General features: G+C 47.1%; 3 protein-coding genes and 4 long non-coding RNA genes across 13 annotated transcripts; all 7 read right to left on the bottom strand.

Moving 5' to 3' along the window:
- Positions 1–34,954: 34,954 nt before the first annotated feature.
- LOC121057979 lies at positions 34,955–42,589 on the bottom strand. The gene is made up of 4 exons (XR_005814046.1): positions 42,340–42,589; positions 38,485–38,754; positions 37,456–37,559; positions 34,955–35,759 (listed from the first exon to the last, which is right to left on the bottom strand). It is a non-coding gene; the product is annotated as an uncharacterized LOC121057979 (long non-coding RNA).
- Positions 42,590–51,441: 8,852 nt separating this feature from the next.
- Positions 51,442–71,165, bottom strand: LOC121057937. 2 transcript variants are annotated; one of them, XR_005814025.1, is made up of 4 exons: positions 71,134–71,165; positions 57,462–57,529; positions 56,859–57,107; positions 51,442–56,023 (listed from the first exon to the last, which is right to left on the bottom strand). It is a non-coding gene; the product is annotated as an uncharacterized LOC121057937 (long non-coding RNA). The 2 variants fall into 2 exon arrangements; XR_005814026.1 differs by having other exon boundaries at positions 56,907–57,107.
- Positions 71,166–77,545: 6,380 nt separating this feature from the next.
- LOC121057876 lies at positions 77,546–78,764 on the bottom strand. The gene is made up of 3 exons (XR_005814003.1): positions 78,438–78,764; positions 78,119–78,188; positions 77,546–77,755 (listed from the first exon to the last, which is right to left on the bottom strand). It is a non-coding gene; the product is annotated as an uncharacterized LOC121057876 (long non-coding RNA).
- Positions 78,765–82,204: 3,440 nt separating this feature from the next.
- LOC121057871 lies at positions 82,205–84,595 on the bottom strand. Its single transcript, XR_005814000.1, has 3 exons — positions 84,011–84,595; positions 83,551–83,658; positions 82,205–83,098 (listed from the first exon to the last, which is right to left on the bottom strand). It is a non-coding gene; the product is annotated as an uncharacterized LOC121057871 (long non-coding RNA).
- A 401-nt stretch (positions 84,596–84,996) lies between these two features.
- On the bottom strand, positions 84,997–93,627 carry MRM1 (mitochondrial rRNA methyltransferase 1). The gene is made up of 5 exons (XM_040532577.1): positions 92,651–93,627; positions 92,079–92,172; positions 90,108–90,228; positions 85,843–85,962; positions 84,997–85,717 (listed from the first exon to the last, which is right to left on the bottom strand). Exons 1-5 carry the CDS (start codon positions 93,448–93,450, stop codon positions 85,674–85,676), a joined length of 1,179 nt encoding a protein of 392 aa, XP_040388511.1. The 5' UTR covers positions 93,451–93,627; the 3' UTR covers positions 84,997–85,673.
- A 1,208-nt stretch (positions 93,628–94,835) lies between these two features.
- On the bottom strand, positions 94,836–120,866 carry DHRS11 (dehydrogenase/reductase 11). Its single transcript, XM_040532542.1, has 7 exons — positions 120,694–120,866; positions 107,730–107,939; positions 101,299–101,393; positions 100,639–100,768; positions 99,866–99,958; positions 98,960–99,025; positions 94,836–97,934 (listed from the first exon to the last, which is right to left on the bottom strand). Exons 1-7 carry the CDS (start codon positions 120,823–120,825, stop codon positions 97,893–97,895), a joined length of 768 nt encoding a protein of 255 aa, XP_040388476.1. The 5' UTR covers positions 120,826–120,866; the 3' UTR covers positions 94,836–97,892.
- A 2,427-nt stretch (positions 120,867–123,293) lies between these two features.
- GGNBP2 (gametogenetin binding protein 2) lies at positions 123,294–142,042 on the bottom strand. 6 transcript variants are annotated; one of them, XM_040532238.1, is made up of 15 exons: positions 142,023–142,042; positions 141,129–141,249; positions 137,238–137,318; positions 134,987–135,240; positions 133,913–134,011; positions 131,044–131,172; positions 130,835–130,948; positions 128,540–128,749; positions 127,412–127,586; positions 126,585–126,779; positions 125,826–125,976; positions 125,530–125,655; positions 125,296–125,447; positions 124,652–124,897; positions 123,294–123,941 (listed from the first exon to the last, which is right to left on the bottom strand). In XM_040532238.1, exons 2-15 carry the CDS (start codon positions 141,219–141,221, stop codon positions 123,738–123,740), a joined length of 2,229 nt encoding a protein of 742 aa, XP_040388172.1. In that variant the 5' UTR covers positions 141,222–141,249; positions 142,023–142,042; the 3' UTR covers positions 123,294–123,737. The 6 variants fall into 6 exon arrangements, with proteins under 6 accessions (XP_040388172.1, XP_040388171.1, XP_040388168.1 ...); XM_040532237.1 differs by lacking the exon at positions 142,023–142,042 and adding an exon at positions 141,780–141,924; XM_040532234.1 differs by lacking the exon at positions 142,023–142,042 and adding an exon at positions 141,340–141,358.
- Between the last annotated feature and the right edge of the window lie 1,129 nt (positions 142,043–143,171).

The raw sequence follows: 143,171 nt of genomic DNA, 5'->3' as shown, positions 1-143,171 counted from the left end.
CAATAAGCGGTCAAGCAGTGTCCCCCACAGGCAAAGCGAGAGTGGGCTGTTTGTACGCGATGCTCAGCAGCCACGAGGCTCTCTCCTTTCTCGGACCTGAAAGGGAATTCTCTTCACCTTCACAACATCACAACAACTGAATTTAGCTTAAGAAAACACACCACATTAAGTGAGAGACCTAATGGTAGTATACTTGTCCATTTTTTAAATTAAATGATGTTCATTAAAGGAACATCACCTCCCCATAATTAATTTTGCTTTGAGAAGGAAAGGCAAAAAGCTACAGACAATTAATGTACCATGCAAGCTCTGGTGGATGCTCCGTATATTCTCTCGCTACGACCACCCCTCCTCCATAACAGCAGCACTGCTCATCTCCCTTCCCCTTCCAAAGGCAAGGGCTGAGTTTTTGGCAGGGAGGCTGCACAATAACACAGCAGACCCCAGCTGCTTCCCCCAGCTTTCTCAGGCTGGGAGCATTTCAGTAGGGTTACACATTCATGTCCTGATATCTGCATATTCTCCACTCCCCAAAGTCAGAGCCAAGATGACGTAGCACTGCTGAAGACATTCCAAAAATGAAATCAACGGGGCAGTGATCGGCCTTCATGAAGTCACATCCTTCCTGCCCCGGAATGAATAAAAATATCTGGGTTGCAATGCAGTTGTGTCCAGGCAGGCTGGCAGGGAAGAGGGTGCACTCGGTTCTGTTTTGCTGCTGTGTGCATTTTTCAGAAGATTTAGGTCTGACAGAAGGAGCAAGAGCACGTGGCTGATGAGCCAAAAATAAGAAGGTAATCACAAATAAAATGAGATTATTCCTCAACTGTGAATCAGTAGCTAGCACTTCCTACAGGCCAGCACGCACAAGACAGTGACACATGTAAGGTCATAGAGTGATAAAATCAATAATTCCCCAAGCAGGGAAGAAGAGCCTAGTGGTTTCAGCAAATGACACAAATTAGCCCTCTCTCCACAGCTGTATGCAGCTCTTTTGGAAGTCCTCAGGAATGAAACCCTCCTCACCCCAGGAAGGTAACAGGATCCACCCCCGTGCCTCTGCCCCTCCCTGTATAAGAACAGGGAGAGGGATGCTGCTCAGAGGTGTTTACTTATTTTTATCAAATAGCAAACTGATTGCAGCTGCTGGATAAAAACAGTCATTTTGTGAACTGCACAGAAGAATTCTGCCGACAACTTCAAATCAGCCCAATTTGATTAAACTAACAAATTCATCTGGAGACACCTACAGATTTGCCACTGCTTTACCAACCCAAACTTTTACCTGCTTGCCCTCTAAGCACATAGGTGTTAGCTAACAAGCATAGCTAGACTTGAGCGATTAAATGAAATCACATTTAAAAACCACCTTTAGCTAAATTGGCCTCACACTGTACAGAAATCAGGCCCAAGGCTGCGAAGCTTTGAGCCCTTGTCACAAAAACTCACTTCTAGAGCCCTGCACAGCACCGAACCACAGGCACAGAGGGTTCCCGCATGTGAGAAGCAGGAAGGCATCCTCCCCCTGCAGGGCTGAAGCTCACACACGCATCACCCACACTCAGATGGAGGTCAGAGCAGGCTGACACCTTTCACGTTTTTCCACATCACACCATATTGCCAGCACAACCACCCCACAGCTTAACCTGGGGCTGGTGGGCAGGGTGACAGCTCCGTTCTGCCTCTTCTGCATGAAGTCTTCCCTTCTCTCTGCATAGGAAATAGGAGTTCACAGTGCTTAAATAGCTGGCCTGGTGTGTGAATCCTTCCTATCACTGCCAACACAAATCCTCCTTCATTAACAGCTGGAACACCACTAAAACTCACTCCTGGCTAACTCCTCCTTCAGGTTTCTGCTCTTGGAAGGCTCATGGGGGTCTCCAGGTTTTTGGTCTTACTGAAAACATTACCTTCGATTAGGTGTAAGGAATTGCACAGCAGATTTAACTCAGAAGCAAAGAGCAAGGCCCAGGGAACTCAGACAACTGCAAGAACACCCACTGGTCCTGAGCCCACCCAAACATTCCTGGAAAAGCCAGGAGGAGCACGAGGTCCCTGGACATTCGCAGAGCTGCCACAGTGGAAGCTCTGCAGCAGACAAACCTGTGGCTGGATCCCTCATCACTCATCTTGAGATGACAAATGCTAGAGAGGCCGTTTCACTTCTCTTAATGCTTCTGCACAACTCAGACCACTTTCTAAGTCTAAGCAAGACCTCAGTAGAGCCTAGAGAGCTTTTCTCCTTCTGGCAGTGACAGGCCCAGCTCTTCCCTCCACGGAAGGATGCTGAGGAGCTAATCCCTCTCCTTTACGCACATCAAAACAGGCCTTTCGAATAGCTGCATTTCTGAAAGACTGTTTGCATAGTGTATGAAGACTAACTTGGTCTCATGAATATTTGATTTAATATACATTTATTTCCCCTAAAGGAAGATACATTTTATTTAATACTGATTGCAGTTCTTATTACCTTCCTAAACCCAGCACACCACTCAGCATTCCAATTACGCCAGCACGCTGTAGTTATGGCTGAGAAAGCACTTTCATTACAAGCTTCTGTTTTTAGACACTTGTAAAACTCCCACCATTACACACTTCCCCCTACCTCTCCTACAAAACAGCCCTTCTAGCTGAAGATGCTCGAGCTGCTTCTGAGCCCAGAGTAAGATGTAAACCTGGGCATATCAGAACCTCCTTTCGTACAGATTTAAATGCACGACTGAGCACAGATAGCTGACAACAGCAAAAGTATCCTATTAAAAAATTAGGAAATCAAAAGGAAAAATAAAACCTCTCTGCTAAGTTCACACTGTGATAACTGCTTTAAGTAATTTTAAATCTGTATCAACTTTAAGTCAGCCATGCAACATGGTGTGGTGCAAGTAACCCTAAATACAGGGATACAAAATCCCTAAACCCATTATGGCTGCTGACACTTGTTGGAAACACTGGACATTAATCTGAGGGATGAACTTTAAAGACTTGTTTTTACTGAGTACAGAGAGGTGGGTTTTTATTGCTTGGTTTCCTAAGTATTTAAGCAAACCTGCATTAGTACAAAAATTACCGTAAAACAAAGCTGACAATTTGGTCTCCCACTCAATTCCCCGGTTTCTTCTGACTTTGCAAATTCACTAGTTCCTTACACAAAGCAAGATCTGCATTTAACAAAAACACTAAAGCATACCTTTAAGAGAACAGTCCTTTCCCAGTTCATACACTGAAGCAGAAGAGCAGAAGCTCACAGCCCTCCTTAGGTCATACTGCACATTGGTTTTTCTTGGAGCAGATGGAAGGTGGGTGAAGAATGCTGTTCTGCTTACTCAGTCTATGTAGATGATCTGGGGATTTATCTATTTTGTTTTATTTCAGCATTATCCAATACCATTTTATGACTGCATTGCTCTGGCAGGAGGTCTTCCCAATACCTGAAGGGAAGCTGCACTTAAGCCATCACTGCCAAGCGATCCCAGCTGGTCTGAGGCCACCCACACACCCTTTTCCTGAGCCAGGGATCCGGCCTGTAACCTCAGTGCAAAGTCATACAGAAGAAACAGAAATCCAACAGCTCATATATTTTTCCCCACAAAGCTTTGTGTTGAAGAAATCCCTCCTCTCTCAGGAGATCAATTGCGTTTATGGAGCAGAGTTACTGCTAAAGAAGAGGCAACACTTCTCGAGTGACATTTTGCTTAGCATCTTTATGTCCCTGGGTGGGGTGCTGAGCACTCAGACCTGCGCAGCGGCCTCCCAGCATCACCTCGCTGATTTAGGGCAGCCGCAGACTTGCGAAAAATACTTCCCACCTGTTATCTTCATGACTGCAGTCAATCTTGGCAGCCAACATTTGGAAGAGTTGGTTGGCTGGTTTTACAGCTTAAATGGTGCTAAAAAGAAATAGCAGAGGTCATTCTACTTCCTTTCACCTAAAGTGTTACAAAGCGCTTTGTACTGTATCCTCCAGTTTAGGCTCAGAGTCCCTTCATCAGCTGCTGAAATGCAGCTATGTCTACAGTGAAAAAAGCCACCCAAACACCTTGAAATACTCAGTGCTACTCATCTGAGTAAAATGCCCACATGCATTTAGACAGGAGAAAAGCAATTAATGCTATTAAACCCTGACCAGTAGTGAATAAACCCCAACCAACTATCCCAGCAAAGTGTGCTGGGGAATTTTCCGAGGTCCGTGAGTGGTGAGGGACCACATCCAGTGGTGCTCTGCTGCACTGCAGGCAGGACAGGGATGAATAGGAAGTCTGATTACCTGTACCAAAGCTCAGAAAAGCCAGGCAGACCCGAGGCAGCAGAACAGCACATATTTACCTAACCAAAACCCGCAGCACTGCACCCGTCCCAGCATGGAGTCTGGTTACAAGCTGCAGGCAGATAAACCTCTCTCATCCCTAAGCCGGTGTTTTGGACACCTCCTCTCAAAGGAATTGAAGCGTGCAGGCCAAGATTTTGCTCAATAGACAAGCACAAGCCCTTTGCACTTGCACAGCGCCTTTCATCCCGGTGCTTCATAGAGCTTCAACAAACATAGATCAAACCTCCTCCACCCCTCTCCTGGAGGGCCACAAATCTCTCCATTTTACAGGCCGGAGGACCAAAGCACAGAGGGATTTAAGGCTAAATCCCACGAGCTTCGAGCAACTGAGCTCTTTTCCCCCCACCCAGGCTTGGGGTGCAAAGCCCCCCCTGCCCCCGGGGGGAGGATCAGGCCCCCAGCCCCATGCCCAGGGTGAGGGCTCCCTCTCCTGTTCCAAGAGGCTGAGACCTCGTTCTTGCACCAAAGCCTCCCGTGGGTTGCACCCCACAAGGTGTGCACGCAGCTCCACGGGGCGATGCGGACTGGTAAGCACCGAAGGCCATATGAAAAGCGAAGGGTAACCGCCGAGCAGCGCGGATGATCAGGTGCTGGATTAGGAAACTCTCTGCAGCCACTCAGTTCCCAGCCTGGGGGACCCCTGAGATTCATCAGACAATGTGTAAGGAAGGAGATCCTCAAAATAACCATTTGCAAAGGTCAGGAAGGTCATGGTGAAGCATCAGCAGGTGCCAGATCATTTGGATTCCAGAATCAGAACCTGTGGCACTGCTTTGGCTTGGCAAGCCATTCAGAGGATAAGGCTAGTGTTTCCTTGCAGTCTTTTTCCTACCACAGCTGCTCCTTTGCAGCACGCACGAAAAATCTTTGATTCCTCGAGATTTGTCTTAAACATTTGTCTGGCAGGGGGAGGAGGGCAGCATGGGGCAAGACAAGCTTGCTTCCTCGAACAAGCCCTGCTGTTAACATGAAGCCCCGGTCCCCGCTCCAGCCCCAACCACAGGTGCTCCCTGCCTCTGGGCTCTGCCTATCACATCATTATTAATCTTTCCAGCCCGTGTATATTCATTAGATAAACACTGAAACTGATGTTGTTTATTGTCTGCTCTGTACACATCACAACCCTGGGAAGACAAGATGAATTTGACAGCTAATGTAAAAATTACAGCAGGCAATATATCTTAGATTTGGGTGGAACACCAAGATGAGAGTTAATCAATAAAATCCTAACTTAGGTATTGTATGAAATGGCACTTCATTCATTATTAGGAGTTGGTGTAAAGCATGATTTACTGGTTTGATATATTGGCCCTTCACCTCAGGGACCTATTTTCAAATCCAGTCCAATCCAAAGTGACTAAAGATCCCTCTAGCCTGCAGGCTTTGAAAGGATACTGTTGCCAGAAATTTATGTGAGCTTGCTTATAATCCAGAGTTGGTAGGCCAAGGAATGTCACATGGATGCTGGAAGGGTTAACCCTAAAATCAGCACGTTCACTGAACATCAGCCACTTCCCTTAAAAACCATAAATTAAAAGTAAACAAATGCTGGCGTTTTTCTCTCCTCGTGGATTTTTCCCAATCCCTTGGCAGCACATGCTGTATCACAACTCAGACTTTCCCTCTCCATTTCCTTTTTCTTCTTGCGTTCTTCAAGTTCCAGGTGGAGTCACACATGGGGTTTTGTAGACCTCAACATGAAAAGCAGCTTCTAGCACCTGAAGGAAGATGCGAGCATTACAAAACCCAATGGGATACGACATCTCAGGCACTGCCCAAAGCAGCTGCCCCAGAGGGTCAGCGCTTCCCAAAGGAGTCAGATTTACACCAAACGGTGCCTGCCCAGCATTAAATTCCAGTGCCAGGGATAAGCTCTGACATGGCACTGTGTTCTCCCAAACACCAGAGATCTCACTAAAACCATAAAAGTCATGAGGATCAGTTCTTCATTTATAAAATTTGAATCAGCTACATTTTAAGTTACCAGTTAAAATACTTCTAACATAAAGTTGTTTTTTCTTTCCCCTTATTAAATAGAAATAAAGCTCAATATTTGCAGTGTTGCATTTTGGGGGGAAGTGAGAAAAGGGGGAACAAACCACATAGCTGGAACAACTGGCCCTCCTCAAGGTATTAGGTATTAAGCTCCACTGGATTCTCCCAGTGTTTTCAAAGCCATACAGACAAGTACCAATTGCTACAGCAGCTCCTGCGTCATTCGTATTTGACATCTTCTCCATGTAAAGAAGACTTGGCTCCTACAACACATAAGTTTTATATTTCTCCCCCAAAACAGAACTATCAGAGCAGCTTTGCTGTGGAGCTTCTCTGCTCCCTGCCACTGTAAGACAGACAGTGAGATACCCCAGTTAGAGAGATCCCAAGCATCCTTGAAGTGTTCATGTCGGTTTTTTCCCTGTGAAATCCCTACAGTTTTTGCATCAAGGTGCTGCGCCACTATGCACAGCAATCTGTGTATAATATTTCAAGAAAAATACTTTAATAATTCATAGAGAAAACACACGACAACGCAGCCTATCCTTCCTGCTCAAAAGGCACAGAAACCAGTGGTTTGCTCCCCTGCTGTCTTTTTACAATCAATTGCTCCATGAGACCTTGTACAAAAGACCTGGCTCAGGTGTCCTATGAATCTGGTAGCCATCACAGCCCAGTAAACCCGAATGCGAAGTGGAATGATTTAGATGCTAATGACTGACAGAGTGATATCTGCCTGTGCAATTGGCAGCCATGCAGGAATAGCAACGAGCATACTCAGGTCTTGGCTGTGCAGCAAGAAGAGAAAGATCCCTTATCACGTTTTATAAGTTTGCATTTATAGGACAAATAAAACGGAGCATTTTTAAAACCAGGAAGCATTTCAGAGAACAGATTCCCTCCCCCATATAAAAATCACAGCTAGAATTCAACTTTAAATACTTTTCTAGCTAGGAAAAAAAAATCAATTGAACTGATTACCTTGTTGAGTACCAGTGAAGATTTTAGTTGTCTATGTAATTGCACTTTTTCCTTGCTGGCTTTTAAACATAAAAGGAAAGTGACTTTACTGCTGTAGTAAAACCATGGGCTCCAGTCAAAATCAACAACGCAGCGTATTAACCCCCTCCATGCTGTTTCAATTCCACAAGAACCTTTCCAAGTTTTCCTGTTCAAAAGCTCAGGGGCAAATTCATCTCACGTGCTTTAAAGACAACACTTTCTATTCTTTTCCGAAAACCAACAGCTCATTCTGCCAAGCTCCTAAGATGACACAGTAAAGGGCCCAGTTACTGTTCATTGTCATCATGCTGCTGTCAAATGGTCATTCTTTGTGATTCAGCATTCCTTTGTGTACTGATGAGCTCTTCTTTGCTGCTTCTTATTTCCAGCAGCACGGCATCAAGAGCTACTGGGACCTGCATTTGGAATACACCTCTGTACATTGAGTTTGAAAGGTGGATGTTGCCTACTGCATGGGCTGAAAGCTCTCAGACCCTACTGGCCTGCCACAGGGCATCCTACAGGCTGGCAGAGAAGGCAGCTCTTCCATCAGCCGGAGCTCTGCACAGCCCTATCAGATTAGGTCCATAGGAAAGACTGAGACTTATTCACCCCCTTCTCCCCCTCTTAATTAGCTGAAATTCCCAGGCTGGGACAGACTATGTCAGTAGCAAGACCTGCCCTTGGCAGGCTCCAAAGGCTGCTGGCACCAGCACCCCCAGCACTCCCCCCTGCTCCAACAACACCATTCTGGTCAAGCTGGCCCACTGTGGACTCCCTCAGCCCCAGCTCACTGTATCAGCGTGCCTTCAATGCCAAAAGGCTTTTCACACTGTCATCCACTCGTGAATAGGATTCTGCACGTCTCTCCTGAGATCTATATACACTGCTCGCCACTCATAACAGACGTTGTTGCAAGACAATCAGTGGAACAAAAACTGATTTCTGTAGACCAAACAGAACTCAATGCTTCACCCCCCTCCTTGTTTAAAACCAGCACAAACTGCAATTTATGGAAGTCACCCTTGCAGGGTGTCTGCAAGTCCCATGGGTTCACCAGGTGGGGAGCAAGCCATCAGGAGGCAGGGAGTGGGGCTAGAGACAGCTTCCCAAATAACCATCCAGGAGCTAGACAGGCTTTCCTCCGACAGACAAATAGACTAAAATAGCAAGGAGCTCACCATTCAATAACACTCCTGGTCAGAATTGACTTGGTTTCTACTGTCCTGGATTCTCTAGACAGCAATTTATGTATTTCCCCTGCCACCTTAAATCACCACCGCTATTGCAACTCTTTCATTGTATCCCTGTTAGAAGGCACAGATGGGATTTATGTGCAAAGACATGCTGAGGATGGCACGAGGGGAACAGCCTCAGCCCCCACCAGGGGAGGCAGGGGCCCACAGTCCACCTCACTTGTTAGATATTGCACCTTAAGACACTTCCATTGCTTTATGAACACCTAAACCCAGTTCGTGCCCCTCTCCGGACACTGCAGGAGGCAGCAGGGTAGAAAGGGCTGAAGCTGCCCTTTGTTCTCTCTGGGGCTCCATATCTCCATTTCACTGCAACAGTGACAGATCACACGGCTCTGAGGATCTCAGAGCTTGCTCTGGGACTGACATGGCAGACTTGCTAAACTGTTTACTCTCACCCCATAGCACAGGGCAGACGTGAAACCCAATCCACAAAACACTGGCTGGGCAGGAGATCAAAGGTGCACCTACAAAACAACCTAAGCATGTTTGTCTGGGCACTAAGCAGCAGCCATCGGCTGTCCTTGCTTCTCCATTGGGCTGGTTCAAAACACCTTAAATATTAAGGAGATGCACCCTTTCCCACAGCTATGGATCATTTCTCCTGTTCACCTTCCAGATCACCCCACCTGGCAGACCCACCAGCCAGCACTCAGAGGCTTGTAGCACACTGATGGGATTCACTGCCCAGATGTTCACGCACGAGCTCTGGCACCGTGCTTTCACAGGGCAGAGAGTGGATTCACTGAAAAAGTCTTCCTTTGGTAGAACAGAATACACAAGGAACAGACAAGAGCAAGTTGGGCTTTTTGTCCGAGCTCGCCCCACTGCCTGGTGCTTTGTTGGCTCTCAGACAGGAATTGGTAACAGCATTATTTGTGAAATCAGGCTTTGGGCCCATAGCCAAACAGTCCAGTTGGCATTAGAGAGAAACCAAAAAGCACTGACGACCTCCTGCAAACTGGCCCAACATCAATACACAGTGAACAAAAAACAAGAACAAAGAAAACCAATACTGACAAGCCTTTATCAATTAGTTTATCGTTGCACAAAACTCCTTTAAACCAATGCTCATTAAAAAATACAGAATGAAAACACTTGGAAAACAACTGCCCTCAAGGATACATATACACATACACATCAAATAAATAACCCTAAACCAAAGCAACTGAGATTCCAAAAACTATTTTCCAAGAAAATTAACCTTGGAAAAAAACACTTCTATTTTGCATGCCAAAATTACATCTGATGTGCAATGCTATACACATGAACACACACAGACAGTAATTTAATATCACATTCAGGAGGACTGAGAGTTTCTCTATATTTGGAATAAGCTCTGTGTCCTGGCTATAGCAAGTCAAATAATGAATTTATCAGAGGAAGAGCAAGACCGAACAGTATGTATGTGCACACATCATCAAGCATCTTCAACACGTGGGTTTAAACAAAAAACAATTCTCAGCTTAGTAAAAAGAACAAACAAACCAAATAAATTTAAACTAAAATATTGGATTGAAACCTATTCCAACAACTGCTTACAAAATCATCCAACGTGCATTTAAAATGTGCTATTCACTTTGCATTAGCAGCAATCTGTTCTGACCCAGGCTTTGCAGGTAGGTCCCTCTCAAAAGCAGAAAATAGCCAAGCATGTTTTCTAAGCAATATCTAGCAACTTCCACATGTTTTATGCCACGCAAGACCCTTTCACATTCCGTCTTCAGCAGAATCCTGCATGCAAGCCTTGTGCTGTCCTTACACTGTATGTTTTTGCCCTCGTTCCGACTGAGGATTTAGCTCCTTGTTGTCAGAGGATGAATGTTTTTATTCTGTTTGCTCCCGGGCCAGTATCAAAAGCTCCCAGTATATGGGTTAACCAGATGATCCCTTAATACACAAAGGACCCCCAAACAGCTTAACCTTAACCCATCCGTAAAGATTCCACCCAGCCTGCTAATGCTGTCCTGAATCGTGTTCTCTATTATTACATCTGAAATCCGTTAAAATTTCACACAATTTCCTGCACAGCAGTGTATATAATAGTGCTGGGAGCCAATATGTTTCTATAATTGGGCCTGTAGTGGGGCAGAGTCCAAAGCAATTAATCCAGCCTCCTTCCTTGTTTGCGCCCATATAAAGCTGACAGGGTAGAGAGTAATTGGAAGTGAGCAGCCTCTATCCCCTACTTTAAATTAATATTTTCCTGTTCTGATTTAATTTCACCCGGTAACAGTGACACAAAGACACGCCATGTCAAGCACTAAGTAATCTGCAGCAGCTGCCTTAGGAGGAAACTTTTATTCATCAGTAATATACTGACCTGTATATCACTCCACATCCAGCACACAATATTCCTGTCAAACAGACAGCTGCATTTAACTCCGTATAATCAGCAGATATGGGAGAAAACTGCATATATGGCATATATATAAGACTATATGCGTGCACAGAAAAAAACAAATATTTAATTATGAAAAATTCAGCTTTGCAAAAGGGGAAAAAATTAAATGGCAAATAAAAAACATGCTAATCAGCAGAGCCAAGAATCCATGCAAATGAAAAGCCAGAAGTAATGGCCAAAACACTCAGGCCATTAAATCAAATCACTGAGAAAATAATGGCTAAACTCTCTCTTACTTGTAACACTCAATTTATGTAGTCAATATGGCTCTGAATGAATGAGTGAAGGTACTAAGAGCACAAATCTAAATTCAATATACATATCTTAGAAAAATCCCCAGCGCACGCATTCACACGCTGACAAGCCATATAAAGCAGGCATTGCTATTGCGTGCAGCACGGAGGCAAAAAAGGCTTCATTTAGGATAATTCCTCATTTATATCAGACAAAATATCCAAATATGCATAGATTATTGTAACAAGCCCATGGCTGCCAAGGAATTTATGGGTGTCTGTGGCGAGCTGGAAACAGAAATTAACAGGGATAGACTCAGGACCCTTCTCCCCCCATGGCCATGAGCTGCTTCTCCTGGAGCTCACCTGTGACCACCCCCAGCTGTGATCTGTGCAAGGGCTGAGACAGGGGGGCACATCCCCCAGGGCAGCAGAAAATGCCAGAGCTGTCTGCACTTCAGCACATGGCATGCCCACATATAACAAAGAATACGCAATGTTTTTATTCCTCGATGGACAGACTGCTCGGACACATGCAGAAGCAGGACCTCCCACCTGCAGCACCATTACTCCATGGAAGCGAGGTTTTTAGTTTCCAAGTAAATAGGGGGTGCCAGGTGTCACCCTCACATTTCTTTCTAGTCTCATTGAGTGAAGTTTGCAGAGGAATTTGAAGGCTACCATCTTTCAAACAGCCCAAACTGGAGATCACAGCTTACAAAGCAGCGCACAGCCTGGAGCAGACACATCCAGGTTTCAGCGATGCAGGAGGAGCAGCGTGAGGTTTACTTACACAGAAGTACAGTCTCAGGAGAATACCAAGACATAGCAGCTTAGCCCTCTGTGGATCAGCAGCTTATTTCCAGTTGCTTAAATTTTCTCCTTCTCTCTTGTTCTTGATTTTGCTGGATTTTCTTCCTACTCACTAGTATTACATTTTCATTTACAGGCAATATTCTTAGGCCAGAGATGATCACCAGCACTGGGGGCTAGAAATAGAGCTGACAGGTGCCTACCTCTAAGAAGTCCCCTGCATTACAGCACAGCTAAGCTGCCAGATGATCCCACAGCAGCAGCCATACCCCCGAGAGCCCGCCTGTCTCCCCTCTGGGAGCCGAGGCCATTGGCACATCACCACCAGCTATCGAGGTATAATCACTTGCTTACAGAAATAGATCCTGCTCTTGCATGCAAAGGGACTTTCAGAGAGCCCCAAAGCCCTGTGATCAGCTGCCTCCCCCAAAAAAAACATCGCACCACTACAGCCCTGGCACAGGATTACCTCCACAGCTGCAGCACAGCTCCCACAAAAACTCCCAGGGCAGGGAACTTACCCCTAGAACCCCAAAAGCCATTGAATTCACAAAGCCCTGCAAGGTATAGTAGTATTTGGCCCTCAGCTGAGGACACCTGAAGCTCTTTGTGCTGGTGGCCATGTCACCAGTGGTAAGGTGTTAATTCTGCAGGAGCAAGAAGGTTTGGTCCTGCATCTGGTTAGTTCTGCTGCAGCCTGTTTGTTACTGCTTCCATCACCTGCCAGTTCCATTTACACCAGCTGAAATTTCTAAATCTGAACTTTTTTGCACCAACATGAAAAAGTCTTTTCCGATTAATGCTTTAAACACAACAGCACAGCCCATAGTTCCGCAAAATAGGAAAATCACGCACAATAGAGACCATCAAGAGGCAAGCTGGTCACTTATAGGAAAGCAAACCAAACAGTAACAGTGCTGAGCTGACCCAAAATACACCCCCCTCACCCACCAAAAGCCCTGAAAGATAACCCAGAGGGGAGCAGCCCTCAGCACAACCCCCACACAGGCTGGGCACCTCTGCACATGGTGGCACCGAAGAAGTCCCACCAGGATGCTGCAGGAGCATCCTCCAGCAGGGAGCCGGGCTGGGGACACTGGGGCACGGTGCAGCAGCACTGCAAGGTGGCTCCTGAAAGCCTCCCGGCCTAGCACAGCAAGCTGAAGCACAAGGATCCTCTTTGTTTCCATAAAAACATGCACTGTCAATGCCAGCAATCCCTCTGACCTCACACACACCTGCTCTTGTTCAGCAGCTTGTCTCAAGACTACCCCAAAACAATCCTAGTCTTTTTAGGCTTGGTGGTGGCTTTTTTCCTCCCCTTAATTTTATTAAATCATGCCATCAAAACCAGTAAATAGATCACACCAATTCTACTCCTTAGTTCCATTGATTTTAAGGCTGGATCACATTCAATGGTTTATTTACAGAAACTTTTTTTTAAAAATGCAAGTTATCTGTTCTTGCCCCAAGCTGCTGGGCAGCTTTATAACCAGCTGTTATCCCTCGCTCCCGAGGTGGCTGCAGTTACTGACAGAACAAATGATCCCTTTGTGCACTTTTGCATAAATGTTTGTCAAGTGTCCCGGGCTTCTCTCACAATGCCAGCTATTAGGGAACAGAAGTAAAATTCCCAAGAGCAGAAGTGTGTGTGGGGAGTTATCCACTTAGGCTAAAATCCTCATCAATATATTTTTCTCTCCTGAGAGTCCCCATGCAAACAGGGGAATAAAGTCAGCAATAACCACGCGAGGGGTGGTTGCAGGGGAACAGGCGGGCGCAGAGAGCACTTGAGCAATGCTGCAGTGGCACCAACCTTCCCCGCCTGGCAAAAATGCTGGAGCCAGCATTAAAAAAAAATTCAAAAGCTTTTGAGCATCAGCCTTGCAGCCAAGCACACCCAGCACACTTCGATTTTGATGTACAGTTTGAAACAAATCAATAGCAGTATAATAATACTCAGCACGCTGTGTAATTTTTATATCATTAGTTTTCATTTTCCGCTCCCCATGCATCAAAAAACTTACAACGGGCTCGTAAAGTTTATTTAGTATTCCATGAATTCCTAATCAGTTTCATTTCATAATGATTCAGAGCGGCCGTTGCCAGGGCCCCGGTGTCAAAAAATCGATAAAACCAACACACTTTTCCTGATGGCGGCTGCAAAAGGATCTATTGTAGGGGAATTATGATTTATGTCTGGGCTGCACCACGAGCAGCAGCAAGCGACAGCCTGGCTCAAGAGCTGAGATGTTCGCCAATAATGATTTATATGCATGCCTCTCCCTCCCCCAGCTCCCCTCGCCCCCTCCCGCGCACCACCACAGGCCCCATATGCTGCATCGCAGCAGCTCGGGCTCTCGTGTGCCTGGCTGCATCTGGGTGCTGCAGGCAGGGATCTGAGCACAGGGCAATCCTCAGGAGCTGCTGCTGGCCCCACGGCCTCGTCCGCAGGAGGAGGGAGCATGGCGATGCCCCATAACCCCCCCGCTCCCCTTGTCCCCAGGCTCTCGTGACAATCTATTCCGCGGCGGCTCCAGATGAGCACGGGGCCGGTTCGATTTTCAGCCAGGCACAGGAGGTGCCTATTTGTCTTGGGGCACCCATCCTGTCACGCCTGCCTGGGGTGGGGAGCACAGCACAAGTGGTCCAGGAGAGCCCATGCACAGCTGAGCATATGCAGACATGTGCCAGAAGGTAAAGCAGAGTCTGCACGGGGACATGAGCACAGACCACATCCAGGTAACCCTAAAGTTAGGGACCTTTAAGGGAAAAGGTTTCTGAAATGAAGCAACACAGTCTGAGGGATGCCGTTATCCGCTCGTATTGCTCAATGTCCTTAAGACACAGGTATTCTGGGCTCAGAACAGTTATAACAAGTACTTTGGAAGTTGTGCCTATACCATAAGGAAGCAGGGACAGCACAGGGTTCTGCTTCATTTAATATGTTAATCAGCTTGCTGCCTCCCAACCAGGGACAGGGAAGGCTGGAGCAGAGGGTTTGAGAACAGAATGAGCAGGCACAGCTTGCTGTTGAAGTCCTGCTCACATGCTTCACCCAAACACCACCTAAAACTATTTCTACAGGCTCCACAACTGGCATGTTTTCCCTTTTAACTCAGCAAAAGGACCAGGACACGCAATACTATTATCGTCAGCACCAGTTTGTAGCAGTGCCTGTATCAGTGATAAAAATGGTGTTTTGGACACTGCAGTTACAGCCTGACAGCCAAACCCTGCCTGGTGCACCTGCACAAGAGTCAAGGCTCAATCGGAGCTCTGGTGTTAATTTCACATACTGGGGAAAGTAAGTTTTATAAGCCACACGCTCAGTGCTGTGCTCCCTCTGAAGACTAAAAGCAGAATGAGGTGTTTTAAAGTGAGCGCGTGAATATTAGAAATTGTGCGTTCTGGTTTTACAAGCATGAATTTAAATACAGGATGACAAAAGATTTTTGTGAAAATGGACCTGAAAAAAATCTCTTAAAATAACTAAGATTCACACTTAACTTGTTCATCACCTACCTCTGGACCTTTGAGTCTAACATCACTTGGTCTATCTATAAATACAGACAGTTGGAAAGTTGGAAATTAAGCATTCAGCACAGGCTCTTCAGCAAGTCTCTAGTAAACAAAGGGGAAGTTTAAGTTGGAATTATGCCACTTGGTTAATAACAAGCAGTTATGATGAGATGATTCAATAGCTTGGGTGAAATGAAGGTCCCAGCGATACTATTTCATCCATTTATTTACATACATCGTGTTCACACACACACGCTTACACTGTTTGCTGATTATTTCAGAGAAGCAAAGGTTGAGATCCCAGCTTCTCTTGGTCTCCCCCCTGCAGTACAAACAGGGGCTTTGTAAATTAAGAGCACATCACTAGGAAAGCACTCAGACACCCAGGGGTGCAGGTGTGTTTATCTGGGGAGGAACACTACAAAAGCATCAAGGGAGCACAGCATCCTCTAAAAGGAACATGCTGGAAACCATTCTCCAGTTTTAGTACTCTCCATACTCTTTGGCAGAACAGTTGACAGACATTTGCTACCAGCATGAAGCTGAATCTAACATCAATAATTAGCCAACAGCTTTTTAAATTTATTTTTCCGAAGCAAGACAAATTTGTGTTTTTAAATTAAGTGGATGATTCATGGTGCTTTAGGGAAACCTCAGTGACACAGGAGGTTTTGTACAGCCAGTCAAGCCAAGAGCGAGTTCCACTGCTTTCTCTCCCACTGAACTCTGATTACACAAGTCCAAAGGGAGGAGGAGAACTAGTGCAGAGTTTAGAGGTGAGGAGCGGCAAGATGTGGCCTGCACTCAGAAGAAAAGGTAATTAAGACGAGAAAGATGCATGAAGGGGTGAAAGCAGTGAGGACGAGGCTCCTGCATTTCACCAGAAGAGCTGCTTCGCAGCTACACGCTCCTATTTCGCTCACAGTTCATTCATGCCTGCATTCAGGATGCTGAGCAGCAGCACGCCCACAAAAGGCACAAGTTCTCAACAAGACAACTTTCCCTGAGCGAAGGTGGAGCTGGACCAGCCGACAGCACATACCTGTATGTAAATGACTCCTGCAGAAGGTACAGGCCTACTTTTATCACCTCTGAATTTAGCCCAGGAATTACTGGATGGAGTCATTAAGACCTGTGATCTTATTTGCAAGACATTTTTTAGAAAGACAAAAAGACCTGCATGGACAACATAATTACATTTTGGTTAGCATAATTTAGCAATTCCAGTACATTCACATTAAAAAGAAAATGGGGTTTTCTTCCCTTCAAAAAAGTAGATGCTGCTTAGAAACGTACTTTTATTACATGGGGTGGGAAACCAGCTAAAATATTGAGATTTAAGGGAAAAAAATAATCATGGGTTTATGTTCCCAGGCTCCTGTGAATATTTTCAGCTTATTTCACCATATCATCACGCAGTGGGCTCTGTTCATGCTGCCAGAATGGATGTTCCATCATTTCTATAGTGGGCCTGTGTGACATTCATTAAGTGCAGCTACAAAGGGAGAGGGTTAAACAGCGCGGCCTCTTTTCTCTGATTTGGTCATACATCAGCAGGCGCTCCAGGTTAAATGCCCAGAATACCGCAGCAGATGGATAGGGAGAAGGAGAGCGGCAGATACTTCACCCCACACTACTTAACCCAGGGAAATGAGTCTCAGAGTCGGTGTCATGGTAAAATATGGAAGCTCACTTAGATAATGTGCAGTTGAGATTTTTTTCCCGAGCCTTTACAACTGGCTGCACTTTAAGATACCACATACCCCTTCCTGCAAACTGCCAGCTCACTCTAGCAGGAGTACCTGTTTGTGTGTAATTTATCTTCATTGACTATCAAATAAGAATTTTAACCCATACTACGGCGATATGAGCATTTCTTCTTTGACTCTAACTTCACCCTAAGAGAAGCCGTGCCCTGGGGAGTTCATTTTTCCTTACCCAAAAGTCCCCATTCACACACAGAGGAGCAGGGTAAGGGTGAAGACACACTGCTAAAACAGCAAAACGCTTGGTACTGCCAGCTTTAGTTTGTCCTCTACAAGTAAAAGTAGTAATCCAGCTAATCAACACATGGAGACACTTGTGTTTGGTACACAAGCACACATGCACACGATCATAAGGCTATGCCAATAATTTACATTCTGACATGGAGAAATAACTATCGAATTGCAACCAGCGCCTTCCTTTTTCTCTTAATCATAAAGGAAAATCCAGAGCCCTGCAGCATCTATTGTGTTTTTTAATATCTCAGAAATAATTGCTAATCAAAGCCTCATGCGGTGGGGCCAGTAGGAAGTGGATACATGTCCTCAACACAAAATTTTCATGTGAGCTGAAGGAGTGGGAAGAGGCAGGGACACCTAATTTCCACCTCGCAATCCAACTCCATCTGATGAAAAAGATTGCCCAGCAGTCAAAAATCAAAGTCACACTGTCCTGGTGAGAGCCAGAACGGTGACAGGTCCTAGCATGCCGGGAGAGCAGGCATGCAAGCAAGTGAAAATTTGGTCTCCACTAGGTGTGGAAAGTCAATGTTATTTGTTTTTAAAGTTATTTTAGCAAACATGTAGTTTTTGTTCTTATCAAAACTGATTCGGTACACGGGGGTTCTACTATCTTATTAACCTTACCAAGTCTTTTCCATTATATTTTTAAAAAATTACTACTGTTCATTAGTGCCAGCTCTGTCACAAGAAATTCAGTCCCTTTTTCCTCAATCTGTGGTGGTTACAAGTTTGTGATTTCTTCCATTCTGGCAAATGAAAGAAATTTACACTGAACAAAAACAGTTTTGTGGCAATTCCTTATCACTAAAATCTTTAGCATCTAAAAGAATTTTTAAAGCCAAGTAACAAAACACAATTAACAGCTTGCCTTGCTAATTAGGTAACTCCTTGCTAATGAGATAGCAATAAGCTGAGCAGCAGTCACATAATAGGAAAACAAGGTCTTCCCAGGCAGTTCACTACTTCTGCCAACACAACCAGTAACACCTCTCCTTTCCAACCAGCTCTTTTCCCCCTCTCGAAGGCACAGCCCAGGAGCGCTGAATGCAACATTAACAGGAAGGCCGCGGTGTTCCCTGCCCTCCATCCTGCTTCGTGGCATCCCAGGAACACTGCACAGTGCAACTTCTTCACCCCAGGCAGCCCCCAACTCAACGTAAAGCACGTAGGTTGATCCGGACCTCACTCACATCCCTAACATCATGGGCACAGGGCTGCCAGAATTTCAACATTCCCCACACCCAGTCTCCCTATCAACACTGTTTGCCCTCATACAGCCCAGCCTGCTGTAGCATTTGAGCAAGCAGTTCCTGTGTCAAGCACCAACTACAGCTGCTCTGCTACAGGAGCAGTTGGAAAACAGGAACAATTCTCACCAGTGCTTGAAGAAAGCATCTTACCCTGAGAAGATATGATTTTAGGTCAACATTCAGTCTCAAACACATGTAAATAAATGTGTTGAATAAACATTTGATGGTGAGAGTTGGTCATTTCTTGATGAAACAGACTCAGGAAATTCATATTAACTTAAGCCTGCTCTTAAAAACAAAAATAAACAAATAAAAAAGACACATGCAGGTTTAAGCAGTAAACATGCAAGGGAAAAACAGCCAAAGAAAACCATTCAAAGCACAGGGACAAGCGCAGTTCCTTGCTGCCACTGACAACTGCAATTCTAGTAAGGGTTGGAGTATTTAATTCCCATAGATGTTTTTCTGCCAGGGATGGAAGTCTTATATTGCTATTTAAGCTGAAGATAATTTCATAACTTAAATTATCTTGAAAAAGCATGCTTTAATATAGAAACATCAGTACAAGTTTGTGCAAGTTGCCCCTAACAGCGAAATTAAAGCAAGGGCTGGAGCCAGACCACTTGAGCCTTCTGCTGCCAATACCATGCTTGTGTCAAGGTAACTTATTTCCATGGAGGACCCAATACAGAATCAATAAAATCAGCCTTTGGTGGTGTTGAACTTTGCATTGTGTAACAACAATAGTTCAAATTGAATTTTAATTCTTTTAATTATAATGACGCTCAGAGGCCACATCACAAGAGGATTTTGTTCATCAAGGAAAAGGAAGCCACAACAGCAGCTGGCAAAAGATGTCAACATTAGATATTTGCACAAGTGTATAGAGATATTCCGGGCTTTATCCTTGACAGAGTAGCCAAAACCCAACTGTCTCTCAGAAAGGCAAGGTTGCGCTTTCTTTTTCGAGGGTTCTTTACAAATAATAGCTGTTCTCTCTAAAGAAAAAAAAGAAACCCTTAAATTCCATTTATACCATCCTTAAAAGAAAAGGGAGGGAAGGAAAGGTTAGAGGATTAAACTTTGCAGATGCTTTGCACAGCCTAGCTAAAGATCTGGAAAGACCATCTCAACCTTTGATCCCTTTGGGGAAGGAAGCAGTTATTTGAGCAGGCTTTTTTCGGAACCCATGCTGTGGACATCTGTGCCAGCAGACCCTAATCAAGGCAGACCCATAGCGCTGGACCAATTTGTGTTCCAGGATTCAGACAAAAATATGAAATTCCTGATGGGATAACTAGCTACCTGTAGGGGCACGGATGAGTTTCCTGGACGGATTGTGAATATGAGTGACAGTTTAATCCAGGTTTTTTTTCCGTGCCTGTTTTTTAGTTGTTTTCTTTTCCTGTAAATCTAGGAGTCTCTTAAAGAGCAAGAATTTCAAAAGCATTACCCAGAATTTTGCTAGCTTCAGTAGGAAAACTACTAATTGGTTCTTCCAAACCTGGTCTCCACCTCCCCACACTCCCAATTTAAAGAAATGAAAGTCAAAAGAAATTATATGAAAGTTTCACAGGATTTGACAACCAAGAAAGACTGATGCAGTGAAGCCTATGGTTTAGTTTGCACATAATTCAAACAAAAAGCCTCCACGTACTCACTCCTTTCCTTCCATTTTCTGAAGCCTCTGAGGCCTTCCAAGATCTGGCAACTGAAGCAATGCTGGGATATCATTAATTGGCTCTGTGCTATAGAGCTCTACCACGATTCCAAGTCCTCAAAATCCCGGATTACAAGATACAGCGAGACACTGAAACTTTTACAGTGGCACAAATTATGAGCACAAAGTAAATGGGCAAAGCAACTAATCCATACACCAACCAGCTGTTTCAATAACACTAACACAGGGCTCTGGCACAAGGATAAATTTTGCCCTGAATTAACAAGAGCAATAGTAACTGGAGTCTTTGAGAGGCACTGTCAATATTTGCTCCACTTGTCATTGACAGAACACACAAATCCTACAGCCCGAGTTTGGTGCATTTCAAACACTCACCAAGAGGCACTGAAGCAGGCTCTGCTCAGGGTGCTAATGCGATTAGCACTGCAGGACACCTGCCCAGGCAGTAACCCCCAGGGGTGGGACAATCTGCACCAGTAGGAGGGACAGGAGAAAAAGAAGGGAAGGGGAAGAAAACCCCACTGCCATCACAAAGCATCCTGACTGAAGTGACACCAGGCAGTAGAAGCAGCTATCTGGTATTAGAAGTAAATGCTTCATAAGCACAGGATTCTCCTGAGAGCACCCCTCTGATGAGGAACACTCAGCATTTTGCCAGTTAGTGTTACAAGAACCTTCACAAGTTAGCCAAAACCCTTGTAGATGATATTTTTCCTTCCCCCACCCAAGTCATGAGCCATTGGCACTGACAGGGAGTTCAAGATCTGTGCTTTTAAAAACCAGTCTTCACACACTGATATTATCTGTGAGCTGTGTCTGTCAGACAGGGCATGCCACTGGACTTTGGAAGTCATGTCCTGGCTATTTGCTTTCCTGGCTGGACACGGGGCATAGACAGCAACATTTCCTTGGCACAGTACTGAATTTCTCCCCGCTCCCTCTTCAGGGGAAATAACTGTTGAATTTTTTTTTTTTAAGCAGAATATAATACCTGAGGTGTGACTTGAGGTGGCCAAGTTCATGAGCAGGTGGCAGCCTACTTCCCTTGCAGAGAAATTACTTCTGATTTACTACATTCCATTTGCTATCCTCAATCATTGAGCCACACACCTGTCATTTATTTAGGGGGGGGGAAAGAAGCAGGCAACTTGCTACCCATCACCAAGACAAGATTTTAAAGGAGAACAAGCACAAGATTTGACAAGCAGCAGCTTAATCATCTCTTATTCTCCAGCCTGGTGGTGGCCTTTCTGCACACATCAGGGAGACACCATGAAAGGAATCTCAAATAGGCACATGCTTTCTTGCTCCACTGCCACTTATTTTCTCTCCCACCTACAAATTCACCTCTGCATAGTTTCATTACTTCCAAGCAACCTGCCAGGCTCCAGAGCCAGCAGGTTCCTTTGGTCTCCAAAGCCAGAATTTAATATAGCCTGGGGCTTTTCTTCAAAACATACACAGCCTCAGGACAGCTGTTAGCAGAGCCCCAGTGGGGACCAAGCTCCAGCTGTGCTATGCACTCAGATACAGCAGGAGTTTATCCCAGACAGCTGGAGATGCAGGAGCAGGTCTGTGATACAAACAACAGAGGCTCACACAGACATCCTGAGCTGGCCTGGGTACCAGCGATGGCACAGAGCTGGTTTCCAGCCACAAGTATTTCTACCTCCTGCTGCCCTGTGCTGTTCCTTCACATGTCCCCTCACTGACACCTAGAACAGAGCTGAACAACTGCATGCTCCTGCACCATCACTGCATTTAACACAGTGCTGCTGCAGAAAGCTGTCCCAGTCCACAGAAACACTGCTTGAACCCCAGATGAGGAGTTCTATTTTATTAGAGCAGTCCAGGCCCACCTAATTCAGACAGCAATGAGCTTGCTGCCTGCTTTCCTACATTACTTTTTTTCCTGAATCCTTCTGCCCTACTCTACATCAAGGAGGAAAAAAAAAGATCATTTCTTTCCTCCAGAGTTAATTCCCATACACTGCAATGAGAGAAATGTAATGTTCTGAGCAATAAAAGCCAGAAAGTGGAATTATTTTCTGCACCATTCAGATGGAAATGAAGCCTAGCCTCAATTCTGTCACCCACCTGGAGCCATGATATGATCCTATAGATCTTTGGATCAATACTGCATCATAGCTACAAAACTAGAAGGGGAAAGACGAGGCACAAAAATTAAGGAGTGTAAATTTTAACTAAATTAGTTCTGTAAAGGCTCCCCCCTCACTGCCACTTCTTCGAAGAGGGTACAGCAGTCAGCTGGAGGATAGGAGTGCAGACGGCAGTTCGCTTCCTTTAAAAATAGCCAGTGTTTATTCTGACAGCCATTACACCTCCCCTCGAACACACAAGATTATGTTGCATGTTTTCTGTTTGATTACGTGTGGAGGGAACAAGAGAGAGTGATACACCCTGTATTATTTCTTAACGATTCAGTAAATCGCAGCATCTCCCCAGGAGGAGCTGTTTGCGCAGCCTCCCCACTCGCTACTCACCCAGGCATTCTGTTGCAGGCTACCAGATGAGCTTCTGCCCACACAGCAGAGAAATGAAGAAGGCTGGGTTTTGTGTTTGTTTGCTATAATTTAGGACTGCCTTACATCACAACACGTAGCTGAACATGACATGGGCAGAGGAGCACAGCTGAGAAACTACCCGAGCAACAAGCAGGCACACAATTGTGTCCCATATACTTGTTCTGAGCTCTAAGGGGCTTCCCACCTGGAAAGTTCACCTTGCTATGCTTCTCCAGGGAACTTACCCAGAGAAGACCACAGCCCCTAACCTAGAGGGGGCTCAAGGCCAGAGGCTGCTTCCAGACCTCAGACCCTTACAAACCACCCAGCAGCTGCTTTCCACCACACAGAAGTACAATGCACCAAACGCAGCATACCACAAGCCTGCTATGCGTACCAGGGACACTACAAAGCTACAACAACACCCCCACCCACCACCCAGAGAAGCAAGCGGTAACACCTTACCTTCACCAGCCGAGCCACACGCGCAGGCTTCACGGCAGGGCCTCACGGCCAAAGCAGCAGCTCCGCATGCTACCCAAGGCAGGCACAAAGCAGGCAATACCCCCACAAGCCTGGTGCAGACTGCCCCTCACCCTGCCAGAGGGGAAATACTCCCCCCAGCTCCTCATTTATCCCCCAGCCCCTCGCTAACCACCTGCAAATGTGGGCTCTGGTGATGGCAAAACGCAGGCAGCTGGGCTGCTGGGGAGGGCCCACCTCCCTACCCTGCCCCTAGTGCTCGATTAAGGATCATCCTCGGGCTTTGGGCCGATGCCTTCATGGGAAACTTGTCTGGTCACCCAGATGTTGTCCCCTAGCTCTAACGTGAGACCAGCATGGTCTATAGTGCTGGAGTCCAGCCTGTATTTGTTACCTTTCGAGTCACTGATGTTCTTCGAGCAGGAGAGCAGTTCTTCAGTGTAGGGTTATCTCTTTTTTCCTTGTTTCCATTCGTTTGTTTAATAAGAAGTTTTACAAGATCTTATCCTCTCATTATGCCCTCTGCTCCTTATGTCCAGTGAATTCTGCTTCCTTATGTCTCAAAAAAAAAAAAAAGTCCTTAAACTTCCTCCTACCTCCCAGGAAAAGCTGACAGATGAAGATCCCTAATGTCCAAACTGCAGTCCAGGAGAGCCCACAAGACTTTTTTTAGCTCTCATTATTTCTTGAGTTATTTCATGACTGTGAATGCCCGCAGTTCATACAGTGCAACCCCGAGCCCAAACCCTGAGCTGTTGTACCCAGGGCAGCTGCCACATGTTCCAGCTCTAATCAGCCCTGATCCCACAGTGAGCGCCATGCAGGCAGACTGCTGGCTTAAACAGGGCACAGAAGTTCATTCTCCTGGATTTCATTGCAGGTTCCTAATCAAGGGCAATATTTATAACCCTAGGTTTATTTCTGTGGTCTCCCCAAACACTTTAGCTAATAGAGATGAACCGTCCACTACCAGCTTATCTTTTCTCTTTATGCCAATATTTAATGCCTTCTTTCATCCACTTCAGTAATGAATCATCTGTTTTTGTATGATTAGGGTTATGAACAGCTCAGTACTTGTACAGTGGAACATTAGGGCAGGGATATAGATGCCCATAGGACAGAGATAAGGATTCATGAAAGAGGAGACTGGGCTGATTCGAGAGAACGTGTTTAAAAATGCATTAGTGAAGAGTAACAGAATGAAAATACTAGATGAATATTTTAAGTGGCCAAATATTAAAAGTGTATGTATATATATGTATACAGAGACATTCATGAAATGAAAGATGCTGGTCTTAATGTCCAACCAATCTTCAATTTGCATCTTTGATGGGATTTATCTGAACTTGGGGCATGATTCTGCAAGGTGCTGAGCCTGCTGGCTCAGGTCTGGAACAGATTTTAAGCACTAGTTTCACAATGGGTTTATTTATAAGAGGGAAGTACATGATAAAGTACAGGATACACTTTCAGAGACTCCGGGGAGGCTTATCGTTGCCAGTGCCCAACAGCCAGGACTTGGCAGTATGAATCCAAGGTCTTCAGTGACTCAGGCTTAGACAAAGCCTCCTAAGTTCCCATGCCTGTAAGATACACACAACGTTATTTGCAAAACAACGAAAAACTGCACAGAAAAAAAAAAAAAAAACAACAACAAAAGACAGAAACAAATAAGACTCCTTAAAAAATAAGTCACATTCTGCTGAAATAACCCTGAAACAATCAAATTAATTTTGATTGATATTATTTTTTATATTCCTGCACTTGCAAACATGCACATACATAGAGGTGGATAAAGCTTTCTCGAAAATGACAACAAAGGAAAGTTCAAAAAGTCTATAGAACAGGTATTACATCTCATTAAGTCTTGCACATTTTTTCATAAGTGTTTGTAAAGCTTTTGAGAGGATTCAGTATCAGTACCAAAAAGGACACAGTACTCTCCCATTATTAAAATGACCCAAAAGTAGCAGGAGGTTAAGTACTGCAAGAACCCAGCCCTAAGTGTACATCAGTCAAAATAAAAAATTAAAAAAATAAAAAATTGAACAACTATATGTGTTTGGATTCCTGTGTCCTGAGGTCTTCATTTCTTTGCAGGATAGCATTTGAGCATGTGCTAAGATCCCTGAAGTCCTAACTGAACGGGCACATGACAGAGCGATGCGCTGGATCAGCTGCATTTCTGCATGTTTTTTCAATGACTGACTTCCTGTCAGAATGAGATTTTTAATGATGGGAAGAATTTATAATATTATCAAAATAACGGATGTGTCAGATAACTTGCAGTGTTGGACCTTTTTAAAAATCTTAGATGTAAAATAATACAGGTTGATTCATGGATGGCACTCGTGTCACTGCTGACAGCAGGAAACAAAATACATGGGGGCTCCCACCCAAGCTGCACACTGACTCAGCGCTACAATCAATCACAGTTTTGCTAAATATCCCCACCAAAGAAACCTCAACCACCTCCCATCAGCAGATCTATTGCTGGCTGCAGTGCCTCCTCCAACATGAGACAAGAGCAGCATGCTCATTACCAAAAGCATATACGGCTTTTGCAGGCTCAAAACATCTCACAAACACTTTTAATTAATTTTTCCAGCATGCGGGATGAGTAAACACACTATTGTTGATGCTGTCAGCTGTTTGATACATGTCCCAGACCTCTTTCAATTTCACTCAGAAATACTTTGACCTCTGTCAAAAATTCATTGACAATAAGGTCTCTCAAAGTAAATGTTTGCAGCAGCAACAAAAGAGGAGGTAATAGTATGCCTGCTATGCATACAGGAGGGATAATACTGGTTTAGATTTCTATGGTAATTTCTTCAGATACAGTATCAAGCTTTGGGGACTTTTTAACTGCTGAATTACTGTAATATTTCACATAAATCCTGAAATCTAGGTTCCAGACATAAAAACTCATTAGATGTATTTTGTACCTAGCAAAAAGCTAACTCTTTATTTATTTATTTACCAGTACCGTGCTAGAAGGAGAGGGTGGCCAGAAGTCTGTGAAATTATTGTTTGCTTCTAAATGTAGTTACCATAGCTGAGGACTTTATACTTGGCTAACGTCTGTGATCCTTATTAACATAAATATTGTAACAGGCAGGATGGAAGTCATACACAAGATAAGATCTTGTCTGTTCCTGGCGATATGATCTCAACACTAGTCAATTAAAACTGCTGGAGTATTTCATAATCATTGTCATATCAAATTACCGCACTGATGCATACTTTAGGTAGGAAAAGTTATTACATTACCGCATGGGCAAAAGAAGGGCTAAAAGAATACCACAGCGGTAGTAGTTTATGGAGACATAAAAATTACTGTGGACAGTGTTATAGTTATTCTGAGGACCACTATAATTGTATAATAATTCTGTTTACACTTGTCCATCATATTTTTCCTACTTGAAGTTATATACGAAATGATTCTACAGGACTGTTCAAGGGACTACGATATAAACCTGGTAGACTGTCTTTCCTTCCTCTTACCAATGGCACTTTACAACGCACTCTTCTTTGCAGAGGCTGACTTTGGGTAGTCAATATAACATATTCCTATAAGACTGTCAGTAGGATTGGTAGGGTAATTTGCAGAGGTTTTGTGGATCTGCAAATTGAGAATCAGCCCTTGGAGAATTAAGGTTTCAAATTTAATTTTACGCTAATTCTAGGCATTTTTTGAAAAACGACAAGCTTGGTTTTACTACCTCATATACAACGTTATTTACTTCTCCTTGGGCTCTTTTTATTGTTTTGGGAGGATACCAAGCTAATGTAGCACTGCCCTAACTGCTTAGCTGCATCGAGCGAGGCCATTTGCATGCGGCGTGTCTGACAACCAAGTGCTGCATCACTGCAGAGTTCACGTGCAAGGAAACCAGCATTTGGTGCTCAGAAGTGGCGAGGCCTGATTCTGCTCTTCTGTGCTGGTGGACATCAGCAGCAGTTCACAGAACACGCTATGAGAAAAGGGCGTGCGGGCACACAGCAAATGAGTCTCCAAAAAGATCAGCGATTCCTGTCAATCAATTCCCTTTATAACTCCTGGATTGTTCTCTGATGTCACTAATATTAATAGTTCATATTTTGATTGGCAGTATCTCCTAGAAAACCTAACTAATATCAAGGCCCCACTGTGCCAACACTAAGCTAGAGAAAGTTCTTGCCCCCAAAATCTCCAGTCTGAAACCTCAATAATGTCAAATGCAGACACCATACACAATACATATATTCTTATTTGCCGAAATAAATGGCAGATTGTTTTCTTAAGAGGCAAACAAAAATAAAGAAATAAATAAAAGGAGAGCACTTGTAGAAATGAGTAAGGTTTCACCTAGTGATAAAGGTAGTTATGCTCCAGTAATGAGGAGAAAGGGAACTTGCTATCAAGAATTAATGAGATCACAAAGAACAGGCAGGGGAAGTGAACGTTTTTAAAATGTCCCTGCTGAACACCAGGAATAATAGAGTGAGAAAAAATGGAGTAGATCCCTGTGGTAAAAACTATTAGAGGCGGCGAATTATAAAACTATTAACCAGAATGTAACTCCCAATTAAAAGATGATTTAACACTGGAATCTGATGGATGAATTTTGATTAAATGGAGAACTATTAGGAGCCCTGGGAAATGGACTTCTCCTGCCAGTTCTAAAAGTTAAAAGGCAGTTTGATATAAAAATTTATAAATTAAGGTTAATTACTTTAAATAACATGGCTGGAAGCAATAAAAAGAAATTTATAATATTCTCTGGAGTTTTAGGAAAATAATATAGATATCCGCACCTCTCAATGGAAAATCGAATTAGCGTCCCCAAGTACAGGTCGACAAAGACAAAGGCAAAATAAACTGGCTGACAAAGGGGCTGCGTGGGAAGCTGAACGACTCAGCCTTTGATCTGCCAGCAAACTCCTTGTCCAGTGCCACAGTGACGCTGCTCAGGGGGTTGTGCAAAGGCTGCTTCCCTTCAGCCTTCGAAACCCACGCTGCAAACCTACAGACGGATACCGAAGATGTCCAAAGAGGCAGGCTGACTCTCCTGCCCTTCAAGAAAGGTTTGGCTCTACAAGCAGGTAGGCAAAAATTGAGGCGACCAAATCTACATTATGATAGCAATGGGAGGGGAGACAGTAGCCCAAAGCAAGGTCAAACAGTCCCTCTCTCAAGGGCTCGTGGTTATTACTTACAAACCTTTAAATACCGTAAGAAAGCATTCAGCCTAAGCGGGGAACGGGCTTGTCCAGAGAGATGTTGTGGGTTATTCAGAAACGTGGAGGTGGAGAGGGAGCACTGCAGCTCCCAGAGACCACAGGTGCCTGGTCCAGTCCAAGAGCTCTCAGATGCACAACAGGGGAGCTCAGGGAGATGGGTTACATTAAATTACACCAGCTCTCATGTAATGCACTTTAATGGGAAGAAAGAAGAGTGTTTGGGGAGCACGGCACTCGTTCAGCCTGAATTTCTTTCATCCTTTCAAGTGGATCCCATGGAGGAGGCGGGGAGCACGGGAGAAAAGCGTGTGCTCGTGTCACTCCGCACCAGCTGGCGGGGCCGGATCAATCCCTGAGGACAGGCAGCAGACGAGCAGGCTGCTCCTGTGACACCCTCCTGGGGCATCCATTGCCCAGAGTGGCATGGAGGAGGCAGAAAGCCTGGTGGGTTTCTGCAGATCCCAAAGGACTCCCAGGAAGCTGGAATCACCTGAGGAGGTGTCCTCCAATAACAGAAACGTCTCCTTGCCCCACTGTGACCCAGCTGGTCACACCAGCTCTCCCCACTCAGCCCCACCAGGATGCCGAGGAAGGCTCCCAAAACCTTTCCTTCACACACACCCCAGTCACGCAGGCTCCCACAGGAGGCATGGAGCGTGCTGCAGGCTGGCTCCATCCCGTTTCACCGCCTGCCCAGCCCAAGCGAGGGGCAAATCCCTGCAGGCTGACCTCGAGAGTCCGAGCCAGGCCCCAGGCACTTTCTGTCCCTCCCCTCTGTGAACACCCAGCCCTGGGGAAGGCCATGGGGGAAGCAACCCTGCATCCCCCGTCTGCTGCTCATCCAACAGGAGGTGCACCTGTGGCCTGCTTGCTGCTCGGAGGCTCCTTCCCGCGCCCTCTTAACGCCTGTGCAGTTGTGTGCCCACCAAATCCTGCCCAGCTTCTCCCGCTGCCCCGCGTACCCATGCATGTCTATGTCTGTCCATGGACACATGCACAGATTCAGCTTCCTCCTGCCACCTTCCTCCCTCGGTGTCCCCAGGGGTTCACCGCTGCCACCCACTCCACCTAAGCCCAGGGTACCCCCACCAGCACGCAGCAGAACCCCCCTGCCCCCTGCGATACCACTGTTCCACACCGTGATCAGAAAACCTCTCTGATAAGCGATCTCTTTTCTCGTCTGCGGTCCCTTTGAGTGTTGACCCTTGAAATTCCCAGCTCCTCCCTACCCTTCCCCACGCACCCTGCTCCAGAGCCACCCCGGGCCCCTCTGTCCTTTGTCTTCCAGGTTTCCCTGCCCTGGCAGGGGACGAGCCGTGCTGCTCCTTTAAGGCTCGGTGCCTCTAAGTGATTACTCTTGGCTATCACTTTTTCTATATCAGACATGTCATGGTGAAGAATCTTCAACCTTGACTCTTACAGCTGCCCTAATTATAGGACATATTTTTGGTGCTGTGTCTTTATTCCTTTCCGTGCTGGCACTCTGACCCCGGTGCTTCCTCCGTCGCGCTTGTGTTAACAAGGTTGTCCATTCCACAGTTTCCTCACTCTGATTTGTAACTCGAAATTACCATATCTGGCTTTCACTCACTGACAACCGTCACTTTAAATAGGCCTTTTAAAGTTAATACGATGTCCATTCTAAAGTGGAGTATTACTTTTCAGTGATGTTAAATGAGCAATTTAAGGAGCTATAGGCTTTTCTTATAAGAAAAATTAAATTTTATCTGCTGCTTAATTTATGAATAAGGCCAACCCTAAACAAATCTGTCATAGGCTGCTGCCATCCTTAAAATAAAGTAATAATACAAAAATAACTCTAGTTAATGGTGGTAAAATACAGCAGAAATACACAAATTATTCATAAAAAGAAGTCTAACACTTTTTAGAGCCTCAGGTACATGCTGCAGTGGGAACATACTCCTTCTCAGGTCTCATCAAGTGGACCTACGGGATCAGTGGCCAAGAATATATATATCAGTGACCAGGAAACGTCCATATTTTGCACCAGGAGCTTCGTTGTCACATCGCTGCCAAGTGGGAAACAGCCTTTGAAGCCACTCATTCGGTCACCCAGGCGAGGCAGGAATGCTGGACATCCCAGTCAGGCAGCACGCACACAACCTGCCCCTGCCTGGGCAGCAGGGTGAAGGAGGGGCTGGACGGAGATTGCTCATCTGAAGATGCCAGCAGCCTCCGAACTGGCTGCCCTGAAGCTCCGTCCTCTCCATCTCTTGCTCACTCATTCATTCAGAAAGAAATTTGGACCTCACCTGCCAAGGACGTGAGAACAGAGGATACCTCACAGACTAGAGTTTAGCTGATAAATGCTATCAGTGGCTCCTCGCTAAATGAAACGGTTTTGTACTTGTTAGTTCACACAAATTCAGGAAAGGATATCTAGACAAACATACTTTTGCTGATATGGAGTTCAGCTACTGCTGGAAAAGGGCTATGTCCCACTCCGTCAGCCCCACAGATGATCGGTGAGGAGCCTGCCCAGCTCTCCTCCAAAGCCAGCAGCTTCACAGCCTGCTGAGAAGGAACAGGGCAATGATTCTCCGATGAAATCAGGGGAGCAGGAGCTCAGAGATCTGGCCTGGGTCCATGGTTCAGCACTCACTCCCTGCTGTGCCATGCTTTCTGACCAGGGTTTTCAGAGCAATGCATGGCTGCCTGAGCTCCTCTGTAAGCCTCAGCTTCCACCCATCTGCCTTCCACCATTTCCTAATCAAGATCATTTATCTCCCCACTTCTTACTGGGTCACGAGACTACACTCCCTCCTGTTTGGCAAAGGATTTGAGAACAAACCTCCCTTGCTGCAGAAAGTCCACCCACCTCCAGCCAGTTCAAGAAGCTCCAACCTGCCTGAGATTCCCGTGTTCATGTGGGATCAACATGCTGGGCCTAATGCTTTTCCCCTGGCTTCCGAAAGGTCAGAACAGCAGTGTATTGAATCTCTAAACATACTGATCACACAGCTCTGCTAGCTCACTAGAATCCATTAATATCCAAGATACTGGAAGGGAAAGGGAAAAAAACCTTCCTCCATGAACTTAAATCAATTAGCTGGGACTAAAAAATGTAGATTCTTGTGGAGGAATAAAAAATGGAAAACACCAGGCCTCATTATCCTGTCCCTGAAGTGCCAGAGGGTAAAATTATCTTTCATGATGATGTTCTTCATTGATTAGTCAAACATGTAGGAAATCATATTAAAGATTTGACACCTGATGTGGGATCAGAAGAGCTTTGTGCTACAACAGCACATGCAAATGTTGTGGTGAAGCTGTATGTGCTTTGGCCGAAGGAAAAGCATACATGAAAGGATGACAATGGTTTGGAAATATGGTGGGAAAATGAAAACTTGCAAAATTCCCCATGGAGGAATCTTGTAGGTTTTAATACAAGGTTCAAGGGAAAAAAAAATCAGTTTCCACAGAAGGTACTTGAAGAAGCTGTTTAATAATTTCTGGATGATTTCCTCTTTGCTTTTTTTGTTAATTATCCTGTAGAGGCCTGTAACCAGAAGCTGATTAGATGCATTCAGGTTCAAAATAGGCAGAGTAAATTCTAGACAGCCATATGCAGAAATCAAGCACTCTCAAAGAGACAATCTGTTGAGATTTATAGTTCTGTAGTAACTTCCCTATGGATTATAATAATAATAATAATAATAATAATAATAATAATAATAATAATAATAATAATGGGCTGAAATGAGAGAATCAGATCTACAGATGGATTGAACTGACATAACTTCAGAGAAGCCACGGTGACTTACATCACCTGAGACCAGGCGCTTGTCACCCAAACAGCCGAGCAGAAAAGGCTGATCACCTTGCTCTGGACCAAGCGTGAAATCCTGGCCTTGCTGAAATCCAGAGAGAAATCTTCATGGTCCCTACATCTGCAAACACTTCCACGCTAAGCACCTGCCTCCTCCAGCGCTGCAGAAGGATTGTGAATGACTGCAGCTTGTCTCTACCTTCAGCACCATGGTCAAAGAGAGCTTTGTCTTCAGCACCAGCCTGGCACCAGGTTAGAGGCACACCGGCGTCCGTACTGACAGAAGCCATTTCGCTGAACTCCACAGCTATTAGAGGCCCAAATCAGGAAGGGCAATGAAACAACTTTAGCTATTTAAGTAGTGCCACTGCCATGGTGTGTGATCCTGACCGAATCACGGCCAGAGACATGGTATTGCTACAGAATCTGATGTTTAGTATTGTAGTCCTGCATACAAAACAGCCTGCAAGGGTGGCTTTTTTCTTGACTCTGTATTGGTGGTGAGGATCATAATGTGTGCCTATATGATCGAAATGCTGACTGCCTCCAAAAACAGATAAACTATTAGATGAAAACAATGTATAAAATCATTGTAGGCCTATGCTCTTATCGGGCAACCATAATAAGCAGCCCAGGGATCTTCCAGCACTTTAGGGCTAATTTCTACGTCAGCGTTAAGTAAATTCCATGGCATGAATAACCTAAATTATGTGGTAGATTAGACTGCAGAATGCATAGCAAACATTACTTAAAGTGTTTTTAAAACTGCTGTACAACGTGCACTATAGCGATAAAATAGAGCAACACCTAATTAATATGCACAAAAAAACCCTATAGATAAATAATTTTAACCCCGTCCTTACCACTGATTCTTACGTGTGAACACATATCGGAATGAGCCAAGCAGAAAAGTATCTTGGTTTTAAAATGAGGCTGCCAAAAGTCAAGCCCCTAACTGAAGAAACCCACCCATAAACAGGGCGATAGACTGAGGCTTCCCCATTCAAAACAGTTTTTCATTACTCCAATGTTGTCATCACTGCCCCTATTCATCCAGCTCTCGTAGTATCAAGCTCCTCACCTCAAGTTCCCTCTCCCTATTTATTTCCATTGCATTATGCATGTGAACATTTTTCTCCCTTCTGGACTATAGGAACAAAAATTTTTACTCTTGGGCAAGACGCAGCAGATGATATGTCCCATTGCTCCATCTAATACTGTTGCCTACTTCTTCCCACCACCTACCCCGTGCTGTTCCTCAACAGAAGGAAGTGTGCTGTCCAAAGACGTGTGCTGCCTTCTGCGAGGTTCTCACCCAGGCACTCTCAGTTCATCTTGCTGCCTTTCAAAAATGACTCTCCCTTTCTCCCATGGCTTTACGTCCACCTCACTCTTGCTACTCAGACCCAATGCCCATCACAGGCCCTGGACAGTTTTCTGTGCAGACATGGGGCAAGCAGCAGAGCAGTTTTCAAGATGCTTTACAGCCCCATGCTGCTGTATTCAGACTGGAACATTTGAACTCCAAACTGAGCAACTGAACTCACATCAAAATTGCTGCTGACAGTGTAACTAAATAAAAGACCTACTTTTCTAATCCCCGAGGCCAATACAAGAACAGTGGTGAAGGAATGGATATTCTTCATCCATCTGGCTGCAGTGATCACCATTAAATTTGAACATAAAGCTCAAAGCACCCATGGAGTGTCACCAAAATTCCTGGAGTGAGCTGTCAGATGGTAATAAATCACTTGCAAATGACTTTATGGGTGGAATCATAAACTGATTTTGAAGCAAAAGTTTTATGGAAAGTCACTGAATTTGGGGGTGAATAAAAGTTTTGATTTCTTCCCTTCCTCTCTTTTCCCCCCTCAGTCCAGGCCACCCCATGCCATCACACCAACAAATTAATCAAGTTTGAGTGCCCAACTTAAAACTTCTGGGGGAATGTCTATCTGTTTTGTTTGGATTTGCAGATGAACAGCATGTTCTGCTGAAGATCATGACTTCCTGATGATGCTTGTGTCAACCCCAAGCCAGGGGTGACCTAATAGCAAGAGAAAAGCAGGCTAAATGTGCAGAAGATGATTTTATGGGCACAAAGTTAAAGAGAACCCCTGACAAGAAGCCAATACAGCTCATGCACTTCCCCAGACTATTTAGACAAATGGCCCACACAATATAGTCCCACTGGCAGCTCCATGAGTAGTGGGGTAGCAGGAGGCAAGTACAGTATCCATATATTCACAGGTACCTCTAATGTACACAAAAATATATAATAAGTATCAGCAGTCTTCATTAGAGTGCAACCAAGAATTATGGAGATCCTAACCTTGCAAGCCGAATAAATTATTGCCAGAGGATTATTATGTATTCTAACAATATCTAATGTACCTCTTTGTCTCTCATAAATTACAGGGCATCGTGTGACTCCTAGAATATACTTCATCTCATGCATAGCCACTATGTAGTCATTTTTTTTTTTTCTTCCAAATACACACAATAGAGACTCTAATCAGCATGATCTTGCATAGAGATTTTAATAGCCGAGAAAAGCGTACTTGTAGTCACACGTTCTTGGGCCTGGTGTAACTATTTCAATTACCAAAGCAAATGACCACAATTTAAATGTGCTGATAAAGGGGAAGCTCATTTGCACTGTGTATATAAGAATATCATTATTAGCTACATACACCTCCATTCACAGTTGCATAGGAATTTTACCAGTGCGCAAAGTATCTCTACCTAGTGCATGCTATGGTAGTGTGGCTGTGATTATTTGAATTTCTGCCTTTTGTGAAAAAAATTGGCACCTGCTTCTACATTGACTTGTCCATTGCGGACTTAACAATGACTCCCAACAGAGAGTCATCAAACTCAGTTCACTCCAGCAACCAGAAAAAAAAAAATCCCTTGTATTTTGGTACCTTCCACTTACAGATGAGTAGAGATGGCACCTAAAAAAATTTCGGCTCTGGTACTCTGTGTGCATTAGCACCAGAAAAACTAGTGGATTTACATCAAGAAATAGCTGGCCTTCAGATGATCTTGAAATTAACAGAACATGGTGCATTTGTTCTTCTTTGCAGAGTGCTTTGTCCACATCCAGGCAACACAGGAATTGTCTATTACTTTCCAACAGACTTACCCACATATCGGATACCTGCTTCAAGGTTTTTAAAAGGCTGGATACACCAACAGGCACCACACAGTTAGAAAGTTCTGTACCCCAGCACCAACTCTTTTCTGTTGCGAAAGACATGAAAAATACATTTAGTACTGCGCTGTATTAAACTGCAAAGAAAGCTATAATTACTTTTTAAAATCCCATTCCGTTTACAAGGCCACAAGGACGATTGTTTTGCATTATTCTCTCAAATGTTTCCTGTTTCAGGCTCCTTTTACCACTTAGACTGGCACATACACGCACACTAACACCCTCTTTTAATATGAAGAGTCCAAGGATATTGTGCTTGAGACTTCACGGACTGTATTTTAAATATATATTAACAAGATGACGGATACCTGGAGTAGACCAGTCAGGGAAAGCAAACGAAGACAAGAAATATTCTCAGGGTGTTATTGATTAACTGTTTTTCAGAACAGAGGGAATCATTTTTAACTGGTTTAAACTATGATGGACTCAAGTGGAAAATGCAAGCAGAGTTAGCAAGGAGCATAATTGACTGGGCATGGAACTAAGTAACCTCTCAGCACGCTGGAAGTGGTGGAGCGAGGGGGGTGACAGCCAGGGCTGCTCCGGACCCAGAGCCCTTTCTTCCCAAAGTGAACTCTGCCAGCAGCCAAAGACGACAACGACAAGTAAAGGGAGGGGGGAAGAAAAAGGAAAAAAAAAAAAAAATGGGTCCAGCCACTCAGTTACATGATCTAAATTCTAATCAAACATCATTTAAAGCATGTTTTATTTCAGCCTCTGGAGAGATAGTCCCTCCTGACTCCTCACCATGGCAACCGGTGTCTCATTTCAGAAGTGTCATGCCACATTATCATCTTGCCGGCTCACACACTCCTGCCTGACAAGTTCTCTCTGCCCCTTGTGACAACCGTTCCAGGCTTATGCTGTTTATTTTTGGTGTCAGGCTGGCCCTGGCAGATTGAAAGGCAACCTCAACCCCTTGAACAACAAGCACCACACCCCACTTGGTGATAAGAGATGATTTGAGAAGATATTTGCTTACATGTGTATAAGCAATTTGCTGTATGATGAAGCCCCAGTGTGTCTGTGTGAATGCACGCATATGTATATGTGTGCAAAGGGGAAGGAATTGCAGAAGCGTAACGTTTCATGAGAAAGCAAACAATTCATTTCAGATCCCAGGTAGTAGGTTTCAATCATCCGATCCTGTTATACACACAAACAATATGAAATATAGGCCAAAAAGGCATCATAGGAGCTCTCTCCTAAGAGAAATGAAAGCAAAGCTAGACATTGTCTCTGCAAAATACCCTCATGGCGTCCCTGCAGAGTGCTGCAAGATACAGCAGCAAAAGCACTCCGTGGAAGGAATGGAAACAAAACATAATAATTTGATAAGGAAACATGCTAGAGAGATGCTTTGGGTCAGATTCATCTCTGCTATTGTAGTACCAATTTGGAACAACAACGTTGTTGTCAACGAATTACTTGGGATTGTCTGCAATCAGAATTACAGAAGCTCCACTCATATTCAAGTAACAGATTGGGTTCATCACAGAGACAACTTCCTTTTAACTATGTTTTTTTCAGCCCCTACATAAGTATGACTAAGTCTACAGCTAAGGTCCCTTAGTGTAAGTGCAATAGTAATTATAAAAAAGTATGTATTACATTTGCTTTTAATAGTAAACATAAGAATATAGCAATTTTTTTTTGTATTTATTTGGCTGGCAGTGGCAGTAGAGCAGTGCTTCATTCCATTCAGAGTTAGGAACATTTTCCTACCTCCCCATCCAAGCAGGCAGAGAACAAGTTGTTCCTGGATGAATTGTTCTGTTGTTACCTATCATTAGGCCAGGAGGTAAGCTGCAAGGAGTCAGATACAATGTCTAGGTAGCAAAAGCACAAAGAAGAAATGAAGGAATAGGTGTCGGCAGTGCAGAGATCAACACAGATTTCATATTTACTATCCAGACTAGTATCTGTAGCCTGTGACAGAAGGTGGTTGAGGATCCACCCTGGAAAAAGCGCATTAAACAGAGAGAACATTCCTCTTAGTTAAAACATCAGGAGTCATCAAAAGTGATTTTTTTTCAAACAAGTTGCAGCTATGCTGAGACGTATGGAATCCTAGTCTCACGTTAATCAATAACTGATTTTCCAATTATCATTTTCATGGACAATAATCAATTTGAATGTTGCTAACCAAATTAATAGAATCTAATTTTCACAATAGCCACACAAACCCAACAGAATGTAATGTGTCACTCAACGCTGTCACAGCACCACAAACACCAGTATCATAAAATGTGTACATCATTTTCACCAGAGAGCCAAAAGAGTAGTAACACTGAAATATCGGCCAGTAGCTTGGGAACATTTTACTTAAAGCAAGAAAAGCAGTGTTAAATGCAATATATATGATAAAGGGCTTATATATGTCAGGTCATCTGCAGATATTGGAGTTCCCAACCATGCGTTTAATGGGGAAAACAGAGTACCATCCTCTGATAAGCAGCCAAAAAGGACTGATTTCTACTAACTTCATTGTGATATTGTCACACAAGCGATCAGGAAGCTGGTTACTGACAGCATGCCTCAAATACAATTGCTGCAGTGATCTCTCTTTTCTGCTTAACACAGGTCATCAAACCTCTGTACCAATTTCTCTGTGGCTATGTCTATCCCAACATAGGTGGGCTCCTCCAGCAACGATCACCAGGCTGTGAGTAATATCTACAAAGTTATTGATGGAAAGACTGATTCTAAAGTCATAAAACGGAAGAGTATAAAACCCCAAAGTTCGGACAATACCTGTTCAAGACAGCCATCACACCAACAGGCAGCGATGGTCCCTAAGAGACACAGCAGCTGGAGACTGGTCCTGGTAACAATGGCCATGGGGGGATATCACAGGCAGGTCCATGACTGCTTTTGGCAGTGCTGAGTGTTGTGGGCAATGCTGGTCTCAGCCATGCCTCTCAAAGTGTTCTCACCTTTTCAGAGCTGTGTGGTGAGAAAGGAGCCCAGGACGGAAGAAATGAACGTGGCTGGAAGAGGGACAGTCTGAAGTCTGGCACAGCACTGCAAAACAAAACAAGGTACAACAGCATTTGAAAGATGGCTGTGAGATTTGTAAAACTGAGACAGTTCAAAGCAGAGCTTCTCCATTACACACGTGGCACTAGGGATAAAAACAGGTAACACGGGCAACTTGTGGACAATCTCTTGCCTCTAGCAAAGGCTATAAAATTCATCCAGTAGGTGACTCAAAGACTGAATGTCAGTTAGAGCTGGGCATACAAATTCTCCTGAAAAAGTGAGGCATGCCAACATCAAATAGCTGCATGCCTACTGTTGTGCAATTAATTTAGTTCACAGGCATGTCTCCATGCACTGCTTTAGCCCTGGGAAACAGATATGCATGCGCTTTACCATGGAGTTCACACAGGTTGCAATGTAAACAAAATTTGACCCATTATCTTTTATGTTATCTCATAGAAAGATTCATAAACTGGGCAAAAACACACAATTAACTGAGATGCAATCTTTGATCAAATAGGGAGCTAATTGGAAAAAACAGCTTTCATTAAAAACAAACAAACAAAGCAATATGTTCATTTAATTTTAATCCATTTTCTAGTAACTGTACCATAGAAAGACAGAGGCTTACAATAGAAGGGCATTTGTAAACAAAATATGATAATCCCAAGACACACTAATGGCATTTTACAGAGTTGGTAAGAAGAGAGCATGTACATTTTTAAAACTATAAAATGGGGAGAATTAACATTGATTATGGAGCGGCAATGAAACTCCAGAGTTGCAAGTCCCATAAAAAGCTATAAACATGGCAAATGCTACTGGAAGTCTTTCCAGAAAAGAGAAAAGGAAAACAAGGGAATATTTCACAACGCAGAAACAGCATCCAGGGTAAGAAGGTAAGGAGTGATGCCTATATGGCTGCAAATATATATATATATATATATATATATATATATATATATGTACACGTTGCTACTACCACATAACCCAGCCTGGGAGACTTGCATTCCCAAATGCCCAAGTATCTACACACCCCTTCACAGGTGTAAAAAAATCCAACTGGCACACAATGACTGCAGTGATGAAATGCTGAAAGAGAACTCGCATTGCCTATACAGTCCATCTACTCATCTCTGACACTACTTTTTTGTACCACCTGTTATACTCCATTAAAGCAAACCACCGATGTTCTTCAGCAAACAAATATAGTCCTAGGAAAGGACTCAAAGTCTGGCAGGAATTCAGCTTTGGCATGCAAATCCCATATTTTCATCTTACATTTGCAGTTGCTCGTGCATATCTACATATCCATCTGTATACCTATCTTCATAAAAACCTAACTGCAACAAAATAAACGATAATAATTCTCCTATTTCTCTCTTTCCACTATTCTCCACCAGAAAGCTGGTAATAAAACAACAAGCTCTCTAAAGTAGACATTACCAACCCAGGCCATGCAAACAAACACTTCACCATTTTATAATCTCACATGTCGAATGAACATCATCGTTCCCTTTGGTGCCTTAAAATATCAGGTCCATAAAATTACTAAAAGGCAGAGCAGCAATGCTGCCTACCACTAGCGCTGCCTAGAACAGACAAGGAAGCTAACAGTGCCTTCCTTTTTCCTCTGAAAATCCTCTTCCCTCCACAGGTCCAGGCAATGTTCTCTCTGTAGTCTCCCTAACTGAATGGCTGCCTTTTGACTTTTCACATTTGGTATGTCAGTTCTCTTTTCCCCCCCCCCAAAGTCAAAGACGACCGCACAATGTATCCGTGACTCTAGTCCCCTCCTAGCTACCCACGAAGATACAACCACATCTACCTACGAGAAATGTTGTTTGCAAGTAAAGTCTGAAGCCTCCAAGCTTCATCTCTATCACCCTCACTTGTTTGTGGCGTTGAATTTGCAAAGCAGTGTTTATTGTGTGAAGTGCTTGCAGAGGTAACAGGCAAGCGAGGCCCACCTTCTGTGTGAGCTTCCCTGGCAGAAAATCTGTCTCAAAACTGGGGTCAGCATCACCCTAGCACGGAAGCAGAGTGCTTAGAGCAGAAATTGGTGGCAAGATGCAACCTCAAGCCCTGAGCCATTTAGTGTGGATGCAGCTGTGTCTCCCTGCCTTTCTGCAAAAACAGGATGCCAGCATTTCCCTAACTCTCAGCAGCACAGAGAGGCTAAACAAGAGATAGCGTGGGCCACTGAATATGGGAATTAAAGTGAGAGTAATCCCTTATATAGTCTGGTCTGTCCATTGCTGTAGTTGTTTTTAAATAATAGCATACACAGCAACTGGCTTTTCCAGGAAACGTATAAGACTTTCAAGCTTTATTCTTTCAGAGCAGTGCTAAAAAAAAAAAAAAAATTTTTTTTTTAAAAAGGACCATCACTGATTAAAAATAGAAAATGAAAATGTGAGCATAGCCGCTATGGGCTCTCCTTGGTGCAGAATGCCAGATTTATGACAAGTGTATAATTTTGCAGACTAATAAGATCAAGTTGGTGGCAAAAGAGGAAGGGGGGAACGGAAATAAAGTCTGAGCTTTGGGGAGAGAACGAAGGAGCCTGGTGAAAATGCTGATATTTACTTACTGTAAATGTTGAGCCTATAAAACGTTCCCTCACACAGCAGCCTAAAGTGCCAGGCAGACAACAACAATAGCATGCTTGAATGAAGTTATATATTGTTTTGTGAAAGCGGCAGCTCACAGCAGAACTGAGATTAATAACAACCGCAGCTTTTGTGGTGTAAGTTACAAGAGCACACCAACACTTTCTGATAGCATTCAGCCTGGCAAAGCGATAGCTACAGCGCTAGGGCTGCTATTTACATGAATGTATCATCTCTGGTTTTGTTTGTGGGTTGTCTTTTTTTTCTTTTTTTTCAAACCAAAGTGAAGAGGGAATGAATTTCAGGGGTGCTGCCTGATCAACAACAAACGCTCCAGTTCCTCTGAGACAAAGGAATTCAACTCGCAGATAAAATCTCTTGCAAACCTCTGTGTTGATAGCAGGTATTTGCAACGAAGCCGGGGCTCCTGTGTAGATGAATTTCTTGCAAGACTTTTGTCTCACAAAGCCACCAGGGATTGCCGGGCTCCCAGCGCAGAACCTCTAGCCATATTTACTTGGGGGTGTGAGTTTTTATAGACATTTGTGCAGCTTTGTGGAACGTGTGAGGGGTCAACACCTCCCTGTCGGGGTGTCCTGGGTCTGGGGCCGTTTCGAGGCCGTTTGCCGAGGCGAGGACCCTCACCCCGGTGTCGGACGCCTCCTTCCCCCCGGCCACCAGGGCGGCAGGGCCGCGCTGCCCCCCGCCGTCGGGCTCCTTCGTTAATTGTTGTTTGTGTGTTTATTTAATGAGGTGTGGAGCAGCCTCTAGTGGCGGACGGCAGGCAGCGGCTCAACCACAAGCGGGCCGGCTGGGCTGAGGCGCTGCCGGGGGTTTCTTGGCGGTGAGCAGGAGCTGAGGGGCCGAGGCCGCCCCGGCAGCCTGCGGCTTGCTTCAGCCGCGACGCCCGCGCGGGTCTCTGCCCTTGTGCTCCCTCACCGCCTCACGGGGCCCCAGTTCCCGACACAAACAGAGCGAAACCCCCCCAAAACGCTCACTCTGCCCGAGGCCTTACCTGAGGAGGCTTCGGCCCGGGTTAGGCTCTCCCAGTGTAGGTGCTGCCCTGGCTGTGAGGGAAGCAGCCCTCCCGCTGGCTTCCAAGGGGACATGTTTCTTCTTCTTTTCCTTGTTTCCATCCATCTGAGGCACAAATTAATCAGTCCTGGAGATAGGGGTGAGGGTGTCTACCGAACAACACAGCTGGAGGCAGCTGTCTCCTCACCAGCATGGCCTGAGGAGGTCGAGGTGCACCCTCTCACGGGCAGTAGAAGCCTTACTGTGGAACTGTACTGGGAGGGGAAAAAATATCAAAAACCAAAAAACTTCCTTTTGGTTCCCTTTCCCCTTTATTTATGCCCCTAAACTCTGCCCAGAAGCCCTCTGAGCTCAGAGGATGGGCCACACATCCCCCTGGGCCAGCACCCCTCCGGCAGCCACTCGCCCAAGTGTCAATTTCCTCCTGCTTTTAACCACTGACAAGTCTGATTCACCATGTCTGGCGGTAACCACCTAGATTGCACTCACCTACTACAGGGATGCTCGGAGCTTTAATTAGTTAGAATGTGTGAATCAAACATCATTAATTGAATCTTGTTGCAGAAACACCGAATATTGCCTGGCCAGTGCTGGGGCTGGACTCACACTCACTGGTTCCCCAGTCAGGCTAGGGGCCCTCAAATCCTTGCAGCATTTGTTCCCTTCCTCATGTGTCTGAACTGTGCTTCCTTCAGTTAAATTCACCTCCATAATCACTTTATCTTGTGTCCTGCAGATCCTCCAACATCGCACCATCTCCCAGCTCACACCCAGCACCACAGAAACCAATGCATCCTCACAAGTACCCAGGAGCTCAGAGCTCAACCAGGCACTTGCATGTCCCACATTTGCACTTTTACTCCAGATTACACGTCTGTACTGTGTTACATCCAACCTTTCCTGCCACTGCAGAAGTTATATCTTTTGGCTCTTCCGGGCTTATGATTTGCACGAATTCCTCAGAAAGCCTCTGTCGGTTTTCTTCTCCTTTTATTGGCACGACTTCCAATTTTTGAATCTTTGATGGTTTTCCTTAATTGAACTCATAACTTCTCCTAAGTATTTCTCTACTGCAACCCCAGATTAAGACACACATTGGCCTCCCAGCCATGAAAGGTACCTTCCTCTGTACACCTTTAGTTCCTGGAAAGCTTCCTTAGACCTCTGGACTTGCCATTTGCAGGAATCTCTCCATTACTGGTCTTCAGAGAGGTTCCCATTTCCTGCAACAGTTTTCCTGCTTTTTGCTGACTCTGCTGAAAATCTTGAAAGGGGGTTGACATGGACCACATGCTTTCAGGGTCTTTCAGTGCTCTAATTTGTCCATCACCTCTGCTCAGTTTCCTTCAATATTTCTTCTTTATGCAAAAGGAAATTTATCTTTCATGCTGGCATCTGCCCTGCCATCTGCCTTTGTGAACATGAAGGCAAAACTGTCAGTGATTTTTATTTTTTTTTACACAATGTCTATCAATAAATAACCCTCAGCAGCTTTTAGAGTCTTTCCATTGCTGATCTATTATTCCTTTGGCCCATGCAACATTCCTTGTTATTTATTATAACCTTTTTCACAGTCTTCCCTTTATTTCCCATCACTGATTGTCTTGTCACTTCTGCTCATTGCTTCATTCTGCTCTTGCAGTTTCAGGACCAAATGTTGGCACATCCTTTTACCTCCGCACAGGCAGGGCTGCAGGAGCTCTCAGGAAGACAACCAGCCTCTTAAAATGGGAGAATTTTAAGGGTGGCAAAACTCAGACAAATTATATTCTACAAGTATATGGCACATAAGAGGGAAGGCAGCAAAAACCTTGTGCTGATTGTGAATGTCACTGGCCATTCCATAATAAATGTATGTTTTACACTATAATATCATATAATATGTTACCTCTTGAATACCTACCCCTGTATATTTTCCATTTCTTTCTGTTTTATTCTGATTTTCTTGGAACTTTCTGCTTGTTTTTCCCAACCAAGAAAAAATTCTCTATTCCCTTTCCTGAAACTCAGTTTATTTTTTGTGACAGTGGTCACAGACCGTGATTACTGATTCTAGTCAGCATAAAGTACCAATCAGAATGAAACCACAACCATGAGTTTTAGTTTATATACAATGCACACTGTGAGGGCTCTGAAAATTTCTGCAGCTTCATAACTAATGTTCTAGTCTATCTCAGCAGAGCTCCACGAGGAAAAGATTTGGCTCTATGAATTTGCAGTTAGGTACCTAAGAGAATAAATCAGTTCTTTTACCAAGGAACAAAGATTGTCCTGAACTATGTAAACAAGATCCCTCTTTTAAGGGCAATTTCAGTTTTTTTCTAGCCCAAACTTCCAGTGAGATCATCTTCGTTACACATATACACGCCCCTATTTTTTTTCTTCCTTTTTAGAGATGACTAAGGGTCATCTCTAGTTTTTAATAGTTGTGACCACCTTAGCTCCTACAAAAGCAAGTGCTAAAAAGCCACAGCCCTAGGGTCAAAGTAGAAATGGTCTTTATTTATAGGGAGCACATTTAACTGTCATGCAGTTCCTGCCCATTTTTTGTCGCCATTATTAATCAGGTACTCTAGTCACCCCTACCTCTATATATGCTCAGCTTTTGAGGGATTAGCAGCACCACCCTGAACACTTCATGGGACAAGGGAACCAATAAAAAGGCATTCATGAAAATGACCATTTCAAGGGAGATAAAATATCATTATGTGAAATGGATTTGCTGGCACTCCTCACCAAATTTAGCACCTATTAAATTATAGAAACCATTATTCCTCTTATACAGAAAAGTCTGAAACTTTCTCTAAGAGATATATTTTATTATTTTAAGTGGGGCTTAAATGTATTTTTTCCTTGTGATAAATTTCCACGTATGATTTTTCTTAGAGATAAAACAGGTTCTTGTTCTACTAATTTTATTGATCAAAGAGGATAATACTTCCCTTTTCCTACAGTGTAGGAATAGTTCCCTCCTGGAATGAAGTGTTTTGGAATTTTAACAAGCTGTGTTTTCACATCACAAGCCTTTAGTCAGGAAACATTGTCAATACTTAACCATAGTAAATGCTACAGCTTACTTTATTAATAGGGAAGCGTACGTGAAGAAAACCAAGTGCTTTAACGTTAAAAAATAGTGCTACACCTCCCAAACATGATACATCTAAATCCTCTCCCTGTGCTTTACTACTGCATTTTCTAAACTGCCTTCTCAGTGGGTTTGTCCACTGTGCCACTAAGGCATTCAGTGCAGGATGGCCTGTCTGGAGTAGTAGGAAAGGGGCTTTTTTTCCCTTCATCGGGCAAGTGCTCTGGGAAGACTGGAGGTTGCGGAAGCAGAAGTGTTCCGCCGGTCTCTAATCAAACTTCCCCTGGCCGGGTGCGAGAGGCCAAACTAATTAAACAGAACATCAACCCCCGAGGGAGTCAAGTGTTGGAAGAAAGTTGCCTGGAGAAAGAGGAGTGGGTTGGGAAAGCAGGTGCCTCGCAAGGGATGGAAGCGTGACCTTGCAGGACAAAACTGAAATGCGCTCGCAGGAATACCTTTTGCAGACACCTAAAGGGAACCTGTGCCAAAGACCTGCGGCAGATGTTGTTATAAACTTACACAGATGAGGAGCAGAAACACGAGAAAGACTGGTCCTGTTTGATCACCAAGCATTGAAAAAGCAAAAGAGTGGACGCACCTCTGCAAACAATTTCTTTCCTCTTCCTTTTTAACATTAAGAAACTTTGAAACACCTGCGGTGGGAAACAAAAGGTTAATTAAAAAGAACCCCCATCTTTGCACTAAACTGATTGCTGGGACTCCTGCCAGCCTGGGAAGGTTAAAGAGCTCAAGCATGCGTGGGCTGCGGGGGGAATGGCTAAAATTTACAGCTAGCTCCCTGGAAAGTCACAGTTCAGCTGTTCTCCCCGAGCAGGTGCTCATGGGAGCGGGCCTGTCCCTTTCAAAGCGTGAAGATTGATGAAGCCTTCGCTCTCACCAACTGTAAATATACAACCAGCCTTGTCAGAGCAGGTTTGTAACATCACTTGCTGACAGCGAGAAATTTTTTTTAACCTCCTAAACACACACACACACACGCCTACCCCACACAGGCTCTCACACACGCACATAAAAGTACTAAAAAAATAGGCTTTTTCCCAGGAAACAGAGAAAAGCCAATAAATAAAATGATGGGAAAGGCATTTATGTTTTCCCTGCCCGGAGAGGCAGTAGACAGAGGACGTACATGGGGTGATTTCATCCTGTCCTAGCAAACAAGCAACATCTTCCTTGGGCTGTGCAGTTTATGGCCAAGCCCCGCATGGCAGCTCAGGCGCTTCTGCAAAAGCGGCAGCACAGGAGCCTGGCGAGCTTAAATCAACGGGGCTGTGTGCTGCCAGGCACCCCTCTGTGGAGATGCAGAACAAGCGATTGTAAGAGAAGATACTGCTAAAATAACCATTTTACACTGCCCTAGTGCCTGCTTTCTGAGGACTTCATAACATGTTATAGATAGAAATTACGCATTCTTTGCAGCTGCACAGTGGGATCTTTATAAAGATGGACACAAGTGTCTTTAGGTTGGGATTTTCAAAGTCTTGGAGCATCCCTCACCAAGGGAACATAAGGTGCCCGCAGGGGCAGGCAGATCTTCTGGGGAACCAGGGACATGAGGAGAGGGCCAAGTGGCACAGCAAAGCACAGGGACCCGTACCTGGGGGCTCAGCCACGGGACCTCCCTTTCTGCTTTTATTTTCATGTACGGTATAAATCCAAGCACTCCTCTCCCGTAATCAATGGGTTACTTCCTTGAAGACACCAGAGCAGAGATGAATCCTCAGAGGGTGTTTGCACCTTCGTGGTGAGCTCAGGATGTGGATTTTGTGCCTGGTTAGCTGGGCAAATGCCCGACCAGCACCCCCAGCCAGGTGCCTCCAAGCACTGCCCTTGGCACTGCCTACGAGGACTGAGAAAAGGCACAGTGTACGATGGAGCAATCCATGGCAGAGCCAGAGCAGCAGGGGAGAGGTGGCTGCTTCTCTGCCGAAGAAAGTATTTTGACTAATAACACTGAAGAGTCACAGGCAAATCTAGAAGGAAAAAATAGCATTTGCAAGGCTTACCCAAAGCCCATGGAAACCAGACAGACTCTGAATGGGCTCCTGGCTTCAGCGACTGAACTCCTTGGATGATTGGAAGCAGAATTAATATTCTTGTATGAGTTTATTGTGCTGCCCCAGAATTCATTTTTAGCATTGCAGTCATCTTAACTAAAATAATTCTGCAGCATCCTTTTCTCTTTTCTTTCCCAAGGAAATTCATTCCATGTTATCGTTTCTCTAAGGCAAAATTTCAGGATAATAGAAAATGTTTAGCCTAATTTTTTAAAATTGTTAAGTTTGATATCCCCTTTGCAGCATGGAGGGATTAAATTGGTTATTTTAGGAAATATCAGCCCATTCTGACTACCCAAAAATTTTACCTTGGAAATTCATCAGCTTTTGATTGGTGACTTCTTTGTTTGTCTGGTGGGGGTTTTGTTTTTGCTCCACTGCATCTGTCTCACTACTTTCTTCTGCTTATTATTAATAGAATAGCACAAGACTCCCCTTCCCTTGGACTCAGTGATATACCCCCTGTGCTCTTAGACAAAAACAGGCCTTGGATAATATCCTCAAAATTTCAAAAAGCCCTCTGGTTATTTCTTTCTACAAGGCAAAGAAGTTTCTACATCTAACATAAAGCTCCAACAGACCTCGCTTGCACATAGACTCGTCCAAGATAAATTTTGTTTGCATTTCCTTCAAGATACTAAAAGAATGAACACACCTACAAAAAAAATCAAAACTCACTCAGTGTTTGCAAACTGTCACATTCTTCCCTTTGCTTGTATTACATCCTGTCTCTCAAATTCTTTGACTGACGTGGCTGTTTGAATTGCTAACACTCCGTGATGAAGACTGTCACTGCCATTTCTACTGTGTTTACCCAGTGCCTCTCACAGAGGGGTTCCCTGCCTGGCACAGTCCCTCACACTATGCTATATGCTAATAAATAATAAGGAAAAAAAGGTACTTCCTTCTTTTCAGCGGCAGAAATCTAACAGTCCTGATGAATAAGCCAGGGACTGGGAATGTTTCCAGAAGCTGTAAGGAAAAAAGAAGTAATTTATTGCAGGTGCTAAAAATACATCATACACCTGTGAATACAGGTGACCATCACTGCTCAAGTGACTGGTGCTGTCCTTGGAGGGAAAAGACCACGAAGGTCCCTTTCTACTGCAGTGAACGGCAAACAGCAAAGTCCTCCCTGAGCTTCAGGAGGGACAGGTGCTGGCACATGCTTGAATTTTACTCCACAGCAGAGCTGGAAAGCAGAGGTGGCATGAAACACAATTACATTTTCTCAATAAAATTCTTTTTGGGCTGGGGCTCTCCCTCCGGGGGGCAGGCAGGGCTTTGGGGGGGGGGGGGGGGGGGGGGCACACACCCCCTTCCATGAACATATAAAATGAACCCAGCTCCGTCAGCATCACAGTTCCCCAAGTTTCCAGAGCGCTCAGTCAAGCCACATTCATGGGTTATTCACAGATCCTCACATGTTCCTCTCAGGAACCTAAATGGATCAAGATTTTTTTTTAAGGCTAATAGGGCAGCTCCACTTTCCATCAGCGGAGGATTAGGCCAAACAACTTGTTTTCATTTGCTTGTTTATTTTTCCCAAGAGGGTGATCAAAACATCTTCTCCCATGCCCTCCTTCTACTCCCAATTCATATTTTGTATGGCAAAGAGGAGGAACTCGAAACCATGCCTGCTCAGCCCCTGTTCTCCCAGACCTCCCATCCCACCCAGTGAAGCACACAGCATTACAAACTCCGGCAGCTGGGAGCATCTGATTATTTTTATGGAAATTTGCTCCAAGTTCAGAAGTGGATCAATGGCAATTTCTCAAGCTGGCTCCATTTTGAGAACCAAAATTGACTTCTGGAGAAGCTGCTTGATTTCCCAGCTCTCCCCCACCAGAAAACAGATTATTTCATAGGATGGGGGTGATATAATTCAACTCCAAATAGGTTCTGGGCCTATTAGACCCAAATATAAAACTCACCGAGGCTCCAAGGAAAACAGAATTGCTCTGTGCTTTACTCTTCCTTGTCAGCCCTTTACTCCCATCTCTGTCTGGTGTAAATCTATTTGCTTATAGTCAATGCGCCACACTGATGTAAATGGCAGCTCACGACATAACACAGGAGAGACTTATTTTCTGCAATTTAGTTTGCCTGTTCCTTTTCTGAGCTCCCCAGTTTGCCCTATTTCCATTACCCAGCCGTGCCACCTCTTTGCTTTCTATATTGCCTCGCTGTCTGCCTATCTCTCTCCTTGTTCTCCTTTCTTTTTTTTTTGCACTCAAAAATACTGTACTTCTACTTTGAAGGTCTTTCACTTGTCAGTCCCCCTCTTTCCCTGCCCTGGCCCTGCACCAGCACCACATCAGCCCCAACATCTCTGCACCAAGTGCCCTCCTGGCTGGGGAGCTCCAGACCCTTCTTCCCCGGGGGGGCTGAGCTGAACCAGCCCCCCCGGGAGGCACACAGCCCAGGGTACGCACTGCTAAAACTTTTCTCACTCTTTTCCCCCACCCACAGCTCCCTGCTCGTTTGGCACTGGCTTATTCTGGAGGAACCCGACTCACCTTTCTCTGCTTAGTCCCACACCCCCTACCCTTTAGGAGGAGTTTTAATTGACCATTCTGCTCATAAAGGTAGCGCGTTGTTAAAACTGCATTTTTACAGGCTGTGAAGTGTGTCAGCGGAGGGCATTCTGCACTGGGCAGGCGCAGGAGGATAAATGAGGCTCAGCTGCCAGCCAGCATCTCCCCAGCCCTTGCCCACGCCTGCAGCCGCCGCTGCGTGCTGCCCCCGAGGAATTTGGCAGCAGCGCCGTGCTACCGGAGTGAAGGGCAGGGGATGGATGGAAGAAGAACGAACCCAGTGACCAGAGCAGTCTGATGTGGTAAAACTGACACCGTGTGGTCTGCCTGCAACGGGGCAAGCAGTACCCCGATGGCATGGGATGGTGGCCAGGCACCAGGCATGCACGGCAAGGTCATCCTGCCCAGGCTGGGGGAAGCAGCGCAACCTTTTCCATCTGTTTCGAAGGGGAAATTCTGACTTTCTCTTCTTCCCTGCCTTTCCTCTCAGCTTGGCCTCTCTTGGGAGCGGGATCTGCCTGCAGAACACGTTGTGCTGCAGGAGAGCCGGCAGGAGCTTTGTTTGTTCTTGCCACGGCTCTGTTTAACAGACGCTTACGTGAACCACGGTTCTTTCATGCTCCATCACACAGCTCCGGGGCTGAGGCCCCTTCCTAGGGCCAGGTGATGTAACAAGCACTGCCCTTCTAGGGCTTCACTTACCACTTTAAAGGATCTTGGGGGCACCGGAGGTGCCAAAGATTCACGCTGTTAATGCAAATGCCTGGCTTCAGGTTAGCACAGTGCAGCGCTTTCTGCAGGGCCTCCATAAAGAGGCTTTTAATTTAGCTCTAATAGGGAAGTTATTGTATGTTAAATAAATACTAATTGATTATTTAATATATATGCATTGAGGGTTAACTGCTATGTAATGAGCTCCTCTCCATTAGTGGGGCTGCTAAACGTCAATTAATATGGGTTTTATAATCAATTGATATTTAACACGCCCTAACTTCCCTGTTTAGACTTAATGGGTCAGCATTTCTGAAGTGGCCAATGCCAATAGTTTCTTTTAAAAATGAAAAAATATTTGTTGGAAGATTTACAACGGGATGGAAAGTTGTGAATCTATTAAAAGCTCAGCAAATCCACTCCACAGAACTGGACACCGCGGGGCGAGTGGGTCTGAAGCCCAGCCCTGCACATAGCCGAGACCTCTGGGACAGGGAGAGGGAGCCAGCTGCCCTTAACATCTGGGGAACTTGGACTTTTTTCTCTAGCGAGCTTCCCAGAAAGATGCTCTATACCATTATATTCTCTTCTTACTCAGAACATTAGGCAGTAGATGGCATACATCTGGGTTTGGCCCCCTTATGATCCTGCATCAGCTGGTTTTAATGTCCCGTTGCACTGAGGTGCACGCTGGAGATGCAATAGGCAGTGCTCTATTCGGAATTGACTGCCAGATAAATATGAGGGACATGATTTTCAAGGATGACCAGGGGACTTAGACACACAGCTTCTATTTATTTTAATAAGCATCGTGTCCCTAAATCTCCCAACTGCCTTTTTAAACACCTAATGGCTTAGGCTTTATTCCCTTTGCCTCTCCTCCCCAAACACACACAAATAAATCACATGCAAGCTGTTTCCTGGTGTACGTCAGGGAGAAAACAAGGAAGTTTCTAATGAAAGGAATGATCATAATGCATTTACGACCATTATCTAACACTATTTCTTGCCTAATTTCCTTACTGGCAGCTTTCAGACAGTTTTCATGATGTGGCAGAGTTTAGCTCAGCATGCCAAAAATTCAGACTGGAAGAGATTGTACATGGAACTGCAGGGTCTTTTCCCATCTGAGAGGATCCTCTTTGGGTTTGCCCTCTCATCTGCCCATGAGAGGTACATGGCTGATCCTGAAGCTAAACACTGCCTCTGAGCGCTGCCGTATTGCGATCAGCAGGGCTGGGTGCAGGATGATAGGTTCCCACCTCAGTATTCTCACTCCGGTATGCAACAGCACTCATTAAAGGCAACTCCATCACTTTGCCATTGTGGAAAGCAGCTCGTCTTGCCCATGCTGAAAACGGGTCAGTTCATACAGATCTAACAGATACTAACATCACAGCCCAAACCCTAGTCTAGACGAGGTCCCCATCTCCCGCAATTACGTAGGATTTGTAAAACCTGTGGATGTTATAAGTAATAAAAGGCACTACCCAGAGCAGGTGAAAGCAGGGAAGTACCTTCTCTTACTGCGTTTGTACAGCACTAAGACAATGGAGCTCAAAGCATCATGGCAGCTCACAGGCAGTGTTATGATGCAGATAATAAAGATGAAGGAAGAACAAAGAGGAATATGTGGCCAGCTCGTGATTTGAAGTCTACAGGCTGATTTATGTCATCCGAGGATCTGGCCCAGTTAGATCTAATTTTAACATCCTTGACAAATTCCCTTTAACAGCAAACTGTCAAAAGGGAACCTTTTCTCCTCCCCTCATCCTTCCATCTCCATGAGCTGTTCCCTGTGACAACACTGTTCTCAAGCAGTAATTGGCAGTATCATTCCATTATCACTTATTCTTAAGGCCTGAGGATTTCATTCCTTGCAATTTTCCTGTTGTACAAATTCATGTCTATTAGTTTAACACATGTGCACGTGCATGCATTCATCCCCTCTGTGTGTGTGTGCATATGTGTGTGTGTGTCTGGGGAGGAAAATGGTACTTAAACCTGAAAGGGCCATTGTCTTATAAGCCATCCTAAGGAAGGAAAAGAGCTAATTACTGGTGACATGTAGTTATGACTTGCAGTAGGAGGTGCCTTTGGCGTCTACAGCAAACAGTCTAAATTCTCCTTATAAGCATTTTAAATGGATGATGATCCTAATGAACTTAATAGCATCGCTATCCAAGGACAGCATCAACTCATTGCTATCCTATATTTTGCAGAAATAGCTTCTCTTTAAACACTGTGCCCCTGCTTTGAACAGTAATGGTTTTTAAAAGTGTCTTAGCACACAAAGGCAAAATCTTTTTTGAAACAGGGTGGAATTGGTTGGTGATTATCACTGAAAAGCTGGCAGCCACCAGCTAACCTTCTAACAATGAAATATGGGAATTTACCTTCATGCTTCAATGCTTGCTATTCAGCTGTCTACCAGGGTCTAAATCAATGATTCTACACCCTCCACTCAAGGTTTCTCTTTCAAATGCTGCAGATATGACCTTAAGTTCATCATCTAAACAATGCAGTTCACGTTTAATTTCATTAATCTAAGATCTTCCATAAAATTGCAATATGGCACCATACCTTTCAAGTACCTTCATTAAAATCCATGTTATTTCTAAATCCTATGCATATCTATGAGGTCATACGGTGTTTTATTAAAATGGATTTTTGAAAGGCTCAGCTGTTTTATCACCAATTGTCATAAGGTAGTTTACAATAAAAAATAAAATAAAAAAACTCTCATTGTGTAGGTGATGAACAGATCACTTATTTCTACAAGTTACCCCATTTCCTAATTTTTACCCTCTTTCTAAGGATTTTACAATTGGAGGGAAGAGAAAGAAATTACGAAATCCTCCTTGTCCATGTATTTTCTGCTACTTACTATGCCTAGTGCAGTTACCTTTCTGAAATGCACCATGTCATTCAGATCCAAGGGACATTATTTCCAAGATTTGCCCTCGCATGTCTGCGTGGCACCATGTTCTCAAACTGCACAATGGATTTTTTTTGCTATTCTTGGAATAATATATTGACAAAAGTTTCCTTTCCTACTGCATTCCTTTCCCTATCTCTTGTCTATTTTATAGATCATTTGGTATTGTAACAACACTTTGCAAGGCTGGTTAGGAGCAGGGACCTCATGACAGTAGATGCCAAGAGCACAAAGGAGAGATCCTGCCCCCAGAAGCCCAGCACTCTCTATCCATATAGCTAGAAATATTTAAGGGAAAGAATTTTCTTCTTTATTTTGTGCTTGCAGCCAGCAAACACAATTTCTGCAGGAAAGTTCTTACATAATTCAGGCTTATGCGCATAATAATAACAGCAGCAATGCAAAACAAATAGATTAATCATCTCCCTAATAAGTGCACATCGAGATGGGTTCTGTCACCTGGACTTTGCGGAGGCCCCGAGCACAGCTGTCCTCCTGCACCCAGGGTGCCCGTGGGCTCCGGACCCTGCTCTTGCCGGGATGAATTCCAGGCTCAGGATCGACTCCACGCTGCCGACCCCTCAGCTCAAAACAATAGTGAGCAGAAAGCTCCTGGTGCATTGGGGGGTCTCAGGACTCCCTGCCCGTTTCAGAGCTTGGCCACATGGGCAAAAATCCCAGCTTTGCTTCATCTCCCCAGGCTCCGCTGGACTTGGGCTGACTGCTGTCAGTAAAGGCTGCATGTCTGGAGTCTGCTGAAGTCACCAAGAGCTTCCCTGTATATATGCACTCAGGCTAGACCTCATACTTTAATTCACCACAGGTGAGGCTGCATTGGAGCAACCACTGCTCCCTCTGTAATTAAACTTGCCAAGTAACTGTAAGCTCAGCACCCGCTCTATTGGTCTCTCCTGGAAAAAATTCCCTCTGTATGTTAGTGCCGAACAAAACCAGACCCCTGGCAAAACCTCACGCAAACATCCAAGTATTTAAGTTTTTCTCAAAGGTACAGAGAACACAAATGATGATATCTGTACCCAAGGAAAAATAATGTTCCACGGTGTTTCCAGCTCCTAAGCAAAATATTAAGCAGCCTGGAGAGACAAAGCTGCCCCGTGGTCCTGCCCTCGTCCTCGGCACTGTTTTACTGAGGCTCCAGCAGCAGGCACAGACACACTGCTATTGAGATGTCATTTGTGACAAACCTTCCACAGTTAATATTGGTTGATGACTTCAACCTCGCCTTCCTTCATCCTTCCATAAAAACGTACCCGGGCTGCAGTACGGCGCTCACAGTGCAGCATTACTTTGAAGAAGCAATTACAGCGAGCAGAGCAAGGAACTAAAGACAGGTCACCTAAATGAACTGGGGGAAAAGTACATGAGAAAACAAGAAAATGTCTTCATCACTTTTCAGGCTTCAAATTGGAAAAACAGGGATCAATACATCAGAACTTCATTTAATGGTGTGAAAAACAATCCGCCCCACGCCAGGCAGGAATCACTTATTGCCAAACAAACAGGCCAATTAGCGCCGGGCCGGCACGGGGCGCAGCCATTCCTCCGGCCTTGGCGGCCCTGGCATGGGTGTGAGGGACGAAGCCACCGGCGGAGGCTGCTCTGAGGCCACGTGGCCAAAAAAAATATTTTTTTTAAGTGGACCGTGCAGCAGGAGTTGTCTGTTTTTTCTCCCTTAATTTTTCTCCCTATTCAGTGTAATGATTGGAGGGGCTGCATACAGCTGATGCACAGAGGGAGGTGGGGACGCGACGTCTCCCTATGGGCTGGGGTTCATCCAGAGCTTCTCCGCCTGCTTCCAGCATGGTGGGAACAAGAACAATGCCACCGAGCTGTGGCTTCGTGCTGCCCACGATGCAGGGGATGTGCAGGGCCACGCTCGCCATGAGAAGCAGGATGCGGCCACCCTGGGGCCTGCCTCATCCCCTAAAGCCCCCCAGCTTTACGGGGCACTTTACGGTGCCCTTTACGGGGCACGCACAGCCCCAAAACCCTGCCTGAGGCAACGCCAACCACTGCTGCTCTTGGCCCAACGTGGCCTTCGGGCTTTTGGCAACGGAGCCCAGCACCCTCCTTGGTCAGCTCGTCCTGCTGAACGAAGTTTATCTCCCTGAGTACAGAGATGGCAGCTCCTCGCTGCAGCGTGCCGCTCCGGACACCATACCTGAGCACAAACACCAGCCACGCGAGGGTTTTATTGCCTCTGCTGTCATCGCCGCCGCCAGCATATTAAACAGATTAATAGAAGCGATGTGGAGGGAGTATAAAACATGCCAGTCTTCGCCACGGGCCGAGTGCCACTGAAATGCAGAGAGGCTGGAGCTGACATTTGCAGAAGTAACGTCGTGTTATTAAAACAAATTTGGCATGAGGGGAAAATATGTTTGCTTTGCACTTAATAACTGCTACGAGAGCATATTCAAAATCAAATATTTGCAAGGCTGAACATTAGGGTTTTCTCCTCCCCTTCTCCTCCCCCTTGCCAGTCAAAAACAGTCCTTGTGGCACTGAGCCACAAGGCTGGTATTTTAAACACAAATACAGAGTGGACACCAGGTCTAAACCCCAAACCTAGCTTTGAACTGATATTTGTCTTCCAAAAAATAATCAACCCAAAAACACGTGGCCACAGTCTGGCTGCGTCTAGAGAAAACTGCTATGCATTGCAATTTTTCTCTCACTTTTCTTCCCTTCTCCCGAAACATTGGTTGTATTTTCTCCCTTTATTTATTGGAGTGCTAAATGGATTATTTCAGTAATAAATCAGGCCCTTTCATTACTTTTTTTAAGGTGTTGTCACTGTTATGAAGTACAGTGTGCCATCAAAATTAAGCTCAGATTGCATTACCACCTATTTTATAGATAGAGAATGACTTGATGGATTTTTTTTCCAGCACCCCAAGCACGGGGTGTCTTTCCTTCAAAGAATTACCGGCTCCCCACGTTCACAGAAACGTTCCTCTACGAGCTAGAACACTGCATTCGGATATCCCTCAGATACCTTTGTATTACATCTCAAAACAGAGGGATGACATTTCTTTTAGCCCAAGCTAGATATTTGTGTAAATGCAAGGAGCTGCTAACAGGTGAGGGAGCGCTCGAGCAGGATCACCTGTGTGCCTGGCTCCTCCTCACCTGCCAGCTATAAATCTGGAGCCGTTCTGCTGGAGTCAGTGCCGTTACCTTCCTGCAGAATTGCCTAAGTGGGACTGGAGTGAGGCAGCCTTCGGCTTTGCTGCATTTGTAGCAGAGGCTGCTGAGCAGGATGCTGATTTTCAGGGTCATTTCTGCTTGACTTCAACTGAGCAAGAGCCGATTTTCCTTGCCCGCTGCCAGCCTCCTACCAGTGAGCATGTGGAGCCTGTTTCGCTGGTCTTCTGTACCCTGCAAAGGACAAATAGCATTACTCAGGCTAAATTTCCAAGCAAGTCTCCATATGCAAGGCCTTTATATATACACTTTTCTAACTGGGACCGTGCTGAGGTGCGCAGCCCAGGAGGCGGCGCAGGTGGCCATGACTTCTAGGCACACGGGTTAGGTGCTTGCCGCCCTGCTGCTGTGCACAGCTGGGTTTAAGCAATAGGTGGCAAGTCAGGAACGACGTTCTCCTGAATTTCCAAAGCACAGAGCTTTTCTGCGCTCCCACTCTGTGCCTTCCCTTTAAATTTGCAGCAGCATTTTTGTCAGGACTTTTAGAAACCAGAATGTCCCCAAGGAAATGAATAAGGAATGCCTCACCTGCACATGACACGGCCCTCTCCAACCTGTGCTCTGCTTGCTCCATCTTCCAACCCTCCTGGCACAAACTGGGAGCAATCCAAAGAAATTAGTGACATTACCCTCTGCCAGCCGGCTGACACTTATGTTCCAATCTTCAGGAAAGTGACTGCAAATCTGCGGTCACGTCTGCCTAGTGCTACAAAAGTAATTTCAGAAAACTAGCTGCTGCGCATTACGGGCGACACTCTGAAAGCCATGCGTGTCCGTGACCGCTGCTGCATCCCGTGACAGCACTGCAGAGCATTTCATTCGTCTTCCCCAGCGGCAAGATGACAGACTGAAACCTTACGTATTATTGAAACCTTCTCCCCCCCCTGGCCCACAGCACCCCCGGCTGCCCTGCTGGGGACAGCCGCGCTCTCAGCCCTGGGCACCACAGCTCCCCACCAGCCCTGGCCATGAGCACGGTGCTGCTAGGAGGTGCAGGCTGGAGCCAGACCTCTCCACTGCCAAAAGCTGCTGATTTCCCCCCATTTTCAGGTGTCTCTTGCTCATCACATGGTGCGTGGCAAGCGTGTCCAGCGCCACATCACCTCTGCTCGCAGCCCCCACCTTTGAGAGGCCATTGCAGACCCAGCGCAGGGCCGAGCTGCTCAAGGAGTTAAATGTATTAAGCAATTTACAATTAATATAGAACTCATTCCAGAGATATCTACTAGAGAGTACAACAGGGCAATTAACCCACTAATACACTAGGCTATTACATCGCTATGTCTCTTATTTTAGCCTGAGGTGATTTGAAACGCATTGGATTAAAGGATATTACAGGAGATAGCATGAAAAATAGCTTAATGTAATGAGCCATCCCGTGATGTCTGCTATTAAAGATGATTTGCAGTTGAAAACTACAACATACAGTAGTTCAGCCATTTAGAAACACGAGTGTCTTTAACCCTTTTCTGGCCCACGTCCCTTGGAGGGATCGGTGCAAGGGTCCCTCCTCTCCCCCCACCTCCCCTGCCTTTATCCGAGGATTATCAAATGCACCTTATTAAAGCACAATGGTGTCACTGGGAGATTGGTGCCTGAGGTTGATAGAAAACCAGTAATCTGCTAATAACTTTTAAAAATAGATCCCCGAGAGAGTAAATAGGCTCAGGCCGAGGGAGGCTATTTGACTGGCGACACGTTGGTGAAATGGGAACTTGTAACAAATTCCTATCCTAGCCTTAGGCCCGTCATATCAGTTCAGATGGTAGCTCAGACAGAGCCGAGAAACAAAAGCACCTTATCTTAAAATCTCTAATGGTACAGCTTAGCAGGGGAATAGCAGCACCCAAGCGGGCGAGGAGGGCCCTGCAGCTCCCAGGGGTCCCTGCCCGCGGAGTACACCGACCTCCTGCAAAGCTCCGGCATGCTCGCTGTACAAGAGCCCAAACAAAACTGACACTTATTTGCAAAAAAAAAAAAAAAAAAAAGTCCCATGTGGCCCATTAAAGACATTCTGGGCAGTTGGGGAAAAGTTGTAAATACACTGCCATGTAAGTACCCTGCCTGCCATCGTATCCTGCTGCATCCCACTTTGCGACCAGGCTCTCACCTCACCCGCTTCAGGCAGCCTCTCTCCAATGGCACCACTTCGTAAGGTGCTCTTTACATGAGAAATGTCTTCAGGGGAGTCAATGCGAAGAGACTTGCTAACACAAGCCCTGGATTTTAAAAGTTGGGTGCTGATTCCCACTTGAAATCACGAGGAGGAGGATCACTTGTTTTATTGTGGTTCCTCCTTGGAAAAAACTATTAACAGTGGGGGAAAATTGAATAAAAGAAAGAAAAAAAAAGGAAAAAAAATGCTCTCAGGAGAGTCTCCCAGGCCTGAACTGAGGCCCGTCTCCACCAAGGTGGCCACAGAGGACAAAAAGCCCTCCCCCAGCCACCCCCCCTGCGGCCATCGGCAGGGACGCTGGGCAGAGGGCGACGTGCCACCAGCCCGCGGCGGTGGCAGGGAGGACGTGGCGGGGCCTCTTTCTAATCAAAGAACTTGTCACTGTCACTTTGGTGCTAGCAGACGCCAGGGACAATCACCAGGACCCTGCGCTGTGGAGATGCGTTGCTAACAGGCGGCGCTCATCGCCGCCCGGCCCTGCGCTAACGCTTCCCTTTTCGCTTTACTCCGCATCCCAAGCGGCGCGGGGAGCTGTCATCTCTCGTTTCCATCCCGAGGAGCAAGCGGCTGGGGAGAAGGGGAGAGGATGACCAGGTCTCTCTGACCTTTTCTCCTTCAATTTCGTTCCTCTCCTCAGCGAGGAGAAGATGGCAATCACGCTAGGTGGAACCGACAAACTCATCTCCGCGTCGCTCCCCTGCGCACACAATCACCATGTCACTCGGCATCAGGGACGCGCAGGCGGTGACGGGATTAGGGGCCCGTGATGGCCCTAATCTGGGCGCAGGTTTAAGCCTTCCTGCTGCAAATCGTGCTCTGGCACTGCTGGCTGGGGCTGCCTGTTCCCGTGCGAGGCTTGGTTACACGAAGAGCAGTGGTTGGAGGTGCAGCACCTGGGTTTTTCCCTTCCGAGTGGGATCTGGGTCTCCCTGCACCTACAGAAATCCCCCACAAGGCAGGAGGCGTTTGCAGCTCCTGAGCTCACTGAGTGCTTCACGCCACTTTGGGAAGGAAACCAGAAAAATCTTAGGGTTATACCATGGTGATGGGGAAACCGAGGCACAGACAAACACTGGGGCTGTTCACAGCCATGGCCATTAGGGAACCGAGCACCCAGGTGCCAGCCCCACTCCCCTCTGGGGCACATGCAGGTGGGTGAGGATGGTGCGCCCAGCAGCACCCTCTGCTATGGGACACACACCCCGTGCCACCCCAAAGGCTGCTCCCACCGGAGCCAGCCGATAACCCGCAGGGTGAAGGCAGGAGATGGCAGTGGGGTCCTCACGGGAGCGGGCACAGAGCCAGGGGGACAGCGGTCCTGCAGAAATGGGAGCCAGACCGAGGCACTGCCAGCATGTTGATGGACAGAGCAGGTCATTAATATTCCCAATTAATAGGAATAAACTGGCCAGACAGGAGGACTTTGCAGCAGGACTGGCATCTATTCACCGGGGCTTTGCAGGCCACCTCCGAGCCCGACTTTTCAGCTCTCCTCTGCCTCTGTGTGCTGCTCGGGGTGATCGATTTGGCTGTCCCAATACCGACACCTCGGGCAGGGACCAGCAGTGCCGGGGGCGCCTTGCGGTGATGTGAGGCTTGCAGGCACACTGATTTGTGGGGAGAGTGGTTTCTGGTAAATTAGAGATAGCACATGAAGGGGGATTTTTCTAAACTGTTCTCAGCCTGCGAAGAACAGAGCACAACACAAAACCATTGGAGAGAAGAACAAAGAACAGATACAGCGTCATTTTAGTCAACTGTGACCAGTTCTAGGTGAGATGCCACTTTGCAGGACGACGTATTCCTGGTCGGTACGATGCACGCCAGCTGAGTGCTCCTGATACTTGAATGGAAACACACAGGAAGGCAAAGGGGGAGTGGAAAGAAGCCGGGGAGAGGTTTCATACGGGGAGAGCTTTCTACAAGAAAACTCCCTTTTTGGAGGGTAGGAGAGATATTAGTTGGTAACAGCGAGAGCATAGATTTTTGCACTCCTATAAATCATTATTACTGGAATGTCCCCGAGGGGATGAGAAGAATGAATCAGTTACACACACACACACTCAAAATGCCAAACTTTCTCCCTATTTTTTTTTTCCTCGAAAGAGAAAAGGAAACAAAGACAGGAGAAAGGTAGAGAGGGAGAGAGAACAAAAGCAAAAGGAAAAGGAGGAAAAGAAAGGGAAGAATGGGAAGAAGGGAATGAATGAACTTTGGAAGCAATTTATAATTCCTTTCACCTACATCATGAATTGAACATGCAAAAAAAAAAAAAAAGAGGAAGGAAGGAGGGAAAATATTCCGCCCAGCATGCAGATTATCATTTGAAAAGATTCTGTTGCCATGTTTTTGTCCCTGGGTGATGAAAATGAAATTGTCTGATGTGTGCGCTGTGTTAGATTTACCTTTGCAGGGTTCACCCACAATCAGTAGAGAGGGGTCATGCCACAATATGTCATCTCACAGCTCCATCACACCAACTCCAATTTATACGAGGAGGTATTATGCATTTCAAAGGAACCCCCTGCGCGTGGCTCTTGTTACTGATCTATATCACAGCTCAGCTGAGGGAAGATTAGTTCTGCTGCAAGGGCAACGAGACTTATTTGTTTATGATTATATCCTCCTTAAAGACGCACCATTCCTTTTTTTAATGTCTAATTTAAAGTGTGCATTAAAGGGGCTGGGGAGGGGGTGGGAAGTAAAAGGTGAGAGAATTCTGTACTCTCCCACAAGGAAACCTAATAGTCTTAGTCTCCCATGCATCCTGCTCATTAAAAAAAAAAAAAAAAAAAAAACTCCATTTAAATGCAAATTTCAGTTTTAGCTGGGGACTCCCCCAAAAGCTTCCCTTGGAAGCACCAGGGAAATAGGATTCAGAAACCTAAAATGGCTGACAGCAGTTGCACGCCGCTGAAGACGCTTCCCCCGAAGCCCCCTCCCCAGCCCCGGCCCCGCAGCCCGGGCAGCCTGGGCGCAGCAGCGCTTAGCGCCGCTCTGCGCGCCTCGCTTGTTTTACCTCGGGCAAACACCACCCCAGCGAGCTAAAACTGATAATATTAGCCTTTCAACTCCTGCTCGCTGTTGCTTTAATCAACGTTTTCCCAGAAAGTCGACGGTTTTGTCCCCGATAAAGGCTCTGGCAGATTTAATGAGGCCGCCGAGCACGGCAGAGCCCGGGAAGCGCCGTGCCACCGAGCGATGCTCCCTGCATGCCCCGAGCAAGGCTTGGGTTTTGGGGGGCTCCAGCTCACGGCACGTGCCCAGGAGCAGCCAGCACTGATGGGAGATGTTCTTTGGCTTTGGGGAGGCCGCATCGAGAAATTCCTGGAAAGTTGTAGCAGCAGAGAGGGGGATTTGTCTGACGGGACATGACACAGAAGGAAGCGGGTTAACACCACACGGTCCCACACATGGCTGTGGGGACACCAAAGCCAGCTCCTGTGGGACCACATGCCACAGGGTCAAGGCAAAGGCTTCAGTCCGAGGCATGTAGGGAAAAACACAACATGCACACTGCTGTCACTAGAAAATCATAACTGGGGTCTTCTAAGGAAAAAAACTGAGCAACTTGGCATGAGGGACTTGTGACCATTCCTGCTACCACAGCCAGCTGCTGTCCCTTTGCTGGGACACCAAATGTGGATCACAAAAGTCCTCCTTATTCTCAGAGGCCAAGAGCAGACAACTGATAATTGCTGAGGATTTATTAAGGTGGAAGCGTCCCCTGGCTGTGAGTAATTTCATTTCCCCCTCTAAAAGGGCGCTTTGCAGGAGGAGCAGGATAGGGACAGGGTGCACGGGCCCACTGCAGAGCAGGCTGGCTCTCACCAGCTGCAGCTAAGCACACACCCCTCCAGAGCCCAGAAACAGGGACATGGCTATCCCTTAAATTGGGGGAAAACATGGATTTTTTTTGATTGCAGCAGTGGAAAGGAGGTTGAGGTCCCAGCCCCATGCCTGCTGTCAGCATTGGACTGGAGAGGTGCAGCAGGGGTGGCACAGGTACCTCGAGCTTCTCCTGAGGTTTTATTGAAGCTTTTTGCAAAACTTTGGAGTTACCAAATCAACGCGGAGTCAGAGCATCAAAGCTGCCATTGTCTTGCCTTCAAATTACTGCTGGCTGCTTCAATTAGATGTGCAAGGCTGAAAGCGATGCCTGTCCCCCTTTGCCATGCCCTCGGCGCGCTGGAACAATAGATGAATGGATAAACGTATATGGAAGAAAATGAGCATATTAATTACAGGTGGAATTGGCTCATATTTCACTCTAAGTGTACAGTGCATTCACACAGAGCTGCACCTCATGGGGGCTTTGGATGCTCAGTGTCACGGTGAGCACGGGGCAGTGGCACCCAGCAGGGTCCCCCCCAGGGGGCTCTGCCCTGCCCCAGCCCTGCTCGCTGGGAACATCGCCACCAGCCCCAGGAAACCTTGGTGTTGTCCAGCCCCGAGCACTAATGCCAGAAGCCAGGCTGGGGAAGGAGTGCTCCAGCAGTTCAGACCTAAAGCATTAAATATTTTCTGCTTAAGTGCAAAATCTTTATCACACGGCTCGTTAAGTTTCTTCGTATGCTAGCCCATGGCTGGAGAAGGAAAACCCGGGATGCTGAGGGCCAGTCACAGGTCCCCCAAAATCCACAGCTCTCCACGACCCCATGGGCACCAGGCTCCCATGGCACAAGCAGTGCAGCCACATTGGCCTCACCACACCACCGAGCCCACTAGCACCAGCTCTTGGCACCCACCCGGGGCTCAGAGGGTACCCCCCACAGGAAGGGACCCTCTTCACACCCCCCCTTCCCTGCCACTTTCTCCCTTGTTCTTCGTAAAACCACACTCATTTCACTACTTTGAAAGCTCGTAATATGATGGGTGAAAACAATTAAATGAAATAGACTGGTAATACCCATGGGAAAACATTTTTTGATATGATATTACAATCTTGTTTCAAAATTGGATTTTGCCAAGAGGAAATACAGTTTATTATAAAACACATTTTCTTTTAATTTAATTATATAATCTTTGGCTTCAGAGAAGGGATGCTTAAATCAGACCCATTTAATTTTCAAGTGTATTCACCCATCACCTAGGGCAAATTGGTTTAAATTAGTAGGTGACTATATAAGTTCTAGATGTGTGTCAGACAAAAATTTATCTGCAAACTCTGTATAAAAGCCCATCTACATCAGCAGCACAGCAGCAGAAATTACAGGGGAAGAACAGACAAGTACCTGAAGAGCAGTATTCACTCTGATTTCAATGATAGCCACGACAAAAAACAGATCTGAGATTTTTCTTTTATTTTTTATTTTTTTTTATCTTGGTTAATGTTTTGCCAGATCAGTTCATCACACTGCATGTCTGCACTATGCCAATAAAAACTGATGACCTGCAGTTAGTTTCTACCAGGTGCATTAAATTCCCATAACGTGAACAGATCTTGCTAAGTCTACCATAGCCTCTTCTTTTGCAGAGATTACATTTCCAACCTAATGACAAGAGCGGTTTGTTCAGACACCGCAGTCGCTGAACTCTTCCTCCGATCCATCACAGTGACCCAGCGCACGCTGCTGCCTGCGTGCTCGCAAGGCTGCTCAAGATGGACAGTGCTACAAGAGGTACATCGAACGAGTCTCTTCCCATCCCATGCTTTTTTTTTTCCCCCCAAAAAAGGATTTCCAGAAGCTGAGGGTGAGCCCCTAGAACTGCATGGGAAGGGGATGCCCCTCTGCGAGCTGTGCCACCCGCTCCTGCCACCGTCCATCCACGCTGCCCGGCCACCAGCACGGGACAGCCAGACAAAGCCACCTCCCAGTAACGGCGCTCTCCATCACCTGGGAGAACGATCATGCTGCTCATGACCGTTTGGGACTCAACATTAAGAAGTGACCCCCAAAATTGCCTCAGTTACACGTTACCAATGTGCACGCACGGCTCTCACAGCCCAACACCTGCGTTTCACCGCCGCTCGCCGTGGGGTGGGAGGAGCACTTGCAAAGACAAGGGAGGAAATTCCCCAGTGAAGGGAAAATACTGCAGTGCAGTCAAGGCTGACTCGGCCAGAACACTATGGTAATAGTAAGTAATAACAGGTAGGACTCGGAGGGTGTTTTTCACTGCAGATCCTGCGCCTGGCCCACCTCACCACCAGCACTGCTCAGCCCCAGCAGGGCTCTGCCATGCAAGTGCCCATTTGTAAACCGTGGCACAGCAGCACTCTGCACGGGCTCCAGACCCCACACGAGAGCCCAGCAGGTTTGTACACCACCCAAAATCCCCAGCCTTGCTCACAAAGGGACGAGCACCCCTCCTTCTGCACCCTCTGGCACAACCAGCCCCACAATGTGCACCACCACCAGTACAGGCAGCCTGGTGCCACGAGGCACGCACACAGCAGAGGCTGGGCCAGACACCCTGCCACCATCAGGAAAAAAAAAAAGGCAATAACAAACATCAGGCAATTTGGTTATTATAATTCTTGCAAGGCTGCTTGGTTTTCAACAAGCAACAACGAAACGTATATCATGGTTCTTGTGCCAGGCAGAGTGCGCAGGTCACTGCGAGAGGAAAAACCTGCGAAGCTTCCCACAGCTGCGGCACCGGGACCATTGCTGCAGGTGTGTAGGCTGTCTATGTGCATAAATAAACACACAAATATATATAAATATAAATGTGTATGTGTATATACATGCACATAAATAAATGTATATATATGCATATATCACTGTAGCATCAGTATGGGAAATTCTGAAAAGATTATTCAAATGAATTGGAAGCATTGTTTAAAGGCAAATTATCATTATTTTTATGTAATTATTATAATTTAAGAATTATTATAACTAAAATCCATCAAAATATTGTTGGTAAAAATACATATATATTTTAAATCTATATAGAGATCACAAATTCAGACTCCCCCAGTCCAAGCTCTAAGTGCCTCCCTCACAGCTGCACACAACGCTGGCACCTTCCCTCCGGCATGGGCTCCCCACCCAGCCTCCCGCACACCCCCCAGCAGGGCAGACACTGTTGGGTGCCCCCAAATCACCCCCAGCACCGCCCTGCGGGTCCCAGCAAGCTGTGGCCACTGGAGGGGATGGCAGCAGCTCCAGGCAGTGCTCTCAGCCGGCAGCACCATGTGGGTGCTTGGGTGTCCTTGCCCAACACGTGGCTGCACGGCCATCACGGCAATATAGGGGCGAATAAATACATATAACAACAAACTAAAACACATTATGATTTCAACAGGTGTTGACACCTGCCTCCTTCTGGGTCCTCGATGCCAGGAGAGCACCGGGGCCATCCCAGTGTGCAGCACCCGCAGCACCCGAGCCCAGCGGCTGCCAGGACATGGCTGCGCTCCACACCAAGTGTTACGAAAACATATGATCTCAGCCACGGCTGGCGAATAAACATTAGAGGAGGCTGTTTCAGATCTTTGTAGTAGCAAATCTCAGCACTTAACTAGTAATGCAATAAGTCCTATCAAGAGCACGCTGAAAGGTGGAATAAATTTCCCGGAGAACAATGCTGGTGATGTATGCATATGACCAACGCACAATAAAACTGTAGAATGGGAAGAAAAAAATGCACACAGTCAATACAATAAAATCAGCACAAATATAGGCTGTGTAAGCAAATAAATCTAACAATCCAAATATTTTACAGCATGCTCACATGCAGAACATTTTTCCCCCCAGAAATCTTAGGGTAAAAAAAAAAATAGACTGCTTTGCATCTTAGTGCATTGTAAAGGCATCAGCGGCTGTCTGCACAAATTACCATTCATCTAGGCGTTGTTGTGGAAATTTTCAAGGGATTTGCAGTAATTATATGACAAAATGCTTGCAAATCTCACTCATTGCTGAATAGAAACACACGGGTCAAAGATTGAACACTCTCAGCTTGGTAATTTGTAAATGTCAATCAGGCTGGGGGCCACGGGAGGCACACGGGCGGAAGCAGTGAAAGGCAGAGCTATTCCGTAGCAACCAGAAAAAGCCTTTTCAGTACAGATTATAAAAGGCACAGGATAGTTTTACTTTCCAGCTTTTTTTTTTTTAAACAAACTGATCACCTTGCACCAAGAGGAGGAGGAAGAAGGGGGAGAGCTAGGAGGAGGGAAGTAAAGAAAGGAAGGAAAAACAGTTTAAATAAAACTGGTGAGATTAAATTAACTGATACATACATTTGCAGAGGTAGATCGTTTGCTCTGTAATAAATATGGACTCCTATCTTCCCTTCTCCAAGACAGCAAGGAAAGCAAAATAAAATTAAAAGATATAACAATAAAAATTATAAATGCATTGCGGTCCCGCAAACCAGCAGCCTGTAATGAAGGCGGCTTGGAGTTGGGGAGTGCGTTATCAGCCCGGAGTGTAAATAGGACAAGGGACACACGGTGAGGGTCGGATGCCACCAGGCCCCCAGCTGGGGATGGGGGCTGCACGTCGCACTGGCCTTTTTTGGGAAGTCAGCTCCATCATCTCCCATTTTCCCCAAAGTGGGATTTGGCAATGAATTGTTTTAAACTATGCAAAAAAATAATAATCCCAGCACTTCCCACTCCGCAGGGAATATGTAAGTGACCCGATTTGCCTCCGGGAGAAGCATCTTCCCCTCCTTGAGGGCCATTCCAGGCATGATCACAGCCCAGGCTCTGTGCACTGGGGATTTGTGGCGCTTGCCCTCAGGGGTGTCCCTTGTTTCAATGACAACAAAAATGCTGCTTGTGTTTAAAAATGTTGATGTCTTATGCTGGTTGCCTTTTTTTTTTTTTAAAAAAAAAAAAGGGGATAAAAAAGGAATGACAAGATGCTGCTATTTTTGTCCTAGAGATTACAGTTTTTTGAAAAAAAAAAAAACCCACACCTTGGAACAACTGCAGTCATCCAGCAAATCCTTCAGGCCTCCCTGCGGGAGCGTGGGCTGCAGCCGAGGAAAACTCGGCACAATTCTGTGAACACCAAACCCAAGCTGCCAAAACACACCTTTGCTCCAAATGCAAGACCTCCCTACCTCTGGGAAGGAACGGCTGCTTTAACCAGCTCAGAAAAAGAACAAATTTCCCTAATCCTGCCACGGACATAAGGGGCTGGGGAGTACCCAGGAGGGTAAGAAAGGCAGTCCAGCTGCCAGCACACCTTGCTGGGCAGGAGACCTTGCTCCAGATACACTGAGAGCCAAGAACAGCTTTTTTTTTGTGTAACATTAAACCTAAACAGATGCTTCTCCCTTGCTGCTGGTACAGGCCAGCACCAAAGCACACCAGGACCGAGGCCTCACCGTGCGCCCAGAGCAGGGCTGCCTTCCCCTGGCACCGCCGGGAGCTCTGCCCGCAGCCTCTTTAATGAATCCCAGAAAAATTATGAAGTACCATAAAGCCACAAGTATCATAAAAAGTATAATAAAATTGAGAAAAGCTATTAAGTTATAAATACAACCAATACATGCAACATCACTCAGATGGCAGAAACTAGCCATAAAATAAAGTCATTTTAAACCATCATCCTACAAGTTACCAAGTCTCTTAATTCACAAGTCACACTTCCCTTTATGACATCCAGTCCTATTGTCCGTACCAAGAGCTGGGTAACATATATCTCCGTGTACTAGTTAAATGTACACGTGCCCTTACATATGGGGTAGGACAGAGGACTTCGTTCCCTGCCTTGGCACCTCTCATGGCCTCTCCACGAGCAGCCGTGCAGGTCTCCGTGTAGTCCCTACGCAACATCCAATTTCATCAGTGCCCTAAGCACCTGGCACATGCAGGAAACTCCTTTGGAGTTATTGCACCACATGAAAGTGTAGAAAAAAAGGGGCTGGTGCCTAGGGAAGCAGAGGGGTTCTTGGCACCTCACTACCCATGCACACCGTGGTGCCACATAATCCAGCTCCAGAGGCTTCGACTATTAAAGACCAAAGTTATCCAGACATACCAGTGTCCATCTACAACTAGAGATGCACCAGCAAATTGCTTAGTAAGAGGTGCATTACTCTCTTAGACATACACAGAGCAACTGCAGAACTAGAGGCTTACAGAGCAAACATATTTCCTTTTACTCACTCTGAATTTAAGGCTGTTTTTTCATATCAAGCTCCCAATCGCTGTGAAAAATCCTCCTGTCTTTATTTGCTCCCAAGGTTCTGTATGTTATGAATATTCATTGAAATAATTAAATACGCTGTTCACAGCCCATTGTGTTTACTGTTAGCCCAGTAAAAAACAAACAGGTTAATGGTGATCTTTAATACGGGAATTTAATATTACTCCACCTATATATTGGCTAAAAGTTTAGCTTCTGCTTTAAGCTTCATCAATTTTCTGAGAATAAGTAACCACCATAAAAGCTCGTGCTGGGCTGTAAGTCAGAGGTATACGCCTCTATGTATTTGTCTTGTGCGCTATTTTTGCTGAATTCTTATTTCAGTTTTGGCTACAGCATTAGGGAAAGAAAAATATAGAGGGGGGCAAACATCACACCTCCGAATTATGAATGCGACGGACCACTTGGAGCAGGGAGGTGGGCCAGGCAGGAGCGCTCCGACAGCGAAAACGACCTGAAAAATCTCGTTACGATCCAGCAGTCGCTAGAAAAATGTATTTACCAAGGATTGTGTCACAGTGGGAGAGCCCCTTTGAGAATCCTGCTGTTCGCATGGCACCGGGAGGAAGGGGCTCCCCGGGACAGGCACCCACCCTCAGCTCCCCTCGTAATTAACGCTGCCGCGCGAGGATGCGATCACTGACCACTGACCACTTGAAGAGGGCTGTCCAAGACAGATCAGGGAAGTCGATGAGGAAAACAGACGTTAATCACACCATTTATTGGCAATAAGCCTCTGCTGGGCACTGCTAAGGGTGAAGGAGCCAGCCCCCCACCCGTGGAGTGCCCAGCTGGGGGCTCCCCAGTCTGCCCCAGCCCCTGCAACCCGACTGGAAAGAGCACCTCAGGGCTGGGAAGGAACCACACAGCAAGCAGCCAGCCAGAACAGCTCGAGATACACTGCTAAAATAAATAAAATTAAAGGAAAAGGAAAAATAAAAAAGGAGGGGACGCATACGCTGCTACTGCTTATCTACAGCTTCTCGTGATTAGACAGAATCGACTTGGCTGGAGACTTTCACTGGGTCTTGAACATTAGAGAAATATTATTCTCTGAATTACCTGAAGTTTTATTTAATGCAATGAAAGCTCGTTTTAGATGAGAATTAGTCCTGAAATGGATGACTATTAAGAAACGCTCGATGATGTATTGCTCACCCCTGTGAACTAATGAACTCGCAAATATCTGGCGGTGAAATGCAGGGGGAGGGGGCCGGGGGAGCGTGCGATGCCTTTCCGTCTGAGAGGTGGGTAATAGGACAAACAGTTGAGAAAATGTCTAATTTAACACCGAAATTAGTGGAGCTCTCATAATTTATACCTGCAAAGCAGCTACTCCTTCAACAGAGCTTAAATATTTTCAATAGCCCGAGTGTCAGTGAAGTTACACCATCTGCTAAACTGCTCAGAGGAGAGGAAAAACTAAAACCAAACCAAGAAATGCCCCTACATCAGAGAAACAGGGCACAAACCACAGGCGTTACCACTTCTTACAGGGCTTTACAAAGGCATTTTCTATTAAAAGATCTGTTCCCATCATTTAATGAGACTTTATTCTCAGGGTCCCTGATTGCCTTAACCACAGGGGCTACTGGCAATTTTAAGAAATGACATTAGCTGTTTTTCAGTTTATTTCCTCCCAAATCTTTGCACATTTTTAGTAAAGTGAAGCAATTCAGAGCAAGGAGAGGAGAGCAGCAGGAGCTGGGATCAAAGGTTCCCTGGCACACACCCCTTTCCCAGAAAAGAAAAAGAAAAGGAGAAAGCAGTAAAACAAAATCAGCCACAAGGGGACCAGACCCAGCTCCTGCCATACAGCAAACACCCAATTCCCTTCAAAACGGCAGAAAATGAAGCAAATTAAGGAGTTAATCTACATTTCAGGCTATTAAAAAACTGCTGCCATCCTTACCTGCAACACCATTGGGAGGGAACTGGGGCTCCCCTGGAGGAGCTCTGCCAAATTTATAACTGGGAGCACCTGAGCTGCCTCCGAAGCTCTCACTGACAAATTAAGGGACAAATTCACTTATAAATCATCGGTTTCTGGGAGGTTGTATTCAACTCTGCAACGTTGCTCAGCAAAAGCCCCTCAGCAGCAGGCAGGGCAGCTCTTTAGCAAGTTCCCTTGAACATTTCCCCAAGTAGGAGGAATGACTGACCTCATCTCCAGGGGGGAGCAGGTGTAAGGGGGGAGCAGCCAGGCCCCCACACATGAAGCTGCACTTTCGGGGGGTTTGGCCCAGAACTGATGAGTTTGGGGCTGGGACACCCCTTCCCACCTGTGGGGACAAACAGAGAAGTTCAGGCATCCAAGAGAGGTGATGTAAATGTCTAGCTCTGGGATAACCCACCAACACGCAGCAGCATGTGGCTGTGAGATACAGCCCAAGAAAAAAATAAATACGCCCCACAATGAGGCCGGATCTGTATTTTTGTACTTTTTGAAGTTAGTTTTTCCCCCCAGGGTGCTGGGTGCCAGCCTCGGCCATTGGCGAGCAGGGGCTTTGCCAGCCTCGCTGAGGTTCCTTACGGTGTGCCTTGTGAGAATCACACGTGGGAAAAGCAAAACAATCCAGAAAAGGCTATTACCACTAATACAGTCTTTTGTGTGACAAATAATGACATATTTATAGACATATGGGGCTGCACAAACAAAAGTACTTCTAAAAAGACCTGAAAGAAAATAAAATGACTCTCTGACTTTTCAACTTCATCTGCAATCATGACAAACCATCCATTTCAGACAGTAACCAGAACTCCTTTCTTTCCTTTTTTAAACACCAGCCAAGCACCAACCAAGCAATGAGTATGGGTAAAAACGAAGGTCCCAAAAATTACACGCAAAGTGTCATTTTTAGTCATTTTTATTAATGCCAGCACTGAGGTGTCAGCACCAAACACCCTTTTTCAGCCCAACAGCGCAGATTAAATGCAGTGGAGAATGGGCACCAGGTGCCTTTTCAAAGCAAGAGGCTTTTCTGGGGGTTAAAAAAAGCATTTGTTGTTTGAGGCATTAACCTCCAGCCTTGCTCCCCTGCCCAAGGACTTTACCTTTCTGCTCGGCCCGATCTCACCTTTCCCTGTTAACGTTGGGCACCCGTCTGCGCCGCCCTCAGCCCATCTCTGCGTTACAGCACCCACAGGGGCTCACATGTACGTGCTGTACGTTGGGTTCCCCACCCCCAGAGCATGGGCGAAGGAGGAGAAATGCCACGACTGACACCCCGTCCCCTTTCAGTCTGGTGAGACAACCACCCCTTCTCTCACAACCTCAGCTAAGGAGCTGACCGGTGCACATTTAGGGATCTGCAGCAGTGCCAGTTCCCCATCCCCAAAACCAGACCCTCATTAACTAACGAAGGAATGACCCAAAAATGTTATTTTTCCCCCATTTTCTCAGCATCCCACCTTGCTGCAGCCCTGTTCCCAGCCCGTGCGTCTCAGATGCATACAGAGGGGCCAAGCAGAGCTGGCCACTGGCCCCTTGCCCACAGCCTCCCGCAGCAGGGGAAACAAAGTGGGGTTCCTGGCACGCTCCCCATTTAATTTCACTGTTGTTGGCCCCCACATTTTGTTTTTTTCTCCCTGTTTTGGGACATTTTGTGGTTCTGGAGGGCTGCAGGGCCCCAGGCTCAGCTCGCGGGTACCTGTGCCCGGTCTCAGAGCTCCACCTCGCGCCACAGGGAGGGGGAAGGAGGAAAAAGAGGAGAAAAAAATTAAAACATATTAAAGGTGTTAATAAGCGACTTATTTAAACGGAGTATCACATATTGAACATTAATCACCTTGCAGTAAAAGTGTAATTAAGGAGTCACTCTGCCTTCTGGGGAAGGCTCGCTTGGAAGCCGAGAGAAAATGGTCTCTTTATTAACGCAAATTATTTTATTTGGCTAAAGGTAATAATTCTAAGTGAGGTCAACGGGACTTGTGCACACGCGAGCGGCACCGGGGCCCGGCCACCGTTTCCATGGTGACTGAGCCAAGTTCGTCCTCGGCACGGTGATGGCTTTGCTCCCGAGCCGTGCCGGGCCAAGCTGAGCCGTGCCGTGCCGAGCCGTGCCTAGCCATGCCAAGCCACTTGGGGTTGTTCCTCAGGACTCCAGCACCCTGGCCAGGCCTGGCACAAGCAGCCCCTTGCCGCATTTCCCCAGGGCTTCTCCTGGCTCTCGGTGCAGCTTTTTGGCTGTCCTGGCCCAGCGCCCCCCAGGAGGGCTGCAGCACGCCGCAGTGAGCCCACCTGCGAGCACCCAGTGCCTGCTATGAGCAGGGAACAGCGAACATATAGACCAAATTCCATAAAACCCAGCTCTGAGAAGTGCTGCAGCAAACCTCGGAGCCAGCCTGGGCTGTGCAGCCGTTTCCCCACGCGCCTCCCCGTGCTGGGAGAGCCCGTGCGTTATTCTGCCTCCCGCGGATTATCGTCTGAACGCGGCGGTGATTTATCTGTCTCCCACGTCATGTCAGTCCTTTATGTACAGTGTTATATGCAGAGCGCGGCATTAACATTTTACTATTATTCTTACCTTTCAACGCAAAAAGATAAGCGTGTAAATCTCGGCGGTGCCAGCAGCGCCGACGCGGTGCCGCAGGTGGGCGGCGCGGTGCTCAGCACCACGGATCCCCGCCGCCGAGCTCCGCGGGCTGCTGGGCTGATACCAACTGTACCAGGAGCAGCCCCAAAACCTCCTGGGAACCAGGGAAAGCCCTAAGGCGCGCACACACCCACAGAGCAAAACCCTCCCCATAAGCAGGGTCTCCAAGGTGCCTGCACTGCTGAAAAGATGCCAAAACCACGTGAAAACCGTACGCTGGGCACCACTTGGATGGAAGTAATCAAGGCAATCTCAGCGCCAGCGCTGCCCCACGCCACCCAAAGCCCTGTGAGATGGGGGTGCCCACCCCAACTACGCCACCCCATAAATCAGAAGCCCTTAACATGATTGTACCCCCCCAGCACCAAACGTCCTCACACCGGCTCCTGCGTTGCCTGGCCATAAACCACCTCGGTACCACACCAGACGGAGCCACAAACAGCCTTGCCGCAAGTTACGGCTGGTCCCACGTAACTTATTAACACCTAGTCAAGATTAATCAAGCAGGGAAAGCTAAAGCAGGTCCCTAATTAGTTGCTGATGATAACTATATTTGTCATCCTCTCCCAATTAGTCTACTGTACATTTTGGACTTTAATTGCACCTTGTTCTTCATTTAAATGTCATCATGTGCATATATTCTCCTCATTCTTTAGTAGATTTGAGAAAAATTTGACATTAAATATAGATTATCTTTAGATTTCCATAATTAACACAACTGAACTGTCTTCAGCCTAAGTATTTCTCCTTACACGATAAATCTGGCCGCTCCCTTGGAAGCCTGCGCTGCCGGGGCTCCTGCCACTGGCGGGCATCCCCCTCGTGCCAGTGACACCAGGGCCACGCATCGGCGACAGTGACGGCCACCATCGGGACGTGGCCTGGGGGGTCTCCTCCCCACTTGCACCCGCACTGCTAGCTCCAGGGGAATACGGGGAGTCAAGGGGGGACATGCACCAGTGCCCTGCCTGCAGAGGACACAGGGAAATGCAGCAGAGGCTTGCCGGCAGTCCCCGCATTCCCATTTCCCCACCCCACCTGCGAGGGACGGACCCAGCTGCAGGAGAAGCGGATGAACGGACGCCTGCCCTTCACCGGAACGTGGCCGCAGCAAAGCCTGGGGATGGGAGAAAGCCCCTGCAGCCCCCCCAGCCCAGCTCATCCCAACGCTGCCCTGCTTACAGGAGCCGCTCTGCCACAGCGGTGCCGGCACGCTGAGCAAAGTCGGGTTTAGTGAGAAGAAAGAGGAGGGGAAGGGGAAAAGCCATCAAGAAAACTGCACGGTCCTACCTGTCCCTTAAGGTGAGGTGCATCGCACAGAGCGTCCCTATTCCTAGTCATAGCAAAAAACCCCATGTCTGTCCATATATCTCCTAGCCGCTCCAGGCTCAGCGTGTCCGGCGAGGCTCCAGCCTCTTGCTACCACGGGAGGAGGCTGCCGCCAAATGAGAGGAGGGGTAGGAGAGGAGAAGGGAAAAGTGGGGAAAAAAAATAAAAAATAATAATCAAGGAGTAGTCAAAAAGTGTATTAGAAGCAAATTTGGAGGGAAATCAATGGCATGTAATTAGATTTGATTTTTCTTCACGTTTTGTTTGGCTGGGGGTTATGTATAGACTCTGTGTGAGCGGCGAGGAGAGATTAAAGCACGGAGAACAGGTGCCGGATCACGAGCCGGTGGCCACCAAAGCATGACAGCTCCATCACCGCTGTCAGGCAGCACAGCAAATAAACATATAAATAAATAACGGGGAAGCGTGCTGGGAGGAGACGTGCATTTGCTCATTTGCTGTTTGAGCTGCTCCCCCCGTCCTGCCCGCAACGGGAGGGGACATGCAGCAAAGCGGGATGTGCCTGGCATGGCTGGGGGCACCCAGCGTGAGCCCTGCCACTCGCAGCTCTGGCCAAGTCCCCAGCCCATGTCCCCATGGCAGGGGATGCTCCTGTGCTCTCCCCGTGTGTTTTGGTCCTTCTCTGGCCATCAAGGCAAGCTTGGTGCGGGTGCACATCCCTGGAAAGAAAAATGAATCCACTCATGTCAACTCAACCCCATCTCCCAATGGCATCACTGGGTGCATTTATAAACACAGTTGTGCTCATTTGAGGTTTTATTTCTCCTCATCTAAACGGGGGAGCTTTGCATCGTGTTTGGCAGTCGGTGCTGGAACGCTGGCCATGCCACGGCCGCACACTCACAGTCCCAGAGCCTCCACGCAAAGGCAGAGCCCAAGTGGCTGCCTCCCGCCCACTGTCCTCACATCCAAAAAACCCCACATTGATTGTAAGCTGCAGTGTTCCCACACAGCTGGGTGGCCTGAGAGCACGTGGAAAAGCTGTTTTTTCCCCTGAAACCTGCCCACAGATAGACACTGCAGCCCCTGCAGCAGCATGTTTTGGGGCATAGCTTAGGAAACAGGCATGGGCTGTAGGGATGCAGGAGGGGAACGCCTGAAGGGCCGGGCTCTGCTGGGAGCACAGATGCAGCCGCACACGTGCCCAGCTCATGTGCATTATATACATGTGTGTGTGTGGACACGTACAGGGATGGCACCTCATGTGGGCCAGGTGGGTGCCAGCAGGGGCCCGGCTGGCGGTGGCAGTGCCAGCAGAGCTCCCTGTCCTCACAAATGAGGGGCTTTTTTTTTTTTTTTTTTTTTTTTAACGCTCCCCTTTACCCTTTAACCTTGAAACTTAACCTAAAAGCTGGGCTGCTGTCCACATGACTTACCCAAATAAACGGCATCCCTAATTAGCAGCACCCTCCGCTCCTCCACGCTCCAGGCCACGCTGCATCAGCGGACACCCCCGCCTGATGAGCAGTTATTGAACACGCGAACGGCAATCAACACTAATTAAACACTCAGCTGTTGAGAGGAGACAATGTTTATCAAAAAAAAAATGCAAGAGGAGGGGAGTGCATCTTCTGTTTTCTATAATTAGTTAGCAATATTCCCCAGGCAGTCGCAGCAATCGAACTCGGGTGTGCTCACATCTGCTGGGCACACACACACAAAGGCTGCCCCGATGCTTGCCGAAATGCGGGGTGGGGAATCACTGACGGATGCAGGGGCATATGTGGGATGAGGGAGCACCCATGGGGCTGGGGGAGCCTCAGCCCAGCCCCGCTGCAGCAGGGAGTCCCAAAAACCATGGGCAGGGCAGAGCAGCCCTTTGTCCAAGGGCTGCCAGTGCCCATCCTATAAATTCACACTGACATCACCACCTCTATCCGCTGCCTGCAGGGCCCACAGGCATCACAACGGAACTGGGTTTGCCAAAACAAAAAAAAAAGAAAAGAAAGAAAAGAAAACTTCAGGAACTGGTCTGCTGTTGCTGCATGGGCAACCCCCAGGAGCAGTGCTGTGGGCCTGTGGTGTCCGCTCCTACAAAGTGCCTGCCCCCCCTACAATGCTCTTGCTGCCGTCGCCACTGCTCGCAGGCATCTCTCAGCACTCCCACATTCCTCTGTGCACGCAGCCAGACACGAGTGGCCTTTCTGAAGGCTGTGCTACTTTATTAGCAGCTCGTCTTTGCAAGCCCTGTACATAATTCGATATTAATGACAATTCGCCGCGTGGCGCCGTCCCCATGCTGGGAGGATGCTCAGGGGATGCTCGGCCCCCGGGGTGCCCCCGCCGTGCCCCCAGCACCGGCCCCGTCTGCGGTGCCCGGCCCCATCGATCAATCAGCACAGCCGTGGGGCCGGGAGCAGGACTGGCACGTGTTGGTGGGGGAGAAGGAACAGAAACCACGTTTAATGCCAAGCCAAACTCAAACATGTGGGAGCAAGCAGGGAGGGGGGTGGTCAGAAAAATCTTTTATTGTCTTGCAGATGCTCGATAACAGCAGCTAAAGCAGGTGCCAGGCCTGGGGAGGAGCAGCGCCTTGGGATGCAGGCCCGTCCTGCAGCACATCTGCATCTGCACCTCACCCCACGGCACCTGGTGGCACTAACACACACCTGCTTCGGTAATAAAACACGCTTGGAAGAAGCAGATTAAAGCTGGGTGGGCGCTTTGGGCTCCCACCCCCGTGCACACGCTGAGGAAGAGCCCAAAGGCAAGGCCGAGGCCTGCGGACAGGGCCCTCGCTGCCCGCCTGGCACCCAACATTCCCCAAATTCCCCCCAAACTCTTCCTGCCCCTCCTGGCATCCCCGGAGGTTTGCGGAGGGGACATCACGGCTCTGGCTGCACTTTCCAACTCGCTGGGCCCGTGGCACCCATGGCAGGGATTTATGTAAGCGGGCTGCAGGAATAAGCACCGTGCCCTCACACTGCGCTGTGATCTACCCTAAATACCTACAATATTTCTGGTAGTAAACAATCTCCAAGACTCATTTCTTAGAGCAGCAGCAGATGGTCAAGAGCATTTCCTGAAATTGAATATTATAATGAATTTAGGATCGAAAAAATTTACATAATAATCTGTTTTAGATTCTGATAGTGAAGAAACCTACACAGAAACTGCTTCTTTTCAGCTATTCGAATTAAAGTATAAATCTTCAAGTACTTTAATTATAAACAAACTCTTTGCCATACCAGACCCATGAAAGAAATTGAAAAATTAACTACCCAGTGAAGCTCAAGGCCACACGGCAGGCTCGGTCCATCCGCCAGCTTACCTCTCGCGACCCAGGCCTGGGCTCCGCGCACGGCGGCTGCAACGAGATGGCCACGGCCCTGCCTGGTGCTCCTTGAGCGGGGACGTGACAAATCTTGTCCCAGTTCTGCACCCTGGGGTGGGATGGGGTGAGGTGGGACAGGTCCATGCTGCCTACAGGCCAGCTGTGCCCAGGTTTGGTGAAGGAACATCCTCCGGGACAGGCACAGAGGATGTCCCCGTGCCTTCCCCTCTGCCCGCGGTGACGCAGCAGCACCCATGCTCCCGGGGCCACCTCCCTCCCCATTGTGGCACCTAGCACAGCCCCGGGACCAGAACCAGTCACTGCCAGGCCCAGCATCCTGGTCCAGATGCTGACGGGCATCCCTGGAAGCAGGGCTGCATCCAAAGGGCAGCGAATACAGCAGTGGTGCTCAGATCCCTGAGCATTGCTGCGGGGGCACCCACGGACACAGGCGGCCAGAGGCACCAGATGATGACAGGGATGTCCCTGTCCTCCTGCAGCTGTTGGACCATGGGAGTATTTCACCTGACAGCCCGGGGCTGAGGCTGCAGAGGGCTTTCCCTTTTAGAAAAGCAAATATTTAGTCTAGATAAAAAACCCCGAGAGCGTTTTCCCCAGGTAATACTAGTAACTAAAATAATCACATTCACTTTGCTGGTTTAATTTTATATTTCCATTTCTACCTTATCTTTTTTCTGCAAGCATCATTAAACCACACCATAACAAAAATACATGAACTGTTATTCTTTCAAGAGAAGCCATAAACCACCTCAAAGCTTTTCAAGTTTATTCTTATCTCGTACATCTTCCTCTGGTTCTTTTTTTTTTTTTTTTCCCCCTTCATGCATTTCAGAAAGGTAGTTTTCCCTAATGTTAAGAATAGTTGCATTGAAAATGAGATGCTGCCTCTGAAAAACCCCTCTGGAGGATTAAATAAGTAAAATATAGCCAGAAAATAAACTGGAACCTCATTAAAATAATTTTGCAAGAAGGAATCCTACCTTACAATAGCTTTTCAATATCACTTAGAAAATTCTTAGAGTCATATATATATGTTCTTAATTCAGGACCTTCCATTAAAAAAGACATTACAGAGGGAACTGAAAGGCCATTTAGTACCCTTGTTTATATAAAAATGCATATTAGGCACAGATGCAATCTCAAGCAAAAGACTTGTGATATGGTTTGAACAAGCTGCGCTGCGCCGGAAGGTGCTAATGAGGGCTGGCATAGCTGCGAAGGCGCCGGCAGACACCGCCACCTCCTCTGTTCCACCACGCAACCAAAACCCACTGGTCTTGGAGCAGGACCCGGGACAGAGCTCGGCATCGTTGGGAACTGCAGGGTCTGGTCCTCAGATCTCCAGGGAAAAGAGCTGAGCTAACACTTATGGAGTGCAGGAGAAACACTGCTGATTTTGCAGCTTCTAAAACAGGCCAGAAAATAAATAAATAGATAAATAAAATTGGCAGGTTTAACTTTGCATCAAGCCAGAGCACATTGTTACATTTTTAAATATATCAAACTATTGATCATAAGCAAGCCAATTACTTGTGTGCATAGCTAAAGCCGTGCAGTGAGCACATTTGAGCCCTCGCTGCATCCACCCACCCATTCTGCACCGATTGGGCAAAAACCTCCCAGCCTCCAGCAGCCGGATCGCGAGCACCCCACGGACACAGCCCACGAGGGATGCTGCCATGGGCTCCAGCGGCATTCCCAGTGGCCTGGTCAGCATCGTTTTGGCGTGCCTGCTTGCACATATGAAATGCATTCAGCACAAACAACTTCGTAACAGCATGATGCGCTGGGAGATGTAATTAAACACAAATAGCATCCAGCTGCAATGAGCACGCAATGCACATCTTTTATCTCTAAATTTAGGTACCCGTGTTCGGCAGTGACATCCGTTTCGGGGCTGAATGAAGCCAGTCACCACTATTTTAGTGCTAACGAGAACCCTGTGTACTTGCAGAGCATCTCCCAGCTGAGGATCCCAATACCCGGACAAATATTTTATCTCTAGAGGCTTCAAGAAAGACGATAAGCATAATTACTACCCCAGCCCACTGAAAATACAAGAAGAATTTCTTCAGCTACCCCCAAAACCTCCATCAGCTTGAATTGGACCACAAGATAACTTCAATCGCCCTGAGGCTGAAGCCCAAGTGAGGTTAAAGCATCTTCCCTCAAAGCAAAATAACTCTTCCAGCTCCTATTCAAAAAAAAACCAAAAACAAACCCAACACCCTGCAGTTACGATAATACAGGCGCACAGCCCCAGACGTGCACGCATCACGCATGGCACAGCCCCTGCAAAAACGCCGCTGCAGTAAACCAAGCCTCATCTTACACAATATTTGGGTCACAAGTTTTATAGGGAATAAATATCACACTTCAATTTCATGGTAACTTAGGAGGGTTGACTGGCAAATACCATGGCTTTTACATGGTTCTACCAATTACGGAGCAATTACATGTAACCTAGATCTGGAGGACATATTGTAGAGATAGAATGTATTCCTCTCCGTGTTAAAAAGAAAGAGGCAGTTAATAGAAAACACTCTTTTTAAAAAAAAAAATTTATAAAATTCTCCTATTAGAATCCACAATATTCCTGGGTGACGTTATTAAAACTCCACATCAATCTCCAACCCAACGCAAAGACTGCCATCCCATTAACACATCAGTTGTGGGACGATCAATAAAAATTTACTTTAAACTGTGCCATATGTCGCCTCCAACAAAGTTTTATTATTCAGATTCATCAGTTTGTACCTCAACCCCCGTGCAATTAAATCCCATTTAGCAGTACTGACCTCCTGATTTGAACTTGTCATTCCTACAGCTGGTTTGGAGTTCAACAGCACTTTTAAGTAATGAAAGCAAAATGTCTGCGAGTTGGTGGTGGAGCATGGCGAGCCCTCCACCGGGAGCCCTCGCTGCGCCTCTGCCGCCGGCACAGCTCTCGCGCCAAAACAGGGTGAGGGGAAAAAAATAAAAAAAAGAGCGCAGGCACATTTTAACATGTTGTAGCATATTTGTAAACATCGTTAATCACGGATTAGCAGATGGTAATGTTAATTGCACCTGTGGAAGTAACAAGACCTCAAGGTTGATTACATTTACAAACTCCGATCATCGCTGCGGCGCGGCTGGAGGATTCCCCGCTGCACCCGGAGGGGCCGCGTGCCCAGGCTGAGCCCTCGCGCCTGATTTTCAGCACAGCCTCGTTATAAAGCTGGTGCAGAAAAATGGGACAATTAATGCTGGCAGAGACCTGCGCTCGTCGGGTGGGCACAGGGCTGAAGAATAAAAGGGATGGTGCCAGAGCTGCTTTAAAAAAACAACAAACCCACAACTTTCTTGCAAGCAGCTGCAAATGAGAACGAGAAGCCCTGGAGCAGCCAAATCAATCTCATTCCACAGCACGTGGCCCAGCTGCCCGAGGCGGCGCGAGCACCGGGCACGAGCACGGGGCAGCCCCGGCCATGGCACGGCACCGATCATGGCACAGAGAAAATAGCTGTTCTCTGCCCAAAAACACTGCCAGCCCCTCTCAAGAAGCCTCATTAAGAGCCAGTTGAGGATTTTATGGAATTATTTGGTTTCTGTCGTATTAATAATCTGTGCACAAAACCTAGATTTGGGGCATTAGCTGAGCTTCTCCAAGCCTGTTCTCCCTCGAGTTGATTTTGGGGGATGAAAAGATTTGTGCTTGCCTGGTCTGAGATTAAGAAGACAGGCGCAGAGCGCATCTTCTGAGATAGCAAGGACAAATATTTTGCCACTGTGCTTAGAGACACTTTGATTATTGAGAAATCATTTTGGAAGGGCAATTACTAAATTTTAAAATCAATTTGGTAAATATGCTTCTGAGAGGAATCCATGACAAGCAGCAGGGAGGGAAGAATTGACTTTCAAATTACACACACACACTTTATTCATATCTAAATATCAAAGAGACTCTATGTACAAACAGAAGTAATCAGGAAGCATGTTTTGATCTTGCTGATGTACACAAAAAATGACAATTAATGTCCTCCTTTATGATATAAAGCCGGGAGTTTTTTACAGTTACATTACAGGGACGATTATAGTCGAGCTTAAGGCTAAAAATAATGAAAGACTATAAAAACTACATTTTAACGTTTAAAAATATCCAGGAAATTAACTGGAGAAGCAGGCAATGATCCAATTAATGGATCGCATTTATTAGATCGGGGGCAAATCACGCAGCAGAAAGCTCCATCTCAAAAGGTGCCACTCTGCAGAGGTCCCCGTGCTCCTCCCGGCAGCGCGAGGCCTCAGGCGTGCTGGGCCCGCAGCAGGATGCGGCTCGGGCAGGAGGAGAGGTGTCGGCTGTGCCAGAAGCCGAGCCCACGTCCATGAGCTGGGCACCAGCGATGCAAAGCAGGGCCAAAAGTTAATGCTGAGGGAGACGTGCTGAATGCACTACAGTGAACGGCGGAGATGTCCAGGGTGGGATTTACTGCACTCGCAATGACGCCCGTGGAGCAGCAGTCAGGCACGAAGTCTGAGCCCCAGCCCTATTTGTGCACTCAGATCCCAATTTCCCTTCCCCTGCACCAGCAGCAGATGTAACGCTTCCCCCAGCGCACTCCCTTGATGTGCCAACAGAGCTGGCAGACAAACTCCTGTTAAAAATAACCATAAAGCACCACAGCCTGTTAAAATGCAAACCTCATACGGCCCCCGGTAAGCCCGGTCTGACGCTCCGGTGCCCCAGCAAGGTGCTGCGCAGACGGCGGCTGCACGGGGCAATTTGCGGGGAGTCGCCGCCGCTGCAGCGATGGATGCTGAGCCACCAGAGGAGCGACTGCAGGGATTCTGATCCATCCTGCCTGCGAGGCCTGGGAATGCAAAAAGCCACTCTTTGGCACGTTTAAAACAGGATCAGGCAGACTGCTGGAAACTGCTCCCAGAGGAAAACCGATCGCAGTGCAGGGGGACAGAGAGACCCGGCCAGGCCCCTGCCCCAGGGCTCCTGGCAATGTCTCCACGCTCGCCCCACTGACGGAGCCACCATGGACATCAAGGTCTCGAAGTTTTTTGGGTTCAGAAAAGTACCTGCTCCATTGTTACTCACCTGCCTCCTCATTAGGGGAGTAAACCGGCGTGGCTACGCGTGGTCTGAGGGTGCACAGCTTTCCCAAAACCAAGCAAACTTAATGAAGTGCCTCCTCTTATGAAAGTACTGCATAAAGAAATCATTATTTTTTTTAAATGGAGAAACTGCAGTTTGTATGAAATCAGAAAAAAAAATCTATAGATACTTATCTATAGATTAAGAACAGAGCAAAGGCTTTATCTTCATCCCTACTGCTCAGAAGGAAGGACTCGGCTAGCCCCAAGTGCTGAACCTGTCTTGCGAAAAATGAGCAAATCTAAGCCACGGGCACCCTCTGCTGGGGCAGACACGGCTGCATGATCAGCGCCAGCGGGGAAGGCTCGCCAGCAGCCTCGCTGGCCCCTTGCCTTTTCATTTCAGCATTTAAAAAAAAAAATAAAAAAAGATACATTCAGCCCATAAGGCAAGCGCTACACACCTGCCCGGCAGCCATCGCCCCAGCAGTCCACCAGACGTTTTGCTGCTGTTCGGCGAACACTTTCAGACCTTTCAGACTCAGGCACCGAAGCCCGGCTCGCACTGCAGCGGGCATTTTTGGGGGAATTTGGCTTCTGTCCTTTTGCACAGGAGAGGCCGAAGGGGCAGCCACAGCTCAGGATATGTGCAGCCACACGCCAGGCACCCTCGCCAGCTGCAGCGACAGAAGTGAGCGCTCGACACCACTGAACGGCAGAAGGTTTCAGTGCGAAGCTGAGCAGCATCCTACCTGCAGGCCAGCCCCTGGCTGGGCGATGCTCCGCGTTTCTCCTAGGCCAGGGAAGTCCCCAGAGCTGCTGCAGCAGCAGAGCGACGTCTCCTGTCCCAGCCCTCGTCCTGTCCCAGCCCTGCAGCCACCACCGCAGCCAGCGCCCTCGGCAAGGCCAGCCAGCCTCTCCCAGGGACACATCTGAAAAACCCCCACATCCACAGACCGGTTTACAGACTTCATTTAGCTCAAAGGAAAGTCCTAATTAGTCACTCTGAGTGATTTACTTGTTCATTTGGAAGGGGGGAGGGGGGAGACTAAGCTGAATTGTTTGAAATTATCCCTAAAGGGCACTGTAAATTAAGTGTTAATGAGGAATCCTATGCAAAGGGCCACAGTAGCTAAATAAAATAATTAAGGTGCTAAGCGATAACATTCATTTGGTTCTCAATAATTTAGCCAGCCTGGTTTTCAACCAGGATATTTGCAAATGAAACCACCGTCACCACTCTCCCTGAACCCACGATGCCATCAGTGGGGACTGTGGTGCTGGGGCAGCTCAGCATCCAGCTGGATCAGGCCCACCGTGGAAAGAAAAATTCCCCAAATGAAGAGAACAAGCTCCCGAACCCCGTTCCCACCTGAAGGAAGAGCCCCGTTCCACTAATCACACTCAGGGTTTATGTATGACACGAAAAGGATTGATTCGAGTCTCCAAGAAATCTTTAGAGAGGCTTTATTTCAACGGGCTACATTTTTCCCCGCTACAGCTCTTTCGAACAGGTCATGTCCATCCTTGGCGCGGCCGCAGACTTGTGTTACAATCAAATACAACACGCTGTACTTCAGACGTTCAAGCAGCAATATGTAACAGGGAAACTGCCTCGTGAATAAATTGCTATCGAGTAGTCCAAAACCAAACCTGTTTGTCACCAGCACCCTCCTGGCAGCTAAGGGGGGGGTGCCAACCAAGAACTGGCTCAAAGCTGCAGCCCAAAATCCTCTCCGCACCCTGAGCAATGTAAGTCCCCTTGCAACAAACAAGACTTGCAGCCAACACTGGCTATTTTATTGCAAAAAACGAAGGATTTGGCTGTCTGCTTTTAAAACCTAGCTTTGTCTCCCCTTCCTGACAACCTTTCCCCTGAGGGTGGGAGGTGTTACCTACTGCACGAAGGCATCTGACTTCAGCACTGAGCCAGGGCTCTGGTGGTATTGTGCATCAGCCAAAATACAGGTCGGGCCAACGGGGCTCTCCCTGTACGTTGCAGAGATGGTGAAAAGCCTGGAAAGAGCAGTTCCACATCCACACTGACAGAAAGCAGCCATGAAACGCCAAGTGGCTTCCAAAGGTCCAGGCTGGATGACCTCCACCACATGCCACAAGAAAAATCAGTCACTGCCTCAGCTTTTGGCTGCAGATGGAGTGCAGGAGAATACCTGTAGGAAAGTAAAAAAAATAATAATATTTTAAGAAAAGAAAATCATTCTGAGAGCCTAGATATTTGAGATTTTTAAATACAGCAATTTGGCCTGATGCCCTTGTGCATCAGAAGTATTTTTACCAGTAGCCACAGAGACGTTCAGTGACTCGATCCCCGGGTGAAGCGCTCTGCCAGGGGGAATGGCCAGCATCCGATGGCACAAGAGCTGCGTCTCCAGGGAAAGTCCGTCACCTTCATTACCTGCAGAACACAGACACTGCTCAGGTCAGCTCACAGCCACTGCCACGTTCCTTCTTCCCTGTCACGAGCACAGGTCTTGCTAATGCTCTCTCACCACTCAATAACCTCATCAACTCCCACCGAGCAATGGCCAAGAAATACCAGAGACGAGATGGGCACCGTCCCTGCCATCCCTTCCTGGCCCCCTCCAACCTCCCTGGACCTGCTCTCCAGTACCTGCAGTGTTCTCAGTACCCTCACAACACACCTGCACACCCAGTAAATCACAGAGACTTGTAGCTCGAGTGCAAGGACCCCCCACGCGAGCACCCACCGTGCCAGCGGGCAGCTGCCCACGTACACGGGCTGCCGCCAGAGGCACGAAGCAGACAAGGCCACCGGCCTGCTGTGGCACAGCAAATCCCACATCCCTATCGACAGTGACAGGCTCAGCCTTTTCAGCGCAGAGTACCACCAGCTGGGTGCAACTTGTGAATGCAGACAGTTTAACCAGAGGCTTCAATTGATTAGTTGTTAAACCATCCAACAGCCCTGATATGTTTGGGCTGATACACTGGTGAAACAGAGTTGAAATCTATCCCAGGTCATTAGTAGTTGTTTGACTCACACTGTCACAAAGGGAAATGGAAAGGGAGAGGCTTTAAACAATCCTTGGTGCAGACAAGTGAAAATGCAGAAGACCACAGACCTCCCAGCCCGCTCAGCTCCCCAAAGACTTCTTCCACATTCATTATTTAGAGCTACACAGACAGCTCCAGGGCTGCAAGCATACCTGGCTCATTTCAAAGACGTGCTCGCCCTCTAACAAACCAGGCTCAGCATGCTGGATGCCAAACATTCCCCTTCGACAGCCAGACCCCGGGCCCAGCTGAACCCCAGACTCACCCAGGGCGGCACCACCAGGGCACACGCTGCCTGCAGGGGCTTCTGCACACTACGTGTGCGACCAGCGCTGACACCACGGCTCACCTCCACTCATCTGAGGTTTAACAGCATCACAGATGCTTTAGGCACTGTCTCTGCCACTGGAGACTCGCTCCTCCATAAGGCAAACGAGCTCCTTGCTGGGCTGAGTTGCCACAAAGTTCTTCCCTTGGTGTCTGCTTACAGCTCTTCCCCAGCAGGTCCCGTGCCCGGTCTCTACGTATTTATCTGTGTGAGACCTCCTCCCGCACGACACAGGGAGTGCCGTTATTACCACTTCACAGACTGGACGCTGAGGCCCAGTCTCACGCTTTGCTGGCTGATCTAACAGGCAAGATGCACTCTGTGTAAGGAAAAGTATGCATTTGGTAATGCATCTGGCATCACCTTCCCATATAAAATAAGCAAGAGCACCCTTTTGCTGGGGAGAATGAACCTTCAGAAAAACAAAATCCCATCCTAACCGTTCTTTTCTTGCTGCTTTAGGCCAGCAGAGCAGACAAGGCACGGCCGAGGGATCCGAGGCCACCTGGGAGGCCTGGTGTGACACAGGGGACCGAAGCCAGGGCTCCCTCGGCCTGACCTGCCTTCATCACTAGACTGTGGCTCCCTAGGGATGCTCCAAGGAAATAAAAATATATACATTAACCTACTTCTGCCTGGTTCAACACAGGAAAGTTTTAGATCTTACAGCACTATTTGTCTCCTGAGCCTCTCAAAACCACATTCTCACGGGGCTCTCCAACTGGGACAGCAGTTATTAGCAGAGGTGCCACAGTTCCTGGAGCAATCCCCTCCTCTCCCTGATAAGGGCCTTACGATTCCTAATAAAGGCAGCAATTTTGCTTCCAGCTTTTACAAAGCTTTTTATGGCTCTAGCTGCTTAAAATAATTAGGACCTATAAATTCAGGGCAAAAAGACTTGCACAGACTGCGACACGTGGGAGGGAGTATCGACTAAGTCAGACAGAACCCTAGTTTATACTGGTGAACAAAACGCTTCCCACTTCAGATCTTTGGCTTCGATCTCATAGTTTTGTCTCTCAGTGACAGTTCACCTGGCATTGTCCCTCTTAATTATCTGGTAATGCTTGTCCCCATGTAGCACTGCAGTACTGCCCAGGATTTGGTCTGATGCTCAAAGGAGCCGGTAATGATAATGCACCACCCCCCACCTTCACACTCCGACTTGCCGCCGCCGTATGGGATCAGACTCATGCTCCTAACACTCCCGCTCCTCCAAGCCACACAACACACTTCGCACCACAGCGCATGAAAGCCTCTGAGCTTGGCTGAAATGACAGAACAGGAGTTTCCCTGCCCCTCCTGCAATTCACACCAGGGTAGCGACCGCAGTTTTTGGCGCAGGATGTCCAAAGGCAGGCAGAAGGGGCTGTGCTGAGGAAGGTGCACGATGAGCAGCTTGATAAACCCAGCAGTTCCACGAACGGCCTTAAAACCCAAGCTGAAGACTGGATGCGTAAGAAGAACAAACTACCCAGCAACTCTTCTTCCCTGGACACCTAAGTGCTCCCAACCTGTTCCCGTTCACACAAGGCTTCCAGTCTGAAGGGCACCCAGCTCCCCAGCCACCTTAGGCAACGACTCTAGCGCACACAACATTAACCTGGGCTGTCCAAACCATTCTCTTCCAAGCCAGCGAGGATGCCAGGGGGGTGAATTCAAGTCTGCAAATGCTTAACTTACAAGACAATCTATGCAATGCTCACTGCCATGCTAATATATCTTTGCTGCTCTCTATTTGTGGCTGCAGGTACGCTACATATTCAGATCTAGGATGTTTCTTCAAACAACCCCAGCATCAGACAACTGTAATGTTCAATTTTCTTTTCAGTGAAGAGTTAGTGCTCAGCAGAGAGTTGAAATCATTACTGCTGCAAGGTCTGGGAGCTCTCCTTATGCATCTTACCCATCAGCCTCCAATCTCCCTTGACAAAAGGATATTTGGACTTTTTCCTGGAGAAATCTCTCATAATTCAAGGTAATGACACCACTGCCACTTTCACCCCCTTCCTTTCTCTTGGTGTTGCCGTTGTTTCTGGGATGCATTTCTTTGTGGTCCATCAGCATCGCTGCCAGCCTCCCCATCCCCTTTATAATATAGCTTCACACGTCTTGTAGAGATGCCAGATTTGCTGCATTGTCTTGTCAGTATTTCTAGGAGTTCAATAAACATTTTAATTAAAGGAATGTCTTCTGAGCCAAGAAAACCGCAGCACGGGGCAGGATTACAGCCCCTTGATGGCTCGTCGCCAGCATGACACCACTTCCAAGTGTAAAAGCTCAAACCAGCTTCGTGCCAGGTGACAGACACAAAGCGGGGACCACAGGATGGCCACACAAGGGTGCCTAGAGCAGCACTCCTGGGTGAATTCCTTTCTCTGGCTGCCACAGGGTCATCACTCCCCTTCTCTTCACCTTCTGGCAGGCTACACAAACTCTGCCTACAAAAGACAGCATCCTTTGCAAGTTTCACAGTGCACAGGTCGGGCAGGGAGGAGGTTAAACCCACCCTTCCTACCTGCACTGCGTTGGGCAGTAGTTCCTGCCTTCTCGCAGGCACACAAAAGCAGCCACAGACTGATCTCGGCAGTGATCTCTGCCACGAAGCCCGGCCTTTTGTTCAGACCATCCCCAACATCACCTCCTCATCTCCAGACCTGAGCACAGAGACATGTTCCTGTCCTTTAAAGAGAAATCATGACAGAGCAAAGACACAGGACAGCTCACCATCACAGCCTCAGAACAGCAAAAGCAGACACGTACCTCCTGGGTCTCTCTCACCCAGGCCTGCGGTTCACCAACACGGAAAATCCAGGTTCAGGACCCCACAACAGGACCAACAGCACTGCAGAACGCAATGCAAACAACGTGCTGTGGTGCACTGACCCAGTCCTGTCCTGCTACTGAGAACTGCCACGTAGTCCCTCTGCGGTTATTAAACTCCCTGTTCATCTGCACAAACTGTTTTGATCTTTACAGTTCCTACTGGGAAACTTCCAGGCTCCCCCCTTCTTCTTGGCCTCTGTTTTATTTGCCCACAGATCATGCTGGTGCTTCTTGCTCAGCTTTTCTTTTCCAGACCAAAGCGTAACAGAATGTAACAGACCTGAAACTAGCTTAGGGGATGAAATGCTGCCCTGATCAGTTCCTCACACACACACTTCCACCAAGCCCAAAGCTCTGTCAATTGACAATACCTATTACTATAATAATGGGTTTATTCCACCGAAATTCCAAGCAACTGATGACAGGAACATTTTCCACCTCTTCAGGCTTGCTCACCGTTCCCACAACTTCCCAGCCTTCTGCAGCTTTAGCCTGAGAACAGGAAAGGAAATACGTGTTCAAAACAACAGCAACTTTTCAAGCTTAAAAAGAAAGTAAGACATGTACATAACCACATAAATGTTTCAGACTTCCAGTTAAGCTGACTGGCCTTTTGACATCCCTTGCATTTTTACCACCAAAGTCCTACCAGTACCAGGACATGAACCTTGAATGAGGAAAATGAGCAAAACATACCAAAAATGGGTTATTTTCCTTCTGTTGTTTGTTCCAGTTTATCAAGCAAACAAAAAGCAGCTGAAAAGCCTTTTCTGCCACTACAACAGCTCTAGGAAGGTTTTTGGCAGAAAAGCATACAGAAAGAGTAGTGTTAAACAAATCAGCATAATGCTAATGAACAGAGCAATGTGGCCTCAGCCATCAGAAGCCCCCAGAAACGTTTTCAAACACAACTACACATTTTTCAACCTGGATGCCAAAAATCAGCTCATATAAAAAGCAGGGCACTCAACACTCAGTGCTTCACATAAGCAGAGAACCAGCCTTCCCTCCCTCGCCCTAGTAAAAAGAACCTTAATTATTTGTCTTAGAAATCCATTTTAACAATAAAAGAGCTGCTGCTTCTTGCCAGCTTCATTTCCTGTGAAGCTGGCGCTTTTTACATTAAGTTCTATCAAATTTACACCAGCCAGGCAATGCCAAGGGTTAGGCCGGTGAATCTGGGTCCAATTAAATGAACTGCTGCAATGGCTCCAAATGTTAATAATTCAGGCTTTACAGTAACAAAGTGATTCTTCCAGCTGTTTCAATTAAATATCAATGTACTTCATGTGCCTTTCATTTCATCATCCTCTAGAGCTCCGACTGCCACACACCTCCTGTACAGCTGAACACCGGTTTTCTAGCACCAAGTGGGAAGAGTCCAGGCTTACCCCTGCGTGGAACCTGACAAGCTCCTCCTCAAAGGGACAGAGGCACACAGCTACCCCAAGAGTGCGGACCAGGTGCCTCTGTCCCTCTACGGATCCAAAGCTTCTGCCCTCCCACACCTTGCTGGACCCTCCAGCCCCACCGCTGCACCAATCTGGGGCGTCCCACGCAAACAGGGGAAGGCAGAGGAGAGCCTGCGGCTCCTCGCTCCCTGGCCAGACTCACCCAGCCACATGCAGGCACGCAGGGCAGCATTCAGCTGGTTCCCAGGGCACCTCCACAAGAAGTCAGGGCAGTTGTGCGGTGCTATAACAGGGATGGACTCACACTGCCAATTCAAGGCAACTCTCCTGTGTTTGTTTCAGCTCAAATCACATTTTTCCATGTGCATTCCCTTTTTGCATTCTGCAAAGGCCCTTATTTCACCTCGCAGCATAGGTACAGGCAAAAAAAGATAAAAAGCTTTCCAGCAGCTCACATCCAGCCCTGGTTTCTCCTCGCTCCCCTGCTCTAAAGGCTGCCCAATGCTGCCATCGTGTGCCAGGCTCTGGGACACTGCCTCTGTGTGCACTGGGAAAGACCTGCTGCAGGCAGCAGCCCCAGCCCTGGTCCCCACGGACAGACAGGGAGACAGACCCCATCTTACCGAGTCGCAGGACAGACCTGCTGCTACCCTGCCAGCACCATCCTCCGGAAAGGACCCACAACACAGAGCAGCTATCCCACCCGACCCGACACAACCAGACTGCGGGTGCACAGCCATCAGAGAGGTCCTACAGCACAGACCACTGGTAGCAAACAGGAACACAGAGCAGGAGAACAGAACGCTGCAAACATTTGAGTCCTCCTTCTGTACCTCCTTCCTGTTCAGCACATGCAATATTTGAGGTTTCCCGTATATATGTTACACTAAAAGACTGGAAGAAAAAAAAAACAAACGTGGATCATTCTACCTTCAAAAAGCTCCGGAGATCATCTGTGCTGTAGACATCAAAGACTTCCATAGCTCCAGAGCTAGCTTTGCTCACTGTCGGAGTCAAGGGGCAGCTGCAAGGGAAAAAAAGAAGGGAAAAGTTTCATATGATAGCAAAAGAGGAAAACCAGGAGGATTTTTTGCTTCTGTATTTCCTTCTCTTGCCTGTGCAGCAGGCAATTCCATCTAGCCTGCAAAAGATCTCGTTCGCTATACGGATGTATTTTCCTATAGAGAATAGGAGGGCTCAAAAATTAACCCAAGAGATAAGTTGCAGCAGTTCTGTGCACGGCCGGACAATTAAAACACAAAAGTGGTTTTTTAAAAAAGGTACCCAGGGAGGTTCTCTACCAGCCTGGAACACGACATCCCGGAGCCTCCCTGCAGAGCGCAACGCAGAGCAGTAACTGGCCAAATCCAGTTCTCAAGCTCAGTCTTAGAAAGCCCTCTAAAGAAGCTGCTGAGCAATGCAGGCTTGAAAGCTCTTCGGGATCCAGCAAGAAAAGAAGGAGAAAACCCAAGCACTGAAGAAGCAGACAACCAAGCCCGTACCTGTTTCTCTGGCTGGTCACCACTCTGTCCACCCCCAAGAAGTAGGCAGAGCGCAACAGTGCGCCCAGGTTCATGGGATCCTGGATCTGCTCCAACACCAGCCAAACCAGCTGTCGCTTCGGACTCTCTTCGTCCCCCAAATCGGGCTTCTCAGCTTCCTCCAAACTCTTGAAACGGAGAGGGGTGGCCTCTAAACAAACCCCCTGGTGGACCCGACCCCCGCACAGCGCATCCAGCTCTCTCCTCCCGACTCGGTGCACAGGCACCCCCCGGGCTGAGGCCTGAAGGACAAACTCGCTCATGACGAGCCGCTGAGAGCCGGCGCTCTCCTTGAGGAACAACCTGAACAGGTCCCTTCTCGACTGCGAGAGGGCCACGGCACACGGCGCGATGCCGAATATGATCTCCGAGCCTCTCGTCCTCTCGATGGGCAGCGGCTTCCCTTCCAGCCTCCTCCTGGGCTTTGGGAAATCGCTCCCCAGCCAGCCCCGGCCCTCCTGCCCTGCTGCCACAGCCCCCCTGGGTCCCCTCTCGCAAGCTTTGGACCCCGGCCGGCTCTGGGGGTCCGGGCCCACGCGTGTCCGTGGGGAGCCGCAGGCATCGCCCCCTGCCTCAGCCACCCCTCGCAGGGCCACAGCTGGAAGCTGAGCGCCTGGGGAAAGCCCTTGCCCACCACCCACCGGCCGGCAGGGCCACGGGGGCCGCCTGTCCCGCGTGGGGCCGTGCCCCCCCGCCCCGAGCCGGGCAGCGGGCGCCAGCCTGGCGGCCCCCCGGCGGAGGGCCCTCAGCGCTTGCTCCATGGCCGCCCACGGGGCGAGCGCTGCGTGGGGTGGGGGATAAAAAACACCGGAGCCAGCCCCAGAGGCAGCGCGGGCGGCGTGGGCACGGGGAGGAACCCCACACGGCGCCACACCGCCCGGGGAAGGGCCGCGGACACGCGGGGGCCCGGCCGCGCCGCTTCCGTGCAGGCGGCGGGCGGCGGAGAGGCCCCGCACCACAGCGCCGCGGGGCGGCCGGCGGGGGCACCGTGGCCGCACCCACCCCCTGACAGGGCCATAATTAAGGCACGGAGCCGTTCCTCTCATTAACGCCTCTCATTAGGGCGCCGCCGCAGCCTCGCTGGCCGCGGGGCGTTTCTCTCAGGGCCCGCTGCTAGAGGCTGAAAGCACCCGCGGCCCATGGAAGCCGGCCCAGGGGCAGCTGATCAGCTGGAAATTCACGTTCCCTGGGCGAAATCCTGGCCTATTTCCCCCCGACAAAGTAACTGCAGCATGCTTTTCTTGACGGAGATAAGAAATGGCTCCAGCAGCGCATCTCGGGGCCCCGCTTCGGCCTGGAACTTCACACCAGGCCGCTGACGCACAAAACACGGCTCTTAAATCTCTTACCGATTAAGAGATCTTAAGTAAAATCATCTTTTTCCTGTTGTCTTCCAAAGCCAAGCGCACTCGTTCTTCCCACACCCAAAATGAGAGCTGAGATCAGTCACCAGAGATCACCATGTGCCAGAGAACATTTCCTAGAAATGCAGCAATTTTGTCGTAACTGATGACATTTATTATATGACAAACAAGGAAAACACAAGATTAGGAAAAAAAAAAAAACAACATGCTTTTAGTGCTACAAATGCTCTCTACCTGTTTACAAGGTATCCAAAACATCTGCCTCAAATCCAGCAAGGCAGCCACAGTTCAGCTATTCACTACTTATTTGCAAAACATTTTATTTTAACGAGAGCAAAACTGAGCTCAGTCACGTGCCTCTGCACTTGGACAAGCTGAAAGGGAACTGGGAAGCAAAAAATGCCTTCATTTAACAACAGCAACAATCCATCCTGCTTCAAAGCGAGCACAGGAGATGGAAAAAGTTCAATATCCAAGTCTGTGTAGCAATAGCAGCTCATCCCTTGCATAGTTTAGCAGCCTACCTGGGGATTTCAGCAAACCTCTGTGGAGTACAGCTTCATTTGAACATGGATGGGCTAGTTCAACCTCCACAGGTTATCCATGAGACAACTGGATGCTATTCTGCTCTAGAAAGCAATTACAGTTTTTCCCCTGTGAAGAACCAAATTCGCATGTTTCTGTTTGAAATCTTCACAAAAGAAAGGTTTAGCTGTGAACAGTAAAAAGGATGTTATGTCTTAACACAGAAACTACTATGTACAACAAAAGAACCACAGTGTGCCTCTTTTTATTCTTTATTTTACAGTTCACAATTAGAAACCTACCGATAAATTACACAGTTCACCCTCTTGTTTGGGGTTTTTGAATGCCTTGGAGTCATGTTGCCAATCCCATCTCACCCCAGGAAGATGGCTCAAGGTGCTGCCAGGTTACATGAGGCAGAGCAGCCAAGCAACCCCTGCCAAACCCCTCCGTGGGCTGTGCTTCGTGTGGGAAAGCAGCCAAAGGCAGGAAGTTACCTGGCAGCAGGAATTATCCCCCCCCATAACTCATTAGAAATGGAAATATATACTGGATATCATTTCAAGGATGAGAGGTTGTTTTATAGACTTGCAAATGTTACAAATATTCATGGCGAAAAAAATAACTTCTAGGGCCGCAGGTCAGCCAGGTTGTGTTTGCAGGGAGTGACTGCACAGACCGACCCTTTTTCAAAGCCTTACATCTTAGGCAATTCTCTCTGAAGCCTCCTTTTACAGAGCAGAAAGGTAAGTCAGGTCCCTGCCTCAGCTATGCATTTCAACATCAGCTTAACTTCGCACACAGTTAGAGCCACCAATTCCGACACTTCACTACTGCTTCCCACACCCTTGCTCATTTCACAAGTTCCTGATTTTCTTGACTTTTTCAGCCCTCAACTCCCAGTTCAGCCACCTTCTCTTTTCAAACGATGGCACACTCTGCACAGTGCACGTGCTGAATTCAAACAGGCTCCTGCAAAAGAAACCTTATGGAAAACACACAGTTTTCGTATTACGTCTAGCTGAACATCACAGGGGTGTTATAGAAAGCACAACTGTGCTTGGACCTTCATTACCCAAGTGCCTCTGAATTGAGCACCACGGTGGCACGGAGACTGACGAGCTTTTCCAGCTGGCACAGGCTCTCTCCGCTGCAGTGAGCATCGCTGGCTGTGTGCAGACCTGGACTGGCTCTGCTCCTTGCAGGACATGATCTAACTCAGTGCCGTGGCTGAAAGCCAGCTCTGTGCAAAGAACCCACACAAAGCCACTGCCTCAGCAAAGTGGAGGAGGTCAGTGCATTAGAGTAGCACAAGACTTTGCCACAGGGCACGAATTTCGCTCAGAGTAAATTAAAAGGCCAAATCCAGAGACAAGGTTGTGTGTACTTGCTAGGAGAAACTGGTGACAGATGATGAAGGGATAGAACACACCACAAGCGTGTATTTATAAACAGAAAAAAAAAAGGGACAAATTGCCTTTGTTTTTACAATTACCAAGGAATGTTTTACCGGTTCTCTCCTTGTACCCTTCTACAGTTGCTCACCTTTGGCACAAGGAATTCTATGTATCACAAGATTCATTAATAATAATACTTCATATCAACACTCAGCACTTACATAGCGCTCCTCATATTCAAAGTGCTTTACAAAACAGTTTGTGAGTCCTCACAACACCCCTGTGAGGTAGGTAAGTATTATTATCCCCATTTTGCAGATGGGTAAACTGAGGCAGAGAGGTAACGTGACTCGCCCAAGGTTACATAGGGAGTTGAAATTCTTGATGTAGTGACCCTATTCTGGTCTCCCTTATGGTGGTATAACACAGATGAACTCCCACAGAGCTACAGTGGCATAAGCAAAACTGTCCAAACCACGTTTCTCTGGTTCTCAGTCCTCCGCTCACATCAACTGACCAGACCTGCTCCACCTAAAATTACAGGTTCACCTTCCAAAACACTACGGGAAATTCAGAGCACAGCAGGCCCAAGTCTGCAATCTTAAGGCAACATGTACATTACCAGCTCCATAGCTCTATATCGAGGTGGACTACATGCAGGTGTGTTTCTGCCACACTGTAAGAGTAAATGAAACAGCTCAAGTGGTCTCCAGCTCTGCATGCATCAGCTATGGGGCTGATGCCCTCCCCTCCCAAGTCGGAGTAAAACCAGAGCAGAACAGTGGGGCTGTACCAGCACAGAACTAGTACAAGATCTGAACCAGACCTTTTACCTTCTGCTTTGTAGGCAAATGCCCCTACTACTATGTTTTCATTTCGGACAGCTTCAGCACGGTTCACTTCACTCTCTCTCTCCGAGTTTGTATCTCTGCATATGAACAAAATTCCAATATTTCCAACTCAACAGTGATCAGCATCAGCGTTTAAACAGCACCATACATCTTTCTAAGACCAATCAACATTTCCAAAAAAGTGTCAATGCATGCAAATACCAAACATACAAAAAAACATCAAGAGTGCTGGGAGATGATACCAAGGATAGAGGTGATCACAAGACAGCACATTTAATTTTTATTAAAAATACCAAACAACTCACTCTTACTGTATCTATGCCACTTAGATGATCATTCTAACCTGCAAAAATACAGGTACTTTTCCCCAAACTATTTACCTACCTACCTATAAAGAAAGAATGAAAGAAATATCAAGCACACACATTTATACCTCCTCAAACTTAGCAGGCACAATTCATATGAACGGAAAAGGAGGGTCTGGGGAGGCAGGGTGAGGTCATATATTTGCTTTAGGGCACTGGGATATGAAAGAAGAAAATATCACATGCATCATTACCAAATAAGCATCAAACTGATAAGAAGAAAACCCCAAATTAAATGGATTCATGTATGACATCCACTGAAAATCTCAAACCCTAACCACATGGAAGCTGGCAAACACCTTGTGCTGCTTCCCCTATGTCCAGACACAGCATCATCAAATAAGATCAAACAAACTTTGAAAAGAAAGCAAAAAGAAGAAGAAACCAGTCTGGAGACAATCTTCCACAAACCACTTCCCTGCATTATTTTCAAATACATTTTACTCTTCAGCAGCTTCAGAAAGGAGTGGGGGTGAAAGAGACCCACTACTATATATATATATATATATATATATATATATATATATTTAAAACTGGCTCAGCACCAGCACCAGCTCAGAGAGAGGGAGAGAAAAATAATTCATCAAACACAATCCTTGGTACTTGAATAAAACGTTGCTAGCCAGCTGACGAAACCCTACATTGCCAGAGGGTTCCAAGTGGAGTGGATACACGGTGCTGCTCACAGTCTTCCTCATTTGCTATGATATCTGCTCCGTGGGCCTCATCTGTATATCTCCAATCTGGAAGAGACCAAGGCATGGTTTTACTGCAGCACTGAAGTCCAGTTTAAACCTTTCACCAGGTTCTTGCATGTTCTACTATTACAGTGGTAAGCTGCACACAGAGGAAGTTCCTGTGACTAGAAATAAGCCTGTCTGAGATATTAGAAAGAAATAAAAGTAAATGGGACTTCTTTAGCAGAAGGTATAAAAGCACAGATAAGCACAGAAAAGAGTGTAAGGTGACATTGAACCATAAGAGTTTGTAATCAAGCCTTAAGTTTGGTCCTGCTTACGGAGGATCAAGCAGAAGCACTGCTTGTAGGCAGCCCTCCACATCAGCGGGAGATTTTATCCTCTTAAGGCAAGAAAGCCAGCTTGCATTAGAGCCAGGACACCCAAGGTGCTGGGCCACCAGACTGATCCCATGTCAAGAGGGTTGCACCTTGCTCTGAAGGAGCAGAGTTCACATCAGGGGTTTGCTAAACCTCTCGTGACCAAAGTTTGCTTTTGCGACAGCAACTTATGTGTGGACTCAGCCAACATCCTAAACTTTGACACCATTCCTCCCTCCTCCTGGCTCCAGCTCAAAGCTGCTCATTATCTCGTTTCACTGGAGGGAAGTCCCTGTGGCAGCACGAGCACCTTGCACCACCCTTGAGGAGCACTTGGCAGGATCCGGCCCAACACATTATTTGGCAACTGGCAGAACATAACCCAGCTGCAATACTACCAGCAAATCCCAGATGGCACTGTGCGGAAGGGCAAGACATGCCCATATCCCTCCCATTCCTCCTGCTTTAGTCCTGCTCTGCAGGCAGAGCAGCTTTTGATGGATGCAGAGAGGTGTGAGTAGCCTGAGCAGCACAATTCCAAAGCTGCCATAAGGGAACTGTAAACAAACGTGATCACTGCTAATCCCCAGCTCCACTAAGCACACAGCTGATAGCGCAGCTGCAACACTGATTAGCAAATGTCAGGGCAGCAGTTACCCTTTCCTCCTTCAGCTACCCACAGCAGAGTCCTCCAAGCCAACCACAGCTTACCTGTACATGAGGTGGGGCACTGAGGACATATATGACAGCATTAGCCATATCTTCAGCTTTGAGACACTGGGAAGACATGAAAGAAATTCTTAGACAAAGGGCACCTTAGGAGAAGTTAATCAGAAGATCACTCCTTTCCTAACCATCAATAACAAGTTTCAAAGGTGTCACTAGGGCATTTCAGAAAGATGCAAGCGAGCAGGAAAAAAGTAATCCATTAAAAATTTAACCAAGTCAGTGTCTGATGCTGATACTTCTCCATTTGCTGTGAATAATCTTTCTGCAAAATGCTTTGAGGTGTCTGTTAGAACTAAGATCCTGAAGGGCTGGGCAGAAAAACAGAGATGGTGACAATACCTCTCTCCAGAACTGAGAGGACATTTTTCAGGTGTCTCTGTAGAATTAGGCTAAGGCAAAGTGCAAATGAGCAGCTCCTTGGCAGAAAAGAGGGGGCACCGTGAAGACGAGTACAAGAGCTGCTCTGACTCACAGGCTGGCTAAGCATCTTGCAAAACTATTGGCACGGTAATTCTGCCAGGTCAAGCATCTTTATCAAAACTTATCAGAGAAGCACCAGAAATCCTGTGCTAGCCACTTGCAAGACAACACACACACACTTCTTCTTGCCCATCCTTGTGTAGGCACATCTGCTTACTACAACTTGTCTTCAGTAAAGAAGTCCACAAAGAATACAGGGAGTGAGAAACTGAACCTGAATGAAAATGTGCGTAGTGTGCAATTATCAGTGCAATATCTGAGGTCTGACACTTGACTTTGAGGATGCTGACTATTCTGGAAAACACTATACACTCTGCATAACTAACTCCTTGTGTGATCGGCCAGGAGAGAAATTGTTAAACTACGATCAGAGCCACTTCCCTCTGTTTTCATTTCTCCATGTCCTACCCGAATGCTCTCATAGGTTGCAGCAGCTCTCTCAGGGTCATTATCGTGAAGTTTAAAAGCAAATCCTGTTTCTACCAGTCCTGGAGATATACACTGGAAAAGAGCAGAGCACATCCTAATAGGATTTGTAATTCCCCTTCAGTGAAAGAATAAAAAAACAAAGGAGAGAAAAGATTTTAGCACTGAAAAAGCCAAAACACCCAAGCCTCTTCTACTGTGCTCCTTACCCACCCTTTTTCTAGGGGAATAGTTTAAGAGAGCAGACATTGCCTTAATGATTGCTGTGGCAGGTTCCTCTGGGAAACTGCTGATGGATGCTTTCCTCCTCATAACCCAAAGGGATGTAAAGGCAGAGAAAACAATGGAAAAGCTTGCAATATAAACTAACTTGTGGACAAATCACTTCTGAGATGCAAGCTCTGAATGAGAGCAAACAGCTCCAGCTGACTGCCGCCCTCTGCCGTCACGAGACCCATACGCTGCCCTGACAAGCAGCTGCCCTCTTCATGCACCCCAATAGTTTATTCTCTGACACAGCCCATTGCTGCTGCGCCTTCTGCCGCATTGCTTTTCTCTGACAGGGAAACAGAGGCATGGAGCCCACTGGGTGATCAGAGGCAGGTGGCACAGGGCTGGAATATTCACAGTGTGCTGAGTGCTATTTCTGCATTTCCTCATCTGTTTTCCAAAGGAAAAATCCCCATGAAACTTACCAGCTCCCTACCACCCACAAAACAAACCAGCAGAGAGGAAGAAAGCCCCACAGTACTCACTGTAGCTCGTATATGAGTCTTTGCTTCTCTGAGTTCTTGCCTCAGCCCCTCTGTGAGTGCTGTAACCGCGTACTTGGTGGCGCTGTAAAAATGCACCACCGACTGTGGCACAACACTGTGACCATTCATGCTGAGGAGAGAGCAGAAAGGAAAGTGCTGAGACGGGGGAGGCAGGCAGTGTCCTGAGAAGGAACCAACAGGATGGTCGAACCACCATAATGAACACAGGAGGAGATGTTAACGTGGTGGCTACGTGAGGAATTCCCCTCTCCCACACCCCTCTGAGGAGATGCACACCTCCAGAGGCTCCTCGTGACACAGCTGTTTTCTGGAGCTGGTGAAGGAGTTTCAATCTTCAACCTTACAGCAAATGATTGCCATTACCCTGGTTTGGTCTTTGTTGTATTTAAATCAGCAGAGGTTAAAAAACAGGGTTGGAAAACCAACCATCACATCGTTTAATGGTGGACTTGGCAGCGCTAGGTTAAAGGTTGGACCAGATGATCTTAGAGGCCTTTTCCAATCTAAATGATTCTAGGATTCTGGGATCACAATCCTTGGAAACTCCCTGCTCTTGGGTATCCATTGGCCCACCATGAAAGGTGAAAGCTCCTCCGCTCAAATCCCACCTGGCTGATCCCACATTCCCCCCTCGCATACCTGTTAATGTTAATAATATGCCCGTCATCGATGTTCCTCTCCTTCATGGACTGATAGGCCTCTCGGGTGCAGATGCTCACAGCCATCACGTTGACCTGAGGGAAGAGAGAAGGGAAGGCGACTCAGGCCAGCAGCCCGGCCTGGCACCCTCGGAGCCTCCCTGCACACACACAGCCATGGTCCCCACACAGCCCAGTGGTGGCTGAGCTGGGACAAGGCCACACGCAGGACGGCTGCTGCTGAACCAAGGTGCTCCATGGAGCCCGGCCCTCCCCGCAGAGCCTGACATGAGTTTAAAGCCCCTCTCACAGCTCACAGGACCCAACGCATGGCAATTCCTGTTAATGCCAACAGAGGGAAATGCACATACACGCACCGCACGCCCACGTTGCGCTGCAACCAGGGCTGCAGCGACAGGGGGTTTGGGCAGGGGAGGCACAGAGGTGCGGTTTTGTGAGATAGGCCTTGGCCTCTGACAAAAATAAATGGACTTAACTGTTTTATGGGCAAGCATGAGGGCTGAGTCCAAGGTAAGAGACACCAAAACTCACTTCCCCACAGTCAGCACTCTGTCGAGGGAACAAAGTTGTCTTGCACAGCACGGAGCACACAGGGGTTTGGAGAGCCCATGGGACACTAGCAGCAGGTAATTAGGTCAGCTAGTTAACGAGGAAATCCCCAGATACTGCCTGTCAGAGAGCCAGGCACTCATAGGCACCTCAGACCACATGGCCAGCAATGAGCTTCCCATGCACAAATGAATCCAAAGATCACAGCGTGCCATGGGAGGGCCGGAGGGGGCAAGGAACCCCAGAGAGATGAGAGCCACCAATCTGTCCTGCTGTTCGCTGACATCTTCCTCAGCCCTAACTGGATAAGCCGAGGAAGGAAGGACAAGGTAATTAATCGAGTCCTTTATCACGTAATCCAGAGCTTTCCAAGCACTTGCTCTTTGGACCAGCACTGCCCAGCATGCTGTGGTTCAGTTAAACCCAGTCGTATCGCCTCTGCAAGGTGCCACCTTTAATGCACAGATGCCTCGAGCATTTGCTGCCATAAAATGCAGATTCAAAGTTTCCAGGAAGACAGAGATGTGGAAATTCCCCCAACTGGAGTACAACAGCACAAAGCACCCACAGGTGTGTGCGAGACCGACAAGCATGTCATCTTGAGCAATGAACACTGCTGCTGAGTTCACAGTGCTTTAGATTTGGAAGAGCAGCTGAAAGATGGAAAGTATTTGCTGAAGCCCTCTAGAAAGGATGCAACCATTTCAACACCAGACACACTGGCAGGTCCCACCTAAAGGCATGTCACTTTTTAACCAGGTGAGCAGGCCAGACAAGTTTAAAAACACCACTGTGAGCTAAATATCCAGGAAGAACTAAGTTTCTGATGAATCAGAAGTCAGGTGCAACTATAAGTGGGAGAAGGAGCAGGAGCAAGGTCATGCGGACAGCAAACAACTGACTGTTATCTCTGTAAAACTCAGAAACAGCAGTTGGGTAGGCTAGCTAGAACTTGGCAGCACAAACGGACATGCAGCCACATGAGGAACATCAGTTTGGAGACTAGAAAGTAAAAGGCAGAAAGGGATGGGTTTTAGAGACGTAATTACTGAGCAGCACACTCCAAGGATGAGTGGGGTCAGCTGAAGGATCTCCCAGCCACTGCTTTTGTCTTGGCCATTATTTCCTATTAATAGAGGCCATGCCTATGGGTTTTGGCATGGATAAATAGCATTCTTATCTGATGTTATCATAGAGTACCCAGGCAACACAGTAAGTAAAGTCATCACCCTATTCCAAGTGCACTTTGGTTGAGCACACAGTCACTGTTGGATATCTCAGCCATCGTACCTGGAACTACAGAGATAAATTCCCTGGCACCAGGTTGAAGATTTACCTTGGCTGTGCAAGGAAGAAACTTAGCAGACATGTCAGCAGAACTGTACAACCACCTCGGCACTGGAGCGAAGCCCAGACCAGGTAGAGCACTTGAAATCTTTGTGTTTCACAGTAAAAGTCAAGAAAAGCGGGAGTGACCTGCTCCAATCTCATACACCAACCGAGTGAGGAGCCAGTCCTTTCACATACGAATCTTGGCAACTTTAAGTATTTAAAAAAAAAAAAAAAAAAACTTCATGACAAGGAATATCTTGCTTTCTTCCCTGCCTCAAGAAGCACTGAGCCCACCAGGCACTGTGTTTTTGTTGCAGAGCTGCTGCCCAGCTCCACAGGCCACTAGAGGGTAACATCAGCCTAAAGCCAGGACTGAGCTGGGCTCCAACGCTGTGACTCACGCTGAGCAATACTTCCTTGCGTGGGTAGCGTTACAACATTTTGACAACTACAGGCAAAGCAAGATGCTAATCAACAGCCACATGGGAAAGTCCAGAGCCTGTGTGTGATAAGACACCCTGGAAAAGCAAAACAACTGGCTGGAAGGCAGCTGAACTGGGATTCCTTGCTGCCTTTTCTCAATAGTACCCACAGGATTTTGGGATCCCTATTCCATTTCAAAACACAGAGCAGGCACTCAGGAACCTAAAAACATGCCTGGAAAGACAGCAAGACTTAGGGCTACACCACTTCTAGAAACAATATAAAGGCCACTGCTACAAATATCCACGCAAGACATTTTTCAGCAGTTGTTCCCATTTTAAGAACAAAAGGTTCAAAGGTCTCTTAGCAAAGATGGCCAGTACATCTGTGCTCCACGTTTGCACAGCATGCTGCACAAAGCAGCAGGTCTGTGACTGCGGCATGTGTGTGCTAATGCAACAGAAACAATGAAGGCACATTTTCTAGTAATTAATGAGTTCCAATTGCCAGGTTGGAAGAACATAAAGGATCCTGTTCCTGGAAGTGCTGAGCATTTCATTTCCCAGAATCAGGCTTTTTTAAGGCATCAGAATGAGTATTCCTGCTCCTAATCACCAAATAAAAATGCAGTTTACTGAAAACATATTCATACACAGATGGTATATAGAAGCAAGAAGAAGAGAGCCTCACTGGTCAAAGAATAATGCCAAGAAGAATCAAACCCAGTTAGTGTTTACAGGAGCAAAGGGATGTGTGCCGTGGTCCTTTGTGCCTGGAACAGTGCAAGTGGAAAGTTCAGCTTGAATTCCTGGCTGTAAAGGTCAGTAGGTAAAACATGAAGGAGCTGCTCAGATCCCAGAGCCCGCAGTCAGTGTGTACACAGCACCCGGCCCCGGCTACTCCCGCGGGGATTGCGGGCGGCCGGAGGACTTTGCTCCAGCCTCACGTAGAGCAAATCTTGCAAACAAATGCAAAGAAAAGAGGGGGAAGCTGTGAACCAAAAGAAGGGCTTACAGCCTGCCCGAGATAAAATGCTTCCTCACTTGTGCACAACGAATTTGCTAGCTGACAGCACTGGGCTCAGCACCGCTGTAAAGCAGCGGAGATGCAATTCCTGACCGGAGACCTCTGCAGCCCTGGGAGAACAAGCTCCTGTAGATTTCTCCCTTGAGAGCAAATACCAGACAATAAGGAACTGGAACATTAAAAAAGAGGAGGAATAAGTAAATGAAAACATGACTTGACCTGTTTGAGGTATAGCAAGAAAATTTATGGAATGGGCATACTGAGAGAGGAGCCTGGAAAAAGACAGCCAGCCTCAAAGCTCATAAAAAATGCATGGAAACGAAAATCGATTTACCAAAAAGAAAAAAATGCCTTTAATTTAAAGCCCTAATGCCTCTCAAATCAATACATCGATGACTGTTTAGAAACTTTTCCTGTCTTGCAGCCCAGCAGAACGCTGAAAACTCTCCAGCCGCACCCCAAAACAAGCTGCTCGCCAGCACCTTTCTCCAGGCTGCCTTTGGAAGAAGCCTCCCTGCTCCTGCTCGGCTCTGCAAAGCCCAGTGGCCCGTGAAAGGCGCTGGCAACCTTCCCCCGTCCTGACCCCGAGAGCTTCAGAGCATGTAGAAGAAATGGACGTGGCGAGTGCTTCCCTGGGGCTGGTGTGCGCGGCGGGGAGCGCTGTTGGTGCGGATCCCTCCCCCAGACCCTGCTGCCCCACAGCCCCGGCACGCTTGGGAGCGAGACCGTCAAGCAAGGAGGTTGCTGCCACAAAACTGGATGCTCACAGCGAAAGGAAAAACCCACAGCTATTTCCAGTGTTTGCAAGCAGGCTGAAAAACAAAGCCCATGCTTGGCAGGGCTGCTTAGGCTGAGGTGGGTTCATCACGCGTTCGGTTCTGGGGTGTCCCAGGGCTTCACTTTTGCATTAAAAGCACAAGCATTATCCAGACAATTACACACAAGCCAAGTGCAAACCTACCAGCTGCTGGGAAACTGGTGAGGAAAAAATATAAATCTGCCTGTATATGAAGGCGGCTTAGGTGTCTCAGTCTGTTCCCAATGCCACAACAGCAAGAGCATTTTTACCAAGCAAATGAGAACAGACATACAGCAGCACAGATCACCTCTGGGAATAAAACATGCCCCCAGCCTGGTTTCCTAACCCTGCCCTTGTGGATCAACGTCCCTGCCACTCCTCCCACCCCATCCGTCATCCCGAAGCAGCTCCAAAGCGCGCGTGCAGCAGCGACAACAAGGAGGGTGACCCCACAGGCTCCCAAACCCCACTCTGGCCGCTGCAAACACCAACACAGATCGTCTCATGCAAGACGTTCCCTGTTCCAAAATCTTGCTCCCCAAAATCAGGGGAAGATGAGACCAAGGGAGCACTGAGACCTGAGCAGCCAGGGAATAGAGCATGAAGAAGAGAAGGCAGTGGGTAAAAGCCACATCCCCCTAGAGCCTGCTGCCTCAGAGAGGACAAAAGGTCAGAAGAACAAAGAAAAAGGAGCACAAGGGACAGGCAGCAACACACAGAGGCGTCCACACAAGCCACGATGACAGAGACCAGGACAAGGAGCTTACAAGGTGCAGGTGACCCACAGGCCCAGGCTTGTAGCAAGACAATGCCCTGCTTTGCACCAGCCCGGGCTCAGCTACACTTCACTTAATTTTCTTTAAAGGCTCCATGGCAACTGGAAGAGGGAGATGCGGCGGTGCCATGACCCGGGCTGGGCAACCCACAAAAGCCCGGCCGGGCAGACAAAGCCGAGCAGAGCTTGCTTTGGCTGCAGTCACAGCAGCGAGCAGAGCAGCCAAAACCCTAACGAGAACTTAATTAGTCAGGATATGGCAGCTCTCACCCTGGCAGCAGGAGTCTGAGGCCTCGACGTGCCTGCCTGGCTTGCTTTGCACAGCCCCTGGAGCCGCTGCTGGGTGCGGAGCCACCGGGCGCCACGGGGCCTACAGACGCAGGCCGACTGCTGCCAGGCGCAGCGGGCCCCAGGCCTGTAACTTGTAGCAGCTTTTCAAACATCTTTTTCTTCACTAGGACAAGCTCACACAGCTGCAGGAGGTGTCACAAAGATGCCATGGTTTACTGAAAGGTATGGGTTCAAATCCTGCCCCTATGAGGGTGCTTTCACACAAAAATATAGAGCATACGAGGGGAAAAATCACCTTCGTGAAATGCTGCTGCTTCAGCAGCTCTCCTGCCAGAGCTGCAGCACGGCCAGCACGAGAGGACCATGGCAAGGGCTGGCAAACTTCCATGGTCCCACAGCCATGGGGGTCAGTGCTGTGTGCCAGAAGTTGCCAAGTCCCAAAACGATGCACAGCAGCGCCTCAGGACAGCAGCACCCTGGGGGAAGTGCTGCTTGTGACCAGCCTGAGCCATCTGCACAGCCTCCCTGTTGGGCAGATGAAATTGGCTCCTTCATATCGAGCTCTAACCAGATTATGGACAGAAAATAAAGCTTCAAAGACAAAAGCATTACAGCTTTTTAAGCCAAAAAGAACCTGCCCATTTTAAAACCCACTGCTAAAACTAACAGGATTAGCTACAAAAGCCAGCGTTTGGTATTCAATTTCCCATTTTAAGGAAGAAAAAAAAAAGTGAGGCTCATCACCTTTCAGAAAGACATAGAACTAAAGAAAAAATGCTACTGAAGGTATTGAACGTTTTCATGCTCCAGGGTGAAGGCACGAGGCTCAGCAGTGCATGATGCCTTTCCACTTCCTGACCAGCCGACCCAAAGCCGGGTCGGAGCCAGATGGGAAGTGAGTCCTCAGCTCCACACACAAAATAAATAGATGGGTACACTGGTGCTGGTGGCCAGAATAAATAAAGATCTATGTAACACAGGCAAGCTGAGCGCAGTTTAGACAAATAGGAAGCCAGTGGGAAAGCTCTCCCTAATCTCATGATTTCCACAGTTAAGACTGATTTGAAAAAAAACAAATAAAAACGTGGAAAGTTTTCTCTGGTCCCTTTGTCATCTTCCTCGCAGGTGGCTGTAACTCGAGGACCCAGCCTCAAGAAACCCAGCCAAGGCAGAGGCTGCTGAGCCCAGCTGCCGCCCTCCCCGCGGCACTACTCACGTCTATCATCGTCCGCCAGCCCTCCGTCCTCCCCGAGAGCAGGGGCTCCGGGCGAGCCAGCCCCGCGTTGTTGATGCACACGTCAACTCCCTGATGAAGGGTCTTGATGGCGGAGAACATGGACAGGATCTCCTCTTCGTTGGAGAGATCGCACTTGTAGGGGATGAGGGTCCCAGGATAGCCGGCGCTCTGGCATTCAGCTGCCAATTTCTGAGGGAGAGAGAAAGGAAGACAAGAGCCATCAGCCTTCTCTCCTCGGGGACAGGCCCAGGAGACCAGCGCTGCTTTTCATCGTTCCTGCCTGTAGGTACCACTACCACCACGTATTGCGTGAGAGCAGCACCAAAGGATTGCGACGACACCGAGGCATGGTGTTCGCAGCGTGTCCGAGCACACTCGGGGATGGCCACCACGAGCCCGACAGACAGTGCAAGGGGAACAACGGGAACACGTTTACCCCTGCCACCTCTGAAGGCTGCAAGCCAGACACGAAGCAAGCTCCAAAGCCCGACACGAGCCCTCCCTCGGCCTTTGCCGGGCACAGCTCCCCCGCCGTGCTGCAGGATGCGCGGGGTGGCTGAGAGCCCAAGACCGGTGGCTGCTTGTGCGTGGCATTTTAGGTGACACCACACCGCGACAGATGCCTTTGGACAGCCTGGCATCCGGGCAGAGCTTCCGCCACATCACCGGGGAATTCATGCTGGCGTTGGGACTTTGAACTGTCTAGCCCTGACTGTGCAAACACGTGCTTAAGTAGCACCCATGCCTCAGCAACAGAGCCCCATCTGCTATAAATGGTTGCTTGTATAACATAATTTTGCACCGACTTCAATTTTTTAACCTTTTTCTTTTAAAGAAGGAACAGACTCGTGCTTGTCTATCACCCTGAGCCACACAGGTCGAGCTGAGCAGGCGCTGTCACAACACAAACAAATATTGCTGTGGTACCGGGCGGGGAGCAGCCAACGTGCTGCAAGCCTGCCACGCTGCTGCGGGGATAAAGGACGTGGCAATCGCATGCCTTACAATTCCTCATTAGCCATTATCAACAATTATTCCGAGCCTCCAGATCTTTTATCAGACTAGACGATATAAAGCAAAGGAAAGGCCAAGAGCTGCTGCTGGCCGTGTGTGTTAATGATGCGGCAGCCACCGCACCGAAGTCTCTGGAGGATGCCCTTTACCCCCTGATGCTAATAAGAAGCAGCATCTCATCTCTGATGTGTCATATTAGAGACGGTGACAGCTTCCAGCGCGAGGCGGGAGCCACGTGATGTCTGGTTTCTGCGGAGAGATGGGCTCTGGCTACAAACGTCCACCAAATCACTCAAACCGCATCGCCTGCAGCAGCTTCACCAATGTGACATTTCAGCGGGTGCAATAAAGCTCACGTCCTGTCAGAGGCAGCTCTCCGGCTCCTCCCCGCATACCAAGGTGATTGCAACCCACAGCAAAAAGCAGGAGCAAGGCCCAGCAGAGGAGAGCCCTGGCTGGAAGCAAAAGGCAGCGGGGCAGCGATCGCACACCCACGGGATCCCAAATGGCCAGCCCCAGCCGTGCTCGATCACATCCACACCACAGCACAGCCCAACTCAGCCACAACAGGGCCAGGGGGAGCCAGGGCACCCGCTGCAGCACCCCTGAGCACCCAAAAAACCACCGTGAAGCCCGCGCTCGACTCGTTTGCTTGCTGCGAGGCACGGCATCGGCTCCCCGGCCGGCCCAGCCCCTCCTGGCGTCTGGCACCGCAGGGAGAGGAGCGGAGCGATGCCCACGTTTTGTTGGAGGAGGCACACGACGAAACCTGCCCCTCCATCTGCACCGACACACGCGGGAGCCCGCATGCGGCTCGCCCACGAAAGCAAGAGGGACAGAGGAGTGCAGCGAAGGCGTCTGCCTCCTGGGGAGAGCTGGGCCCCGTCCCTTTCAGCGGCTGCCGCAGGGGCAGAAGACCCAGCCCCAGCTGGCAACTTGGTCAGATGCCACCAAGTCCAAAAAGGGGGAAAAAACACCTGAAGATGTGAACTGACTCTCAAATCTAAATCATAAGATGCGTTTGTGGTCCCAGCCCTTACTTTTGGGCTTTTTTTGGTGTCCAACTGTCTCCGCCCCAAGCCGTACACGGAGCAGGGCTGAGCACCCTGGGACAGGAACGCACAAGCCAGGACCTCCAAATCCCCCTCAGTGCCCACAGCGCGTTCACTTTCATTGCTCTGAGGCAAGTAGCTCTGTTCAGTACGGGATTTTCACCCTAAGACCACAGCAGAGGCGGTGCACGCCCCTGAACAGCAAGTTAAGCTCCTCAGGTTTGCCTCCCGGGGCTCTCGGCAGCAGACCCCAGGTCTCCACAGGTCTCGGAGCACAAGCCGAGAGCAGCCCGAGCCTGAAGGTCTTGGCCCAGCAGCTGCTCTCCTTTCTGGGCACCGAAGGCATTGCAGCGACACGGGAATTGCTATTGCTGTCACAGCACCAAGCGAGGAGACGTGCTAGTTGAGCCCCGAGATCAATACATCCCCACAGCACTGTGCTCTCCAGAGGGCTCCGCCTGGGCCGAGCGAGGCAATATTTCTGCCCGATGGAGAACAAAGGCGCCCCCGGGACCGAATCGCGCCTCTCTGCACCCTCTCGGGGGCGGTTTCACTGTGCTGTACACGCAATCCTGTTGACTACGTGCTGATAATGTTTGAAAGATGCATGCTTTTTAAAAGATCAAAGTACACGTTTGAGGAAACGGTTTGGGAAAAATCCGCAAGAGCGGCATTTAGAAAATTAAAAGCGGTACGAAGGGCTGCGGGAAGATGCTGAACCACCCCGGGGATGGATGCTCCCGCAAAGACGCGGGCAGGAAATTGGGCAAGGCTGCCCTCAGCCCTGTTCTTCATAACCTGGCACGGAGGTGACAGCTTCAGGGCTGCCCAAACTGGAGCACCCCACGGAGAGCCATCCCGCGCAGTATGTGCTCGTGGAGCACCGCGGCTCAGGTCTGGCACTCGTGAAAATCTTCTTGGTACGCCACGAGGGATTCGGGTGAATCTCCCAAGAGGACGTGAGCCGGGGTGGGGTTGGCTGGAAGGAAGAAGGGTCCAGGGGCACGGACAGGACACTTCACATCCATTCCCACGTTCAGCTCCCACTTTCCACCATTTGACACGACTCCGTCTGTGCAGTCCGGCTCCTCGATGGAGGCGGGTGGCTCCAAACGCCATGGGCTGACACACAGGACAAGGGGGCAGTGACACGAGGGGTGCTCTGGCCAGCAGTGGCCATCGTGGTGGAGCTGCCCACCCGCTCTCCTTAGCTTATGGCCTAGATGCACCAAGAGCAAGCTCTGTCCTGCTCAGAGACGGGCTCCTTTGCCACAGCTGACCAGAGAAATGCACCCACAAATACCTCCCGAGATCCTGCTTTTCCTGTCTGGTTTCTCACCGCCTCAAACGGGAAGCAGCACGGATCCTTTCATCTCAGGCTACCCTTGTGCTAACAAATTCTCTTTGAAAACAAAGCGCCGAACACCGCTGACACCCAGGCTGAGCTGAACGTGCTGCACACATCTCTAGATAAAGCCAGAGTCGCCGCAGGCTCTTCAAAGAAACATCAGCTGCGGGTAAGTTTGCAAAAGGAGACTTATGTAAAGTAACTCTCTGAATTAGGGAGCTTGCAATATTTTTCCAGAGCATCAGTTAAGTCCCTCAGTTAATGTTCGTTCCCCTTACAGAAAACCAGATGCTCGAGGAAAAAACAAAGAAAAAAGCTGCTTTTCCAGGTTTCATGAGCAACTCGAGTGACCACGTACTGTAGCACCGAGACGAGAGCAGGTACACCTCCGGCCGCTGGAGATGAAGATGTGAAACGAGACCCAAGCAGCTCTGTACCTCACCGTTATCACGGGATGCTTGCAAATGGCCAGCCAGCTGCCCAGAGCTACCAGGTTAAGCCAGGAGAATACAACATAAGGAAAAAATAATTACGCTGTAGGTTAAAATGTTTAACCTAGAGCCACTTATTGCCATGGACACAACCCCTTCCCCCTGGTGCGCTGCCCTGGATGAGCACAGCTCTGTGGCACCCAGGGAAGGGCAGCTTTCTACTACGGGCATCCAGAGTTGCCAGCGAGAAACAGCGAGCCAAGACAGCAAGGCACGCACTGGATGCACAGCCCAGGAGGTGCCCCTTGCCCAAACACCAATTTTTCCATTGACACCGCTGCGGTTTATCTCAGTTTACAGCAGTGTTCAGTGAACAAATGGGAAAAAAACCACCAAACACCTACATATAAGTGAGACAAGGAAGAATACTTGATCGTTATGTTTACCATGTATTATTTAGTTGTCTGATTTTAAAGGCCTGAAGGGATGCCTCATGTTTATGGGATGTTTTCCAAATGTTAAGAATAACTCCACGCTCCCAAGGAAGGGTTAATGTTCCTTGTGCACGAGATACTCACAAAGAGCACAGCGCCACGCATTTAGATTCAGCCCTGGTAAAGCGGTTTTACAAAACTAATTGATATCAACATTTAAGGGGACTCTTAAGGGGAGGAAAAAAAGAAAAGAGTCACGTAGGGCTTTATTTGGCCAACCATCCTATTAACTTCGGACACATTTAGTACGGAGAGATTAAAGCCAGCAGAAGCCATTAGGTAATTTTTAATCTGACCTGCCATTCATCACAGGTACTTGCATCCCACTGACTTAGCTTATGCTTAAATACATCGCTGCACCCAGAAACCAACTGGAAAGGAACTAAAGTCACCCCAGTTACTTTCGTTGTCCAAAGGAAACGAAGGAAGAAAAAAGCCTGACAAAGAGCATCACAGCTGTGAAAGCAAACTGGGGGCTTACCGATCCTTTCACTTTACTGATTGGCAAGTTTGAAGCTTCTTTTAATTAAGTTTTAACACCAGTGCAACAGCACGGAGGAAGAGATACACAGTGAATACAGCACTAGGCTGGGGTTCGTTCTAGCAGCTTCCACAGCGTGTTCAGAGACCATGGGCAAGATTCAGAGCTCAGTTTCCTTGTCTGTGAAATGGAGATAATCACAGCGAGCCCCTTCCGAGGGCAGCCAGGCACCTGGGGCATTTTGCTTGCATATGATTATTGCTTCGGATTTCTTCCAGCTCCTTTTGTGTGGCTTCAGGTCCCCAGACAGGGCCTCCACAGGAGTCTGAAAGGAGTTTCCAAATGAATAAAATGGTAAAGTGATTCTCCTTCCCTCTCGTGAGCTTTAAATCAATGCTTTTACCCACTGTTTGCAAATCGCTGCCCCTCAGCTCAGATCCTTTTCTGCTCCAAAACAAGGCACAACGGTGGGGAGAGGAGAGCGTGGAAAATCAGGTTTAAGTGGAAAAGCAAAGTGCAGTACTCAGCTGGGGTCACCAATGTGAGAACCTAGTAGGAAGGAGGAAGCATTACACCCATTTTCAGAGCATTTACCTGAAGTGCTCTGAAGCACTGACTGCCTACCGTACCCGACAGCGACGTCGCACCTCGGCGTTGCCACCACAGCTCCATCTCATACCGGCTGCCACCCGGGCTCTGCAGCTGGGCCCCGAAAATCAGCGTGGTGCTTGCCCTTCACCTGCACAAACAGCCTTCCCCGCAGACTCCAGATGTGCCAGGATCATCTCACGTGGGGAGCATGGCCCAAGAAGTCATTCAGCTGGTTTTATCCCAGGAATTTAAGCCAGGCTCCCTGGTAAACGCATGCCTGGTTGCACAGCCACGTCTTCACGGTGCTGTAACCTTCCTCCCAGAGCACTCAAGAGTCTCACTGCTTTCTTTCTGAGCCCTCTCTTCTCCCTGCACTTTTCAGTAGTTAAACATTCAAGACATTTTTTCTAGCTCACAATTTTAAATTTCTACTGTGATACACGCAAGCCACATCGCTCCATTCATGCTGCCCTGAGCGTCCCCGCTACCTTAAGGCACTCCAACAACTGCTCTTCACGTCGAGACCGAGGGCACGGCTTTTGGGGGCTTGCTGAAATCACGCTGCTGAGGGCTGGTGTGGGGGAGGAGGAAAGGCACTGCTCCCACAACAACAACTCATTAGAGCAATATTTCTTGCTTATTCCAAGGTACAATGATCCCAAAACAAGCACCATAGGTGCCTGCCCGCCTTTCAGCTCCCAGATGTGTGAAGTGCGTTCCCACGCAGCTGGGAACGTCGGCGCCCTCCTTCCCCAGGGCCAATGCTGCTGCACTGCAGCCACCCATGTCACTCTGCCAGGCCCTGGCTGCTCGGCCCGGAGGGCTGTGGGGACGGGGGGGACACGGCTACGCTGCCCCAGGGCACCCCAGGCCCCCACACCGCCAGCCCGACAGCTCGTGCATCACCGCCTGCATCGCCGCCGGTGCAGCGCGCATTTCCAAGGCAACCTGCACGCACGCACGCACCGCCGCGAGACCGGCAGATAGCGGCACGTGCCTCTGTGCCTCCTCCAGTGCAAGCCATCACACCTCCACTACGGTTAGGGAGTCGGGTTTGGGTTTTAATTAAATCAAACTGCACCGAATCTTGCAGCAGAGGTTTGAGATGCGCAGTGATACCCTGAACCTCTCACGCGTGATCGAGGTCTGTGGAAGCCATCACCACGTACCCACCCCAAATACCGCCTGTTGCAACCAAATACATCACTGTACTTCGTGTGTAAGACGTGGGAGCACTCACAAGGACAGCAGGGATCTGTCCCCAGCTCACCTGGGGGCTTTCCCCATTCCCAGCCCCATGACCCTGCCTGTGGGGTGCACAAGTGGCACCGGACACCCCACCGGTGAGCTGCGAGCTCCTCGCACAGGGAACCAGACCAGGAAAACCTGAGCATCCCTCACTCCTTTGCGAGGAAAATGGCCAGTGAACATCCCATAGCCCAGCCCAAGCACACAAGGGCTGGCTGGCAGCGGGGCTGGCAAACAGCTGGCACTGCCTGGGAAGCGACGTGCCAGCGGCACGGCCCCGCTGCGGGGTCATGAGATCAGCCCTCCCCCTCAGCACCCCGCGGCGCAGACCTGATTTCTTCTTCAGAGCTCCCAGACGGGCAGAGCTAGAGGTTTTCCCACACTCTCCCCTGGCGCCAGCCACATGGCAGCAAACACCGAGCGCTGCCGCTGCGAGGGCAGGGAAAGAGCCGCGAGCCCGCGCCTTTATCTGTCTCATCGGCTCCCGCTCCGCGCCCATGTAATCCCAAACGAATCCTCTTCTGAAAAGAAAGATTAACACAAAGCAGCAGGCCTTCCCTCGCAGGCTCGCCAATATCCCCCGGTAGCAGAATTCAGGTGACAGGTCCTGAATTTTAAAGCACTCCAGATTTACGGCCCAGAGGCTTGGGCGCGCCGTGGCGCAGCCGTGCCCGGTGAGAGCAACGGCTACGGCACAGCCCTGACCGCGGGCGCCGTGATGGAGCACCCCTGTGGGCACTGACGTGACACCGGCCACCGGACGCATCCACGGCAGTGCTAATCCCGAGCTAAGCCGCCAGCCCCAGCAGAGCCACAGCTGATTTGTACGAGTGTAAACGGAGAGAAAAGTCTGGCTAGAGGAGGCGAAACGCAGGTCCCACGCGCTTCTGCAGCCACCCTGATCCCGTTTTACACAACAAGGCATTTCTGAAGCACACCTGGGGGAAGGAGGATGAACAGAAGCAGGCCTAAAGCAACCCTTCCCCCCCACACCTCAGCCTCGAGGATGAGGAAAGCCACCGGGACAGCGAAGCGTTTGTTCCCGCTGCGCAGGGCAGCAATTATGGCATCTCTTTCATATTTATCAGGAAAGGGTCTGGTCAGGGACAAGTGGCAATAAAAGTACCTCGGAGGCCTTGAGTACCCAGCATCACGAAAACAAGGCCTTCCAGAGGCCAAGGAAATCCTGAAGGTCATTCATTTACAAGTAGGCTGTGCCTTGGGATTATCCCGCCTGGAACTGCTCCTGCTGCCTTAAAAATAATTAATAGGGCTCCCTCGCAGCCCAGCAGCCTTGCAAGCGGCGTGCCATGACGGTGACTGAGGCAGGCACGCCGCCTGAGTGAACCTCTCCCTCTCCGTCCGAGGCGGGTTCAGCAGGGCCCCAGGGAAGACAACAAGGTCCCCGAGGAGGTTTGGGACGCGTGGCTGCGCCTCCCCGTCCCACAAGGCCCCAGCTCTGCTCCAAGAAGAGCAGCGATCCCTTCGGAGGCCGGACTGCACGAATGTGCAATCGATGGCTCAGCTTATCAGGGGCTATTTCTTCAGCAAGATCTAACCTTGACGAGGCAGTCCCTGGTTATAAAAGCTACCTTTGATCGATAACTGTCACAAATGCATTAGAATTAATCAGTTAAACCTTGTAATTTAAGCAACATTTATTGCTTCCTGCACGGCTGTATCTCCTCCTCACCCCAACAACAACAAAAAAATACCCAATGCCCATTAATAAATCTCTCCAAGGCTCTCCGAAACAGGTCATTGCCTGAGGAGCCCTCATCTCCCCTTGCCTGCCGAGCAGGCTGCTCTCCGAGGGCAGGAGACGGGAGGGAAGGGCCAGGTAGTGCCGGGGAGCGGGGTTCCCCCACTGAAACTATAAACTATTTAAAAGGAAAAAATTAAATTAAAAAAAAAAAAATCTGGTGCTCTGATAATGGGGCCAGAGGGAGAGCTCCTGCCAGCACTTTTGCCCTTTTCTGCAAGCATATAAATGCATGAAATTAAATTTTACTATTAAAATCCAGCTGGTGCAACTCATGCAGGCAGAAACACAACACGACGTCCTGTAACCAGAGGGATCGTCAAAGCCTGGGTTTTCCACAAGGAGCGCGTCACCAGGCGTGGTCTGCAAACTCTTTGGAAACAGCACGCTGGTTAGAAACACCTCTCCTTGCACAAAGCCCCCTCCCACCCACTGACAACAAACCCTCAGAGGCTGGGAGACCCCTCACAGCAAGGAAGTAAGGCGGCACCCGACGGGATTTCCTCAGAAAACGAGGCCACAGAGCGGCACGCGGCCTGACGGCCCGAGGGATTTCCTTCCTGTGACACCGCTCCTTCCTGCCCGCCGCCACAAGCTCTCCTTGCAGGGACACCTCGAACCTTCCTGAGCTCCAGAAGCGATGGATTGTGTCCAAAGCTCCTCGTGAGCTTCCCCCTCACAGGTGAAGAAGACAGCAAACTAAAACTTCTAAAACTTAACTGAAAACTGGAGCCCACCGAGCCTCCTGCATGCTCGAACCCAAGGGACCGGTGACAGGGACCCGTGAAGGTGACTGTTGGGTGGGGGGCGGCTGCCACCAGAGCTTGGCCTTGTAGACTACAAAAAACCCTCTTTGCTAATTCACTGAAGCACTGAAGCTCACTCCTGACTTGAAACACACGCCGCTATCCAAAGAGAAGAAAACACTCGGGAAGGGCAGATGCCAAAACGTATTCGACAGCTGCTGGCACCTCCGGGCTTCTCACTTAGAGCAAGCTTTCAACCCAAATTATCTTCTGGCATGCAAGAGTAAAATAAAGCCATTTTAATTATATTTGGTTCCTCTACGTCTGACTACAGCACACGAGGCACCGTTGGGCAGCCCCCCGAGCAGCGTGCGCTCCCAGGAGGGCACAAGGAGCCGGGAACAAAGCGCTGCCGCGGGGGACCCGCTCGGGGAGCGCTGCGAGCCAGGCTGCAGGAGGGTCAGCACCGGGCTGTAAACGCTCGGTCACAGCCAGACACGACCGCAGAGGGGACACCTGGCTGCCGGGACGAGCTCTTGCCATGCCTGCACCTACGACGATGTGACAGAAGAAAAGTCAAAGCCAGCTCTGAGGGGAGAGGACACAGCGCAGCACCACGGTCGGCTGGAGCTCCAGCTCAGCCATCACACGTGGGAAGTGAAAGGGAGAAAATCCTGCAGCTTTTGTGAGCCGTTACCATTTTTATTTCAGAAGAGCCCTGGACTCATGACACAGGCTCAACACCAAAACCACAACTTTGCAATTCCCTCGTTATCGTGCCTCCAGTCCTTATCTGATTTTCCAAGAGATTAAGAAATCTTGACATAGTATTTATTGCCCGAGTTAAACTCCTCACAAGACAATGTACTCTTTCGGTCGTTTACAGTAGGTTATAAAACCACCACAGAATGGTTCCAGCTACCTTGCCTTAAAATGGATGACTCCAGTGCCTAACACTAACGAAAACATAGGCTCCGTGCTACAAAGTGAGCACCGTAACACTGTTTTTATACTGTGCTGTTTGCCCTATTTCCATCTCTAGATGCCTTGATTTGTTTTTTGGGTTCACTCCTCTGCACATCACCATTCACAGTGGTATTTAGCGAATTATTCAATTTTAACAGAGCAAAAAGATTTGCCCTGCAGCAACCACTGCCAAGATGCTTCAACCTCTCCTTTGTCCGCATCCCCTCTCTACCTGAACAAGGACTCAGAAAATCAGACGGCAGAGGTGGCAGACGGGCATTTTGCGGGTAGAGCCGGTTATAGGACAGCTGACCACCCCAACAACAGGCCGGCAGCCTGAACCTTCCCGTTTCCCTCCGAGCACAGTGCCCCGTCAGGACGGCTTCCTACAGCCATGTCCAAAGTCCCAAGTCCCAGCGTGGGCTCAATAGTCTGCAGCCTGAATATCTTTGAGGAGAAAAGGAAAAAAGAAAAGCTGAAGCTCATGGAGGAAAGCTTAGTTACCGTGAGGAAGTCTGCCCCAAAGGCTTGGCAGGACACAGCAGGCAGCCTCTGCCCTGGCACAGGCACCAGTCCGAGGGATGGACCCGTTCCCAGAGTGACCTTGGGCCACTCTGAGCTCCACCACCTTCCCTTCCCCGGGCGAGCTGCATCTCTGGGACTTTCTTCCTCTTTAAGGAAACATGCTTTACAATAAATAAAACCAGAATAGCAACAGAGCAAAACACAGTCCAGACACCTACCAAAACAAACGACTGTGTGCTGCAAACACAATTTTGTCCTCAGAGAGCCTGGGAGAAAGAACCGAGCAGGGACAAACATTAGCGGCATTGTTTAACTCAAGTTTCTGAAGGATGACAGTAACAAGAGCCACGGAGATAGCGAGCAGTCAGCAGTGCTCAGTACGGCCACATACCGCAGCAACCCGGACAGATCGCCTGCTACACGGCCGTGTTGTGTGCGGACCCAAATACAGAGGCAAGGCCTTTAGAAGAGCCCCCTTTTTCTTAAATATACATCATATTTTTTGCCAGGAAAGTTTCAGAAAGAAAGGTTTTCAGAACATGTCTGTAGTATAGAATAAAAAAGCAAATTTCATCGATTTTCATCATCAAATTTTTTGGGATCTCTTGAAACGTTTCCCTTAGATTGGAATGCCCTAACTGGGCTGGGAAACGAAGGCAGTAGAGAAGAGACACGCGGTGCAGTTGCCTGGTGGAGGCTGGACCCTCAGCCTCCTCGCACACAGAGCGGGGACTCCTGGGGACCCGCAGCAGGAGGGAGGCCAGGGCTGCCCAGAGCAGCCCCATGGAAGAGATTAGCAGGGTCCTGGGAACAGGGAGACACTGCAAACGGCTTGTGAGAGAAGAATGGGATGAATGGTGAATCCTTCACCAGCCTCCGCGAGGCTACAGCAGCCTCCACACAGCAGGGTACGAAAGGGCAGGAGCTCTGTAAGGCACAGCACCAAGGCGCTGGGAAAGCCCAAATAGAAGCAAGCCCCAAAGACCAGTTAAATCAGTTATACCGGCCGGTTTTCTGCCCCCTGCAAGTGGCATCTTTCTGACTGATGGTGAAGAATGGGAAAAAGTTTTGTTTCTTTCGAGCTTTCCTTTTTTTTAACCCAACTTCTCAGCAGCACCAATGCCAACTTTGTTCCCGGGAGTTTTTGCACAATTTATTGGTGGTGTGGTCAGCAGTGCCCTGAGTCCTTATCGCCCTTGCTAAGGGAATAAAAGCAGGGGACGTTCGTAAAGATCGCCCGCGCTGTCAGCAGGCTCCGAGCAGCCGGGCAGGCTGCGTGGCTTTGTGCTGACTCTGGCTTTTCTCCTCCCGCAGAGGCTCAGCTTTCGCTCTCATGGTCTCATCCAGCTCCACGTTAGTCAAGATCTGAGTTTCCCACGTAACGCAAACAAGCAAAAAGAAAAATAAAAACAAAACAAAACTCAGCACTTTCTCACACCATATAAAGTAGGAAAACAAAAAAAGGAGCCCAGGCTTGCTCGCCTCGCTGCCCACTTGTGCAAGCACCTGCTGGGGAAGGAAAGCCCCAGATGCTGGTGCCCAAGGGCGCAGCGGCACCGGCTCGCTGCAGTGCCACCAGCCCGGTACTCCACCAGCAGCATGGGAACAGGAGGTGCTGCTCGACAAGTCCGCACCCCCAGCGCCGGATGAGGAAAATCTCAGCCTCGTTAAAAGAGAAGTGAGGTTTCGCTGGGCCGTGGGGAAGCGCGGCCGAACACAAGTGGAGGACACCACCACAAAAGCTGTTGCTTTTATGCACCTTTATGCCTAAGCCAACGCGGTGAGGTCTTAGACTTAGTTCTGGGGATGTTTGTTGAAGGAATAAAAGCCACGCCAGGGACTGAAATCTCATTTTGGCACTGACCCACAGGCGCTGGACCTCCGGGACGGCGGCGTTGGGGCTGAAGGCAGGTGGGAGCCCCCAGCAGCGGGCAGGTCACCCCCGGCTCCTTGGAGCCCCAGCTCCGGGAACAAAACCCGGGGCAGCCCCGCGGCGACCCGCCCCAGCCCCACGACCTGCATTCGGCAGGAGCCGCCCCCCGGGGACCCCCTTCGCCCACCGCCCCCAGCCCTTCCCCACGCCCCCCGGCGGCGAGGCCTCGCGGGGCAGCCGCCCCCCGTGGGCCCTGCGCTAGGCGGTGCCCGGCACGGAGCCGGGGAGGGGAACAGGGGACCTCCTGCGACCGAGAAACCCCCGGGGGAGTATTGTGGGGACGCCCCCCAACCCCCCCACCACAATCCCCGTGCCCGGTTGCCCGGTGCCGCCGACCCCCCGGTGCCGGTACCTCGATCTTGTCGACGCTGCGCGCGCAGCCCACCACCTTCATGCCGTGCTGCACCAGCGCCCGCGCCACGGCCGCGCCGATGCCCACCGAGGCGCCGGTGACCAGCGCCACGCGCCCGGCCCAGCGCTCCATGGCCACGGCCCGGCCCGCCCCGGCCCGGCCCGGCCCCGCCGCCGCGCACAATGCGCCGCCCGCCGCGCCTCGGCCACGCCCACCGACACGCCCCCCCCGCCGCCGCAGGCCACGCCCCCGCCCCGCTGTGCCCCGCCCTCCGGCCACAAGCCCCGCCCGCCTGCAATAAACCCCGCCCGCGCGTCCCTAGGCCCCGCCCCCCGCCGTGGGCCTGAGGGGCTGGTGGCGGGGTTGGTTGCCGAAGTTCAGATTTTTGGGGCATCGAAAAGGCAGCGTGGCGGGGCCGGAGCTGCACAGCTGAGCTGGGGTGAAGGGGAGGGATGGCGGCCCCTGCTCCGGAGCAGCCGTGCTGTTCTCCACGGGCATTCCCGGCGGGCAAAGCCGCCTTTGAACTTGGTTCCTCGCCCTTCCTTCCCCCCCTGCCCTGCACTGCTGGGTGGCTTCGCGTGAACTGTCAGCTCCCCCAGAACGAAGGAGAAGGTTATTAAATGTCTCATTCCTAAGTACCACCCCCCCCTCAAGAGGGTTATGCACCCCATCGCTGGAAATTTAAAAAAAAAAAAAAAAGTGAGGGAAAAAAACCCCACACCGGTGTTTAGGGTTCTTTAGCCTCTGCAAAAGATAAAGCAGCACTTTGTGTCTCCCCCATTTAGGCCACTGCTAACGCTGAGCTGGCCACATGCCGAAGCAGCTCAGGTGCTCGCTTCTTTCCTCCAGCCTGTGACCGTGAGCACCAAGTTGCTCGAGGGGGCTGTGGGACCGGGGCATTTAAAACAAATCACTTCATCGCTCCAGCTGCTGGAAAAACACAGAGCAACAACCAGCCCACGTGGAAGCGATAGCTTCACCGCTCACCAAGGACAGGCAGCCTGCGCACCAAGCCTTTGTGCGAGCACAAGCACAACACAGGCAGCTGGTTCAGCTCGTTCAGGTCAAAGGCATTTAATGGTAGCTGACAAACTGTACTCGACTAAAGAGAGCCATCGTGATGAGGACCCCCCCTTCCTCACCTCGAAAAAAGGAAGAAGTTCCCATCTTTAAATGCTTGAACCACGACAGCAAACATTCGCAAGTAGCTGAGTACGTTTTCATTCTGAATCTGGACAACAGAGCACATGCTGCTTCAGAGGAAGCTGAAGGTTCCTTCTCATGAAGCTGGATTTCACACTTCAAATCAGGACTCAGAAAAAAGTATGTGCGCGTTCTTCATTACTCTCAATAAATCACCTCTCAGGGTTCATTGGTAAGAGCCTTAGCCAAATCAGGCATCTACAAGCAGCGCGACCCCTTCCAGCATGAGCATCTGAAGCATGAAGTAACGCCAAGAAAACAAACCTCTCTCCATCAGAAACACCGAACAACCACAGTACAAATAAATAAATCTGCTTATAGCCTCCAAAAAGGTTTTTCCTGTTAAATTACTGAACGGCTTGGGTTGGGGGTGACCTTAAAGCCCACCCAGATCCATATGGGCTGGCAGAAGGAATAGCCTCCCTCTGTAGACACTTACTGCTACATAGCAGCTTTTAGGTGCAACTGCCGTGGGAGTCAGCACATGGGCCAAATTTGGATGCTTACCATGCACAACTGTATCAGCACCTCCAGTCTATTCAGTATCAGGTTTTAAATCGCCTTTATTTTTGTTTTTAAATCTCCCACATTCCAAATCATCCTCTTACAATCAAGGCATTCCATTAGATACCATATTTGTAAGAACAAGATTTGGTTTAAGGGTTATTTGTGTAAAAGCACTCATGTTCTGTCCTCCTAACAGAGCTCCTTATTTCATTAAGAAAACATTAAGGTGTTTTTGAAAACCTGCTTTTTGTTTGAGTATGCTCTGATGGGCTCACACAGAAGAGCTTTAAGCCTGCTTTGTCAGAGCAGAAGGAAGATAAGCGCTGCAGCACTGTAACTCACTAGCATCAGTAATCATCGCAATGAAAACCAAAATTAAGTTCTCCAAAACGGCACAGGCTGCACGCTAATTCAGTACCATCGCCCAACTAAACGTGGTGATCTTCGGCACAGCAGTAACATCAAGGTTTATAGAGCACGTCACCACAGAGCAATGCTGTTTGGAAACACCTGAGCTCGCTCCACACAGTGCAGTGCCACACCGACGTGTATTATCTATGACTCTGGAAGCAGAACAGCCACTGAGAGAGTGGTGCCAGCCAGGTTGGGTGCAGTGCCACACCGACACACCAAGCTATTACAGACCCCGTTGTTTGGCAGTGACTTGAAGATCCCTAGACCACACGATGGTGAATCACGCAGCCTGGTGGTCTAGTTTTCCTGAGTGCCACTGAACTATCTATACCTTTCCCAGGCAAGTTTCCTTCTCTTACCATTACCTCCAAGAAGCTACACAGACTGAAGCAACAGCTTTCCCTCTGCACTGAACAGCAAGGATTCAAACCTCTGGGAAAGACTGTTTAAAGCAGGAACGTGTACACCAACTTTTACTATGCATATTAATAAATATTCTTTATTTAAATTTTGCACATTGCGCTTTAACATATTACATCCAAAACATTTTGCAAATGGATGTCTACTTTGTAAAATCTTATATTCAGCTCATTGTCATTCTGTACAGAATTATAGGTACAACATTACTTTGCCACTAGTTTGCTTTTTGTAAGTCTCACAGTAAGAGAAACATTTAATGAAAAGAGATGGCTTAAATTATAAGAGAGGCTTGCACAGCTACTCAACTAAAGATACAAGCCTGAAGAAAGAACAAAATTAATGAAATCACCTCCACCAGCCTCCCCCAAAAAAAGAAAAAAAAAGAATCACATTAATTTAAGATAAAATTTTGCCATAAGTCACTAAATTAAGTTTTTGAAAGAGAAGGCGCAGTAGTCATCTTGACAATTTCAATGAAAGACAGAGCTATTTTATTGTATTTAGTTCGCTCCAGCCGTTGTCAACCAACCGTTACAAATGGGCCTCTTGTGATCATTTAAGCGGCAGTATTTATTAAATTTCTCCTTCAGATGCTGTCGGTATTGTTCTCTATTGCTGTAAAAAGACTTGTTGTTTGCCATAAATGACTGTATTTCATCTTGTGAGATAAAGATTTCCTCATCAGAAGTGCATTCAGATTCATCCTACAAATGAAAACAGGCATTTCAGAACTCCAGCATTGCCCTTCCTATACAGTACACCTCTCCTGTAATTGTACATGTCGTCTACAGTTGCTCTGAAGAAAGATGTAGCCTTCAAGCCAACACAAGAAGTCTTAGCTGGCTAATCCCATCACTTCATTCACAATGTTCTGCTCTTTTCTGGGTAAGAGGCAGCCCATACAGTCATGAAATCTACCAGAGCAATCTTCACAGTCTTAACACATTTCCATTGAAAGCGTATGGCTTTTATTACAGTTTTTTTTGTTGCTGTTCTTAAAAAAAAGTAAAGAACAAGGAAGAGAAAGGAATAGGGAAGGAAAGGGAGACAGAAGAAAGTTGTCCAAGGAGCCTGTAATGGGAAGCAGTATTTAAGGCACGAAGGCAGCAGAAACGTATGCTTCATTTGATAGAACGATACAATCCTTCTAACAAATAATACAATTTGTCACTTGCATTCCAATGACCAGCAATTTTTCCTCCTCTGCAAAGCAACTGAGTTACACACTTCACAGAGAAAATGCAAAAGTAAACAAACTAAACACCGGTAGAGTAAGTTATGAGTTTTAGTTTCAGTAACATTATCTGCTGAAACAGTTCTTCATTGGGATTTCAAGTTCTAAACCCCATCCTCAATCCTAACGAGTTAAAGCAGTGTGTGACAACCTAAAATTCCAGTGGAAGTGGTTACTTACAAGGAGCTCCACTAAGCTCTTGGCACCTTTTCCAGTATCAGGAACAAGTGACATTTCTGTAGGTTCTGCAAACTGTGACACATTTTTCATGTGCTCAAACCAAGGCAACTGCTGCACACTTTTTTCTGAGCTACAACAGCTTTCAGCATGTGTGTCTTTGGTCTTGTCACGATGAAACTCTGTGTGCATATTTCCTGAGGTCTCTCTGTTACCTGGATCTGTCATACAGCTTCCAAGTTTCTGAATCTACAATTGAGAAAGGCAGTGTTAAATCTGAACCATTCAAGTTTTATTTAGGGGAGGGAGGCAAGAGGGTAAGATGAAAGAAAAAACACTTTCAAAAAGAGAGCAAGGATATACATATATTTTTAAATGTATGTGCCTGGCGAGAAAATGGCATATTAATACACTGCAAGTGCACAGAAGTGCACATGCTTAGGAACACAGGAAAAAAGAAAGAGACTCCCTCCCACCACAACCTGTTCTAGGAAAGACCTCAATTTCAAACATTGGATGGAGAGGTAACAGAAGATCCCTGCTACCCCATTTACTGCACTGGTCACAACTGAAATTTGAGCTACTTCTGTAACTACTTTAAAACGTATGCATTTAAATAGCTATTCCAGCTCTCTTATGATCCTTACATGTTCATTCTCACACTTCAAAGTTTTACTTTTCTTTTTCTTCTTTTTGTTTTTGCCTTTTGTGTTATTCTCTTCTGAATTTGCCCAACACTCCACGCAGCTATCTCCATCCTCTTCTTTGTCATCACAGCGATGGACACATGAATCATCTCCTGCAAAAGGCAGGGTATTTTCTCATCAGATACACTGAGCATTGTGTATTCTGAACCAATGTGAAGTTCTTCCCAAGCCTACCGTTTTCATCATGGTTGCAAATGCCTTCAGTGCAGGCCACATCGGATCCCTCTCGAGATCCTGTTTCGCTGCCCTCCATGCTAGATGAATAGCCGCAGTCACTCCCGTTACATTGTGGAGATAAACCTGGGATGAACAGAAAAGTTACAACAGTCTACAGCAGCTGTTACACACTTTCTAATCATGCCGCTAGTAACTGAGATTTTTTTAAAGTTACTTTTAAAAATAACTGAACACTATTTACTCCACAAATGGTATATGCTTTTAAAAACAAAAAATAATAGAATTTAACATACCTTTCTTTATTTTAGGTGAACCTAATAGGGTACCACTACTAGGACAGGTGCAAGAAGTGCTTTCATTAGTAACAATTACTTCTACACAATTGTTAGCTTCTTCGGTGCTACCACAGGCTTTGCAACTACTTTCCGTGAAGTCCGAATTTTCCTTAAAACGATACATGAAACAAAAAAACAATGCTTGCAATTACTGAAGGTAGCTCAGCCAGCATCTTTAGCACGGACACTCTTTCCACAAGGAAGAAACAGCTGACACTGGTAACAGCCACAGTACTGCTTACAATTCTTCAGAAGTACAAGACAAGTCAAAAAAACAACCTAATTTCCTCACAAGAATATGACCCTCAGTTAGCCCAGGAAGTTCAGACAGGAGATTTAGAGTAATAATTGCAGCTATTTCATCAATTTAAGGAGCTTCCCCCTTCCCAAAAATATAATAATGGTAATTGTCTATGACTAGCATTCAAAATCCCATATTCTAAGCGATCTTTAAGAAATGACAGCTCAAAAATATTCTACCATAAGCTGACCCCCTACCTTCAAAATTAAAAAAAAAAAGTAACTTCTTTAAAAAAAGACTGTGCTAATCTGTGAAGTATTAACTTCCAGTAGCAATCAAAAACTAGCTCCCAAAAACGAAATATAGTAAAAAACCTCTCAAGAATTCTAACATGGAACAGTCAGTTGATGAGTGAAGCACCAAATTAAAAACCCAGTTATTTAACACCAGCAGAAACCACAGCTATCGATGTTTACCTTTGCTTGATTTATTTCCTTCTCTTCTGTTGCCTGCAAAGGAGTAGGGATCTCACACACACACTTATTTTTCCGTCTATTCTTTCGTTTTTGGCGCTTCTTCTCTTGTTTAAGTTCTCGCACTCTTTCTTCTTCTGAAAACTCTTCACAGAGCTGTTCCAATCGACTAATACCCTGCACTTTTTCCACAGCCATCTGTTTATAAGAGGTTAGATCTATTTATAGACGTTAACGCAACGCAAGCTTTTACGTTTATAAAAAAAGAAGTCGTAATGAAGGTGCTGGGGAGAGAGTTATCTACGTAATATCAAAGTGGAAAGTGAATGTACACTTGGCGTATGTTAAAGAAACTCTAAGAAGTTCTGTCTGAAGTTCAAAATCCTACAGAATTGCAGAGTATAGCTGGAGCTGACCCACAAACACACCCAATGCAAGATTTAGCAGTTGTGTTTGTAATTCAAAAGCACATACAGCATTTTTACTCATGAGCCAGGTTAAACTGTTGTAACCAGAGCTACTTTAAATGATAACAGGTAGAAATAATTTCACTCTGAAAGAAAAAACACGAGATCCAGTATATTATAACGTGCAGCTTGGGAAGTAAAAACAAGCAAGTATCAACCTTTATTTTCCAGTACACTTCACAACAGAATGCAACTCAGCTGTGATACACATTGATTTTGCACAACTGTTGCCTGCACTGAACAGGGCACTCCTGAAAATCTCCTTCCAGCCCCACGTTAACAGAAAGCAGAAAAATAACTTCAGCGAGAATGTACACGGTCGCTATAGTGATTCAAATACAAGTTAGATAAATTGATTTTTACCTCAAAGCTTTTGCGTAAAGCATCAACACCTAGGTAAAAAAGCATCTGCCATGTTTGTTCCTCGGCTCGCAACTTTTGCCAGATTCGGTGTAATCTTTCATAAAGATGAATACCCAGGCAGGTCAAAACTTCTTCTTGGGCTATGTCTATTGTCTTAGCATGCCTTTCTCTCCGTCTAAAGGAAGAGTTGGACCAAAGCATAGCATTGTTAAAGTAGCTGGAAGTCTACCAAAAGATCAAAGCAATTCAATGAGGTATTTTCTGTATGTACAACTAAAAGATATGTTTGCATGAGCAGCTTTTTTAAATCAAGTTCTGCTGTGCTGCATGCAGATGCAAAATAGAAAGGACCAGCTCAAAACTACATTCCTGACATGCTAATTTGTGCATGGTACTGTAAGGCTGCACTGTGCCTTCCACCCTGCGACTTCCCCCATGAATTTGTTTGGTCCTATTAGGAGGGCTCAGCAGAGTTTTAATGTCAGAGATGCAGCCACATTCTTTTATTTCCTAGAATTGTAACTTAGTTTATAGCAAGTATTTTAGGTTCCTAGATTCTTGTGTGCCAGGTAACCTAAGTTTATACATTACTTACCTTACAAAATAAAAAATATTTCATCTATAGATGAAAAATCATTATAGGAGTATTTATATTCCTAATCAAACAGCTATGATCTAGTTCTAAAAATAGAGAGCTCAAATTCCTATTTTTCTTTGGAAGGATTTTAAGATGCAAAGAACAGGTTCGGAAATTACAATAGAAAAACAAGTGGCGACAAAATTAAGTTCAACACTTGGATTCAGTAAAACTTTCAACCGAGGTTCTCTTTCTATTTCACATATTCTGAGCGCTTCGATGGAAAAGCAGGCAGTTCTAACGAGTGAACAAATGAAGTAGAAGACATTTAGCAATTGTTCTCAGTCTTGCCTTCAGAGTTAAACGCACTTAAAAGCACTATAACATCTTCACTACTTTGAAGCACTACCTTGAAAGTCTACTTCAATATCAGTATTCACATTCAAAAGTTTATTAGGCAGCGAGGAGGCAAAAAACACTTCTGCAAAATACATTCAATAATAAAATAAAGAAGCAAAGCGCTAGATAGCCCACTCTAGCAAATTACATACTCATACCCTCCTGCGAACTCTGGTTCAGCTCGACCCAATAGGTGTGCGATGAAATCTGTTTCACAGCATACATGTATATGACGTTCATGTGGACAGCAACGCAAACCCTCATAAAGTGCAGCACAGTAGCCCTTTTCTTTGCTGCAGTCTAGCTCACCAATAAGAATATTGTATGCCCGAAGTACTTTATTTTTGCAGTCAGTGCAAAACCTGTATTGAAACACAGAACAAAACAGAACTGAATTTTTATTCAAGCAGAAATTTAGAGCAGCTAAACCTAAGTTATAACACACTGAGCTCTTTAATAGTGCATGCTATATTTAAAATAGGTCACGCTAAGGTTTATGTTACTTCAAAAGGTAAAACAGTAAGACTTCGAATGTAAGCCATGTAAGTTCACTGTACGCACTATACTACCTACCATATATTACAAGTCTAGGTATCAATTCCATGCTCCAAGGCACAAATCAAGCTAATTGTTAATATGAAGAAATTCCTATATGGATATACAGCTCCATATTCATTCAGAGATCAGAAATCTAATAGTGAACAAACTGAATTGTTAGTACAAGCCAGGAAAAAATTCCTCTCAATAACACACTCCAAGTTACTTCACAGGAATTATTTAAAGTATACTCAAGTGAGTGATAAGCAATAAGAAAAAAGGTTTCCTCTGTTGCCTGCTGTGTAAGAGTGGTTTCCACTACAAGCACCTTAAAACATATTTTGAATTATTAGATTACTGCACATATAGCAAAACAAGATTTACAACACAATGTATTCAATTTAAACGTGATAGCTCAGATAACTAACGTGAGAACAGTACAGTTACGAAGTCTGTTATAATTAAAATAAAACATAACTAATTTATAAAAGTAATCTTCAAGAAGCTACAAAACATCTTGCTGTATTATTCTAAAAATGCAAGTCAGACAAGCTGCTCACATTTCAGCTTTCAGCTTGAAAAGCTTGCTCTTCATGCCATCTCTGGATAGTGTTTTTCCCTCCCCTAGTTTGTCCAGTCACTTGACAACACTAAGTCAAACATATTTTGATGTTTGATAGAACTATGATAACTGGCTAGTTTCTGTGGTGAAAGGAAAGAAAACAGTAATATTATTGTAGGTTAGCATCAGGAACACTGCCAACACCATGTTTAATGTCAGAGGAGATTAAAGTTGTTTTGTTTCCAAAGTGTTATTTCTACACCACCACCACCCCCGCACCCATCTGTGCCCCCACAGTTTATATCTGAACCTTGAAACTACTGGAAATTAAAACTTCCTAATCAGCGTTGTAGCTACCATCCACATGCAACAATAAGTTAGGGGCCTATTTTTTCCCTTGCAAGAGAGATGTCATGACACTAGCACTATTAAGTTATAAACACCTGTTTTAAAACTGTGATTTGTATGCAACACCAAGCCTGAAAATCTGCATCTATTTGTTTAGTTGACTTTATTTGAAATTGCACATACTCTCTGAAAGCCTAAAAAAGGCATAACCCCAATCAGAGTAGGCTACTTGTGTACGAGTAATTCTGGAACTCACTGCATTGCATCCCAACTAGCTCCTACAGAAAAGAAAGTCTCTGGGATAGAAAGCATCAATGTCAACATTCTATATTATTAAAAATGCATGGCTTTGACACTACTAGTGTTCTATATTATTACAGAGAATTACTGTTATTCTATATTAACACAGCAATGAAAGTAATCCAAGATTCCTTCAGAAACATATTTTAAATACATCAATTAAAATCCTTCAAGTAACACAAAAAAGGTGGTAGAGCTACCTGGAGTTAGAATTCTTACTGCCTTTCAACAGTTCGCATCCCTTCCCACCACAATAAAAAAAATACACAGAAACACCAAAATTCATCTGTCAGTGCATGCTGAAATTGCTGCTAGAATACTAACTGTTGCTACAAGATTTAAAGCTGCAAATGAGGCTCACGTAATATGTATTAAGAGGTCAACAAAAATACAAGCGCATGCAATTTTAATACATCATGTTGTAGATCATAATTTAATTCTAAACAAAAAAATAAGAGAAGTAGGTATGACTTCACCTGAGGTGGGTGCAATTCTCCAACTATAACCAGGAACAATACAAAAATATTTTAACATCTTAGTCTTGTCAACTGTTACAATGCATTCTTCTTAAGTTTTAGAAGGGTGTCAGAAGAACCCTGTAAACTTTTAGATGTTGTGTAGATTCCATGTGTATTTTGATCGACAAGAAAATGCAGCATGTATTTCTCAAAATGAAGGCGTCTTTGTTCTTTTAACATACCTGTGTTTTCGTAGATACGTTTCTAATGTTTCTAAAAGACAGCTAGAATCAATTAAAACTACTTCATCCCTGCATTCCTGGGACATGAGCTCCCACACATCCATCCAACAACCCCTGAAAAAACGACATAAAAAAAACATAAGAAACAGACTTTACATTATCCTGCCAGCAGTTTGGCAAAGAAGCAAAATAAAGCATCATTAGTTTACCTGACCACTCCCTGGAAAGGTCCATAGTGGAAAATGATCCTACACTTGCTCTCCTCCTTCTTGCTGTCTTCACTATTTCTCTTATTTGCACTTAATTTCTCTGTACTGAGTGTACTACTGCTGCCTTCACTGTCACATAGTAAAAGAAATTTTAAACCTGTACCGTATCCATTATGAACTAGTTATTTTTCCTAAACAAATGCTATCAAAATGCTTCAGTGATCCTTGATTTCCTTTGACTCCTTTATAGGCTAAGCCTTAAATTACAGAAAATTTACGAGTCAGATAGGAGATACAGAGTTTGCTGTCCATGTTCATAAGCCCAGATTCATGACGACTTTTTGAGAAGTTATAGCTGAAAGCTAGTAGCAGTTTTTCAGTATATTAACTTAAGTATCACCATATACAAGTTTTAATACCTCTGGTAGATGACATTTCATATGACAACTTACTGGAGAGAAAAAAAAACGTAACAAAACAACCACCCACAAACTTCCACACATCTACTACCACAGAGAACTCATAAAAAGCTTCATTAAACTTCCAAAATTTGTTAAAAGGCTTTATTAAGTACCACCAAATATGCTAAAAGTACTCTTAGAGAGCCAAGAACAAACTTTAAATAGCAAGTCATGTTTACTTACAGGCTTGTCTACACTTGACATTTTACCAAAATGGTCACTTCTGTTTCAGCTCACGTCTGGATCCAACAGAGCAGTAAAACAGAGGAAGAAGTACTCCGATTTAATAATTAGTTTCTCAAGAGTACTTATTTATGCTATTATCTCAGTAATTTGCCAGATCATATGAGTTTCATTTATGAGAGGTTAAGACACTCCTTAGCCCCAAATGGAATTGAGCAGCGATAAACCAGGTACACTGAAACACAACGTCAAGTCCCTCTCCAGTGGTATTAGCTGGCATTCCTAGTTAAGTAACTTGTATAACTAAACACAATTACTATTCAAAGTGGTTGGTTTTTTTTGGTGTATATGAAACACCTAACAGATGCAACTCCTCTAAAGAAGTTTCTCGTAATGGAGTCAAGTAGAAGCTCTAAGTTGATCCACAGGATTTGTTCTGTAAGACAATTCTATTTGATGCCTCCGTGTCTAGGCTGTTAGCACATTTGCTTCCACTCCAGGCAGCAGCTTTATTTGGAGAAATATCAGTACCGGTACACCCTGATCACTTCTGTCTCAAAATACTAAGGAGATTTATACCAGCATGAATTAAGGAAACATAGGCAGCATTTTCCTCTATACATTCATTTTCAGTACTGTTTTGCCCTGCCAGAATGGCAAGTACAGGTTCTGTGATACACGCTCTTGCGCAGAAAATATTAATCTTACTAAAAACAAACTGAAAAAATAACACTCTCACAATGCTTTGAATTTGCTATATTTTTCAAAAAACACACCCCTATGATCTTTTGCTTGTGTAACATAAGCTTTAAACCAAGTATACGAAAGGTCTGGAACCAAAATATAATAGGAGACGGTCATTAGCTACCAGCACCCTCAAGCAGCACAAGTGAAAAATCAAGTGTCAAATTCCACACGCCTAGCATCTCAGGGGATTCATCTAAACCCAAAGAGACTCAAGTCTGCATAGAAAAATACATGTCCTGTAACTGGAAACCTGATGATCAAACCTGAACAGGTTGTATGCTTAACCAGAAGCAGAACGCAACTGACTGAAGTTCTCTAACACTCCAGCTAAGCACAGTAGTGAAATTTATCAGCTATCATTTCACCAACACTATCAACAATGATCAAACGAACAAGAAAACCCCACACCACAGATTTACAGGGTGTGTTTTTTTGGTTAGCCAGCTGGCACAAGCCATACAACTAGCACACAGAAGCATACATGCATCGTTTGCACTGATGTATTCAAAACATGCTGTCACATTTTGAGACAATTAAAACATTTCACAGATTTTTAGTTTTAAACCTGCCTCCCAACCACAACAAAGCCTTGTGCAGTCGTCAATAATCTCAAGCAAAATGATGTATATTTGTACCCTCGTACTTCAGTGGGAGAAAAACTGCTGCCTAATCGCTTTCGTACAGAGCACAAAAACCACGTCTTTCTAGAGCACTGTTCCTATCACAATGCAGAAGCCATCCATCCCCTGAGCAGACTATATTCCAAGATATATTCCAGATAAGAAATGAAAAGCACAGAGAGCACTGGTTTGTAATGGCCGAGTTAGCTTTTGGCAACTGGTTTCGAAATTAAACATGGGTATTTTTATGGAAGGGGAAAAAAAACAAAACCAACCAACCAAAAATACTAACAGCCTGCCACCAAATGAAAGACCCAAAATCCAAGAGTCAAAAATGCAAGAGCTAGAATTAACAAGCACATCTGGGGAAACAGCTGATTTCGTAGAGTAGCCTTAAAGTTCATATGAAAGCATCACCAAGCGGCTGAGGGAGCTCTGACAAAGGGCGCAGGGACACCTCTCACACTGCGGAGCGTGAGAACTCACGTTGAGAGGGCAGAAACCACACAGCACTGTTCACTGGACAAAACTGAAGTGTGAGCAAGGGCAGTGTGGAAAGGTTTAAACATCCTACTGCAGTAAGAGTCACGGTCTTAGCAACTGGAGGGCTAACTGCTTTCCTATGAGAACCTACTGAGAAGGCTCATGCCCTACAAGGCACGCTGCCCCGAATTCTTGGGTGCCTGCTCCTCTTGCCTGCAACTTTTTGGATCTAATATAATCCAAACAGTTTGGAAATTACTGCTCTGGAAAACAGATAAAAAGCATAAAAATTGATCTCTATGCTTAAGAAATTAGTATCTGTAGTTTGGTTCCTTAAATATTCTAGATTGAATTGTGCATGTTAAACAAACTTACCCCAAGGGTTTTGGTTTGTGTGTGTCCAGGGAGTGTAACTGACATCTTTTGTTCTTCTTACTTTTGGGAATTGCATCGATCATATCATTCAGTTTGGACCTATGGAAAAAAGGTAACTTAGTATTCTGAAAACATGGTTATCCAGAGAAATTTCAAAGCTGAAAGCTGAAATTTCAGCTCACGTATCAGAAACAAGTATGCTAAGGAACACTGAGTCTAAAACTTTCTTCCTGTTCCCTATTTTTATCTATGAGACACAAAATCTTGCAGTACACATGGAAAATACAGTATAGGTATTCCAGCCAAATCCTAGCAATCAAGATAAAGATAACTCACATGTAACAAGCTATTGCGTTACTCCCCTTTAAAAATAACAGACTTGGAGCAATGACACCTATTTCAAAAGTGCCGGGAACTATGAATGCATCATGTTATATTACTTCACCCTCCAAAGCTCACTATCCCCAGCTCTGCACTAACCCTTCCTACTTCCCACTGGCCTGCAAACTGCAGCAAGGAGTAGAACGAGCTGAAGCCAAGTGGAAGGTAAAGGCACGCTGTGGTGAGCAGTCACTGTTTGGTTCGTCGACAGCTGAGAAACAAATGGCACTGAGACCGAGGGTACTTATTGTGCTAGCCAAACCCAGAGGGTTTCACTTTCCCAGCATTACCTTTCTACTGACGAGTAGAATTTTTACTTTTTATTTTTCATGTTTTACATGCAAAATAGCATGGTGAAGAAGCATTCTTCTTCCAGAGAGCACGAAAATCCCACAGTGCCTCTTCCAAGATTAATGACTAAACATTTTAATAGTTGTATCTTTCAACTGCAACCATGGCATCACAACTGAAGGTACGAAAGGTTAGGCATTTGGGTTTGTTTTTCTTCAGGTTAGTAAACAACTCATTTAACAGAGCTGTAAAATACAAGTATGTGCTATCAGATGCAAACCTGCAACAACTTAGCGTCTCCAACAAGAAAGCTGCAAAGAAGTCACGCACAGAAGCTAGCTTTCCTTTTCTTCAGATGAGAATAATCTGAGCAGTTCTAAGGTAACAGTGGGTCTCACTTACCCATGCACATAAAACAGTGTATAAAGCTTCTTTGCATCAGTCATACAGCTCCGAGTTACAGAAAGAACACCCTTTGGCCCTACTGTTAGAGGCTCAAGTGCTGGATTTCCAGACTCAACAAGCTGAGAAAACAGACGTTCCACACTACGACGACAGCCAACACACGGGACCAGCTGAGAAAGTGCACTCAAAACTTCACGTGATGTCACCATCATGGCAATATTTAAATCCTGCTGTTTAAGCATGCTATGCCTCTAAAAGAGAGCAAGAAATGAAATGATTAGAAATAAAAAATAAAAACACAACTTAAACTGTTCAGCCTTTTCTCATCAAAATACACTCGAGGTGGGAACTGCACGCAGTGCTCAGTTTCAGCTCACTACCAATCACTTACAGTGCTTACTGTATGAACCAAACCACATCCACTAACAACACTGGAGCAATTCTACTTCAAGTCTTACAGTCTGCCCTCAGAAAAAAATATAAGTGTTTTTCTCTCCTGTCACTCAAATCAGCAAATGCTGCTTCCAAACAAACGGCACGTGTCCCTGTCATTAGAGGGGCCTTTTTCCTCCAACTCAGCTCAGATGTTTTAGTAAAGGGCCTTACATACAACTCCGCACATCATTTTCTACTCGCTCTCATTTTATCTTTGGCACACAGGAAAGAAACCCCCGGACACTCATTGGCATGTATGGAAATCTCATTTACAACAATCTCAATCTGTTTGCACCAAGACAATTTAGCAATGCTGTCCCTAGAAAGCTACATGCCATTTGACATTACAAATCTAATACCTGAAATTTAAAAAGCACACATTACTATTCAGGGTGAAACATTTTTACTTCAGGAGCGAACGTTCATGTGTGCTAATAATAGAACTTTAAAGAGAACACCTTCTAATATTTCTTACGTCAATAAACAATTTTGGGAGCTTCTCCTCGTTCCTCTGTCAAACATATCCACGCGCACACAGACACAAAAAGCACATACCTTTCTATTTCTTCTTCTAACTGCTAAATTACTAGCTCAGAGTTCGTCAACTTTGAACTTCCACGAGCACAGCTAAACGGAACAGACGGTCCGTTCCTCTGAGAGCGTCCCTTCCTCACACACCACCCAACGTATCTACTCTTTGAGTATCAGCACTACAGGCACTTCTCAACTTTATCTGTCAAAGCAGAGTGCTGTCAGTATATTAATTGTGTCACTTGCCCTTGGTTATACGAAATACAAACGTGCTTACAAAGCTGTATCTATACAGCGGATGTTTTGCCATACTGCTGTCAAATCACACCAGTTAAATGCAGAAAAGATATGTCACAACTGGTGGGAAAAGAGACCACACAATATAGCAAAACTAATCGGTCACAAGGAATGCATTGATACCTTGATTGAAGTGAAAAAATATTTATTACACTAAGTAATTCATGTTATAAAAAGTAAAGCTATTATCAGATAACATTTAATGTTTGTGCTCTGAAAGGAAGACACATTAAATAATCTGACAAGTGATAGCACTCCGCAATAATCCTCTTTTCTGTAATTAATAGTACTAATCACAGCAACAGCAGAAATGAGCTATTTACACAACTATGCTTCATAAGCAGCATATGTCTCGACTGCTGCTGCCAAGCCACAGCGAAGAAATGTACGTTGCCTATCAGCAAACTGGCTTGTTCCTTCCGACATCAAGTGGCAATCTTTATTTATTTAATTTTTTTGCTACAGGTGTTACAGTGCTACAGCTATTGCCAGAGTGTTCACAGTTAAGTTTCAGGGGCGCCACAAAAAATGTCTCTCACTGTTCAACTACATCTGATCTCTAAAGTAGCACATTAATTCTACCTTGGTATGGTACTAGCCATAACAACTGGACCTTAAGCAATGCACACTTTACTTGAATAAGCAGTTCGAGATTTACTTTTATTTTTTAGAAAGAAGTCGAAATGTAGTAAGAAACTGTAGTTTCCATTGAGCATAAACTGGCAGTGACCAGTTTTCAGCTCTACTTGGATATGCAGCAATTGCCTCCTGGGAAGACAACAGTGTATAAAAGCTGTGAAGCACAGAAGATGAATGCACCCAGTGTACTTTGGTACCAATACATAATTGCATATAGGTGCCAACGTGTCTTTCAGTCATTTATTAAGTCATTCCAGGAATGACAGCCTCCTAGAGAAGCGAGAGCATGAACCTCCAGAAAGCAAGAACTAGCATGCATCTTTCTTAAAAAGAGTGACATACTTACCTGAATGAATTGTTTTAATTGCGCATTGTTGTTCTGATGTCCATCAAGGTTTAGCACATTATCAGGAAATTCCATCACCATCTATGTGAACGACAGGAAAAAAAAGAGTTTTCAGAAAAAGTTGAATACAGAGCGTTACCTTGTTTTGCTTACTTGAGGAGAACGGGGCAATAAGATGTTGAGTCCTCGCTCAGCTATATTAGAAACTTGAAGAGGCACAAGAACAGTTTAAGACAGTGAATGTTTCAGCAATTTAACTAAGTATTTTCACTAATACAATGTTCTAGAAAAAGTTTACAAAGAAAATGTTGAACAGCTGATACAGGAGAGAGCAGAAGTTGCTAAATGGAACATCACTGTTTATGTTACATTATCTGCAGGACTTGAGACCTTGCTTCAGTTAAAAAGAAGAGTTGTACTTCAACACAAATTGATCCAACAGCCTAACACAATTTATAAAGCTCTGAAAAAAATCCAGTCACAACAGTTTAATGACTTTGAGTCTACTTCTTCAAAGGCTAATTTAAAATGGTCTTAATTCAACAAGGTACTCCAAGGTATCTTTTGTTTTGTGCGACTGCAGCTGCAGCTCTCAAGGGGCTCAAAGTTCAAATGTCAAGCCTACAGAACAATGAGATTAAGTAATTAATATTTCTTTCCCAACTACTAACCAAAGGGGGGCAGTTTCTTGAAAAAGCAGCGAAATAACTTTTAGTTAAAAATCCAACATAACCACAGAGAAAAATGAAGCCAACTAGAACCAGAAGCGAAGTCTGGCTCAGTTATCTTCTTTGTCCAAACTGAGAAATAGAAAATTTAACAATATGAATATTGAAAGTTCAATTTAAAATCTCAAAGACAAAATAATAACTTCGATTAATAACTCTAATATCAATCAACACCAAAATAAACTTATCCGATTCCCTCTTTTTTCGCTCTCCTCTAACTTCAACTGCCTGGTAAAGAGAGAATTCCCTGCTGTCTGTGTAATTGCAGACACTACCCTCCAGAGAATTGATACGCTTACTTTTACAGGCACTCAACATCGCTCCAAAATAAACATCTATTCTCTAAGGCCAGAAAGCAAAGCAATATTTTGATCTCACATGTGCTAGAATCGGAGCATCAGCATAGCTGCCTAGTAGTGTTTGTGCAGAACAGTGCCACAGCCACTGCCAATTCTGACCTCTCAGGTATTTCTTTTCCAGCTTCCCTTTCCTCACCCCTAACCATACACACTTAGCAGCAGAGCACAAGGTTTGGCAGCAGGATTACAGGTTTCCTAGATGGCTAATTTGATGCTCCGGTCGTGGATGAGCTAAATGCAAAAGTAAAAGCACTATCTGCTAATGACAGAGAGAAAAGAAAAATTTGCACATTTCTTTCCCCTCATCTTTATCACCCACTATCAGACAACGCCCACAGATATACTGTACAACACAGTGAAATTATCAAAGACTAAATTAATTCACGTGTCTGTCTGATGAGATTTTATTAACTGGTTAAACATAAGCCACCGACTGGAAGAAAGATTTCCACACTACCACATCAAATGGAATGCCTTCTAGAGACGATGAAAGCTGCTTAAGAAGTGAAAAGGGTTAATATTTAAACTTCCTTTAATTTATAGTTGAAGCTTAGAAACACAAAAGTAAGAGTGAACAATTCATTTAGAGGAGCGATACCATACTACACCTAAACAGGCTTCTGTGCCACTAGAAAGCAACGTGACGAGTTTAAGAGCAGCAAGAGCCATTCATTCAATGTTTTGCAATCAGCAATTCACTATTTTAGAGTTAAGGCACAGACTAAGACTTCCAACTGACAAACAGAAAGGAAGTAGTCCCATTACTTTTCAATTTTAAGTTTTAAACAGGGTCAACAGAAACCAGTTAATTTCAATAAACATTATTTAAGATAATGCTGAAGATGTATAATTACGTTTAAAAGACAACAGCATCCATTTCAAACAACTGCATCTCTTGCAATAGCTCTCTTTAAGAATTAAAAAATAAATAAATCATGGAAGGCTGCAGGACAAGGAAGCTAAGAGCTCATTCAGCTGTTTCTACAGATTTATCTGCAGACCAACCTCGATATCTAAATACTTTGTAACAACAGCAACAGGATGGGAAAAAAAAAAAGGGATGTTAGAATGTTTCTTCATGGTGAGGATGACTTGCACTTACATAAATGCCTCTCATCCTGATGGATACAGAACTGACATACAGCTATTGGGACCTCTTCAATTACGACTATGGCTTGCCTCTGGTGTAAAAAAATGATAATGACAACAAACTGCAGTTGTGCAAAGTTTCAGGCAAGGAGTTAAATTCTGGAACTAAACCACAAACAGAATTTTAGGCCAGCCTAAGTCAAGTCATCTGTCTCATGCTTGTACGGCCGAATGTTCACATGCACTCTCACAATCTGTCAAATACAACAGTTAGTTATAAGAGCATGGTAAGTATTCTACCTAACACAATCTAACAAGTCATTCTTACAAAGAAGTCCGGGAAAAAAAAAAAGAAAAGAACAAAAAAAAAAACCACTGGGATCTAAAACAATACGGGGAAAGAAGGGTCAAAATCACTCTCAAGGCATGGACAAGCCATAAAAAAAAACAAACAAAAAACTTACAGTATTCCTACACAATACTGGGATTGCAGTTAATAAACCACTCTAGGGGGGCTAGATATTGCTTTGAAAAACTCAACGGGAAACTGCCTAACAAACAGCACAGTTAACCAGAGATGACAGACTATGTGAGGCCAAAAACAGTGATGATTTTTGAAGAGTTATTAGTATGCCATCATTTACAATGTCCAAAACTAAAATACGGTGAGGACTCCTCTCTTGAATGTAGCAGAACCAGATGGGATGAGACAGAGAGTCTTCAGCAATGTGACAAAGGGTTTAGAGACCGTTTGAAGATGCCTCAATTGTTTTGCTCTGGAAGATGGAAGAAATTACATTATCAAGTTGGTAAAGTTAAGAAAAAATAGCAAGTCAGGCATTTTTCTGTATTTAAACCTGAGATCAGAATTTTAGAGCACATGTATTTTACATCAAGTAAGAGCAGTTACTGTCACGTGACACGTCACTGACAACAGAATTCACGTATGAATGATGAGATACCCCGTCACACTATGTAAATCCAATTTTATTTTCAGCTCAATATTTTCTTACATTAAGAATTCAGACAAATGACAACTGGCTGGAGTGCATCCTGTGTTCACCTACTATGCAATTTCTGACCCCTTCCTCCAAACACGTGAAGAAAACAAAAGAGACTAGGGAGCCTCTAAGTTGCACTTAGTTCACTTTTCCACTGAATCTTCTAGAAATGCCAAAATCCTTATGTTTTCAAAATCACAAGAATACGCTGAAACTGAAAGCCTCCCAAGATCTGTTGCTACATGCACGGCAGCATTTCTTACACACTCAACAACCCTTACTTTAAGGCAAGCTACTGAAAACACCTTCGGCCTTTTCCTGCCTGCTTGCAGACAAGGCAATACTAGCCTACAATGTGGGTTTTTAGCCTGCGACTTGGGTTTTAACGTTAATATGGCTCCTTTCCTACGAGCTGAAAAATGCTTTGCCCCACATTTGGGCTCTGGCACCGAGGCATGCCTGTCACTTGGGAACGAGTTACGTGCAGAGCCCGCGCGACAACACTTTCTCCCAGTGCTGTTTACAGGTTTTTAGGGTTGGGAAGGAGGCCGGGAAAAGTTGCCACGTTCAGCAGCGGTCACCCCAAGAGCTGCAAAACCCGGGCCGAGCATTGCTGGAGCAGCCCCGGGAGGAGCCCGGGAGGCCCGTGTGAAGGCCTCGCCCGGGCACCGCAACGCCCGGGAGCGGCGGGGCCGCCGGGGGCTCGGCACTCACCGTGAGGGTGTCATCGATGTAGAGGGGGATCTGCCTCTTCTCGAAGGGGAACTCCTCCTCGCCGTCCCTGCACACCGCCACCAGCCGCGCCATCTCCGCCGCTTCCTCTCCCAGCTCCAGCCTGCGAGCAGCCCAACAACGCCGCGGAGGTAAATCGCCGCCGCGCTTCCCCGGCACACTTTCACCAGCAGGGGAAACGAGCCTGCTTTACCCCATCGCCTGATTCACCACGGAGAGCGAGCCGCCGCCGCCGCCGCTCCCCGGCCACCGGAGCCGGGCCCGGAGCTCGCAGCGGGACCGGGGCCGGGGGCGGCGGGGAAGGGGGCCGGGGCCGGGCTGAGGCGGGGGGCGGCGGGGACGGGCGGGGACGGGGCCCCGGAGGAGCCCCGATGGAGGCCGGGCAGCCCCTGGGGTGGCTGCGGAGGGCGGGGGGGGGGGGCCCAACACCGCCGCCTGCGGGGCGGGGCCGCCGCTCCCTCCCTCCCTCCCTCCCGCAGGCCGGAGGGGCCGCAGCCGGGGCGGGCAGCCCGCAGCCCTCAGCCTCCAGCGGGGCCCGGTGAAGCCTCGGAGCCGAGGCTCTCCCCCTCCCTCACCCCCTCGCTCCTTCCCTCTCCCTCCCCCTCAGCCCCACCGCGGCCCCCGGGCCTTTACCGGCCTGCCCCAGCCGCGGGCCGTGACAGGCGGGCGGACACCTCGGGCCCACCTCGGGCCCTGCCCGCGGGGCCGCCTCCTTCCGCTCCCCCTCCCGGGCCCTCCCCGCGGGCGGCGGCCCCGGCCCCGGCCCGCCCCGGCCCCGCCCTCCTCTCGCGAGACACCGCGGCCGCCGCTTCCTCCCCCTCCTCCTCCTCCTCCTCCTTTCCCCCCCCCCGGTGCCGGGGCCGCCCCCGCCCGTACCTCCCGCCTCCCCCCCCCGGGCTGGGGCCTCCTGAGGAGCCCCGGGGCGAGGCCCGCGTCACAAACGGCTCTGAGAGAACGGGTCCGGGGCTGAGGGGGGGCCGTGAGGGGGCCCCGCGGCTCGGCCCGGCCCGGCCCGGCCCGGCCCGGCTCGGCCCGGAGCCTCCCGGTGCCACCGAGGGGAGCCCGGCGGCTGCTGCTGCCTCTGGGCAGGAGGGACCGGGCCCGGAGCCCCGTGCTGAGCGTGGGGACCCAGCGCCAAGGCCTCACCACAGGCGCAGACGGTGCTCAGGCTTTTTTTTCTTTTTTTTTTTTTTTTCCCCTCATTTCGTTATAAAAACGTTTCCGTGGAGGAGTTAATGGTTTTGACTTGCACACCACCTGCCTCTTACGGAAGCGCTGTGAGGAGCTGCGTCGCTGCACAGGTTGCAGCTGTTCTCGTCGTTTTCTAACCAAAAAAAAAAAAAATAAGCTGGCATTTTGTGGCAAGCGGCAGCATCTCGCCTTAGTGTGTGGTGGGCATGGGCTGATGCGGGCCCCTGGGCCACTTCTGTCCCTGGATCATACATCGGCACCCCAAACCCTGCGTGCTCAGGGTTACGTACACGCATGTTAATAAAAGATGTAGGAAACCGCCATTCAATTTCGTCATTTATCCATGAAAAAGGGCTTTTCACGCTGCTAGAAAATTCCTTGCTACCTACAGAACAGGGAAGAGACAGCGCCTCGCTGCCGTTCCACGTGTGCCCATCCTCTCACCTGGCAGAAAGGCCTGCGCTTTCCGCCACGGGAGCTTTGAAATAGGATACCGCTGAAATCTTTATTGTAATACTTGACTTCAAAAGAGACCCGACTGGGTTGGAAAGGAAGGCGTGCTGCTGTCTGAATTAAAAAATAAAAATAAAAAATGACACACTTAAAGCCAATGAAATTTGGTAAGGAGTAACTGTTGTTTAACAAGCTTAAGGATAAATGTAATCAGCTCTACTCACCTACATTTTTTCTATCCCGCAGCCCTACAAAAAGGTCATTCAGTGGAATTATGGCATCAAAGATGAAACAATTTCTGTTCTCCCAGTCCTCTGCTTTCCAATCATTAAAGTCAGTGGCATGCCATAGTTCAACCATTTTTAGCCTTACTAGTTGAAA

The sequence above is a fragment of the Cygnus olor genome, chromosome 20 (assembly GCF_009769625.2).
Source record: "Cygnus olor isolate bCygOlo1 chromosome 20, bCygOlo1.pri.v2, whole genome shotgun sequence".
In the NCBI taxonomy this organism is placed as follows: Eukaryota; Metazoa; Chordata; class Aves; order Anseriformes; family Anatidae; genus Cygnus; species Cygnus olor.
This window is presented reverse-complemented; position numbering and strand designations above follow the sequence as displayed.

What these genes read in the sequence shown, in the direction of transcription:
- DHRS11 (XM_040532542.1), bottom strand. Translation starts at nt 120,825, where the DNA reads ATGGAGCGCTGGGCCGGGCGCGTGGCGCTGGTCACCGGCGCCTCGGTG. An exon ending in GCTGGCGGACGATGATAGAC is followed by an intron (nt 101,394 to 107,729) that starts GTGAGTAGTGCC and finishes CTCTTCCCTCAG; the next exon opens with GTCAACGTGATGGCTGTGAG. An exon ending in GTGCCCCACCTCATGTACAG is followed by an intron (nt 97,935 to 98,959) that starts GTAAGCTGTGGT and finishes GGTCTCTTCCAG; the next exon opens with ATTGGAGATATACAGATGAG.
- GGNBP2 (XM_040532234.1), bottom strand. An exon ending in CACAAACCAAAACCCTTGGG is followed by an intron (nt 131,173 to 133,912) that starts GTAAGTTTGTTT and finishes ACTATGTGACAG; the next exon opens with TGAAGGCAGCAGTAGTACAC. An exon ending in ACGTATCTACGAAAACACAG is followed by an intron (nt 128,750 to 130,834) that starts GTATGTTAAAAG and finishes GTTTCAATACAG; the next exon opens with GTTTTGCACTGACTGCAAAA.
- MRM1 (XM_040532577.1), bottom strand. Translation starts at nt 93,450, where the DNA reads ATGGAGCAAGCGCTGAGGGCCCTCCGCCGGGGGGCCGCCAGGCTGGCG. An exon ending in ACCCATTATTATAGTAATAG is followed by an intron (nt 85,963 to 90,107) that starts GTATTGTCAATT and finishes TGTGTTCTGCAG; the next exon opens with GTAATGAAGGTGACGGACTT. An exon ending in GAACGTCTCTGTGGCTACTG is followed by an intron (nt 85,718 to 85,842) that starts GTAAAAATACTT and finishes ACTTTCCTACAG; the next exon opens with GTATTCTCCTGCACTCCATC.